The 144,179-nt window shown below is 38.3% G+C and overlaps 8 protein-coding genes across 23 annotated transcripts; 5 read left to right on the top strand and 3 right to left on the bottom strand.

Annotated features, from left to right (window-relative positions):
• Positions 1-12,323: 12,323 nt before the first annotated feature.
• LOC306853122 (stanniocalcin-2-like) lies at positions 12,324-18,989 on the top strand. Its single transcript, XM_079390318.1, has 4 exons — positions 12,324-12,586; positions 14,482-14,624; positions 14,888-15,099; positions 17,051-18,989. The coding sequence occupies exons 1-4, from the start codon at positions 12,448-12,450 to the stop codon at positions 17,406-17,408; spliced, it is 852 nt and encodes a 283-aa protein (XP_079246444.1). The 5' UTR covers positions 12,324-12,447; the 3' UTR covers positions 17,409-18,989.
• Positions 18,990-28,209: 9,220 nt separating this feature from the next.
• LOC306852849 (homeobox protein Nkx-2.5-like) lies at positions 28,210-32,191 on the top strand. The gene is made up of 2 exons (XM_079389960.1): positions 28,210-28,689; positions 29,346-32,191. The coding sequence occupies exons 1-2, from the start codon at positions 28,344-28,346 to the stop codon at positions 29,930-29,932; spliced, it is 933 nt and encodes a 310-aa protein (XP_079246086.1). The 5' UTR covers positions 28,210-28,343; the 3' UTR covers positions 29,933-32,191.
• A 1,103-nt stretch (positions 32,192-33,294) lies between these two features.
• On the bottom strand, positions 33,295-34,918 carry LOC306853046 (vesicle transport protein SEC20-like). Its single transcript, XM_079390211.1, has 6 exons — positions 34,830-34,918; positions 34,455-34,547; positions 34,286-34,377; positions 34,060-34,164; positions 33,861-33,979; positions 33,295-33,778 (listed from the first exon to the last, which is right to left on the bottom strand). The coding sequence occupies exons 1-6, from the start codon at positions 34,911-34,913 to the stop codon at positions 33,582-33,584; spliced, it is 690 nt and encodes a 229-aa protein (XP_079246337.1). The 5' UTR covers positions 34,914-34,918; the 3' UTR covers positions 33,295-33,581.
• Positions 34,919-54,243: 19,325 nt separating this feature from the next.
• On the top strand, positions 54,244-56,900 carry LOC306853340 (muscarinic acetylcholine receptor M1-like; the record flags this gene model as incomplete). Its single annotated transcript, XM_079390652.1, has 2 exons — positions 54,244-54,969; positions 56,223-56,900. The coding sequence occupies 2 exons, from the start codon at positions 54,244-54,246 to the stop codon at positions 56,898-56,900; spliced, it is 1,404 nt and encodes a 467-aa protein (XP_079246778.1).
• Positions 56,901-58,072: 1,172 nt separating this feature from the next.
• On the bottom strand, positions 58,073-68,783 carry LOC306853623 (zinc finger protein ubi-d4-like). The gene is made up of 11 exons (XM_079391168.1): positions 68,711-68,783; positions 67,635-67,795; positions 67,452-67,559; positions 64,708-64,904; positions 64,516-64,608; positions 63,960-64,044; positions 63,152-63,283; positions 62,773-62,904; positions 62,572-62,684; positions 60,271-60,352; positions 58,073-59,285 (listed from the first exon to the last, which is right to left on the bottom strand). Exons 1-11 carry the CDS (start codon positions 68,740-68,742, stop codon positions 59,203-59,205), a joined length of 1,218 nt encoding a protein of 405 aa, XP_079247294.1. The 5' UTR covers positions 68,743-68,783; the 3' UTR covers positions 58,073-59,202.
• An 815-nt stretch (positions 68,784-69,598) lies between these two features.
• LOC306853304 (heterogeneous nuclear ribonucleoprotein A0-like) lies at positions 69,599-74,943 on the top strand. Of its 9 annotated transcripts, none has more exons than XM_079390620.1 (4): positions 69,599-70,469; positions 73,460-73,575; positions 73,669-73,726; positions 74,796-74,943. In XM_079390620.1, the coding sequence occupies exons 1-2, from the start codon at positions 69,641-69,643 to the stop codon at positions 73,513-73,515; spliced, it is 885 nt and encodes a 294-aa protein (XP_079246746.1). In that variant the 5' UTR covers positions 69,599-69,640; the 3' UTR covers positions 73,516-73,575; positions 73,669-73,726; positions 74,796-74,943. The 9 variants fall into 9 exon arrangements, with proteins under 9 accessions (XP_079246746.1, XP_079246745.1, XP_079246744.1 ...); XM_079390619.1 differs by having other exon boundaries at positions 69,605-70,469; positions 73,672-73,726; XM_079390618.1 differs by having other exon boundaries at positions 69,605-72,731; positions 73,460-73,583; positions 73,674-73,726.
• A 219-nt stretch (positions 74,944-75,162) lies between these two features.
• LOC306853033 (kelch-like protein 3) lies at positions 75,163-90,055 on the top strand. Of its 2 annotated transcripts, XM_079390194.1 has the most exons (15): positions 75,163-75,447; positions 76,004-76,126; positions 76,643-76,749; positions 79,152-79,273; positions 80,617-80,779; positions 80,903-81,012; positions 82,157-82,273; positions 84,032-84,181; positions 85,230-85,347; positions 85,423-85,620; positions 85,975-86,076; positions 86,549-86,677; positions 86,774-86,914; positions 88,646-88,789; positions 89,474-90,055. In XM_079390194.1, the coding sequence occupies exons 1-15, from the start codon at positions 75,434-75,436 to the stop codon at positions 89,500-89,502; spliced, it is 1,767 nt and encodes a 588-aa protein (XP_079246320.1). In that variant the 5' UTR covers positions 75,163-75,433; the 3' UTR covers positions 89,503-90,055. The 2 variants fall into 2 exon arrangements, with proteins under 2 accessions (XP_079246320.1, XP_079246321.1); XM_079390195.1 differs by lacking the exon at positions 89,474-90,055 and having other exon boundaries at positions 86,774-86,880.
• Positions 90,056-91,979: 1,924 nt separating this feature from the next.
• LOC306853303 (protein FAM13B-like) lies at positions 91,980-143,659 on the bottom strand. 7 transcript variants are annotated; one of them, XR_013782728.1, is made up of 25 exons: positions 143,457-143,633; positions 134,520-134,678; positions 133,825-134,005; positions 131,878-132,087; positions 130,616-130,793; positions 129,617-129,767; positions 120,055-120,170; positions 109,493-109,534; positions 107,714-107,833; positions 107,468-107,591; positions 106,094-106,197; positions 104,339-104,393; positions 104,154-104,256; positions 103,421-103,486; positions 101,052-101,262; positions 100,834-100,972; positions 100,101-100,182; positions 99,630-99,779; positions 98,063-98,283; positions 97,159-97,242; positions 96,990-97,085; positions 96,446-96,696; positions 95,039-95,140; positions 92,967-93,734; positions 91,981-92,801 (listed from the first exon to the last, which is right to left on the bottom strand). XR_013782728.1 is itself a non-coding variant. In XM_079390609.1 (24 exons), the coding sequence occupies exons 3-24, from the start codon at positions 133,973-133,975 to the stop codon at positions 93,611-93,613; spliced, it is 2,880 nt and encodes a 959-aa protein (XP_079246735.1). In that variant the 5' UTR covers positions 133,976-134,005; positions 134,520-134,678; positions 143,457-143,633; the 3' UTR covers positions 91,983-93,610. The 7 variants fall into 7 exon arrangements, 4 of the variants coding, with proteins under 4 accessions (XP_079246737.1, XP_079246738.1, XP_079246735.1 ...); XR_013782726.1 differs by lacking the exon at positions 99,630-99,779 and having other exon boundaries at positions 143,457-143,644; XM_079390609.1 differs by having other exon boundaries at positions 91,983-93,734.
• Between the last annotated feature and the right edge of the window lie 520 nt (positions 143,660-144,179).

Here is a 144,179-nt window from a genome sequence, read left to right as displayed (position 1 = left end):
TCAAATGATTCGCTATGTGTGCTCTGAAGTCCCGATCTGAATCAAATGATTCGCTATGTGTGCTCTGAAGTCCCGATCTGAATCAAATTATTTGCTATGTGTGCTCTGAAGTCCCGATCTGAATCAAATGATTCGCTATGTGTGCTCTGAAGTCCCGATCTGAATCAAATTATTTGCTATGTGTGCTCTGAAGTCCCGATCTGAATCAAATGATTCGCTATGTGTGCTCTGAAGCTCTGAAGTCCCGATCTGCATCAAATGATTCGCTATGTGTGCTCTGAAGTCCCGATCTGAATCAAATGATTCGCTATGTGTGCTCTGAAGTCCCGATCTGTCAGATGATTCAGGCATGCGTCTTATCCACTGCGCCATCACCACCCCAAATGATTTGCTATGTGTGCTCTGAAGTCCCGATCTGAATCAAATGATTTGCTATGTGTGCTCTGAAGTCCCGATCTGAATCAAATGATTCGCTATGTGTGCTCTGAAGTCCCGATCTGAATCAAATGATTCGCTATGTGTGCTCTGAAGTCCCGATCTGAATCAAATGATTTGCTATGTGTGCTCTGAAGTCCCGATCTGAATCAAATGATTCGCTATGTGTGCTCTGAAGTCCCGATCTGAATCAAATGATTCGCTATGTGTGCTCTGAAGTCCCGATCTGAATCAAATGATTCGCTATGTGTGCTCTGAAGTCCCGATCTGAATCAAATGATTCGCTATGTGTGCTCTGAAGTCCCGATCTGAATCAAATGATTCGCTATGTGTGCTCTGAAGTCCCGATCTGAATCAAATGATTCGCTATGTGTGCTCTGAAGTCCCGATCTGAATCAAATTATTCGCTATGTGTGCTCTGAAGTCCCGATCTGAATCAAATTATTCGCTATGTGTGCTCTGAAGTCCCGATCTGAATCAAATTATTCGCTATGTGTGCTCTGAAGTCCCGATCTGAATCAAATTATTCGCTATGTGTGCTCTGAAGTCCCGATCTGAATCAAATTATTTGCTATGTGTGCTCTGAAGTCCCGATCTGAATCAAATGATTCGCTATGTGTGCTCTGAAGTCCCGATCTGAATCAAATTATTTGCTATGTGTGCTCTGAAGTCCCGATCTGAATCAAATGATTCGCTATGTGTGCTCTGAAGCTCTGAAGTCCCGATCTGCATCAAATGATTCGCTATGTGTGCTCTGAAGTCCCGATCTGAATCAAATGATTCGCTATGTGTGCTCTGAAGTCCCGATCTGCATCAAATGATTCGCTATGTGTGCTCTGAAGTCCCAATCTGAATCAAATGATTCGCTATGTGTGCTCTGAAGTCCCGATCTGAATCAAATGATTCGCTATGTGTGCTCTGAAGTCCCGATCTGAATCAAAGGATTCGCTATGTGTGCTCTGAAGTCCCGATCTGCATCAAATGATTTGCTATGTGTGCTCTGAAGTCCCGATCTGAATCAAATGATTCACTAACCTGCTTCGAAGTTCCGACCTAAATCAAAAGATTCATGACCCCGCTCTGAAGTTCCGATTTAAATTTATTTATTTGTGATATGCGCGCCGAAGTTACGATCTGAATTAAAAATTCACGAACCCACACCAAAGATCCGATTTAAATGGATTCACATATGCTCTCAAGAAATCCCGATCTGAATAATGATTCCCGAAAGCTCTAAATCAAATGATTCCCAATCTGAAATGATTTGCGATATGTGCTCCGAAGTCCTGATCTGAATCAAAAGATTTGTAAACCTGCTTAGTTCCGATCTGAATCAAATGATTTGTGATATGTGCTCCGAAGTCCGGATCTGAATAATGATTCATGAACCCGCTCCAAAGTTCTGATCTAAATCAAATGATTCACGATATGCTCTCCAAAGTACCTATCTACATCAAAAGATTCACAAACTCACTTAGTTCCTGTCTGAATCAAATGATTCGCAATAGTGCTACGAAGTCCCAATCTGAATCGTGCTCCAAAGCCCCGATCTAAATAAAATGATTCACAATATGCGCGCCGAAGTTCTAATCTCAATCAAATATGCAATATGCAATCCCATTGGAGCGCTTCAAAAAAGTGAATCATATTGCGATGCAATGGTTTAACTGAATGGTTTGGAGTTTAAAAAAGCTCAGTTTCACACATCATTACATGCTTTTTAAAGTCATTACAAGTAGTGTCGAAATTCGAAAATAAACATGGTTCTTTTGAACTGGTTTTTGCAAGTGAAGAGCTTGAATTGAACGATCGAAGTCATGAGTTTTAGTTTGAATCATTTGGAGCAGCAAATCCAAATGTATATATCCAAATGTCCATTCCGAATATAACTGCTTTCCACGTCGAAGATATCCAACACAAATTGACAAATATATTCAGGTGAGGTAGCTAGTGAAAACACTCCATTACTTTGACGAGCTGCACCACAAAATGCATGATATACGTTAACATTGCACATTATGATTGAGTTTGCAGCTTAATTAACTATATTTTAAATAGTTTGACCACTGTGATAGTTCATTAGTTGCAAGCATCCAGTTATCTCATACCACTGAAGTTAATGTTAAATTTATCAGTATATATTGTAATAAATATTTAAGATGTTATTGATGTATCTGATTGTATTAGTCTATATAGAGTGACAATCAATGTAAAAAGAGCAAATGGGAGAAGCAGATGAGCACAAAACAGTGAAATGTGTTGAAAAGATTCATTCAGAATGATTCAGTTCTGTAGTCTATTGTGTTCCAGTGCTCATGAATCAGTGATCTAGTGTTTGTCAGATGTACAGTTCCATCTGTTCATTCTGGTTTATGAGTGTCTGCAGGATCTGCTCAAGGATTACTATGTCAGTGGAGATCTGCTGACGTAGCCGAGTAAGTTATCCCGGAGGACATGGCTCAGGTTCTATCTGGCTGAGATGGTGATGGCCATCGATTCAGTCCACAGACTCGGTTATGTGCACAGGTATCTGTACTAACACTGATCACCTGCTGTATTTGGGCAGTTCACCTAAACATGCAAATCATGACAGAATGTTCATTTTTGGAATGATTTTTTTTTTAAGGTTTTTTTATCTTTTATCTAATTATTTGTTTTAATTATTTATCTTTAATCTCACTTTAAACTTGATAATTTGTTAAATCTATTATGTTATATTTTAAATATATGTGTGTATATATATACACTACCAGTCAAAGGGTTTTGAACTGGAAGATTTTTTATGTTTTTTTTAAAGAATTATCTTCTGCTCATCAAGCCTGCATTTATTTGATCCGAAATACAGCAAAAGCAGTAATATTGTGAAATATTTTTACTATTTAAAATTACTGCTTTCTCTTTGAATATATTTTAAAATGTAATTTATTCCTGTGATCAAAGCTAAATTTTCTTCAATGTCACATGATCCTTCAGAAATCTGATTTGCTATTCAAGAACCATTTTTATTGTATTTTTGAGTGTACCGCTATCACTTTAAACATGTGAGAGAGTTTTGAACAAATTGGCGAGTCAATGATTCACTGATCCATGCATAAAAACATTCTCGTTCTTGAACGAATCAGTCACTTTGAAAGAATCAATTGAATAAATTACTACCTACTGGTAATTTTAGTTTCATATTTAATAGTATCATTCTATTTTTCAAGTATATTTCTATATTCCAGTTTATATATTTAAAACATTAATCTCATAGCATTATGCAATTTGTAAGTGCAGTCTAAATGCATGTACAAGTGCTAGAAATATTAATATAAAATCAAATAAAAAATGTGCATAAAACCGTGCACTTTTTTTAAATAAATAAAATAAAGTCACTTAGCCAATGTAACTTTTAAACATTCAGCGTAACATGTAAATATATATTTTGCAACAGAAAAAAATTGAAAGTATTTAATTTTTGATATTTTTAAATGATTAAATATTATTGATATTATTGGAAATCTCGTCACATCGCAATGGAATTGTATCTTCCTTACAAGTACTAAAATAATTCATGGAAATGTTAAAGAACCAAAGGAATAACAGAACAGGTCTGTGGTGACCTGAACTTGAGACGCTCCACATCCTCCTTGTTTGATCAGGCCATGTCATAGTGAGAACGAATGAATGTAGTCCTGTGATTCCTCAGGAAGCGATGCTAGATGATGAACTTTCACCTCTAGGTCAGGAAGCCTCTGACATGTCAGTACCCGCTCTGATCTGATATCAAAGTTGTCCTTCATCATGACTTCTCTTTCAGAAAGATGCATCATGCAAAAAGTAGTGGGAAACAGTTGCTAGAAACTACTGCACACTGCACAGCGAAAGAGGAGTCTGTCTTGATTTATTCATAACTACCATGTATGAACCGCATAGAAGATTCCCCACTTTTGCTCCTACTGGCATATTCTGTGATCAGCGAAGACTGGACACTACTGGGAAAAAAATGAAGAAGACAGAAGTGTGTCCGAAGCACCTCAGATGCCATAATTATGAGGTAGCTTCTGGAATTCCTCTGGAGGCTCATCTCTCTGGGATCTTTGTATCTGTCACAATGTCTAAGGCAGCAAGCCTTAGGAAAAATTCAACATGTGCCAACAGACAAAGGGAGAAAAGATAAACAAAGGTCCGGGAGATCAAGATTATAGAGTCAGTTTCTTCAAGCCTTGGCAAAACACTCTGTATCACCACCACTGAAGCAAAGATGCCATAGTTTTTATAGAGCTGTTATATTATTAGGGTGTCTTGCGATGCATTTCTGAATCAGGCTGATATGACTGACCTATCATTATACAGAGCCAGTCTGGACTCTTATCAGGACATTTCATCCATCACAAATTGGCACATTTGATACATTCCTGTCCATTATGAAATTGCAAGTCTGTGTGGAAAACATTTTTGAAAACCTTCGAGTCTGAGAGCTGATGTGAAATGTAAGGATCGTGCCAGCGTATAAGTAGGGAGAAGAAATACACACAGTTCACTCGGTATTTTCTCAAGCTTTTGTATAATAATACAACTTTATTAAATCTGAATGCGTTAAATGTGTGATCAATTTCATTGGAAATGTCAGAGGCACCATGGAATTGGCTTGAAATAAGATTTATGGTTTCACAGAATTTATTGCTAATCTTCAATAAGCAATGTTTCAGTAGTTTTCTTTGGTTACAGGCCTGCTTTTACACACTTTTCAGATGATAAAGCCAGGCAAATGAAAAACAACATATTTTTAACAAGGAGGCAAACAAGGGTATATTTGTTCTGAGAGTGAGGAAAAAAATCCTGAAGTCAGGTTTTGAATTTCTGCAATTAAGAAATGTTACTTCACAGAGACAAAAATAGACCTGAACAGTACTTTATATCCCTCACCTTGATTAGAATTAAGGGTATTTTCTGGCTTTATGGACAAAGTCTGCAATTGACAGTTTACTTTCACATAAACCTCCTATTGTCCGTTGATAGTTAAATGGATAGTTCACCCAAAAATAAAAGGTCTATAATTATTTACTCACCCATATGAATGACTGTCTTATGATATTTTGAAAAATGTTGATAACCAACCTGGTTTGGATATCTCCCACCCTATGTATAAAAAGACTTCTTCTTTTATGTTCCACAGAAGACAGTCATACAGCTTTTGATGCGACATGCGGTGGAATAAATGATGGCAAAATTTCATTTTTGGGCAAACTAACTAGTGATGGGTCGTTCTTGAACAATTCGTTCATTTTGAACGAATCTTTAATGTGACTTGGGAAGAACGAGTCGTCTCGGGGAGTGCTTCATTCAGTCGTGCATGTTAAAGAAAAAAGTACTGAACTAAAATCACAAAAGAACAAATATATATTGGTTCACATATATTCCCGTGGCTATGTTTAGAAACTGTAAGAAATAAAAAGCTATAATTTGAGACCAGAAACGCATCACGCAACTGTAAGAGTAAATAATAATAATAACTATGCACCCGTTTGTAAGGAATTCAAATGAACTAATTTCTCTATCCAATGCTGTCACGTCACATGACAAAAGAACGAACGACTCAAACCTGAAGACTTGTCAGATAAGAGACCCAGGAGGACCCAGGTAAACAACGAATTATTTTGTTTTCTGTTTCTTATACCATTATAGTTTTGTATTGTTTGTAGTGTGATCAATGTTTCCATAAGTAGTAGATGAGGGAAGTAGCACGTAGCATTTTAAATCTATTTTTGCTAAAATTAACAAAATGACTCGTTCATTTTGCTGAACGAGACTCAAACGTCCAAGTGAGTAAAATTATCCGAACTTCCCATGGCTAAAACTAACCCTTTATTTGCATCAAAACTGCATAGAAAGAATGGAAAACATTGCTGGTGAACTAAGCCCTGTTCATGCAATCTGATTAACATAAACCCTCCAATAAGAGATGGCAGATCAATCATTGGTGTTTACACAAGATTTGTGAGCGGGAAGGTATGGGAGAGAGTGCTGCCACTCAACAAAAGGCCCGTAAGCTTCCTAAGGATTTAAGCGAGAAGTTAAGAAAAGAGGGTGTCTGCGTTGCCCTATGTGCCTCAGGCAGGGTCAGAGAAACCCCCTTCCTTGGGCTTCAGGCGATCGCATGCTCCCAGTTACATAGGCAATGGTGGCAGATGAGGCATCCATACATACTCAAATGAGTAAATGCATGCCCAACACCATTGCCACAAGTCTTTACTTACATTACTTACATTTCACTGCTGGTTATACTCTGTATAATTGTGTATGTGACGAATAAAAAAATCTTGAAGTCAAGGGTGCAATCATTTAATTTCAAGCAATCTCTGGAATGAGCTCTATTTGTGAAACTTCAACTCGATCATGGCAACTCTCAGAATGGCTTGAGCATGTTAGCGGCTTTGGCATTGGTGAACTAGATCTAGGTGGACTAAACACACTGCTCTGAGCATGTAAGATATGCTGCTGCTGTACGAATAAGCATTTATAAATCATGTAGACAGATGGAGCTGGGGGGGGGGGGGGGGTTAATTAGCTGCAAATCAGCTTGTGCTGTGTAAACCAGTGATTGTTGGCAGATTGCATGTAAAGAACCAATCAGTCTGTGCCATACAGAGTTTCACAACTGAACCTAGATATATGTTTCTCTGTGTTATCCACGTTATTTTTAACGTATATTTTTAACATCCATTTAATGTGTCAGGCTTCCGCTGTCATTCGCTTCCAATTATTTTAGCTTTACAAAACAGCTCATACTACTTGATATTACAAACTGGTATTTCTTATCATAATCTTTTATTGTATTGTTGGAATTGTAAATACACTGGTTTGTAGCGCAAATAGTTTTAGTAGTAGTAAATAGTAGGGTTGCAAAGGTTTGGAACATTTCTGGAAACTTTTCAAAAATCCCCGGAAGATTAAAAAAAAAAATACCTTTTTGCAACCCTAGCTTACTTGTGCGTTGAAAAATAAGGAAATTAAAATGTAGTGATTTGTAAACCATGTTTGTTAGAGAAATAAACACTTAAAATATACCATATGTTCACTTGTTAACTATTTAAATGGTGTTCATTCCTATTGCCATTCATCTCAGAGCGTGAATGTGGACAAAGCAACTCTCGACGACAAGGAGAAGCTCTCAATCTTATGCTCTTTCCTCGTTCCCCATCCAGTGGCTATACACTTCAGTGAATGTGGGTCACGAGGCACACAATCTTCTCTTGATTGACAACGAGTAAATACAGCATTGAGGAGAAGTTTTAATGATCATCTGAGATCTCAGACCCACCACAATGTGCTATTCATCTCTAATGAGGTGAAAGTGTGTCACAGCGCGTTGGCTTGTTGTCTTTGGCCCTCCACGGATATAAATTTAGCATCCTGTGTTGTGGGTTCAAAACAGCATAACCCACTGAAATCCAAGTCTCGCCTTACATAACAGAAGCCTTTCCGTAATTCATGTCACCGACCTGAATCGCTCCCTCTCGTTTTCCAGGTTCCCATTGTGTCCTGACGCATTGCTGACCCGCCTCCCACACCGAGAGTGTGTCCATCCCAGAGCTTTCCAAAAGCACACGACATCAACCCCTCTCCTGATCAACAGTGCAAGCAAGGTAAAGGGTCACATGGCAGCATCACTGAGCCTATTGTGCTGCAGTGGGAAAGCCACACGGACTGTAATGAGCTGGAGGGCTTGGCTGTAATCTGCCAACACTGCTGCAATATAAATCACAGCATAAAAAACACTCTATAATAGCACATTGTTCAAAGCCAGTAAAAGCTGGGGTCCAAAGTACTATTTTCACACGTTTGGAATGAAAGTGCATTTTTAGCGCATTGTGCTCGGCTTGTAAAAAACACTCTTTTCACAAGTCAGGTGAGTCGAGCACGCTTTCATGTCGCAAAGGCATATTGAGTCTCTCCAGCACAGTAGACAGTGCTTTATGACCTGCTGATACTCGCATATCTTTTTTCTCCTCTGTCACGGTTCCTGGAAGAAGCTATGAGATTCCTGGTCTCCTTCTCTGCTTCCAAGTCACCAAGCTTCCTGGGCCCTCTCCATTTCACAGATCACTCTGTGCCCCCTGGAATGTGGGATTAATGGCCACTCGGGACATCCGAGACGCTTCCAGCTCCTCACAGCACAGTCCTCTTATCAATAACACCCGATCATCATGATGTCAGTAGTCAGGGGCACATTAGGAAGTACGAGATCACAGAAATCGCTGATTAAAAATTCACCACCGAGCCAGAAGATGCAGCCTTTCGTTCGTAGAAGGACTCCAAGCAACACTAGTCAAAAATGATAATGATGATGGGATTAGCAAACTAAGCAAAACAGAAATTGATGCATTTCAATATGATAGCTCACATTTGAACAGATCTAGCGTCACTGCCAAGAGGGAATTAATAAGCACTCTTGTTGACAGCCTCATGCAATCTGTGAGCAAGGCTGGCATTTTCCAGCAACACAGTGACTGAACGCAAGACATAAATTACAGCATGATTAAAGACCCTCCTGAGAGATGTTTATGTATTTTATGCATGGTTTTGGTCTGCTTCATCCCCGTTTATGCGGATGTGATTGCCTTTAATTATTGAGAGGCATCTGATAATGCCAGATGACTGCACCTCTTCTTTTAAATTATGATGTAGACGTCACGTTGAAACTGCATTAAAGTAAATATAGGCTATCTTTTCGTTCGGTAATAGCACATTTCGGGCTGCCGCGGTGCTCTCTCTCTATCTCTCTCCCTCTCTTTGAGACACGCTTTTGGGCATCTCAGAAGTACACAATACACGGGTAAACCATCAGTACTCTTTTCGGCGCTCCAGTCGTCTGTGGTGACACGCGTCATTACGAGGTTGCGGTCTGTGAACGCATGCTGATTGGTGGATACCGAGGGTGTGTGTGCATCATGGACTAGCTTTCTTACAGACTCTGATTCAGTCTATACTGTGAGGTAGTCACAACCTAAATCACCGCACCAAAAAGATAAAGCAACACACAGAGTCTCGCCAGAATGCCATATAGTGGAGTATGGGCACGGTGTGCATCCCTTGAAGCCACAAAAGCATTCGTTCTTTCATTTCCTGGAAAGCAAAGCTTAGAGAACTGAAATACCAGATTTTAATTTATAGGCTTTCTGTCGTGAATAATCTTGCCAATAGCATTTGAAGTGCTTAATACCCCATAAAAAAGCTTTGACAGTCAAACCATGTTTTATTCTCCTCTCAGCACGAGAGTGTATTGACCAAATATTTGTCTGCAGCTTCAGCGCTGTTCATCTATTTTTCGCCTACGGGTGACCGCACATGAAATTCTCAATTCTCAGTATGGCAAGCCGTTGTAACATTTATTACTTAAAATTAATATATATATGTGTGTGTTTTAGTGCTTTCTTTTTCCTTAGAAAGTGCTAAGAATGTCGCCAAGTAAATTTTCATGTTTCATTAATGACTAGTTATATTCTTCACTGAAAATGAATGAATAAATAAACTTATCCAGTTTTTATCCGAAACACTGTCCAGTATTTTCCACAATGACATTTCCATGAACCATAATACAATGAAGTATAAACAGCTGTAAAAAAAACAAACATAAAATTCACATTGTGCCTTATTTTTACATTATCTTTTATTTATTTATTTTTTTAGTGTTGCTACTAGACTCTATCCTGATAGTAGTAATTACTGCAGCTTATTTAGGGACTAGTGTATTCCAGTTGTTGGTATACATTTTTTTTAATCACAATATTAAGTCATTTTAATGTAACCATTCTCACTAATAATTACATATAACAAGCAAAATGAAAGTCTAACTAGTGAGATAAGAATTGTTGGTTACACTTTATTTTAAGGTGTCCTTGTAACAGTGTAGCTATACATTTAAGAGTAATATTAATTAACTACATGTACTTACTATATGGTTAGAATTAGGATTAGGGTTTGGCTAAGTGTTACTTGCATGTAATTATGCAAAATGTCTTGTTATCACTAGTGTAACCTTAAAATAAAGTGTTACGGAAATGTTGCCTATTATGGCAAAAAATTGCTTGCCTATTATGGAGATAGTTACTAGAAAACTATAAACTAAATACTAGTCTAACTAACTAAATAGTCAACAAATAACAATTAAAACAACACATTATAACATAACATATAGGGTAAAATATACCTGTATAAAATATAGAAAAAAGTAAATTTATACAAAATAAGACCAGACATCCTAAAATGGCAGAGGCTTAACTGATGTATCTAATGAACAGTTAATTGTGAAACTGAAATACATATTAGTCACTACTGGATTACGTGCAACTAATAATAATAATACAAATTAGTAAAATAAAATTAGATTCTAGGAGTGATAACATGGCTTGCCATACTAACAGTTTCTTGGTAGTCCCACATCCATGAGAATGGCCTGCAACCAATTTGAGTCATATCTCTCATTTGTAATAGATTTGCATGGCTTGAATTGGATCCCATCAGAGTATTGTCATAAACCATAATCACCAAAGAGTAAATCAAAATAGATGTGTTCTGTGTAATTCTCAAAATTTCATAATTGGGTGATTAGTGAACCGCAGTTATGGAATTGATTTTCTACAAGGACTTCATCTAAGAATTCATTGCAAGAAATATACAATGAGGCTTAATAACAACAAAGCTCTGATTCAGTGGTGTGCCTGCCTATGCTGTGCATCTGTGTGTCAGAGTCAGATGTGCACACATGTCTATATGCCTTTTGTGTTGCTTTGTGTGTGTATGGCAGCTGTCTAGAGGGGGTGGTTTGAATGATGCAATCCCTGCCATCCATTAGCAAATTTGTCCCGTTTTCTGCACTGTGTGGAGCACATTTTGACAGCGGGACTGGTCGACTGGTGACTTTTCAAAAACTGCAATGTAAAAACTCATTATGTTCCTTTTTTCGTGTTCATCTTCCGGGCCACCAGTATAGCAGAGCAAGCTGAACAGAATGTGCCATTCCCTGTCAATGCTATATTTATTTATTCATTTATAAGGGTTTTGGAAATCCCGGATTCCACCTATAATTCTTCATACTTATTAAGATCATGGAGCATACACTGTATATTATGTAAATTGTGGACATTGTTTTAATAGCTTCCATGTATTTACCATACACAGTATTTATATCTATCCAACTGATTGATAAAGAATTGATTATTTAGTTGCACTCTATTTATTATACAGCATGTGAATACAACATGTTAGGTTTAAATTTCCAAAAATATATTTTATATATGTGTAAGCTAATTGAAACAGCTATAGCAGGGGTTCCAAAACACGTTCCTGGAGCCTCCCCAATGCTGCACGTTTCGCATGTCTCCTTTGTCTGACACACCCATTCCAGGTCTTGGAGTTGCTATAATGAGCTGATGAGTTGAATCAGGTGTGATTGATAAAGGAGACATGCACAGCAGAGATCAGTCAGTGCAATTAGTTTTTATTTCATTTATGAACAAGAACAAGAACAAGATTTATATTTCCTATTACAGATATTCAATTCTTTATGACTCGATATCTAGCATTGTAAATGCAACATTTCATAAACGCTTCCTTTTAAATTTGAGTCATATCCGCTCCTGTATAAATCCATCAGTTACAGTATTAAGAGCAACACCTATAATCACAGGCTCGCATGCGCTTGTCCTTACAGCTGTCTGATGCCTCATAAGCGTTTGTAGAGTAAATACCCACCCTCACACATTTTACAAGCTTAGTTTATGTCAAGTAGAGACAACTTTCGCCAGACACACCCCTAAAACTTGGACGTGGTGGTCTGCGTTTCTGATTGGTCGGGAAGCGCAACTGACAACACCTGCTTAACTCCTTCATCCAAATTGACACCCGGACTCTGGGAAATATAGCCAGCATCCATCCCTTCTCTACTCTCACACGCTCTCTGTCTCATCTCGACAGCCTCCACATCAGATCCCGCGCTCTTATTATTAATCGCGCAAACTGAGTGGAGAAATGTTGATCAAATGCGCACTAGCCTTGCTGCTTCTCTCCGTCTTGGGGGAATTGGTGGGAACGGATAACGTTGACGCTCACGAGAGTCACCCTGAGAAACCGGCCAGTCAGAAGGGACGTCTCTCCTTACAGAACACAGGTAAGAGAAAGCAAGAGACTTCCAGACGGAGACTTGCGCGGCCAGAACGCGATTTCAGCGCAAAACCGGCCAATGCACATCTCATTTTCCGAATACGCAGGAAGACGACATCTCGTAAATACGGAGCACACGAAGAGAAATCCAATATCTTCGTAAACTATTAATAGCGTGGCACAAGGTAGGCAAAGATATACGGTGACATTGCTGGTTCGCGCGTGCGTCTTATTTTCGTGGATTTGTGTTTACGTACGACATCCTCGGCTGGTATCTTCTGATTAACTGCCATGCAAAGTGCTCATTATAAAGAGCATCAAATATTAACGTGCGCAACTTTTGTTGCATTGTGCGGGCGAGCAAGTTAAACCTGTAGTGTGGAGTGATGCAATGGCTCTACGTGTTGCACTAGGTGGATCAAAAACTTAACCGTTCTCACGGCAGAAAGGCAATTTAATCCCGTGCATTGACAATGAAATACAGCAGCGATGTCAGGCATCAACTTTTGCACGGGACTGGCAAAAGTGCTGTGATTCCACGCACGATCCGCACACTTTACCTGTGCACCTCCATCAGCAGAGACCCACATTCACACTGATATTGGGTAGTATTCATATACAAGACCTTAAAAACCTCTCATATACTGTTTTCTGTACAGCTGAAATGCATTGAAAAAGCTTTTGGAATACCTAAATTAGAAAGTCCTTATACCTGAACATAGAATTTAAAACATTTCAAAAATTCTAATCTTGGAGTCTGTTTAAAATAACCACTCATCTTTGTCACACAAACATTCAGAGAATGATCTGTCTTTTAGCTCCTTTTTTTGAAAACCGACATGGTGCTCGTGTTTCTTAACAGTTCAAGACAATCAGTCTGTTTTTACTTAATCTCTTTACAAAAGCATGAGGATGGAAGTAGCCATTGTGAGGTCCCTATCGAAATGACACTTAAAAAAAAAAAGTGCAGGCAGTTTGTAATGTGATAGCTTTTTTTTTTTTTTACTTTTCACGAACTGATTTATGCTTTGGCTTTTTACTGACACAATGGGGTTTAAATTTCACAGTAAATTAACCGTTTGCCTTGCATTAAAGCAAATGCCATGACATATTTAGCCATTTGTCTTGTTCTTTTTAAAATAAAAGTCCCTAAATGGCCAGTCTACATAATGTTTGTATTTACCCTCTAGTTGCTGTTGTAAAACTTAAATATTTAACGCAGTTCATGCAGCCTTTCTCTTACTGCTCCTCTTTAGTAGGACACGACTAACAGACACATCTCAAACTATTTTATAAAGACTGCCAATGTGGTTATGAAAAATGCAACCGAAAATCTGTCTTTGTGAGTTGATCTAATGTATCAAACATTTATCTGTGTGCTTATTAAAAGATCGCAAAAGCACTAAGTGCTCCTTTTGTGTATCAGTATGTTTAAGCAATCAGAAATGCTTTTTCCAAGTAAAAAAGATTCCCATTCTTGTTTTCGTATGCTATTTGCTAGTTTGTTTCCCTGGTTAATTTTCTGAATATCCGTAGTCATTGCTGATCTCTTCAGCAAGATAAAAGCAATCTCGTCCTGCCCTATATACAGTTAACCTTGCTTTTCCACATCTCAGGCAGTTACTGCAAGATGCCTCCCAGTTTGATGGACTTTAATAGCATACCTTAATTACCACAGCGCGCTCTCTAAATTTGTCCCCTAAATACAGTTCTTCAATTTTCACAGGAGAAACAAAGCCGGAAAATAGGCCTCTGCATTCATGTGTAAAAAGTTGTCAAGTATATTTCTAAAGACGCTTACTTTCTTATTTAAACACAGCCCTGTTGTAGAGATCGGCCAAAATCGAGTGTCGCTAACTCTTTAGCTTTAAACGGCATGCTCTGTCTTTCTGTCCTCTGCAGCTGAGATCCAGCACTGTCTCGTGAGCGCAGGAGACGTGGGCTGCGGCGTCTTTGAGTGTTTCGAGAACAACTCCTGTGAAATCCGGGGCCTTCAGGAAATCTGCATGACCTTCCTGCACAATGCTGGCAAATTCGACTCGCAGGTAAGCACATGGTTGCCCCAGTCTCCCACGGGGTTCATGTCCCTCAGATGCATCCAGAGGATGACCCAGAGACCGGCCCGGCCAGCTGGCACCGCCTCCGGCCTGGCTCGTGTTTCACAAGGTGCAGGTGGATTTGAAGCAGAGGGTATCGAACTTGTAGCACGGTCACAGGATGTGTGTCTAGCAAAAACAGTCATAGTCCATGTTATCCTAGCAGAGAAACAAAGGCTGTTTGATTGCATATCTGTTTTAAACACTCACAGGGCAAGTCCTTCATCAAGGATGCACTGAAGTGCATGGCTCACGGCTTAAGACACAAGTTCAGCTGCATCAGCCGAAAATGCCTGGCCATAAAGGACATGGTCTTCCAGCTGCAGCGGGAGTGCTACATGAAACACAACCTCTGCTCAGCTGCTAAAGACAACGTCAATGTCATGGTGGAGATGATACATTTCCAAGACTTATTTCCCAAAGGGTAGGTATCACGCTCTGCGTATCAGCTTTCCATGCTTCTGTTTGCCCGTACTATATGGTGTCCTGTTCTTGTGCTTCGGTATTGTTTGTAGTTTTGATAACGGGCCTGTTACAATCATGAATTTTGTGCTGACGATTGTCATGCAAATAATGGATTAATGATTTTATTGTTTTGTTCGGTGCTTATGTAAGCCTATTATATATTTGGGTTTTATTTGTAATATTTTAAAGATTTATAATTGTATCAGACCATATGATATTTATGCCTTGGAAATTAATATTTATGTAATTAATAATATAATGTAATGCGTTCTAAACCCACAAGCCTTCATTTAATACGAAGAAAGACCTTTGACACTTTGTCATTTATTTAAAACAAAATGCAATATTGTGCATTTGCTGGAATTTCTTTAAGCGTTTAAAGAGACCGTCCACCAAAAAAAGGGAGAAATCCATGTTCCAAGCCTTTATGACTTTCTTTCTTCTGTGGAATACAGAAGATAATTTGAAGAATGGTGATCACAAAGTCAATGGGAACGGAAACTGTTTGAAAATCTTTAAATTTCTCTTATTCAGAGGGCAAAATTGCACAATTATCTCATATAATTGTGGTTGGATCAAATAACCATGATCATACAATTAATAACATCAAGCCTATTCTCAAGCTTGTTTGCTTAATAAATAAATGCAATTTGATTACTCTTTCAAAACGAATGAATAAAGTGCGCCGTTTCCCATTAGCTACGTGTTTCCAGGAAATTGATTTACTTTTCCATTTTAAACGCAAGTGGAGCTACGTAAAGTTAAGAAAGTTAATATATTTATTCACACTCCTGCGTCTCATGAAAGGTCCACACAGTCACTGTACAGTGACATAAACTGTCATTGCAGTGTGTTTTCCAGCACTGGCCTATACTGAGCATATGAGGACAACAGAGAGCAGAGTCGGTCATTTTGAAGTAGAGCAGCAGTGCTGGCAAGCTTTCACCTGCATGACTTTAACCACGACTGATCCAGGCCCGGCTCCAGAATCAAATCGCTGAGGGTGCTACTTAAATTAGGGTGCTCTAACCTTATATGTATGACTGAAGGACAGTATCACTAATACCATACTACTAACGTCTCTAGGCAGTAGTTTTTCCCTAAAGTTTTAACCATTGACTATAGCCATTCAACATCACAAGAGCTATCAATTTAACATTTATTAGACCACTTAAAGTGACTTCTAATTTAAGTGAACTTAAAACAATCTTCACAAACTCATTATAATAAATATGATGGTTACCCGTGCCCTTCAAATGGGAAATATACAGAAATTGAATAAAGTTACAAACACTAAATTCTAAAATCAAACACTAATAGACACAGCAGCTGATTATTAGGTTTTTTTGGCTGCTATTGCTTTAAGAGCTTCTGCAGGCTCATCTGGCGCATCTCTCGTTACCTATTCTGACCTGCTTCAGGTCTTAAAGTCACTACTAATTGAATTGAGTTGTACTGAAAAATCGAATCGCCTGTGTTTAATGCGCTAATATTGACAGCACTAATGTGTATATATTAGTGGCGTCCGCTGCTATGGTGCAAATAGTTCATCTCGATCTCGCAAAAATACGTTATAATCAGCAATTTCTACACTGTATAACGAATCTCTTATTTGCGTCGGGGGGGGGGGGGTTTGAGCTTATTTGTGCTGAACACAAACTGAGTGGATTCTTTAACTTAAACTCCTCTAATTCTAGAAATCGACATATGTCTGTGATTGGCTACATTGCTCAACGCTGCAAATAGAAATCAATTTCCAGAGCGCAAACATAATGCACTGGATAGTTTGGCAAATCTGCAATGAAATACCATTAATGCAGCTTTAAATGGGGGTACTATTGATTTTGTTTGGTGCTTAGCATCCCTGTAGAACCGGGCCTGGACTGACCGCTGTCATCCTGCTTTCTTAGGCCGTACGTCGAGCTGGTGAACATCTTGCTCAGCTGTGGAGAGGAGGTGAAGGAAGCCATTACGCGGAGTGTGCGTCTGCAGTGCGAGCAGAACTGGGGCGCTTTGTGCGACAGCCTGAGCATCTGTACATCTATCACTGCTGCTCCAGCGTCAGGCGACCTCGAGCGACGTCTGCCGCTTTCCTCCCATTCAGACGCCGAGCACCAGAAGAGCGCTCGAACAGGAGACAAGGACAGACCCGGCAAGGTCGGCTTCAGTTCCCACACGAGAAGCCGGAGCCAAGGCCTGCGCCGCGCCAGTTTAGATGCCGGCCCCGCCGAGCAGGAAGACTCCAAGATCAGCGACATTCGGAGGTGAAATGGCAGGATCACCTAAACTGACCATGACACCCCAATCCCCCACTTCACAGACTCAGCAGACCTCTTAATTCAACCCATCCACCCTCACATCTCCACAGTCATTCCAGCTCTCCCAAACTGTACATTTTTGCAGGGTAAATGTGGTGCAGCTTTTTTTGATACTCCAGACTATAGGACAGATTATTAATTTTCTTTTAGAATTGCTTTTATTTTAGTTCTAATACAGCGTCACTATTTTGCAGATAATATCCTCCTTAAGATTCAATCACCTTATTTATTTTATGCTTCATGCGGCGTTTGAACATGTATATTTATATAAACCCGTCTAAATATAGCCTCCGTATTCAGTAATGATATACTACATGTAATATAGTGCTTGCGGTTGTATTAGTTGCATTATTGCACCAGTTACGCATCCGACTGTAGATATTAATTTTTTTAGAATTGCTTTTATTTTAGTTCTAATTCTAATACAGCATCTCTATTTGCAGATAATATCCTCAAGATTCAATCACCTTATTTTATGCTTCATGCGGCGTTTGAACATGTATATTTATATAAACCCGTCTAAATATAGCCTCCGTATTCAGTCATGATGTACTACATGTAATATAGTGCTTGCGGTTGTATTAGTTGCATTATTGCACCAGTTACGCATCCGACTGTAGATATGTAAGATACATTTGTTTGTTTCAGAAATGTGTAATTTTTATTTGAAATACTTGATTAAATACAAGCTGTACAGGATTGAAGTCTAGGTCTAGCACATACGACACTCTGTGCTTCTTAGAAGGAAAGCGAAGTCAAAACGACGTCCAGTAACAAGCTTATTGTGCCTTTAGAATGTTACATAGAGGCTTTACCCCAAAATGAGCTGTGGAACCCGAGCAGATGTACGATAGTAAAAACGTCTAGCTGCCTCACATCTCCGTATGATAAAGCGCCCTGATAGTATCGCTTAAGTCTAACAGATTAGCTGAACATAGGAACAACTTAAGCGCGCAGTGTCTCATGGAAAGCCGGCCTATCTGTGCTCTGGCCCTGTCCACAGCCAGCCACTGGTGTTTCCAATTAAAAAATAGCAGTTTTCTCCCAGAGCCACTGAGAAGAGCCAGAAGCTGGAATTGCAGTCGGCTGGCCTTAGACCCAGGAACTGGGTTAAGTCTACATAAGAAGCTCAGGGTATTACTGACAATAATATTGAAATGGGTGAATCATTGTTTACTATAGCTACGAAAAGAATTGTTTTGGGTCCTTGCCACGTGATTGGTTAATAAAATGTTCGGAGCTGATTGTTGGTTTAAGAATAAGGAACGGCCTGTACAGTTCTCCTATTCATCAGCCTAAAGACAACAGTAGTTACTTTGACCAATCATCTTCTTAATACACTCAGGTATTCCAATGAACATGTGGTCAAAAATGTGATCAACTTTGGGTTTAAACCTGGAAAACATTTTTAGATCGTTCCAAGGAATGAGAAATCTGTGTACAACTATTACATTGAATGATAGATTCCATATTGGTACAGATAGCATGTGTTCCAATTGTTTTAGGAAAAATAAATACTAGATCTCATTTCTTACTGTCTTTCTGGATTTCTTTTTTTCACACACCGCATTCTAGCACCATAAAAGTCAGTCCATAATTAGAAATGTTTTTTTTTTTTTTTGTTTTTTTTTTTTTTTTTTTCCCATTAAATCCGCTAATTGTGGCTAAATATGCCCATTATAAATTCTATGAAAGTTGCTATTTAATATATTAGAATTAAATATACAGTATATTGCCTACAACTTTTACACAAACGCACACATTGTTCAATAAATAAGTTTATATTAGTATTTGGTATTGAGAAACGGCCTATTTGTTAGTAATAATGTAGTTTTTTTTTTTTTTTTTTGTTACGTTGTTCTGCCCTTAGATGGTGACAATACTGTTTTAATGAGTCAGCGGCAAAGACTTTCGAAAGACGTTATTTTAACTTTTGACATCTTGTAAAGATGCAATCAGCAAATTCATTGAGCAGCGTTTTCATCGAAAATCACCCTCAACGGATGAAAGGATAGTACGACAAAGATATAGCTTTTCTCAGCGGACATTCAAACTAATGTTTTATTGTGAATATATTGAGCTGAAGAATGAAAGCTGAATCAAATGCAGGTAATCGCACTAGCTTACTCCATCTCTCTGATAATTATCTGCTCTACATACAATTTCAATCAAGCAACAAATTCTAAAGTTACTAAACTTCTACATTTGTTTTTGAAAGTTTTCAGCTTAGAACTGTTAACTTGAGATTTGAATCCGTGGTGGAAGGATGCATTCCAGAGTTAAACTGTCTAAATAAACATGTAAACATCTTTAAAATGTCATAACTTTAATAGGAAGGGCGTAATAGATTGCAATCAACCAAAAAATATTCAACTGTTATATTTAAGTACACAATTTGATAAAACTAATTTAGGTCAACCAATTAGCAATGCTCAATTTTGTTCAGTCTGTGGTGTAAAAAGGTTGCATTAGCAACTAAAGAAAAAACACAAAGGGTTAGTTCACCCAAAAATGAAATTAGCCATGTTTTACTCACCCACAAATGATGTTTGTTCAAGTGTTCATTTTTCTAATAAGTTTGCTTTTAATTAGTTATTTGATGCTATAAAAATGGGGTGTGGTGTCATGATTGTGAGCTTGTCATTGGGTCTGCGGGAGTTTGGGCGGGACTTTGATACCGCAGCTCCACCTCACAATCACTACTGCGCAGACTCTGGCTCCAAACGAATCTCTACTGCGCAGACTCTGGCTCCAAACAAATTTCTACTGAGCAAACTCTGGCTCCAAATGAATCTCTACTGCGCAGACTCTGGCTCCAAACGAATTTCTACTGCGCAGACTCTGGCTCCAAACAAATTTCTACTGAGCAGACTCTGGCTCCAAACAAATTTCTACTGAGCAGACTCTGGCTCCAAACGAATCTCTACTGCGCAGACTCTGGCTCCAAACAAATTTCTACTGAGCAGACTCTGGCTCCAAACAAATCTCTACTGCGCAGACTCTGGCTCCAAACGAATCTCTACTGAGCAGACTCTGGCTCCAAACAAATTTCTACTGAGCAGACTCTGGCTCCAAACGAATCTCTACTGAGCAGACTCTGGCTCCAAACGAATTTCTACTGCGCAGACTCTGGCTCCAAACGAATCTCTACTGAGCAGACTCTGGCTCCAAACAAATCTCTACTGAGCAGACTCTGGCTCCAAACGAATCTCTATTGCGCAGACTCTGGAACCAAACGAATCTCTATTGCGCAGACTCTGGCTCTAAACTCCAAACGAATCACTACTGAGCAGACTCTGGCACCAAGCGAATCACTACTGAGCAGACTCTGGCACCAAACGAATCTCTATTGCGCAGACTCTGGCTCTAAACTCCAAACGAATCTCTACTGAGCAGACTCTGGCTCCAAACGAATTTCTACTGAGCAGACTCTGTCGCCAAACTAATCTCTACTGAGCAGACTCTAGCTCCAAACAAATCTCTACTGAGCAGACTCTGGCTCCAAACGAATCTCTATTGCGCAGACTCTGGCACCAAACGAATCTCTATTGCGCAGACTCTGGCTCTAAACTCCAAACGAATCACTACTGAGCAGACTCTGGCACCAAACGAATCACTACTGAGCAGACTCTGGCACCAAACAAATCTCTACTGAGCAGACTCTAGCTCCAAACGAATCTCTACTGAGCAGACTCTAGCTCCAAACGAATCTCTATTGCGCAGACTCTAGCTCCAAATTAATCTCTATTGTGCAGACTCTGGCTCCAACCGAATCTCTACTGAGCAGACTCTGGCTCCAAACGAATCTCTATTGCGCAGACTCTGGCACCAAACAAATCTCTACTGCGCAGACTCTGGCTCTAAACTCCAAACGAATCACTACTGAGCAGACTCTGGCACCAAACGAATCTCTACTGTGCAGACTCTGGCTCTAAACTCCAAACGAATCACTATTGTGCAGACTCTGGCTCCAAATGAATCACTACTGGACAGAATCTGGCTCCAAACGAATCACTACTGCACAGACTCTGGCTCCAAACGAATCTCTACTGCGCAGACTCTGGCTTCAAACACCAAACGAATCACTACTGCGCAGACTCTGGCTCCAAACTAATCACTACTGAGCAGACTCTGGCTCCAAACGAATCACTACTGGACAGACTCTGGCTCCAAACGAATCACTACTGGACAGAATCTGGTTCCAAACGAATCACTACTGGACAGACTCTGGCTCCAAACGAATCACTACTGGACAGAATCTGGCTCCAAACTAATCACTACTGCACAGACTCTGGCTCCAAACGAATCACTACTGGACAGACTCTGGCTCCAAACAAATCTCTACTGCGCAGACTCTGGCTTCAAACACCAAACGAATCACTACTGCACAGATTCTGGCTCCAGACTAATCTCTACTGTGCAGACTCTGGTTCCAAACGAATCCTTCAAACTCCAAACAAACCTCTACTGTGCAGACTCTGGCTCCAAACTAATCATTACTGCACAGACTCTGGCTCCAAAGGAACCTCTACTGCGCAGACTCTGGATTCTGTAAGAGAAAAAATTTAGTCAGGTCCATGTCGTCTGGAGCCAGCGGCAATGATGTAAAGAGCGTTCGTTCCTCTTGACTGGTGCATAAAGCTGTCAGGGCGTGTGGCACGAGGTTGGCGCCAGGCTGAGCTGCAGCGGGCACCTCCACCAGCCTCCTGCAGAAACACTCAGCTCATCGCAGCAGTGGGAAAAACGCTCTTTCTCTCTCGCCAGAGTGGAATGAGACGACCACACCGTAAACAAGCTCCCCTGCGCTCTAGCTCTGGCTCGGCCTCTCTTGTCATGGGGCTGAAGATCTATAAACAGGCTTTATGAGGCTCTGGTGGCTGTGGTCGAGCAGCAGGCGAACTGGTTCTCAGGCTGGGGCGCTGCACCTAATATATGACAGGCCAACGCCACAACAAAGTGGCCATTCTGAATGCTGATGAATTTACTGAGCTGGAGGTGTGGGTGATCTGGTCGTGCAGTCAAAAATGCATCGTTAGGCTCCCGAAGAGCCCCGTTTCCTGAGATAGCTGGAACGGTGCCGTTTAAATCTCATGCATCAGTACTGAGACATCATGCATAACTAGTTCCTTTAAAAATCAATTAATCAATAATAAAAATTATCCACCAGGCTTTAGTTGTGAATTAAGATGTGCCAGTCAGTTTCAGGTGGTATTGTATTAAGGGGTATTTTTGTATATTTCCTCAAGAAAAATTAATAAATTGAATTTCATATGTATGAAAGCCCATTTCCGCCACTGAATAGAAACTAAAACGAGGTAATTGTGACTTTTTTTCTTACAATTCGAACTTCTTTTCTCTCAATTGTGAGTCAACATCTCATAATTCTGCCTTTTTTCTCAGAATTGTGAGATATAAACTCTTTTTATTATAAGAAAATAGTAATTTTCCTCTGAATTTCACAATTGACTATTTTCTTGCAATTTTGAATTTTTTCTTACAATTCTGACTTAATGTGATTATTTGTCAGAATTGCGAGTTTGTCATGCAATTCTGACTTGCAATTTCAAATTTCTGTCACTCGATCCTGAGAGGAAAAAGTCAGAATTGCCAGATAAGTCACAATCTCCTTGTATTTTTTTATTTATTTACTTAATGTGTTTTATAATTTCGTCAGACCTTGGAGTACACTGGCACAGAGATGACTTAAAGCTACATGGCATACATGATTAAAAATGGCAAGGATGCAGAAACTGATTAATAGACTTTAGCCAGGTTAGATGCCATATGTATTTAGCACAGATGAAAATGAAGATGTTATGGATAGATTTCCCATCTTTACAGTGTGTAAAGGTCATAAATGCCTTAATTTTCACAACTCAACTTTCAGAACTGTTTTGAGTCTTTATCTACTGATTTATATTATTTATTTATTTATTTCAGAAAAAAGTTTTGTCAACTGAACTATTGGTATGTTGTTAGTGCAATCCATTGAACACACTGTACTTCTGTCTAATTAGATATGGTGCTGGGTCTATAGACTATCAGACAAACCTGCTCATCCATAGCAACAATTACAGGGACTGAGCAAGGCTAGCAAACAATGTTTTTAGGATTTGATTTTACATCTTTGTTGCATGTGCTTGGATCAATGTGACAGGCTCAGCTACTCTCGATGTAAAGCACTGCGTTACTGCCCTCTAGCGGTCATTTATACACATTGCCTGTGGATATCAACAGCTTTGGTCAAGATCTGGAGAAGGTTATATTGAATACAGTTGACTTTGAGTAATGCAATGTGAGGAAAGCAGGATACTTTAGAGGGTTGTCAATTGTTTTGTTCTATTTTTGGATTGATGTTTGTTACTGAGTAAGCCCTACTTTTAAAACATTTCTATTTGCATTTAAGAAATTGCTTAAATGCGTTTGTATTTTTGTAATGCATCAAACAACATATGGAAAAGACAGAACACATAGAAAGTAGGAATGAATAAATAATAGGAATAAATAAATAATAAAATACAAATAAATATAAAATGAAAAAATGCATAATTTAAAATATATCCTTATGCATCAGTGGTATTACAAAAAAAAAAATCTAAGAATCTCACTTTTCTTATTTTTAATCATGAGCTACCACACATTCAGATAGCATTCAAAATAACCTTAAAAGTAGCATTTAAAAAGTTCCTGTAAAAAGACTATTTTATTCCATCCTAAAATATCAAATTTGAGTTATGAAACAGCTTAACAGCAATATTCTTTGCTTCTTTTTTGTTATTCTGACAAAATATATGTAGCCATTCACTTTTACCGAACCTTGAAAAACTCTATTTAGTCTATAATAGAAGTGAGTTGCAATGAAATCTGTTTGTTTACCTACATTCTTCAAAATAGCTTTATTTGTGACCTGCAGAATAAAGAAAGTCATACAGGTCACACCAGGGCGAGTAAATGATGACAGCATTTTCATTTTTTATGTGAACTATAAATATTCAGCTTCTCTCTGTTTAAAGCTAAATATTTTATATTTGTGTTATTATTATGGCGAAGCGGTTTACCTTGTTGACTGCAGATCATGAATGAATGAAACATGTCAGAAATATTAATGTTCAAATCCACCACCAGGAGGCAGGTTCAGCAAAACTTTAGGACAGGAGTCTAGATCAGCAAATGTGCTACTAGTTTAATTTCACAGGCAAAATAATAAGTGTTATACATTAGCTATATTATAAAATAAAAGATTATAAAAAAAGGAAGTGCTATGGGAAAAGTGTAGCCTATGGGGCTTGTATCTTCTGAACAGGGAATGTTTTTTAGGAAAGCAGTCACTTGGCCAAGAGACTATAAACTTCACATCCAGTGGCATTCATGAACTCTGTGAAATCATTCGGGAGCAACCAGCTGCAAAAACCCTCTTTAATTATGATTAATATAGTGACAACGCCTTTTTGAAATATGAGCATATGAACATGTTTCAATGTGAGCAAGTAGTCAAAACTATTCTGGGGCATTCAAAGGAGAGCAGGTCATCTGACTCCCACCGGGAGCAATCATGTTCCTGTCTGCCTGACTAATCCACTGCCAAAGCTGTGAACATGAGTTTATAAGGAAAATTGTTATTCCTCCAGACATGCAAGACAAATGATGTGATGACAAAACGCACAGCTCTAAATCACCGTAATGATTTTCTTCTCTGTTCTTCATGCAATTTTACAGATTATCTACATGTGTTTTGTTTTGCAACTTCAACTTTGTAGTTTTTGTTTTCATTTCTTTCAATACTGGCATGAATTAATAATGTGCACTTAACTTTTAGGGATGAACTACACAAATGTGACCCTGCACCACGAAACCAGTCTTAAGGTATATTTGTAAAATACATTGTATGAGTCACAATTATTGATTTTTCTTTTATGCAAAAAATCATTAGGATATTATGTTCCATGAAGATATTTAAATTTCCTACCGTAAATATATCAAAACTTAATTTTTGATTAGTAATATGCATTGCTAAGAACTTCATTTGAACAACTTTAAAGGTGATTTTCTCAATATTTAGATTTTTTTGCACCCTCAGATTCCAGATATTTAAATAGTTGCATCTCTGCCAAATATTGTCCTATCATAACAAACCATACATCAATGGAAATATTATTCATGCAGCTTTCAGATGATGTATAAATCTAAATAAATAAATAAAAATGACATATGACTGGTTTTGTGATCCAGGGTCACAAATGCATTACAGGCAAATTTATGGTTTTTAAAAAGACTTTTTATAGTTTAATTTAGACTAGTTAAAATGTTCAATATTTATGATGATAAATAATGACTAGCCTAATACAAAAACTACATATGAAATGACATTTTAGCTTTTCTTTCTAATTTTAAAGCAGTGTTTGACCGACGCATGATCAATTATGTGGTCAAAACGAATAAACACATTACAAACAATTTTAAAAGACCTTGGTTTTTATAAAAGCACTTAATATCTAGATGTTATCGGACATTAAAGCAAAGCAAGTAGGCTAGCCTATTTAGAAAAAGCGGATTCTTGATACAAAATAAAGATAAAAACAATTTCTTAATTGGTTATAAATGTATACAGCCTATCGAATTGCACACATAATCAAATGTTTAATGTTACACGATGAAATTAAATTTGACAATGAAAAAATTGTTTAAAAATAAACGCCACAAGAAAACAAAAAAAATCATTTGTGAATATTTAAGATGACAGATTTAGCACAGGTCATATTTAGTTGAAGCAAGTCTAAACACAGCTGCCTGTGTGTTACATTAAAACGTGTTAGATGAAATACAAGTCCATTAAAAATCCCCAAGCAGCCAGGTCTGGTGCACGAGCTTCCTTCAGGAGGTGTGATTGACAGGGATGAAGAGGTCTGTGGGTTCATCACTGCAGCAGACTCATTTAGATAACACCCATCTCACCCCATCATTTCCTAAACAGGTCGGCCTACAGGAAGTGTTCAAGAACGTTATCCAACTCTTTATCTGCTCCAAATGCACTGTTGAAAGACAAACCTGCAGATGCAGTTGCTTTGTGGGAGTTTGTGGCTCTTCTTCTCTCCACCATGTAGTCTGTCATAATATTTATTTCAGAAATGCATCAAACAAGACGAATTATTCTCAGAAAACCGTGGTAAAAGATTCCCATCCGTCATGAAGACTGTCACTAACTGCAGTGGAGGACATGCTTCATAAATCACTGTGATATAAAGCAGTTTCCATAAGCTGCGCAGCCAGTTTACTTTATTTCACCAATTATTGGGAGTGTTGATGCTCTCATAGAGAAAAGTGCTCTCGTTCATTTATCAGAAACGCCTTTCTCCAAAACTATAAACATGAAGCTCTAGAGCACATTTACTCTGCAGCATTAACTGTTAGAGATCAAATAAAGGATAATACTGTCTGTCTCCTCTGCACAAGCACAAGCCATGCCTGAACTGCACCAGCACCACTGTCCAATACTGCTGCTGCTGCCAAAACAAGGATTTACTCTTAAAGATAGTGTCCATATTGCTGCTTACACTTTTAACAGATATTACTAGGAACTAGCTAATATGTAATTGTTTTAAGGAGCTTGTAATTAGTTTATTATTATTATTGATGAATCGCTAAAAATGAATTACAGAAATGAATAGAACAACGTCGGCTATTATCGAATGATCACAGATGTCCAAAACGAGCCTATTTGACTAAAATAAATACAGATTAATAAACATGTGAAATAAACACTTTTAATTAGGCTACAACTAATTAACATAAATGAGAAAATAAAGAAACTAGTAGCCTTTCTGTAGGCTATTGTCTAAAATTGGCTGCTGTAGCTATTGTCTGTTGTCTAATGCATTGTCTATATAAAAAATATTTGATATATATACATATACATATATATAGTCGACATTTGAAGTGAATCAGTTGTCCTAAAACCTAAAACCAAAATGCGTTAGGACAACTTTAATTAACTAGTTTTGATCCACTTCAAATTATACACATATGGCTTATATATATATAAAATGTATTCAGGAGATGTCTGTAACTGGCATAGTGTATTCACGGATGTCTAAGTGTTCTTGTAGTCCAATATCTATCATTTCCGCCACACAGGTCTATATTTTATATGAATAGCCATGTGTTGCTCTTCTGCTGCGGCTGTTCGGCGTGGGTGGGTTTCTGGTTTGTTGTCATCTGTTATCACGTCTTGATAACAAACCCAGTGGCACCAGAATCTTTCAGTGGTAGACAGTTGGGTTTGTCATTGCAGGTTTCAGGTTCCAGCTGACACTGTCTGATCCCTTGGAGAAAACCCTTCTCTGGCCTGTAGTTTCCTCTGGATTAAGCAATTAAGAGGAAAACAAACAAACCGAGTGCGCACTTTTGCGCGCAGTGCCAGTTCCAGCCAAAAGGGACATTTGCAGCCTCGTAGGTGTTTTAAAAGGGATTTAAATCCATCTCTCTCAGAGCTGACAGCCTTCACTTGATAAAAAGCGTTTATTTGAATTGCAGCATTGCATCTAATAAAAACAGGCAACACCAAGCGAACGTTAAAAAATAACAATAAGTGTTAGTAAAGTTGCTATAATTGGTGGCTATTATATCTTATGCATGGACTTGTATGGAACTCACACAAGTCATTTTAATATTATGCCTCGTTTGGCCAATGGCAAGTTCTGAAATGTTGAGCCCCGCCCCCTGCCTCATTACAGCACTCCTTACACCCCAAAAGTGTGTTATGAGGGCTCTATTAGAAACATAAACGTGGGTTTATAGGCTACCTCTAAACACAAAAGTCTATCCCTATTCATTAAACCAGGCACCCCTGATAAATGCCAACCGGGTCGCCAAAGGGGACCATCATTCCATGGCAATGTTCTCCAGCCAGATGACTTCCACTCCTTTCTCAGTGCGGGACATACTGAACCTGGAGCAGAATCAGGAGGACTTGGTCTCTCTGGACATGTCTCAGCGGCTGGACAGTGCCCTAATTCCGACCTCATCCTGCATGCTGGCCACTTTCAAACAAGAGCAGTTCATGGAAATGCCATCCGGAGTCTCTCTCTTCAGCGAAGACCTTCAGGACGACAAAGGCAACAAAAACAGCTCTCTGAACTTCGGAGCCGCTGCCTTTTATGGGAAGAGTTTCCTAGAAATGGACTATGTTAAAGACTCAAAGACGGATGACACGTTTGAAGACAAAGAGAAAAAAGGTGAGCGTTCAAAAGAGTCGGACATTTATTGGAACTAAAGATGCATTTCATGATTATTTAAAAAGTGAAAATGCACAACTCATAATATTGAGATTAATGTTTTTTTTTTATATTTTAAATATGCGCACGTGTCTAGCTTGATTATAACAATAATTAGACTACCAATTTTATTTTTTTTCGTATTTGTTTTTAGTTATTTTTAGTAGGCTGATAAAAGGCTAATAGAAGAAGTTCATGATTACAAATCACTACTTGCACTCTTAAAAATAGGCTAGTTTTTTTTTATTTTTTTTATTGACATCTTTGGTTAAATTGACACACTTTATAGCCTATCCGCCGATCCTTCTTCAGAATAAAATGTGCCTCGCACTTAGGGGGGAAAATGGTTCTTTTAAGAACTGTTTCTTAATTTAAAATAATTATTTTACGTCATCGCTGCGAAAACTCCATTTGGAATATTTATTTTTCAAACTTTCAAGAGGTTACAACCTGCAGCGAAAAGATCACTTATTAGTCCATATCAATAAAAAAGTAAATGTAGAAATAAAATTAATTTAGAAAACAGAAATTAAATTGCTTAATTTCTAAATGGATGCATATATTGGCGATTTGTGTCCCATGAAATTCCATCAATGATATAAATCATCCATTTTCAGACATCGGCTGTTCTCAGGAAGATCCAAGTGAAGATCTGAAGCTGGATGATGCGGATCGACCCAAACAGAGGAAAAGGAGGAAGCCTCGTGTTCTGTTTTCTCAAGCGCAGGTGTACGAGCTGGAGCGACGCTTCAAACAGCAGAAATACCTCTCCGCACCTGAGAGAGATCATCTAGCTAGCGTGCTCAAACTCACCTCCACACAGGTCAAGATCTGGTTCCAGAACAGACGCTATAAGTGCAAGAGGCAGCGTCAGGACCAGACCCTGGAGATGGTGGGCATCGCTCCTCCGAGACGCATCTCGGTGCCGGTTTTGGTTCGGGATGGAAAACCGTGCCTGGGCGACACCTCTTACAATGTGGGGATCAATCATTTCACCTACAACAGCTACCCTGCGTTTAGTAACTTCCCGAGTCCGGGCAACACGAACTACTCATGCAACTATCCGTCGAGCATGTCCTCCATCCAGCCCTCACAGTCCAACAGCAACTACATCAACTTTGGAGTTGGAGATCTAAATAACGCGCAGGCTCCGTTTCAGTCCAGCAGCGGGGTTCCTTCACTACACGGCATCCGAGCTTGGTGAAAAAAAGGACTTTAATTGCATGTATGGACAGTTTTATTCAAATAATATTTTCATAATTGATGATTACTATTCGAAAAGACAGAATGTGGGCCGGGATGGTTTTGCTCTGTCAGATGCAAGATACGTGCTTTAATATCTTTACGTTCATTCTTATGCTTTAATAACTTTAAAGCTATAATATAGCGTACGCATCGTTTTCTTTAAAAATCTGTCTGAATAATTTGCTTGCACTTGAGTTAAATTATGAGAAATAAAGCGCACGTGAAATAGGTAGATTATTTATCATTTTCACCAGATGCCTTTATAAAACTCAAAAGAGTTTCCCATGCATGTTTCCTTTTTCTTTCTTTCTTTCTTTGAGGCCAGTCTCATTTTTATAAAAATTAACAGACCATTAATATAAACTGTAACCAATAAAGCGCAACAATGATTGTTTTTTCGCACGAATACGGCTCGAATTAAGGTGTTGTTATTCATTTGCTTGTGTAAGTCTATGTAAACCTTTTAAAAGAAATTAATAAAGGCTTTTCAAGAATGTAGCCTATGCAGTTATTATTTGTTTTGTGAATAACAATGAAAATATTAGCATAAAAAAAAATAATTGATATTTGACGTAGGCTAATTAAAACTAGGATATATTCGTATTAACGAAATACAAATTGATAAACACTATTATTATTATTATTATCATTAGGGTATTGTTATTAGGCTATATTTACTCCAGCTTTTTCTTAACAATTCTAATTCGTATTCCTTATTTTTACTCTTAATATAGGCCTGTAGAAAAAAGGACGGCTTCATCTATATTTTCTAGTAAAGTGTGTTTTTTTTATTTATGTATAACTCTTATTTTTAACCTTTACCTTTGGTAAACACGATTTTGCAAGTTTAAACATTTTCGGGGTTACTGTTTTTACCAAAGGTGAACCTGAGATATAGCCTATATATTACTATGACCATATAAATTCGTGTAAATCAAATAAAAATATTAAAAAATAAATATAGCCTAATATTTCATAAAAACATTTCCAGGTTCATTCTTGCGCTGTAAACCTTTAGAAACAATCGCAAATTGCAAATAGGCCTACTTCAGAGGGCATTTATCATTTTTTTGTATCATGTGATTTGATTTGACAGGCCTTCAGAGTAAAACGCAACTGAGATTAATGTTAAAACTAAACTCTGTAATAGCGCTTGCATCCAGCAGCAAAATGTTTTTTGTAGATAGCAACAGATGCTCAAACCTATAGACCATTTAAAAAATTGTGTATGCTATTCTTGCAAAGGCTGATGTCAGGCTTGATTGACAACACAAAAGTGCTCTGCTTAGTGTGCAGAATGGCACAATTTGCTTGACATAGAGAGGTAAGGGTGCATGCAAAGACTTGGATGGAGGAGGGAAGGAGATCCACATTTGCTGCCACTTAAAATGAGTAATAGATTGTCCTCGGACATCTCTCTGGCCTCTCCACACATATCAGTAAACACAATTCCCCCTCTCCACCGCTGAACCAGCATCCACCTTCAGCTGAAATATATATTACAATAGCAAGCTTACTGTGGAAATGATTGTAATTTCAAGTCAAATACGGGGCCACTGAGAGGTAAAGAGAAAGGTCACACAGTTACAATAGTGGCCCACTCTTCAGAGGCGTTGAAAAGAACAAGTCAGATAACATGGACGCACATCTCTAAAAATAACAGACCTTGTCCTCCGGCCACAATAGATGGAGAATGAGAGCGAGAGACAGCGAGAAAGAGACCAGGGATGGAATAATCAGCTTTTCCGGGTCTTATCGGAGGAAAGACAGGGTCGCATGCCTCTTTATCAGCGGAGCTCTGATTATGGCCATTGCTTTTCTGAGCTTTTCCCCTGTGATACTCCGGTTCTGTCCTGCCCTGCATAACAGCTGCTGCTTCACTGCTGCCCGGGATGTGAGTTTAACTCACCTAAACTGCCTGTCATACTGTAGGTGTCCATGTGACAGCCTCCAGCATCTAGCATGGGTTCAGCTGAAAAACTGAAGGCTGGTGGCAACACCGTGAAGGCTTATCCTAAAACGTACATCATATGTAGTTTTCATAAAAACAAGCCTTAAATTAGATTAATTGCATGCAATACAAATGAGAAATTAAATTGATACAATGCAGAGCAAAACACACTGTTCAAAGTTTTTGAGTTAGCCTTTTATTCAGCAAGGTCATATTAATATTGATCAAATAGACAGTAAAGACATGTGCTCTCACTTTCTATTCATCAAAAAAATAAATAAATACAAGTAATAAAAACTCAGCATATCAGAATGATTTCTGAAGGATCATTTGACACTTAAGACTGGAGTATTGACGCTGAAAATTCAGCTTTGCCACCACATTATATAATAAATTACATTTTAACATGTATTCGACATAAAACAGTTATTTATAGTATTTCACACTGTTTTTACTGAATTTTTGATCAAATAAATGCAGTCTTGGTGAGCAGAAGAGACTTACTTTTTCTTCTATAGAGAATAAAACTTTTGAACAGCAGTGCACATAAAATAGTTTTGAACAAAATAGATGGAAATTCATATTCATAAACTATTTTAACTGTGTATGAATATTTTACTTTCAGACTTTCCAATCTATAACAACTTTGATATACAAGACTCAATTAGATACTTTTTTTAGCTGCATCACTCATTAAAAACAATGATGCAAAATGAGTAATTCCAGGTTTCTCATAAGAAATAATCAAAGGCTTACACTCTAAAACATTTTAAAATGAAGAGATTTTATTCATAATTCTCTTCTTTTGGAAGATTTTTGCCGTAACAGGTCTAGCTTTACAAAATTTCTCTTTATTGTACTCTTAATAACACCGTTATCATATAATATATATATGTGACCCTGCAGCACAAAAGCAGTCTTAAATCGCTGGAGTATATTTATAGCAATAGCCAAAAATACATTGTATGGGTCAAAATTATTGATTTTTCTTTTATGCCAAAAATCATTAGGATATTAAGTAAAGATCATGTTCCATGAAGATATTTTATAAATTTCCTACCGTAAATATATTAACACTTAATTTTTGATTAGTAATATGCATTGCTAAGGACTTCATTTGAACAACTTTAAAGGTGATTTTCTCAATATTTAGATTTTTTTGCACCGTCAGATTCCAGATTTACAAATAGTTGTATCTCAGCCAAATATTGTCCGATCATAACAAACCATACATCAATGGAAAGATTATTTATTCAGCTTTCAGATGAAATATAAATCTCAATTTTGAAAAATTGGCACTTAAGACTGGTTTTGTGGTCCTGGGTCACACACACACATATATATATATATATATATATATATATATATATATATTAAGCATTATAGTTAAGTGCAAAAAAAGTGTTATGATATAAAAATAACTTATGACACCTACAAAAGGATAACACAAGTTTTCATAGTTTGGTCAGTCAACAGTAACACATCACATACTGTATATATTTTGACTTGTCATATAGGCCTATATACTTTCATGACATGATCAAGGAAACATGATCAAGTTTCACAAGGAAAGCAAAATGTTTTTACGGCTTGTTGGTGCATTTCTCTTCTTTTATCATTTATGCATCTTATTCATTGCTCATACTTTGGTCTGTATTTAAAAGAAAGGAAAAAGTCTTTTCTTCAGGATGTACAAGACTGTAGCCAGGAAGAGCGCGAGAGCGAGGAAAATAAGCAGCTTGTCTGTCAGTTCCCGTCGATTGTATTTAATGATCAGCTTTCTGCCCAGCTGTATAGTTCCTGTCATGGCTTTAAACTCTTCATTAGTTTCCTGCACTGTCCTGGAAGACGTCGCTAAAGGAGTGGAGCGAATGATACAACATTAGTTTCCCAGCATGCAGACATGGATAACATGGAAAAGTTGCGGGATGCCCACCTAATGTGCTCATGGTCTCCTCGCTCTGCTGAACCTGCTGTGCCATCATCCGGCTGATGCTCATCAGACTCTCTGTTATGCCACTGGAGGTCTGAGCGAGGCTTTCTTTGGTCATATTTCTGATCAAACGGACAGAGAATTAACTCAGAAGTAGCATTAAAAACATCGTTCAGTGAGGAAATGCTGCTTTCAAACTCACCTCTGTCTTATCGACATGTCCTCTGAATTTAATAAATCCTCCTTCTCCAGCTTATCAATGGAGAGTTTACAGGCGAGATTGGCCTTCCTCCAAGCCGTCTGATTACTGCAAGAAAAACACTCTTCATTTGAGACCGAATACACTCCTCCTTCAACCTGAATAATGCAAACTGAGCATTATAAAATGCATTAAATCTGAGAAGACAACCGGAAGCATTCATCATTACCTAAGCATCTGTTTCCGATGTCCTTCTGCTTTATTGAGTAGGGTCAGCTTGTCAGACTCTTTGTCCTGTTCTTTTCCCATTTGCTCCAGATCCTGTTTAAAAATGTTATTATATTTTTCTAAAGTTTCGAATTTGCTTAATAATCAGCAAATTTGCACACGTTTCTCACCTGAATCCGTTGTCTAATATTGCTGAATTTTTCTTTTACGTGTAAATTTAAACCTGTCAGTTTGCTTTGTGGTCCTGTGCATTCACTGACATCCTGCAATGTTTCAAAACATTATATGGATCAATATGTACAGTTAGTTACAGGAGAAGAATATTTAGCAAAACACATAAAAATGATCATTTAACATGGACAATAACAACAATAAAATTCTAACATTAAAATGCCATTCGTCACTTATTAGCCTTTTATTGTCCTTGTAATTCATTCAATTCATCAACATTTCTCTTTATATATATACTGTCCCTAAAACAACACTAATATGACAACTATAGTAATGCTTAAGTTTTATAAATATAAACAATAAAATATCCATACCTGAACAAGAGCTTTTATTTCTAAATCATACTTGATGATTTCTTGTTCACATATTCGGACGTGTGCATCTGCAGAGGATGCCATCGCTGCAGCCTGAACACTGATGACTTCCGGAAACACACTCTACCAATTTCAAAATAAAAGTCGGGACACTCCTTATTCGCTCAGTGCCTATTTAGTGATCGTCTGAGGACTAAATGTGTGTTAACCATAGACATTCATTCATTCATTCTATTTTGTTTTATTTATTACATTTTTTGTGTGTGATCTATGTATGGTGGACTGATCAGTGACTGATATGGTCGACTTTGATCTACAGTATCTCACAGTATCTGACATTTTTGGAAATATGTTATTATATCTTTTCATGTGACAACACTGAAGAAACTACACTTTGTCCCACAGATGCTAAATAGGGTTTAGGTCTGGAGACATGCTTGACCAGTCCATCACCTTTACCCTCAGCTTCTTTAGCAAGGCAGTGGTTGTCTTGGAGGGGTCGTTATCATGCTGGAATACTGTCCTGCGGCCCAGTCTCTGCTTCAGTATGTCACAGTACATGTTGGCATTCATGGTTCCCTCAATGAACTGTAGCCGGCAGCACTCATGCAGCCCCAGACCATGACACTCCCACCACCATGCTTGACTGTAGGCAAGACACATTTGTCTTTGTACTCCTCACCTGGTTGCCGCCACACACGCTTGACATCATCTGAACCAAATAAGTTTATCTTGGTCTCATCAGACCACAGGACATGGTTCCAGTAATCCATGTCCTTAGTCTGCTTGTCTTCAGCAAACTGTTTGCGGGCTTTCTTGTACATCATCTTTAGAAGAGGCTTCCTTCTGGGACGACAGCCATGCAGACTAATTTGATGCAGTGTGCGGCGTATGGTCTGAGCCCTAACAGGCTGACCCCCCACCCCTTCAACCTCTGCAGCAATGCTGGCAGCACTCATACGTCTATTTCCCAAACACAACGATATATTGTGATATGACGCTGAGCACGTGCACTTAACTTCTTTGGTCGACCATGGCGAGGCCTGTTCTGAGTGGAACCTGTCCTGTTAAACCGCTGTATGGTCTTGGCCACCGTGCTGCAGCTCAGTTTCAGGGTCTTGGCAATCTTCTTATAGCCTATGCCGTCTTTATGTAGAGATACAATTCTTTTTTCAGATCCTCAGAGAGTTCTTTGCACGAGGTGCCATGTTGAACTGCCAGTGACCAGTATGAGAGAGTGAGAGCGATAACAGCAAATTTAACACACCTGCTCCCCATTCACACCTGAGACCTTGTAACACTAACGAGTCACATGACACCGGGGAGAGAAAATGGCTAATTGGGCCCAATGAGTTATTTTGAGGGGACAGCAAATTTACACTGTTATACAAGCTGTAAACTCGCTACTTTACATTGTAGCAAAGTGTCATTTCTTCAGTGTTGTCACATGAAAACATATAATAACATATTTACAAAAATGTGAGGCGTGTACTCACTTCTGTGAGATACTGTATATGCTGATTGCATCGTATATTATTATCTTTTTTTTACTTAGATTTTTTTATTTTCTTTACACATCCCATGCCATTTTTTTGACACGCTTCTTTCATTGCTAACTTTCCCTATAATGTAAATTATAAATGTAGTAATTATTTAATTTTTTTATTTTCTTTGTTAAATTTATTTATTTATTTATTAATTTATTTATTTTTATTTTATTTATTTTTTAAGGGTAAAAAATAAAATACCCTTACCCCTTACCAAAAATGAATAAAGTATGATAAAAAAATTTAAAAAAAAGTTTTTGAGAAAAAAAATGTTTTAAGATACTTTTAAATTTTTGGGAATAAAGTGAGATTAACAGTGTGCGGATCTTTTTTCTATTTTTAAAAAATGTTTTTAAGGCCATTTTTAGGTTGACAAAACAGCTGTGCTGTCATTTCAGAAACGATAACAAGTTGCCTGTTGGTAAAGACTAGACAAGATTCAGTGAACAGATATAAACTAGGCTGCCAAGAACGACGAGGCAACTTTTCTTGTTGTTTAGCGCCCTCTGCTGCAGGTAATTGAGCAAAGATGAACAGTAGAAATCATGAAATCTGCCCACTGGACAGAATGTGGCTCCATCAATTTTACGTTTATATAGCCAAATATAACGTTTCATATAGCCAAAATTCACAATAAAATGAAAAAATAAATGCAAATGAATAAACAAGGTTTGCATGCCTTTGATGTTAGAAATGAGAGGATAGGTGGGATCTGGAGTTAGTTTGGGAGTGAGGAGTGTCAGCTTCAGAGTTTGAGTTGGTTTGATTGTGAGCTCTCTGAATATTTGAGTTACAGGTGAGCTGGAGACAACACATCTGAGAGGATCTCTACGGCAGGTCAGCTGTTTTAAATGGATTTTATACATTACAAAAAAACTGTTAGCTGTATAAAACCCCTGAAATTTTGATGAAATGGAAACTGTTAAGTGAAAACTGCAGCTTTACAAGTTGTTAATGAAAAAAAAAATGGTTATTCTAGGCAAGATGTGATTTATTACTCAAAGTAACATGAATTTGACATTAACATCTGACTTGACTGTGTAACGTAAGCTCCATTTATTTAGGCTTTAATTGTTTCATGATTAATTAATACAAATAAATAAATAAAACTTTTGTTTTGGCTATTGTATTGTTAAATAAATAAAACTATTGTGTTATTAATAAAATTGTATAACCTTATAACATTCAACTATGAGGACTTGCCCGAGCTTGATGACTTTGATAAATACTCTAGAGAGCACATCTCAACCAACTATGTCTGATATAATTATCCTGGAATTTTATTTCAGAGAAAAAAAAAATACTAAAGTAATTTAAAATGTTCTTAGTTTAAAACATGCAAAATAACCACAAAACATACTTTGGAGATTTGACTCAAAACCACTGCTGGGTAACTATTTACATTTAGTCTTGTAGTTTGGTTATATTACTTGTAGTTTGGTTATAATACTAGTAGTTTGGTTATATTACTTGCAGTTTGGTTATATTACTTGCAGTTTGGTTATATTACTTGTAGTTTGGTTATAATACTAGTAGTTTGGTTATATTACTTGCAGTTTGGTTATATTACTTGTAGTTTGGTTATAATACTAGTAGTTTGGTTATATTACTTGCAGTTTGGTTATATTACTTGTAGTTTGGTTATATTACTTGTGGTTCGGTTATATTACTTGTAGTTTGGTTATATTACTTGTAGTTTGGTTATATTACTTGCAGTTTGGTTATAATACCTGTAGTTTGGTTATATTACTTGTAGTTCGGTTATATTACTTGCAGTTTGGTTATATTACTTGTAGTTTAGTTATATTACTTGCAGTTTGGTTATATTACTTGTAGTTTGGTTATATTACGTTTTAATTGGATTACAGTTATTTTGATGGATTACATGATTACAAATTAGTCACACATTGGCAGTAAATTACTTATATGTAGTTTATTGATTGTAGTTTATCTTAAAAATTATACTGTGTGTTATTTAATTTAGCTTTATATGAATTTTTTTTCATGTCATTCACAATATAAAGCGGCTACGTAAATGTCATGTAAATTAATTTGTGATCCATGCCTCTGAATTTAAGGACAAAAGCACCTCTCGGCCAACTATACCATGTTAATATTTTAATAATTTAACAAATTCACATGTTCTCTGATCTCGATTAATGGTCACATTGACATGCAGGTAAACAAATAAAAATAAGTAAGATTAATAAGAAGTATTTTAGGGTCTCTTAACTAGTTAGCATGCATATTACTAGAATATTAGCCATAGTAATTAAACACATATTAATGCCTTATTCTACAGCCCTAATCCTACTCAATACCTAAACTTAACAACTACCTATTAATAAGCAGCATTGTATTAATTTATTGAGGGAAAACTGCTGAGATGTACAGCTTTGGTCTTCCTCATCTCAAGATGTGTTATAATGTTGATTTCTCCTTCTGATCCCAACCTTTCTGTCCTTGACCCTTTCTTGACACGGTGTGTTCCTTTGTTGAAATCATTAGAGGTGCTTAGAGGGACTTATTCATGTTTGTTTACCCATGAACTGGACTGAAGTGTATATGGGACCAAAATAAGACCACAATGAGCTTTTCAAATTCAGCAATTAATGTACATTTTATTATTGCAATAAGACTAATTGTATGCTTGCTATGGCTAAAATAGTTTGAGGCTTCAGATTGTCTTTCTAATCTTTAATTACATTATTAAAGATTTTCAAATAGAGTAAATGTGGACACTGTCATTCTAGTACAAATAATTAACAGCCTAATGGTATTTGGTGACGTTAGTGGTCTGCACTGACCCGTTTTCAACACTTGCTTCATTGATCTCCATGTTCCTCGTTTAGTGAGTGATGGTTTTTCATACAGAGGAACCTGTCTAACGGGATAAACGACGCCATTCGGAAGAAGGATCTGCATCCGTGGACTAGAAAGTGATGTTTGTCAAGTACTTAAAGTCTTTTATATATAGCAAGCGACATTAGTAACTATATTAATAGTGTCCTGTAGTAACCCTACTCCTAATGCCACTGTCTTTTACATTTATTCACTTTATTGCTAGCTTTGACTCCTGTGAGGTTACATTGTATGGTGCTGTAAAAACATCTACGATTATATAACAACAAATGTACTGTGTGTATTAAAGCATCTGTTAAATGCCAGTGACCGTACAGTGTTTGTGATACGTAGCGACATACAGTGTTATGCCTTGAGTTGCTACAGCACAAGTAAATTAAATATACATGAAGGGTTGATTTCAGGGTGACGATGTTGACTTTGCAGCGCTGGCTAGCGTGTGTTTCAGGCTGGCCATCAATAACCAGGCTAACATGAACAAATACTCCCTGACTTGTGTACTAATCAGAGTTCACTGCTCTTATTAAGGCTCATGGCAGATGTATTTTACTGTTGCAGTCATCATGACCAATCAAATTTGGATGGGAACTTCTGAACATGTTATACTGTATAGTTATAGTTTCCCTACAGTCATCATCACCGAGGTTAAAAAGTCACAGTATTTTAGTTTGTAATCATAAAGTAAACAAACATCGATAAAATAAAGGCTTCAAATAAGTAAAACATTAATAAATCATGCTCAGTTTTTGGTTTATCTATTAATTCCAAAATACATTATAACAAAATTAATATTAATTTTTATATTTTTAGGGGCATGAGATAAGAAAAATGTCAGGTTGAAATATTTGATATCAGAATGTAGAAAAAAGAATACAAAAAAGACATTCTTTAAAAAATTGCTTATTATTATTTTTTTTTAAATGTTGTCAACCAAGTCTAACCAACATAGAGAAACATTCAGAAAAGTAGCTAAAACAGGAAATGATGTCACAGAGAGGACCCCTAATGACCCTCATGACTCAGTGTCAACATTAATTTTTTTTTTTAAATATCTGTCAAATCCACCCCCAGCCCCTTTTTTTATTATTTAGAATTATTAATATTTTTTATAATTATTTTAATTTTTCTGGACTGTGTTTTAATGGTTAAATTCAGTTTTAGTAACCAAAAAGCATGCACTGAAAAAAGTGAAACATCAGTGCAATTCGTTCAAAATATATATTTACATTGGTCCAATGGAAAATTGTGATTTTCAGTTTATACCTTCTGTTTTCACTTTGCCTCAAAGTAAGTGTTACGCCCTCTAGACAAACTTTAAAACATTACTTTTACTTGAATGGTAGTTTAAGGTTAATCCAAAGTTTTGGGGTGTCATGTGATCATGTGACGTCATTACGTCTCGGTACATCTCAGTCGTTGAACATTTCTGCTGTCCGCCATTACCTCGCTTCGCAAGCAAAGGACCATTTCCATGTGCGAGTCTCCGAGAAAACTCAATTAAACAAGGTAAGAGCTCGAATGTGTTTTGCTTGGTGACAAAATATCTGTTTTTGAGGAAATTAACAAAGTCAAAGAACCGGGGTTCTGTGATGGAGTTTAAGAAATATGAACTGGTTAAAATTGTCATCTCGAATTTTTGCTAATCGCATTATGTGGTCGCGTAGTTCAGAAATTACCAAACTTATAATAATCGTGTCTAGATCGCGCTTAATTCAACTGAAGAGCCCCGCCAATGTCTGGACATGTTTAATCGGTAGCTGGGTCACTGCTAGCTGCTAGCCCCTCAGCCATAGAGCTGCAGCCGAGCCAAAGTTTAGGCGGGATGAGAGTAAGTTAGGGTGCTCCAGGGACAGACTTTACGCGTGCTTTTCATCATTAGCCTAACGTTAAACTGTATTGATTCCGTACTCGTGAGCTTGTTGAGACGGGTGAAGGAGCACGCGCTTTTGAACCCGATCGGTGAACGCCACGGGTCGGACATGCAGACAGTTTTAAAGCTCTAAAACAGCTAAAAATAGTGTCAACCGCTTGATCTACATCTGTACTGTTTTGTGCTGTAAAGATTTCCGTTTGTGCTGGTTTGGTTTTTAAACTATTACAAACTTTAGAGCCTTGATGCGTCTACACTCGGCCTCCTCTGAGGCGCGCGCACGTGTCTGTGGCACACACTGCATGCAAAAAAGAATATATCAAAAACGAAAACAGCACAAATGAAAAATTTTACAGCAACAAACGTAGCTCAAACGATTGACATAATATACATTTACGTTTGAGGAGGGAGGGAGGGAAGCTTCACACAGCTGCGTGCAGTTTATGGTCGGGATGGGACAGAACGTTGAACGAGCTCGGGTAAGGTCGTGTTGGATTTTTTTTGGGCCAATTGACCCTTCGTAGGGAGCTTGATTGACAGGTGATCTGACCAATCATACTTCGCCATCGTCCATTTTGTCCGACAAAGCAGTCAGGAGAGTTAGTAACGTTAGATTAACATGGGAGGATTTGAACTTGAAAATCGGAGTGTACTGACGCCTTTCCGTGGTTAAAACAACATTCCTTCTTATGTTTGTTCATGGGAGGGTAACGGGGGAGTCCGAGAAATCCTCCACAACTAAATGTTAACTTACTATTTACTACTTGTATGTATTTGTCTATTACATATTTTATTTGTAGCAATGGGGAGAGCAATGACTGATTAAAGAGAAACACTAAGTTACATAAGTTATAGTTTAAAGTGACAAATGGAAATACTAATCACTGTCCCCTATAAATTCATGCAATTTCCTTTGTATTTACAGGTGCCCTTTTTCTGGAATCATTAACCGCTGCAGAATTTGGTAGGTGATCCACACATGCACACCAGGCAGTGAACATTATTTGTATGAATATGATAATAATTGTGCCTTACACTTGTATTTCGCTTTACAAACCAGTGTCAGAAGCTTCTCAAAGCGCTACAGTGTAGTCATTATTCTTTCAGTTCATACTCTGTGATGGTAAGCTACTGTTGTAGCCACAATTTCTCAGGGGCAGACCGACCGAAGCGAGGCTGCCATTCTGCGCAATCGGTCCCTTCGGCCATCACCAACCACTCACACACTTCATACAGGCAGTGGGTGGGGTGTCTTGCCCAAGGACACCACAAATATAAATGACTAAACTGATAGAGAAGTCCATCACACAAGTAACATGTTTACGCACACTATAACCATAAAATGAAATTAATATCTAGACAGTTTAATAAATGTCGTCTTCTCGCTGAAGTAGTAACCACCAATAGGCATAAATATTTAAACTAATATGCAAAAGCATGATCTCTTGCATTATGAAAATAGCATTAAATGAACAGGCCACCGTTTTTCCATACTGAGATATGTTCTTACCTGAGCTTAGACAAGTTGATGCGTACCAGTCTGGTCTTTGTGGGGGCGATCAGTCACACAAAATTAAACATGTCGATTTTCTAAGCGGATAAAAAGGGGTACTATATTGTAAGGCGTAATAACACCTTAGGAGCACTTCGTCCGCGCAGTAATATCTTCACTCCTAAAGAATTCTGAAGATATTACTGCACGGATGTCGAAGTGGTCCTAAGGTGTTATTACGCCTTACAATATAGTAATGTGTAACTATACTTGGATCGTGTAACTTCTCACGTAATCGTATTTAAATAGGGAAAATGTGGAAGAGCTTGGTCACTTCTAACTTCACCCCCGTTTGGGTCCATAGGAATATGCTGGGAAAGGCTAAATGCTAAAAACATCTTTGGTCTTTGTGCATGACTGAGCGCAGACTGACTGGTACGCATCAATTCGTCTAAGCTCAGGTAAGAACATATCTCAGTATGGAAAAACGGTGGCCTGTTCCTTTAAGCAGCAAATGCCTAACATGGTTCTTTTTGTATGTTTTTTTCTTAGTTTTCTGGTGAATGTGGAAATGCAAAGACTGTGAAGAAATATTCAGGTTCAAAGCTTACCCATCAGATGCTGACTTCAGTGAAGTTGCAGAAGCTCTAATCAAGAAGCATCCATGCCTTTCCGAACCGGGTTCGTACAATGGCTGCTATGGTTGGAAGCAGCGGTTTAAGACAAAAATGGGTAACTACCGAACTCAGCTAAAGGGCACTGGGTGTTCTGAGTTACTTGTAAATTCATTGAAGTCCAAAGCCACAGAGGATGCCTTGCCAGCAAAAAAAGTAAAGAGACCAAAGAGAGGAGAAGCTAACCACATACCCGACATTCCAACTGGAGAGACTCGAGAAAAACTGGAAAATGAGAGACACTCACTTTTAACAGAAGTAAAGAAACGAGACAATCGTGCCGTGGTAAAGGACAAAATGGCCAAAACCTTTTCACTACGAAGACAAGAAATTGTGGAAAAGGAATTGGGAGTTGAAGAGTTGATAGAAAGATGGCCTGCATTGTTCACAGAGGATGAGGCATGTAATATTTTGAACTAAAGTAAAGTAGAGGATACTAATTGCCTATTATAAGAAATCTGCTATGATATATTAAAATTTTGTTCAAAATGACATGCATTTTTTAAAGAAATTGTAATTTTGTATTTCAGAATGTATCTCACATGTAGCTGTCATGTAATCATTCTTCTGTTTTGTTTTATTTCATATTTTTAAGATCAATGCTGAATTTCTCAGGATTACAACTGTTCCACTTCAGACAAGATTCCTGGCTTCTTTGGACAAGCACCACAGCAAGCTGATCGAGCTCTTCAGAAGGAAGAGAGGAGTTATCAGAGAGAAGACCCAGAAGATACTTAAAGTTCTTGATCTGGTATGTACTCGGGTATGTTGTGTGTATATATAGATAGATCTAGATACATTTGTATGCCTATCCTTTGATCCTTTGTTTGCCTTGTAACTTGTATCCTGAATTAGAAAGTTACAATTGTGGGTTGAAATTAGTTTTAAAAATTAAAATTAAGTGCCATTTTACTCTATGGTAAATGCACTCCAATCGAGTGACTCTCTCATGGTTTTATTTCCCTCGTAAAAGTTATCATATGTTGGTTATGTGTCCAATTTTGTCACTTAAAGGAGTTATATCACGCAAACTTTTTTTTAACTTGATTCATGCGTGTTTGAGTAATCTTCGTGGATCCTGCTTGCTGAGCAGCAGCCCCTCCAAATATCTTTAAGAAAACTCTAGATAGGACATGGTAACAGTTAACGTGGCAAATGTGGTGGACATTTTGTGAGTGGCTGATTAGCTGGATTCTTATTTTAAGTAATTTAAGAAGAGGGACAGAAATGTCAATGAATGAAGGTCAAAGAAGAGGTCCAGTGGTAATGCTGGAGTCTTAACACAGTCACGTTTTTTGTCCCTCTTTTGTTGCTTTTCCGGTATGTTTTTATCACTTTTTTTGTCGCGTTTTACTCGCTTTTTTTGTCACATTTTTGTTGCGTTTTCATCCTCTTTTGTCGCCATTTTGATGCTTTTTTTTTTAAGCTTTTAGATTTGGGTGATGCCAAACTGGAGAAAATGTGCTCTGTTTAGGTGGGGCTTAAGAGGTTAAATTTACGATTTGACGCTGGGTCAAAATGCAAGGCTATTAATAAAATGTTTAATGTCAAGTTTGCTTGATACAAACTTCCTGAAATGGGCAGCACTTCCATGAAGCCATAGCGCCAGAAATTAATATTTCAGTGCAAATGTGAACTATGTTGTGCCAAAGGTAACATTTTATCATTTGTATATGTACCTATAGTTGACTGTGAAAGACTTAAAAAAAGCAGGATAATGCTCCTTTTATATTGTTCCTGCAAAAGATCACAGTTATGTCTTCATTCTACCTTTATACTTTAAGACCTCAGGTAAAGACCTAAATGTGATCACAATTACTGTAACTCTGTCCCCATCTTAGTCTTGTGTTGTTTCCATTTTTTTTAAATGTTAAAAAATGTTTATAATATTGTAAATATCTGCAACAAGTAACAGGATACATAGCATTTTATTTTTTTTGCACATTTCAATCCCATCTAGAGAATCAGAATCAGTCCAAAATAAGTAAATGTATGCGGTCACAGTCCACCAGCTGCAGCACGCTGACACTGGCCATAAAGGGCACGTGCATGAGTAAGCTTAAGCTGGCCAAGGAGGGCACATGTGGCTGTAGTACCTGGCACATTTTGCACAGGCATGGTGTGCTGCTAAGGGGATGCAGGATGCATTGGACACATTGCCACCTTGCCCATGTGGAAGCAAAAGAAAATGTTGCTGGGAAAGTGCTAATTTGGTCATATTTTGATGAGAAAATGCTTCTTTTTTTGCATCAGTTACATTTAGAATTCGTTAGAGACCAAAACCAAGTCGTAAGCAGGGCGTTTTACTTACAATTTATAATCATCCTACTCAAACTTGCTTGTCTCTGGCAATCAGACGACTGTGAATCCTGAGTCTTGTGTATATAATATAATATAAACCAGCTTAATCTCATCATCAACATTTTTTTTATTTGATTTTGGGAACTGTCTGTGTCCTATGTCGGTACATTGGAAACTGGTTTCATCAGAATAACTTATAGCTCGTCTTTTATCAGGTTGTCCAGAGGGATGAAGCTGAAACAGAGCTTGCAAGTTCCACAATGGCTGTGTTCGTCATCAGGGAAGAGGGTGATTCTCTCCAACCACCACATGACATTGGTATAGTCATTGAAGGTGTGAAAGTCCTGAGCAGGTTGCCATCAGTCACACTTGCATGTGCCATGTTATTTGGCCTAATTTATGTGCTGAACTTGAGCTATCCAGGTGAGCTGGAACACACCTTTGATGCACTACAAAAGTTATTTATGGAGATTGAACCAAAGAAAATGACACGCAAAGTTCTCAGCCTCAGTTAAGCTGTGAAAGTAAAGCTGCCAAGAGAAATACATTTGGATACATTTATATGTATATGATTCATTCACAAACAACCTGTAACCTGGAAGGTTTGTAAAACATTTACAACTGATGAGTAGTTTACACTTTAGATTAGGGGATGCAGAAAGCTTTGTAAATGATTTATAATGTTTATTGAGATAATAGTACAATGTTGACATTTCAATGATCTATAAGTGATTAATAATATATTAACTAGTAACTATTAACCATTAAGGATGTGTTTGATTATTTCATGATGCTATTTATAAAGATAATTTATGACAGATTTATAAATCGTTAGCATATTACTTAATCATTTGTGAATGTATAGTTATGTTTTGTAAATGATTAGTTCATCATTAACTAATCACTTATAAATTACTTATAACTGGACGTTATTATAAAGTGTTACCCATTTCTCAAGTTTTACATAATGCTTCATTGATTGGTAATGTGCTCAATATTGATGTGGGCCTCTTAAGCACTTTTTTATTTACATTTTTTGTTGTTAATCTAGCCAAGTTTGTACAGTGTAGAAACTGTGAGAAACTGTATTGCACTTAATTGCTGTTACAAAAAATTCAAACCATATTTGCTGTCAAAGCTGTGGATGTTACATGGTCTGCGATCATGTTTTAAAAGATATGCTTGCAGAATTAAATTTTAGTCTTTTTGAAGTAAATTTTTGTGTCTTTATTTAAGGAAAGTGAGCTACAGACCGAAACAAGGTATTTTCAGTTTTATCTGAAGTACAACAAAACTTGAATATGGGAGCAACTTTGGCTTTTTTATTGACGCATTATAATATTGACCTAAATATATTGACTTTGTTATAATTAAAATTGATAGTTTGTTGTGAGTAAAAAAATCAACTTGAAAAAACCTAATCTAATAACTTGTAACAAAATTACATCAATTTTATTAGTTTTTTCCAAAGTAAAAATTCAATTTAATTAATTGAAACTGAAAATATTAGTTTTTCCAAAATGAAAAAATAATTGGAACCAAAGCAATATTTTGATTAACATCAAGTAAAAAATTATAGTTTTAGCCAAATCAAAAAAATTATTTGAGAGAAACTAATTACATCTATTTAATTAGTTTATTTCAAAGTAAAAACTTCAATTAGATGTACTTGTAAATGTTAAGTTTTTCTAAAATAAAAACACTAAGTTGTATCAAAGCAAAAAATTACACACGTTCTTTGTAACAAATGATATTATTACTTTGGGCTGAGGTAAAACGTTGTGTTGGAAAAAATTAAAATTTTGGTTTGACATTAAATCAAAATTTACGGTTTTAACTAAATCATAAATACAATTTGAGAAAAACTAAAAAAATTAGATGTAACAAATTACATCAATTTTTTTAAGTTAATCCAAAGTATCATTTTTTTCAGTGTGTGTAATTAATTTAAATCATGAAACTTTTACAATGTTACAGAAATGTATTAAAAGTTTAAGAAAAATTGAATTTTAGAGCCTTATGAAATCCGTTTAATTTTTTTCTCAAATTCTGTTTAATTATAACAAATTCTGTTTCATCTTAATAGCTACATTTTAATCATCAAACCTATGTCTAATTAATTGAATTCATAAAAACAACTTAATTGATTAATTTGCTTGCAATAATGTGGCCCTGTGAAATGTTGTGTATTTTAATTTTTATGGTAATCAAACATACAGTAAAAATTCAAACATGGAAGAAAAATTGTGATTATTGTTATTAATATTACTACTACATTAAGATGTACATTCTGTCACAATTTCTTCAAGCTAAACCGAACTTATATTTTGACGGTGTAATGAACTTGTCAGACACAGCAGGTTAGTGAAAGAACAAAGGTGTTTAATAGTGAATCTGGAATCGGAAGAACTGAGGGGTTGGTATTCTTGAGATGAGTAGAAGTCAATGGAGTTACAGGAGACCCGTGAGCCGGGATAAACTCAGTCACTGTGTCTTTGACAGGGATGATGACAGCGGGAACCTCCAGCGTGCAGGGGAGTGCTCTGTGTGCCGTGATACGTGTCCAGTGAGTGGTAACCACAACAGTGTCCGTCGTCGAGCGTCTGGATCTGCGGATGGGGAAGATGAAGAGGAGCAGAACAAGAGGTAAGTTTCAACAGGTAAGTATCGTCAGGTAGTATACTCAGCTATGAGTCTTGAGAGCGTCGGTCCTTGTATGTTACAACAAGATCGGACACTGTTGTGATTGAGGAGAGTGCTTTTAAGTGTGTGGTGATTGTTCGCTGATGAGGTGCAGGTGCGGGTGATTAGAACTCTGGTGACGTGGATCGTGGCAATTGGTTGAGAGGAAAGCCTGGTCGTTCTCTGACAGTACCCCCCTCTCCACGGCCCGCTCCTGAGGGCCGACCCCGGCGTCGTGGTGGTCTACCTCGTCCTCGAGGAGCAGGGCGATCAGGATGGTTGGAATGAAATTCACTTAATAGATCCGGGTCAAGTATATCATCCCTGGGAACCCAAGCGCGTTCCTCTGGGCCGTACCCCTCCCAGTCGACTAGATATTCGAGTTGACCACCCCGACGCCGGGAATCCAAAATCTCCTGGACTTTATAGATAGCACCGTCGTCAATGATGAGAGGGAGAGGGGGTTCCTCGACCGGACCAGGCTCTGGGGAGACAGAAGGAAAATACGGCTTGAGGAGTGAGACGTGGAATGTGGGGTGGATCTTGTAGTGTGCAGGTAGTTGTAGTTTGAAGGTTACCGGATTGACCTGTTCCAGAATGGTAAAGGGGCCAACAAATCTGGGACTAAGCTTGCGGCAAGGCAGGCGCAGCCTGACGTCCCGTGTGGAGAGCCAAACCTTTTGTCCTGGATGATAATCAGGTGGGGTCGAGCGACGAGCATCGGCGGAGATCTTTTGCCTGCGCACTGCCTGCTGAAGATGGTGATGAGCCGAGTCCCAGACTCCCTCGCTCTCCCGGAACCAGTGATCTACCGAGGGTACGTCAGATGGTTCTCCTGACCATGGGAATAGGGGAGGCTGGTAACCGAGTACGCACTGGAAGGGAGTGAGACCAGTGGCGCCTTGCCGAAGGGAGTTTTGAGCGTACTCGGCCCAGCCTAGGAACTGGCTCCAGGAGTTCTGGCGGCCGTGACAGAAGGTTCTCAGGAATCTCCCTATTTCCTGGATTTTGCGTTCAGTCTGCCCGTTGGATTGAGGATGGTATCCAGAGGTCAAACTGACGGTCACACCTAGGAGAGAGAAGAATGCTTTCCATACCCGTGATATGAACTGTGGTCCTCTGTCGGAGACGATGTCCTCCGGGATTCCAAAGTAGCGGAAGACGTGGTTGAAGAGTAACTCGGCAGTTTGTATAGCGGTGGGTAGTCCAGGGAGAGGAAGGAGTCTACAGAATTTGGAGAAGCGATCAATGATGACGAAAATGCAGGTATTCTTATCTGAGAGTGGTAAATCAGTAATGAAGTCTACTCCTAGGTGTGACCATGGACGATTGGGAATGGGTAGTGGTACCAGTTTGCCAGCAGGGAGATGACGTGAGCTCTTGGATATCGCGCAGTCGGGACAGCCCTGAACGAACCTCCTCACATCCCTTGCCATGTTTGGCCACCAGAAGCGATCGCTTAGCAGCGAGAGAGTAGCGTTGGCCCCTGGGTGGCCTGTACCAATGGATGTATGCGAGGAGTGGATGAGAGGCGTGCGTTGAGTCTGGGGTACATACTGGCGATTCGGGGGACAGCCCGGCGGATTGGCCGGAGGAGGATCGGAGACAACTGGAGGAGAGGTCCATACAATGGGGCTGGCAATAATGTTGGTAGGGAGGATCCCCTCGGGCTCATCGGAGACCTCTTCTTGAGAGTGAACCCGGGACAGGGCATCAGCCTTGATGTTACGAGGACCTGGACGGTATGAAATTTTGAAATCAAATCTAGTGAAGAACAGCGCCCACCGCGCTTGACGAGGATTGAGCCTCTTGGCGTCTCGTAAGTACTCTAGATTTTTGTGATCTGTTAAGACTAGGAAGGGGTGGTTGGCTCCCTCCAACCAGTGTCTCCATTCTTCTAACGCTAGCTTGATAGCTAGCAACTCACGGTTTCCGATGTCGTAGTTCCTCTCCGCCGGGCTGAGTTTTTTAGAAAAGAAGGCACATGGATGGAGTTTCGGAGGGGTCCCCTGCTGCTGTGAGAGAACCGCACCCACTCCGGTAGTAGAGGCATCCACCTCTACGGTGAAGGGTAAATTGGGTTCGGGATGGACTAGGAGTGGTGCGGTCGTAAAGGCTTCCTTAAGGCGGTTGAAGGCGTCGGTCGCATCTTGGCCCCAATGGAGAGATTTCTTTCCTCCCTTCAGGAGGTCAGTGAGGGGACTGGTTATGGTGCTGTAGTTACTAATAAAGCGACGATAAAAGTTAGAAAATCCTAAAAATCTCTGTAGTTCCTTGATGGTAGTGGGTTGGGGCCAAGAGGTGATGGCTTCCACCTTCCCCTTGTCCATGCGAATGCCACCATGACTGATGATGTACCCCAGGAAATGAACGGTTGTTTGATGGAATTGACATTTTTCGGCTTTCAGATATAACTGGAACTTTCGTAATTGCTGGAGGACCTCCGCAACGTGTTGGCGATGTTCGGCCAGGCTCCGGGAGTAGATTAAGATGTCATCAATGTAGACCAACACAAACCGGGGAAGGAACTCCCGGAGCACCTCATGCATGAACCCCTGGAAAACGGAAGGGGCGTTGACGAGGCCATAGGGCATGACCCGATATTCGTAGTGGCCAGTAGGGGTCACAAAAGCGGTTTTCCATTCATCCCCTTCCCTGATGCGAATGAGGTTATACGCGCTGCGGAGGTCCAGTTTGGTGAAGATGGTGGCACCGCGGAGTTGTTCCAAGGCTGCTGGGACAAGAGGAAGGGGATAGCGAAATTTGACAGTTATCTGGTTGAGCTTACGGTAATCGATACACGGACGTAGACCTCCATCCTTCTTTGCCACAAAGAAAAAGCTGGAAGCAGCAGGGGACGTGGACGGTACAATATAGCCTTGATGGAGGGCTTCCTCGATGTACTCCTCCATGGCCTTCTGTTCAGGTAGTGAGAGGGGATAGATCTTTCCTCGTGGTACAGGCTCACCCGGAACCAGGTCAATTGCACAGTCCCATGGCCGATGCGGTGGAAGTCTGGCAGCTCGCTGGGGGCAGAAAACGTCACTGTAAGAAGAATACTCAGAAGGGATATCCACGGATCTTTGATCCACAGGACTCTCGATAGTGGTGGCATGTAGGGGAAGTGAAACGGTTGCCCAATGAGTAGGTCGAGGTAAGTACGGGAAACATTGAGGGAAACAGGACGAACCCCACTTTAGCACCTCGCCAGACTTCCAGGATAATATTGGATTGTGTTTCACCAGCCAGGGCAGACCCAAGATGACATCAACAGTTGCCTCTTCCAGTACCAACAGGTGAATGAATTCTTGATGGAGTTGCCCTACGCGAAGCTGCAACGGTCCAACACAATTCTCAACAAGATTGGGAGTGAGTGGCATACCGGTTATGGACTGGATCTGGTAAGTGGTCTTTGTCGCGGCGATCGGGAGGTCGAGCCTTCGACAGAGATCGCCGGAGATGAAGTTCCCGGCCGAGCCGGAGTCGAGGAGGATGGTAACTGGGAGTGGAGTAGAGTCTATTATCAGATGTGCATTGGAAGTTAAAGGGTTCATCTTGGGAAAGGTAGGTTGGATGCCACTCACCGCAAGTCGAGTAGGACGTTGTGGGCATGATGAGATTCGGTGGTTTGGGTCACCACAGTACAGACACAGGTTGTTAGCGATTCTTCTTTGTCGTTCTGAGGGGGACAAGCGAAACATGTCTGTCTGCATGGGTTCCGGTGAGGGTCTGGCCTCTGGCTGGGAAGTTGGAGGAGTAGCAATGGCAGATGGTGAGGGAGTATCAGAAAGACATGCCTTCATACGGTTCGAGCAGCGGATGGCGAGCTGTATAAACTTCTCGAGCCCATAAGTATCATCATAAGCAGCGAGATGTAACTTCAACCGGGGGTTTAAGCCTTGTCGGAAGGCAGTAAGTAGTGCAGGCTCATTCCAACCGCTCGTGGCTGCCAGGGTGCGGAACTTCAGAGCGTGTTGATGGATAGTCGATGAGCCTTGACGTAACGTAAATAATTGTTCGCCTACCGATGAGTCCCCCGGTGAGCTGCTAAATACTTCTTTGAAGTGGGCGAGAAATTGGACATAGGAATGTGTTGCGGGACCGGCTTGGCTCAGGATCGACTCGGCCCAACTGAGGGCTGGTCCCCGGAGCGAGGTGACCACAAAGGCAATTTTTGCTTGATCGGAGGTGAACATCTGAGGATGCAGATCAATAGTTAGTGAGCATTGTAACAAAAAGCCATTGCACTCCTCGGGATCACCTGAGAACGGCGCTGGTCGGGCCATGGGACTGGCGAACATGATCGGCGAAGAAGAGCTGAATGCGGAAGTGGCTGGAGAAGGTACTGGAGCTGGTGCGGGAGGAGAGGTGGAATGAGTGAGGATCCTCTTGAGTGTGTCGACAAGTTCCTGGAAGGGATCAGCTGTACTCATGATGTTGCTGTCCAGGTCCGATCTTCTGTAATGAACTTGTCAGACACAGCAGGTTAGTGAAAGAACAAAGGTGTTTAATAGTGAATCTGGAATCGGAAGAACTGAGGGGTTGGTATTCTTGAGATGAGTAGAAGTCAATGGAGTTACAGGAGACCCGTGAGCCGGGATAAACTCAGTCACTGTGTCTTTGACAGGGATGATGACAGCGGGAACCTCCAGCGTGCAGGGGAGTGCTCTGTGTGCCGTGATACGTGTCCAGTGAGTGGTAACCACAACAGTGTCCGTCGTCGAGCGTCTGGATCTGCGGATGGGGAAGATGAAGAGGAGCAGAACAAGAGGTAAGTTTCAACAGGTAAGTATCGTCAGGTAGTATACTCAGCTATGAGTCTTGAGAGCGTCGGTCCTTGTATGTTACAACAAGATCGGACACTGTTGTGATTGAGGAGAGTGCTTTTAAGTGTGTGGTGATTGTTCGCTGATGAGGTGCAGGTGCGGGTGATTAGAACTCTGGTGACGTGGATCGTGGCAATTGGTTGAGAGGAAAGCCTGGTCGTTCTCTGACAGACGGGTTGCCTTCATTTTGTGTGTATGTGAAATGAGGATAGTTTTTCTCAAAAGAAACAGTAAAATGCTCATGAAATGACTCTCAGAGCAGCTCTGGAGATACAATTCATGTGTTTATGTCCTCATATAGTGATATGGCAGACGCGGAAAACACAAGTACCGTGCGTCTGTGCCTTTCATTCACACAGAGACACAGAACATGCAGGATTCATATTTAAATTAATCTTTTTATGGTTTAATATTCACAGAAATATCACTGTTTCATTTAAAGTGTACTGACCTACTTTTGATTTATTCATTCAAGATTTTAAAATTCTGTGAATTATATTATAAAGTAATGTTTATTATAAGTAATGTTTAAAACAACAACAATCACTATGATTATTTCTATGTTTTCCACTTTGTGTTTAAACTTTCAAAATTGAGAGTTTGTATGAATTAAGCATGAATTAAACAAACATCTGGTATATTCATACAACCTACAGTATGATTGTGACTCTGACCAGTCTTAAGTTGCACAGGTGTATTATAATTATCCATTTTTCTTTTATGCCAAAAATCATTAGGATATTAAGTAAAGATCATGTTCCATGAAGATATTTTGTTAATTTCCTACCATAAATATATCAAAACTTCATTTTTGATTAGTAATATGCATTGATAAGAACTTCATTTGGGCAACTTTAAAGGCAATTTTCTCAATATTTTGATTTTTTTGCACCCTCAGATTCCAGATTTTCAAATAGTTGCATCTCAGACAAATATTGTCCGATCATAACAAACCATATTCAGCTTTCAGATGATGTGTAAATCTCAGTTTCAAAAAATGTACCCTTATGACTGGTTTTGTGGTCCAGGGTCACATATGTCTTTTTGTCTACGCAGCATGATCAAACATCAGGAATCCCCTAAAAGATGCGATACGAAGCATACACTGGAGTTTTAAAGCACAAAGATAATCTCATCTATCCTGCCATCTTCAGTCCATGATGAACGGCACCTCATTCACACTGAATCTCTCTAGTTTAAGCAACGGGACAGATGTGGCGGTCTCTGGTCCCGTCACCTGGAGGATGGCCATGATCACTCTCATAACCATCCCACTCTCCATCATCACCATCATAGGCAACGTCCTGGTCATGATCTCTTTTCGAGTCAACCCTCTTCTGAGGACAGTGAGCAACTACTTCCTCCTGAGCTTGGCTGTGGCTGACTTCATTTTAGGCGCCATCTCAATGAACCTCTACTCTACCTACATCCTGATTGGCCAGTGGACTTTAGGAAACCTAGCCTGTGATGTGTGGTTGACTGTGGATTATGTGGCAAGCAATGCCTCTGTTATGAACCTGCTGGCCATCAGCGTGGACCGCTATCTCTCTGTCATGCGACCTCTGACCTATCGGGCCACTAGAACGCCCAGAAGAGCGGCGGTGCTGATTACTCTAGCGTGGTCCGTCTCGTTTGTGCTTTGGGCTCCAGCTATTTTGTTCTGGCAGTATATAGTGGGTGAGCGGACTGTTCCAGAAGGAGAGTGTTCAGTGCAGTTCCTGTCTCAGCCTGTGATCACATTCGGGACCGCCATCGCTGCGTTTTACCTGCCGGTGAGCGTGATGGTGGCGTTGTACTGGCGGGTGTACCGCGAGACAGAGAAACGCTCTCAGCAGCTCGCTGGACTCATCGCTTCACAGGGAGGACGCACCGGAAACGCATCTCAGGTGGGTTTCCATTGTTTTACATTTTGGGGCTTAAAAATGGTTCCATGAAGAATCCTTAACGCCATGGAACCTTTCCATTCAATAAAGCCTTCTTTATAATGAAAAAAAGGTTTCTAGACTTACAGTGTTCTTTACACTAGGAAAGAAATGGGTTCTGTTCACTGAAAGGTTCTTTGGGGAACCAAAAATTGTTCTTCTGAGAAAACCCCCTTATTATGTCACAGTGGGTCCAAAGCCCCACACAGGATACACACACACACACACACACACACACACAAACATGTATGTATGTGTGTGTGTGTGTGTGTGTGTGTGAGATACTTTTTTTAGTTTAACTTTACATTTTTTAAACAATTAGTGCAGCATCCATTTTTTTCATTCTTCAACTTATAGTTTATATTTATATGTATATACAATTTATAGTTTGTGAAGATTGTGAAGAACCTATAAATTAAAAGATGTAAAAGTCCATTAAATATGAAAAATAATGGCTTTAAATTGAGAGGAAAATCAAGATATCCGTAGCTGTACTGGTATCAATGATACTGGCATTCATTAATAACCATTAAACACATTTAACACACACCATCTTTATGTCGTTTTCATGTTAATTTGAAGGTTCAATGTGAAATTATGATAATATAAATATATTAATATGTGAATAATTGTGATTACTTACAGAAAAATGTGTGATTAGCGTAGTTTAAAAACAATGTAAAAAGGATTCCGAAGAAAAATTATGGTTTTTAAAAGAAATAAGGTGCAAGTGCAACCTGAAAGACAGTTCAACCATAATATGCTACATGCTATTGCTAGTGAGAGCCAGTGTTATTTTACTATACTAAAACATTTTTTTATATGTAATTTTGTTGTGGCTTTGTAATTCTGTGTTTTGATTTTAGTACATCTACTTAAACTTAAAAAGGCAAAAAAAAAACATTTACTGAAAACATTTTTTTAAATGAATTTATTTTTCTAGAGACCTTTTATTGGACAAAAATATGTGTAAACTCATCATTTTGGTCCTTTTTGCTTATGGAGAAAGACTGCAAATTTCATATTTGCATAAAAGCATAATTTATGTTGTTGATGAATATTAGCATATACATGGTGAAACTAACAGACAGAAGCAAACTACTCCTTTGGATTTCTTTAAATCAGCTTTAAATCATTCCAGCTGAAGTAAACTAATAAATGAAATTTATATTGATGAAAGTTGTTTTCATTACATTTTTGTCATATATGTCTCCCAGAGATCATGTCACAGCAGTTCTCTCAGCGATGAAGATGTCAGACCACAAACGGAGCAGAACCAGCACAAGACACACAGGACCATCTGTCCAATCATCACAGCAGCGTGGTGGAAGAAACGAAGGGAAAGAGACGAGATGTCCAGCTCGTATACCACACACAGCCATCCACAGATGGACGACAATAACAAACACATTCCACTCGTTCGGGTGGATAAGACTGCGGTCAGTGATCTCCACAGTGACCGTAACGCCACCAAGAGGAGCTGTGAGTCAGGAAGTCAGAATTCGCTCAACTCCCCTATGAATCCCTCAACCACGAGTTCTGCTGAAGCTCCGGCTCGATCGCTGACCGCAGCCCAGCAGGGCCGCAAAGCCCGGACCTCGTGTCTGATCAGGGAGAAGAAAGCGGCCCGGACCCTCAGTGCCATTCTCCTGGCTTTCATTGTAACATGGACCCCCTACAACATCATGGTCCTGGTGTCCACTTTCTGTGACGACTGCGTTCCTGAGGGCCTGTGGCAGCTGGGATACTGGCTCTGCTACGTCAACAGCACGGTCAACCCCGTCTGCTACGCGCTCTGTAACAAGCACTTCCGGGTCACGTTCAGGGCGCTGCTGCTCTGCAGGTGGAAGGAGCATAGGAAGGGGATCAGATGGACCCCGACTGGGAACGGCTGATTTCATTTCTTGGGTTTTCTCTTCATGATATCAGTGATTCAGCACTGCTTGACAAATGCTGATCTTTATGATGATGCCAAGGCTTGAAAAGATCCTAGAAATCAAAGTTGTGCTTCAAACGTAGTTCAGTTTGTGAAATCGTATCTTTTCAGGGAATGTAGCAGTTTTTACATTTGAATTGCCTTACTTGACACATTCAAAATATAAAATGTAGCATCTGGGTGTGTGTTTATCAAGCATAAACCCTTTAACCCTCTGGTGACGTTCGGTCAAACATTTTACATCTTTTTTGTTTGTTTGTTTTTAGTTCATCAGAATGGTATAAAACTTGGTAAAGGTTACATGGATACCAAAAAGAAATAAATAAAAAATAAATACAAATCATGGACATAATTCAAAAAGGTTAACTGGTTCTGGAAAAATCACTTATATTGTTTCAATGAGAAGTCTAGTGGAAACGTTTGGTACTGCACCCAAACTAAATCTTACTGAAAGCTAATATTTTTGCATATCAACCGCAAATTTACACTTATTTAGATTTATGGCTTTGATTTTCATGTAGGTTTAGAGTAAAACATGTTTTGGAAAATATATATTTCATATAAAATTTAAAAATAGCATTTTGTATATAAAAAAAAAAAAAAAAGTTTCACTTTTTAAACTTTTTTTGTTTTCACTTCAGCTATAATTTGCCAAGTGTCTTATTTAAAAAGAAACCAAACTTAAGTCTGTGCTCCAAAGCATTCAAGCAATTCATTTTCAGGTCTAGGCTCAGTGGTTAATAAATGGATCACAACTATTCCATAAATATAATTTAGTACTATAAAAGCACAAAATAAACTATCAAGACTATAATCTAAGCAGATCCCAGTCTGATGTTATTGCTTTTTATTCACTTCTAGCCAAGAGGTTAATTTTATATAAATGGAAAGACTCTTCGCCTCCAACATACAGACACTGGATTAAATACAATTGGAAAAACTCTTGATGATTTATTAATGAGTCAAATAACAGATTCTTTACTACTTGGCAACCTTTTCTAACCTTTGTGGAGAACACTTCTGCTGAAGAATTATACTGAATGCACATTGTCCTTTTTTTTTTTTTTTTGCTTGTTTTTTAAAGTTCTATTGGTCTGTTGTAAAAAATAAAGAAAGTTTGGGGGGAAAAATTATTCATTTAATTGAAATCAAATTTGACCATCAGGTGAGCAACACCAGAGGGTTAACATACAAACTTTGTACTTGAGCTGCAGACATGAAATTAGTAACAGTAGTGAGAATTATGCAAAAAAAAAATGCATTATATAAGTTCTTAAAATATACTTATATACATTTTAATCTAAAAGCCTGATGTTAAAAACTGATATTTAAAAAGCAAATCTCTTACCTCATGTCTATTATTTCATAAGTATACATTTTACCGGGTCTCAGAGTTATAGTACTATGGTAAATTTCATAGCAGTGTTTATTTACTTTGCTGTTAGCATTAATAAAAAAAATACACATTATTAAGATTAATATATCTGTTACACGCATGTTTATTATGGAAAGGCCAATATGAAAAATGTAAATAAAAAAGACAGAAAAATACAGCATTTACATTTAATACCAAATACAAACTGACATGATATACCAAAAACAAATACAAAACGATACAGTACTCACGATAATTCAATATGGTTAGTCAACAATAATAGATATCGGTTATATCACATACAAAATTCTGCTACGAAAGATAACCCGCCTCATGAGTGTTTTTGTAGAATTAAAATGAGTGAATCCAGAAAATGAAGAAACAAAAAAACTATTAAAACCAAAAAAAAAAGCACCATCTTCTGGTTTTTGGATCTGGACCTTGGCACAATTACGTCCTGAAAGAACAACTTACGAGAAATAATCATTTACGACAAAGATAAACAGAGATACACTCCTTGTACAAATGAATATTTAAATCCATAACACCCTTGAAGGATTAAGCCATATGTTTGCTCTATGTAAACAAATGTATCTTGAGTCAATAATAAAGACGAAAAAAAAAATATTTGGCAATGCATAAACAGGTGCTTAATCATCTGAACCACTGGCCCTAACATCAAGGAATGTGGAAATAATGCATGAAGCGTATTTGATCCATTTCAAACCTTTCCTTTATGCACTCTTGTGATGTGTGTAACAGTCATAGTGAAACAGTGGCTACATTAGGGCCAATGATTTCTCTTTCTACTGTTTCACGACCATCTGGATGCGTTTCTAATGGATTGTGAGGGCTGTGCATTCTTTAAGCTAGACCGTATTCATTATCACTCCATCGCAGGGTTTTGGCTCTGATAAATGGAGGCCTTGTCCTTCAGAAGAGCCAGACACAGGTGGCAACTCCAGCTTCCTAGAAACAAGATTAAAGCCAAATAGCAATCAGTGGCAAACACATAACTAACTAAAACGGCAACTTAAACTTGTGCAATCGTTTGGGTGTCAAAGATGTGGCTTCACAAGATAAGTTTGAAGATCTAGATGAGATCTGAGTGCTTTTTAAAGCTTTCGCACTTTATTTGTTTGGTCTGTTATTAAAGTAAATTTCAGTGCAGTTTGCAGTCATAAAATATGTGATTTTTGTGTGTATGTGCATATACAAACACATGGACCACTTTTATGTGTTCTAAATGGTGTTTTTTTCAGCATGGCTTGGAAAGTGATTCCAGAAATAACGGATTCCTTAATTCCAAGGTTTTGGGAATCGAGATTTGATTCCCTCAAAGGCAAGTCCTCTTGAGCTAATCATTAATTCACCTCTTGGCCTCTAATATTGATGGGAAGTCCGATTCATCTCCACAAACCTGTTCTTTCGGACTGTTTTATTCAGTGATCCTGCATGTCCAATAGCTTACGACTGTGCTTAGCCTATGCTTTGGACAAGTTTCCTACAATCAAGTTTTTGTACCTAAAACATACAATATGGACACTGACATGGATTTGTTCTGAGATCTAAAGTATATAAAACGATTAGCTTAAAGTCCATCAATTAGCTTAAAGGGCGAAACTGGCTTGTTCTGTTGTCCAAAATGGTTTTGAGCACCACTCTGTACTACATGAAGAGATAACAGGTGCTGATAATAATCAATGAATACAAAGGAAGTAAGCTTTCATATCATGTAGTCACAGTAAGCAAGTTCTACCAATCAATAAAGGAAAAAAAGAAAACGGTGGATAAATCAATTCCAGAACCAGGAATCAGAAACTATTAATGGAACAGAAAGCTGCAAACGTTCTTGAAAATGTCTCTCTTTTTGCATTTAATGGAAAATAAAAAGTGGTATGAGTCTGGAAGGACACGAGACTGAGTAAACGATGATAGAAGCGATTGATCGTACCTTCTGGAGGGTCTGACATGGGAGGGCTGAGGCAGTACATGTGGTATCCTCGATCACAGTCATCACAGAACAGAAGCTGGTCCTGCGGAAGAAGATTTAAACACATTGACAGATGGTTTTCTGACGTGTTGGACAAGTAACAGGAGTTACGCAATCAGATCACTTTTCTCAGGTAACTAGTAATTACTTTTCAATTTACAAGAAAATAGTTACTTTTTCAAATATGTTTTCCCATTTATTGACTGGCAGCTCTCCAGTCTCCATGTTGAGAGAAATCAGAAGTAAGCGCAGAGGCGCTGTGCGAACATATGTTAGTGTAATAAAATGCTTTTACTCATCTCACTTACACAAAAACAGATTCAGCACCCCTCAAAATGAATAAAATCAGTGAAATGCAACGAAAAATATGACACAAACCTGCAATAATTAAATATGTTAAATAACAAATATGCTGTTTAATCTGGTGCAGTCAAACGACTAATCGCGATTAATCATCCAAAATAAAAGTTTGTTTACATAATGTGTGTGTACTTATGTATATACAAAGACACACACATACAACATATATTTTGAAAATATTTACATGTTTATGTTCATATAAATTATATATAAACATATTTAATATATACATGCATGTGTGTGTATTTATATATGCATAATAAATATGCACAGTACACAGACATATATTATGTAAACAAAAACTTTTATTTTGGATGCGATTAATCGTTTGACAGCACTAGTTTCATCCCATTTTATTAACCAATGCCCTTACTTATGACCTTCGATGATCAAAAATGACTAGATAAACATCAAATTTGTGTCTTTTTTTACTGAAGAGTGTTGGACTTTATTCTCTTGTGTCCTATTCTTCATGCATTTCAGAACGGCAGCACAGCTGAAAGGTTTGTTTTAGCTGCGCCTCTACTGTACAGATGGGAATCCACATTTCCTTCAGACTTATTCATTTCACTTTTGGTGTGAAAGGGCTTTTAAATTTGCCAAAAATAAAAAGAATTATTTTAAAAACAAACAAGTAAGTCCAGCCCTGATTTTAAAAGTACCGTAACGTATCGCATTTCTATTATCCACAAAAACTAAGTAACCTAATTAGTTCCTTTTTTAGGGAGCAACGCAATACTGTAATGCATTACTTTAACCCCCGGTTTCACAAACAAGGCTTAAGCCTAGTCCCAGACTAAAATGTAAGTCTGAGCTGTTTAAACTGAAAGAAACTTGCTTTAACTGATCTTAAAGGGGTCATATGATGTAGTTTTCCTTTTCTTTAGTGTGTTATGTAGCAGTTTGTGCATGTATATGATCTGCAGAGTTACAAAGCTCAAAGTCTCCCACAAAGGATTTATTCTATCTAAAAGAAAAGCCTGATCCAGACCGGGCATGTCTACGGCACAATGTGGAAATATTTGCGTAATGCCGCCCAAATGTGCACACAAATAAAGGCAGCGTGGTTTCAGTAACCGCAGTAGTGTTGATGCAGCCATGTCAGGGAGACGCTGTGTGTTTCTATGCAAAAAGCAACACATTTTATGGACGACAGTTTCGTGAACCTAGGAGAGTACAAGGCTGGCTGTGCAAAAAGGCTATTTGCAAAAAAAAAAAACAGGTCAATTCCGACTTTGCTCTGACAATCTGGCACTTCTGAATCAGCGACTGCAAGTATGTTGTTATTAGTTGAAGTATTTGCTATTGACTGTTTTGAGTTTTGCGTGTCCTGTGTGTGTGTTGTGTTCCCCTTTCAGGCTTGAACTGATGCTAAAACTAAGGACATTATTAATTGTCTTGATAGTTACTTTGAAAGCTGAAGCTCGCGATTATGGAAAGGGGCGTTACATTTCTGACGTGCACTTGTGGTGTTCGGCCAATCAGAATGCACTCTGTCAGCTGGCCAATCAGAGCAGACTGCAATTGTCGGAAGGAGGGGCTTTGTAGAAAATGACACGTTTGAGAGAGGCGGGGCATAGAGGAACAACAATAATGTACAGTATTTGAAAAATTATGTGTTTTTTGAACATTAAAGCATGTCAACATATTCTGTTACACCAAATACACAAAATAATGATCTTTAAAATAGCATCATATGACCCCTTTAAAATACGTCAGTGTCATTGTTTTGTCTCAAGATGCACACCAGTATTGTTTTTTCTAAGGCAACTACTTAAATGTCCTAATTGAACTATTGCCTAATCCTGGTTTAATCTAAGCCCTCTCTGTGAAACTAGGCCTAAAAGTGGCTTTCCCCAACACTGGTTTGGCGTGTTTGACTGATCATGTGAGGAGACTCACGTCATTCTCAGATGTGCCACAAACATTGCAGCACTTGCACTCAATGCACTGCCAGCGGTAAGTCTTCACAGCTGCCATCATCACGGCAGTGAACTGCAGGCACGAAGGATGTCCTAAAGAGGGATGAGAGAAAAAGGCCACGTGTGAATTACGTGCATCTCAACGTGGAGGTTTAGAGCTTGTTGTGTGTCTCTGTCGTACCTGAACGTCCACAGTCAGAGCAGGACACCAGTTCCTCAGACTGGCCTGTTTTCTGGTTCATGTTGGAGTCGCCCAGGCAGAAGTCACAATAGTCATTGGGTAACGCCAGGCCATTTGGTCCTTTCTTAGGGGCTGTAATTAAAACTTTCATTAATGTTTTGATTGGCAGGAATACCCAAATCGAAGCTGCAATCAATGTGGTCTTAACAAAAGTTACAAATATTTGTGTCCTTAAGAAACAAGGATCTAACAATATCTCTTAAATGTTGTATAAAGGGTGTGGTTCAAACGTGAAGAACAGTACATCTCGTACTCGTTAAATCCTATAAACTGATCATGCACAACCATATAAGTGATGCGTCATCCTGAACGAACTCACTCTTGGGTTCCTCTCGTGGTGCAGGTGTGTGCATCTCAGGTTCTTCTTTGTCTTCTCCCTCCTCATCAGCCAGGTGAGAGTGAGTGTAGTGGTAACTCAAACCTGGTCTGTTTTTATAGCGTTTCCCACAGACTAATAAAAAGAAAAGGTTTCAAATTAAAACAGCAGTGTGAACAGGATTTTCAGTGCTGTTTCAACAAAGGTTTTCAATGTATTAAAGCTCCCTCTCCTGACATCAAAACCACGAGCACAATAAGATGCCATTTACTGCAAAACGTTTCTTCTACTCATCAAGGCTACATTTATTTCAACAAACACAGTAAAAACAGTAATATTGTGAAATATTATTATGATTTAAAATAACTATTCTATGTGAATATATTGTAAAATGTGATTTATTTCTGTGATGCAGCGCAGAATTTTCAGCTTCAGTACTGCAGTCTTCAGTGTCACATGATCTTCAGAAATCATAATAATATACTGATGTGCTGCTTATAAACATTTCTTCTTGCTGCTTAATGTTTTTGTTAAACCGTGACACAATTTTCAGGATTCTTTAATGATGAAAAAGTTCAAAAGAACAGCAGTTAAAATAGAAACTAGAACGCTTACTGTTACTTGAAAAAAACTAAACAAAAATGACTGACGCCAAACTTTTGAACAGTAGTGAACCATAGTTTACCACGATAAAAACACCCAATTTAACTGAATGTTTCTTAAAGCTGAATTCTAATTGTTCTAAAGTAATTTCTGCAAAAAATAACCATGATGCTACAAAATAATAACTTTTTAAAACAACACAACTCACTGTCACAAGCATACGGTTTGTCTCGATCTTCCTGGGCAGCTGCAGCAGCTTCCAGTTTCTTTTTTCCATTTCCAACCCCTCGACCCTGGCAGATTAAAATGACATTTTCATGAAACTATTCCTCCAGGCCATCGCATGACCAAAAACATCAGGAGATAATTAACGCTTAAAGGGTTAGTTCACCCAAAAATTCTGTCATTAATTACTCTCATGTCGTCCCAAACCCGTGAGACCCCAAACCCCAAACGAGAAGCTTGTAGCTTTATAACATTACGGTTGAACCCCTGATGTCACATGGATTATTTTACCGATCTCCTTGCTATGTTTCTGAGCCTCGATCGTGTAAGGATCCTTGCTCTCTATGGAGGGTCAGAGAGCTCTCGGAATTCATCAGAAATATCTTAATTTGTGTTTCGAAGATGAATGAAGGTCTTACAGGTTTGGAACGACATGAGGGTGAGTAATTAATGACAGACTTTTCATTTTTGGGTGAACTATCACTTTAATTCTGTATCAATATTCAATTGATTAAGCAACAGCAGACTAGGCATGTTACCTTAGACTTTCCTTTTCCGCGTCTTTTTGGAGTCTCCTCCTCAAAATCTTCATCATCCAGATCATCCAAGTAGTCTTCCGGCTCAAGGATTCTCTGAGAACGACAGGAAACGATCAGGCTATGTATTCGTACAGGAAGATCCATCAATTATGTGCTCAGAGTATACAGTACATAAAAAGCCGTGCTTTATACCTTCCTAAAGCGTGTGGAGCTGCTGTGGCTGCTGGCCGCACTGGTTCCAGTGATCTCAGTCAGACTGGCTTCTTCCTCAGGCGGTCTGAGCTCCGTGGGCACTTTTTTATCCATCGGCTCACCCTTCAGCAAGGCTTCCAGACTGCTCCCATCCAACGGGCCCAACACATCTTTTTTCAGGTTCAGTTCCAGCTCAGCTTTGAAAAGATGCAGTTTTGACTTATATCTCTCAATCTATATTGTATAATATATTTTTTTAACCCTATAAAGTCTGACGTTTGAAATAATAGTCTGAATTTCTTTTTTTTTTTAAATGCAACAGTTTTGATTAAAAAAAAAGTTAGCATATGTGACCCTGGACCGCAAAACCAGTCATAAGGGTAATTTTTTGTTAAATTGAGATTTATACGCCATCTGAAAGCTGATAAATAAGCTTTCAATTGATGTGTGGTTTGTTAGGATCGGACAGTATTTGGCTGAGATGCAACTATTTGAAAATCGGAAAAATTTATAATTTTGACCCATACAATGCATTGTGAGCTATCGCTACAGATATATCCGTGCTACTCATGACTGCTTTTGTGGTCCAGGGTCTAACGTGTTTTATGTTGAGTATCACATTTGATACACCAGCCTTTTACGGCTCATAAAGTAAAATGTAGAAGAATATGGAGATTAGATAAAAAATAAGATGAGATTTTGAGCTTGTAATGTAAATCAATGAGATATTTATAACAGCACTACTTACATAAAATGTATATAAATATCAGTTTTCAATTCATACCTCCCAAAAATGTTTTAGTAGGATGATATTTAAATGCTCAGTTTATGATCAAAGCTCTGTAGTTCTCATTATCAAAAATATAATGCAATGCAATAAAGTCATGATTGATAGATGAACAAATAAAGCCTGATGTATCTTATAGTTTAACATGATTTTTCAAATTATGCACGAATAATAAATTAAACCCAACTTGCTTCAATCCAGTAAGTGTTCATCTAAAAATATTACTAGTAATATATAAGTTATTAATACATTTACTATATAAAATGAAGCTATGTAGTAGATTGTGTACAACAGGTTTTCAGAGGCTTAAGAAATCTGTCTCAAAAGCTGTGTTACAGAGTTAAATACAAGAACAGGTTAAAGGGGTCATATGATGAGATTTCAAGCTTTCCTTTCTCTTCGGAGTGTTACAAGCTGTTTGTGCATACATAAGATCTGTAAAGTTGCAAAGACTGAAGTCTCAAACCCAAAGAGATATTCTTTATAAAAGTTAAGACTCGTCCACGCCTTCCTAAAACGGCTCATTTAAACACCCCCCACATCGCTACGTCACGGTGTGGGAAGATTTGCAAAACACCGCCCGAATGTATACACAATGAAAGAAGGCGTAACTATTATTCTGGCTGTAGTATTGTTGCTGCCGCCGGCGCCATGTCCTGGAGACACAGTCCTGGTTTCGTTGTGAAAGCGAAACTACTTCGTTTGGGCTTCCTAAAGAGAACACAACTAGAAATCAGTGGTTAAGTTGTATTTACAACACTGTTCCAGAACAGTTCAACCCAAATATTAGAGTGTGTGCAGCGCATTTTACGGAGGACTGTTTCCTGAACCTGGAAGAGTAGCCTACAGTGAAACTTTATAGAAATTGACTTTATAGAAACAGCCTACAAAGACTGTTTCTATAAAGTGGGGCAATTCCAACTTTGCAAGGACAGTCTGGCGCTTCTGACTCACAGCCTGTAAGTATGTTTTCATATTTAAAGAATTTACCACTGATGATTCAAAGGCGAGTTTTGAGCTGTGTAGAGTAGTGCTTGTTTGTTGTTTCTCCGATCACAAACGCAGACATGGTAATATTTACGCGGCGCAATGCATAAAAAGACAGTATAAGTCATTGTGGGAAGTCGTGGCCTAATGGTTAGAGAGTCGGACTCGTAATCCAAAGGTTGTGGGTTCGAGTCTCTGGCCGGCAGGTGGGGGGAGTGAATGTCCAGCGCTCTCTCCACCCTCAATACCACGACTGAGGTGCCCTTGAGCAAGGCACCGAACCCCCAACTGCACCCCGGGCGCCGCAGCATAAATGGCTGCCCACTGCTCCGGGTGTGTGTTCACGGTGTGTGTGTGTTCACTGCTGTGTGTGTGTGTGTGTGTGTGTTCACTGCTGTGTGTGTGTGTGTTCACTGCTGTGTGTGTGTGTTCACTGCTGTGTGTGTGTGTTCACTGCTGTGTGTGTGCACTTTGAATGGGTTAAATGCAGAGCACGAATTCTGAGTATGGGTCACCATACTTGGCAGTATGTCACTTCACTTCACTCTTGTAATCAGTAATTATTTCCCCACTGGATGCAACAAATTCCTCGTTTATAAGGGGGTTTATTGTTTTTGTGTCGTTGTGCCGGGACATGGCATCACAATACGGTAAGGGGTGTAACATTTCCGTCTCACGCTTGAGGTATTCGGCCAATCACAACGCACCGGATAGCTGGCCAATCAGGGCACACCTCGCTTCTCAGAATGATGAGTTTTGTAAAAATATGCATTTAAGAAAGGCGGACCATAGAGGAGCAACAATAATGTACAGTATGTGGAAAGTAATGTGTTTTTTGAACCTTAACACATTGCATTACACCAAATACACCAAATAATGTTCTTTTTAGCAACGTCATATAACCCCTTTAAGACAATCACTAGAAGAAATAATGTTAAACATTACAAACAGGCTATATTATAATAGAGACCAGTTTTGAGTGGAGGGAAAACCAGAGCAGGGTCTTCTGGTGGGTGAGCTCTTCTCTTCTTCCTCCAGCGCCGAGCAGGATATGTGTACAGCTGTCCCGGTGCGGTACCTTAAATAGAAATCATATGCTAGCACCAGTAGGACAGAAGGAGAATGGAGTAAGTGTATTGGGCTGATGCTGAACCTGCACTCCTGTGTCTCTTCTCCATCCAAATGTAGCAGTTGCTTTGAGCGACTCCAGTCTGGGAGTCCAGGAAGGGCATGAGGATGCTCCTCTCGGCACACAGCCGGGCGTTATAACTGTGACACTGCTCCAAAGCATCTTTATAGTACTGCTCTCCAAGCCTTCAGTCCACACACACACGACAATAACATCAAATACAAGTTAATTCAAAGCATGTGATTTAGATTAGCCGTTAGTAAACATTCACATCTGAGTAGTTAAATCAGTTTTCAGAAAATAGCAGGGGATTTTTTACTATTTGGTGCATCACAACGTGCTGATATCTGACCCTGGAGCACAAAACCAGTCTGAAGTCGCTGGGGTATATTTGTAGCAATATCCAAAAATACATTGTTTGGGTCAAAATTATTGATTTTTATTTTATACCAAAAATCATTAGGATATTAAGTAAACATTATGTTCCATGAATTTATTTCGTACATTTCCTACCATAAATATATCAAAACTTCCTGTTTGATTAGTAATATGCATTGCTAAGAACTTCATTTGGACAACTTTAAAGATGATTTACTCAATAAATTTTATTTTTGCACCCTCAGCTTCCAGATTTTCAAATAGTTGTATCTCAGCCAAATATTGACCCATCAAAACAAACCATACATCAATGGAAATCTTATTTATTCAGCTTTTAGATGTGCAAATCTCAATTCCGACAAATTTACATTTATTACTGGTTTTGTGGTCCAGGGTCACATATGCAAACAATGGACCCCAAGAGGTGTGCTATTTTTTGCCAGTATAAAAGAAGCAACGGCAAAACTATAGACTTTTTTTTTTTTTTTTTTTTAAGTTGTACAAGAAAACACAAGAGCAAGGCAAAAGAGCAGTGCCTGGTTAGTGCAGCTGATTTGAAAAGAGCACACATGGTTGTATGTAGCGCTTTAATGAATGAACGACCAAACACCACCCCGATGCTTCAGCCTTACTGTCGACCATAAAACCCTCCCGAGTCAGCCACAAACTGAGAATATCAGACGAATATTCATTCTTAGAGTTTAAAAACTACATGTACTCACACTTTAACGATATTCTCCACGGCAGCCGCCATTGTTTTGCTGTAGTGGGCTGTTGTTGTCTTCACTGCGCATGCGCACTAGCTCTCCTTTATTGATCCGTCATAGCAGATGAAAGCTAACAGAGTAAAGTTTCTGGAAAACAAAATATACAAAATATATGTGACCCTGGATCACAAAACCAGTCATAAGGGCCAGTTTTTTTGAAGTTCAGTTCAATACATATTACTAATCATGTTCTGATTAGTAGGAAATGTACAAAATATCTTCACAGAACATGATCTTTATCTAATAACCTAAAGATTGTTGGCATAAAAGAAAAATATATAATTGTGACAATGCAATGTATTGTTTTGTGGTCCAGGGTCACATATTACCGAAATACAATCGATGTAATAAAGTAATCAAAATAACTCAAACCCAGGGTTGCCAGGTTTGCACAACAAAAAACACTAAACCAGGCCAAAACTAGCCCATTTTTTATTTTTTTGGTGAGGTTCCCCTGGTAAAATGAATATAGCAGATTTATCACATTATTTGACGTTATTAGGGTATTAGGACATGAAAAACAGCATGTTTTATTTTGTGTACTGTAACTATAGTGAACTGATAAACTGTAATAAATACTGTAGTATACTACAATCAACTAGTATAATATACCCTATAGTTGTAGAAAACTTAGTACAGTATTTAACTAGTACTATAGTTGTTATATTACCACAGCAACTATAAAATTACCACAACAAATTAAAGTATGGTTCAAAAACACTATAGTATTTTTTCATGTAAAGTAGCCCGATTACGCGGGAAAACAGAGGATTTGGCAACACTGAGCACTACGGTGGGCGTGGTTACGTTCACATGACATCATCCGTCCGCCATTTATATTTCACCGCCATTTTACATCAAACCAACAGAGATTAGGTTGCGAAGATGACGGCCCAAATGGAGAATCAATTGTGCAAGCTGTTTGTCGGTGGCCTTAACGTCCAGACCACCGACGACGGGCTGCGAAATCATTTCGAGCAATACGGAACCCTCACGGACTGCGTGGTTGTGCAGAACCAGCAGCTAAAGCGCTCCCGCTGTTTCGGCTTCGTGACCTACTCGAGCCCCGAGGAGGCGGACTCGGCCATGGCGGCCCGACCGCACATTCTGGACGGAAACAACGTCGAGCTGAAGCGGGCCGTGGCCCGGGAAGACGCGGGCAAACCCGAGGCCCTCGCGAAGGTGAAGAAGATATTCATCGGCGGGCTTAAAGACGATATCGAGGAGGATCACCTCCGTGACTGCTTCTCTCAGTTCGGCGCGGTGGAGAAGGCGGAGGTGATCACGGACAAAGAGACCGGCAAGAAGCGGGGCTTCGGCTTTGTGTATTTTGAAGACAACGACTCGGCCGATAAAGCCGTGGTGCTCAAGTACCACGTTATTAACGGGCATAAAGTGGAGGTGAAGAAAGCCCTGACCAAGCAGGAGATGCAGGCCGCCGGTAGTCGCGGTGGCCGTGGTGGCCGCGGCGGAGGAAGGGGGATGGGAAGACCGCAGAACGGCTACGGCGGGCGCGGCGGCGGATACGGGAACTACGGCGGCGGCGGCGGCTATGGAGGCAATGACGGCTACAGCGGAGGCTACGGAGGCGGATACGGTGGCGGGTATGGGGGAGGCTACGGGGACCAAATGGAGGGCTACGGCGGTGGTAACGGCTACAATGACTTTGGCAGCGGCTATGGCCAGCAGTCCTCTGGCTATGGCCCAATGAAAGGTAATTACTCGGGCAGAAGCAGCGCTCCTTACTCCCGAGGAGGTGGTGGTGGTGGTTACGGCAGGGGGGGTTACGGAGGCTCGTATTAGGAGCGTATATTAGGTCACAAATTAAGAGCAGCTCCTTCCCCAGCCCACATCACAGTTTTGACCACACATTATCTTCAGCTAAGTAGCCAGATTGAGCCACCTTAATGTGGCATTGACTGAAACACTCGAGTTCACCACTTTATCCAGCCTAGCAGATCATAGGTAGGGCTCACCTTTCTGACTTTACTCAACATCTCACAGCTGTTACTGCTACTACTACACATCCTTTTGTTCTCTTCCCTGAAGTACTAGGGAGTTTTTTTTCAGCAAGACATAGGACTACTACTCTGGATCTCTTCTTATTATAAGACTGGCCGGTGGTGTCCGGGGCAGGCTACCTGTTCGCGAAACTGTTACTCGCGTGTTTTTGTGCTTTGGGATTAAGTTAAGGGTAGTATTTTTGCTTGTTAATTAGTGTAGGCATGTGTTTTTCCTCCTTTTAGTATATGTATTGTATTTTTATTGTGTCTGTTTTCTTTTCATTACATTATAGGGCTGCAAAACGATTAATCACGATTAATCGCATGCAACAAGTTTGTTTACATTGTGTGTACTGTGTATATATAAATACACGCATGTATATATTAAGGAAAATGTTACTTATACTTATAAAATATAAAGCGTGTGTAATATTACACATACAAATGGTTTTCAAAATATATACATATGAGTGTGTATTTATATATCCATAATAAATATACAAAGTACACACGCAGCATGTAAACAAACTTTTATTTTGAATGCGATTAATCGTTTTGCAGCCCTACATTTAAATCTGGTTTTGATTGAGAGCCAATAGCAGTGAACCCCTGTAGAGATTCAAAATTCCATTGGCTGGCAGCAGGCCTGATTTGCATATGACGGGATCTGTTTTGTGCAACAGTACCTGAAATAAAAATCCCATTCATTTTCTTCATAAGGCAAGACCTACTGTGAGCTATGAGCTTAGTTAATGTTATATGCGTTTATTGAAGCCGTCATTTTCAACTCATTTTGCAAATATGTTGGAATTAACCATGATTCTTCAAAACATCTTAAAACATGTTAGCGCCCACCCACTCCCATGAAGCATGCCGCATATATTTTCTATACATTTGCTTATTTTGCAATAAAAAAAACTCTTTATACACACTCCATACCTTTAAATCAATAGTTTAATCTGTCATTCGCAATGCTTCTTGGGATTGACCATGTACATTTTTTTTTTTTCTCGCTTTAAATCAAATGCATAGCTGATTGAGTGAATTATAACCGCTTTTTAAAAACAAATGGGAAAAATACTCTAGGAAATCAAGGCAGCTGAAACGGTGGACGGGCACTGTTGAACTCAATATGCTGCAGAGTCTGCCGCCAACCAATGAAAGCTTGAACTTTTCTTCAATTAGGTTCGATGGCAACTAGAAGCTGTTCGTCCTAACATAAGAAACGGGTTGGAATAAACAGAAATGTCTTTGGCGTCTGAAAAACGTAGCGTTTAAAGAACTACCTTCAGCCTCAAATGTTCAGTCTCACTAAAACAGCCCTCAGCATCCATTAATATAGTGACTAACGTGTGTCTCCTCCCAATTAGTGTCATTTGTTAAATAGTTCAAGCACATTATGAAAATATTGTCATTGGTGTTAACGAACATTTTCGTCGGGACTCTGATTTGAGTTGTTTTTCTACCGTTTAATCACTTAGTAAAGGACTTAAATGCTCTTGTCATTGTATTACTGCTTCAACGGAATAACCTATTGAATATTGTTTATTTCAGATACAACTGAACTGTATGTATTTCTGTTAATAAAAGTTATTATTCCGTAGCATTATGGTTTATGGCCAGCTGAGATTTATTGGGTCGCATATGAGGCCCGTGTAGCGATTCTGTCTTTTCAATCTAGGTAAGACTCAAATTGGAGGCCACCCTTTGCCATTTATCAGGCATTGGCTCTAGTGCTCTATATTAATGCCATTTCTTTGCATCAGACGTGGGGATGTCAAGATTTTCCCAACCATATGTTGTCTTTATTCTTAAAATATGTTTAGAGCTTTGTTCCAATACTTTTAGTGATCAAATAAGACGGATCTATACCTTAGCTGTGTCCACTACTACGTCATTGGATTCTCCAGGGCTACTCCAGAGATGTAGAAACCCAGCTGAAAATCCATAGGATAAACGCACCAGGTTTCCAGGTTTGTAGAAATGCTTTATACACCAGACATTACATCAGGTGTGTCTTTAATATACTTTGGATCCACCTGGAACGAAATCAGGTATTTGAGTCGTTAATGTAAATAAAGCGTGCATGCAACTTTTTCAGCATTGCCTAAATTCTAGCTGTGAATAGCGTTAACTGGCGGTGACCATGTAACAGAGGAAAAGTGGAAATTAGAACATGCTCTAGTTTAATGTGTGTGCCGCTGTGGTGATTGTGGTCTATGTAGTTATGTCTTAATCCAATATTTTAGCCGATTTTCAGTTTAAGGTCAAACCGGAGAACGGAGCTTATAGTTCCTGTATACTTGATGCATTAGTTCCAGATATTAATGACATCAAATGCAAAGGAGATCTGCATATATTAAGCAAGGTTTGTGCTTTCAGTTATTTACTTTACATCTTATCAATCCCCCTCCCCTCCTCATCTCGGTGTTTTGCTCGTGTTTTGTTCTACATTTCTGGCAGTCTAAGAGGGCAGTGGATTTTGTTGATAATTGAGTGAGACTAGTGAAGATGCAACTGTACAACCTCTTGGCATTGGCCTTTTCAAAAGTGCTGTCATTTTCAAAGCACACCTCCTACATAGACCCTTCTTAAAGGCACAGTGTGTAAATCTGAAGGGGTTGTGTAGCTAGACATGTTTCAGGACACCGCTTGTTGACTTGACGCTTACATGCATCTGCATCTGTCTTCTTTTCCACAGAAAGAGCGCAATGGAAGGATTTAAATAAAATCTCACTTCTAAGCGCGGCAGCTTGATGAACCTCTGCTGCGGCTGTGAATCCAGTTGCTCAAAGATGAAGAACTCCAGTGAGTTTGGTAAGCAGGTTTTGTTTTTCTAAATCAATGTTATACAGTAAGTCACACCAATTATATTTACAGAATTTCCTTTTCTCCATCTTTGCGTTCTAGCAGAGTTTGCATATGAACGCCAGATTCCCGTGGACCTCGGAGAGGCAAGATGCCCATGGTAAGATTTTGTATGTTAAAGGGTTAGTTCACCCCAAAATGAAAATTGTCATAACCTGCAAGACCTTCGTTCATCTTCGGAACACAAATTAAGATGTTTTTGATCCAATCGGAGAGCTGTCTGACACTCCATGGACACAACTGAAGTGTTCCTAAGTCCAGAAATTTGAATGGTAGAGTAAATTGTTTTCTTTGCGCAAAAAAAAAATATTCTCGTAGCATCGCAAAACTGAAGATGAGCCACTGATGTCACATGGACTGTTTTACCGATGCATTTACTACGTTTCTAGACATGGGAACATTTCAGTTGTGTTGCTGTCTACGGAGGGTCAGATAGCTCTCCGATTTGATCAAAAACATCTTAATTTGTGTTCTGAAGATGAACGAAGGTCTCACGGGCTTGGAATGACACGAGGGTGAGTAATTAATTACAGAATTTTCATTTTGGTGTGAACTAACCCTTTAAGCCCTGAAAATGAATGTCTTGTGTTTCAGTGATTTGAAATCAAAATATTTAGATTACATGTAGGACTTAAGCGACAATTAATCATTCAAAGTCCACTTACGGTATTCTAGGCGCTTAAGATGTGTGTTTTTCTCTCAACAGGTTATCTTAAGGGTTTTTCCCTTTAGTTTAACATCATAATACCATGATTATTTTTACTTTTCGTTTAAAGAATAAACTGATCCAATGTATAGTTGACGTTTGAGGCTTAATACTATAGAAAAGCAAGTTTTTCAGTTAGTGTTTAATTTTAATCGTGTGCAGTTGCGTCAAACAATGGTATAACGCCATTCAAAACATTTAATGTAAATTGTGATAATCGTATTTAATCTAATGAATCTAATCGCAATTACTGTTTCAAGGGAATAATTGACCATTATGATTTGTCACAATCGTGCAACCCTGATTATATACTCCTTTTAAGTTTACCATGCTCTTTTTGTGGGCCTTATCACAGAGATTTTGATTTGTCAACTCAAGAGGGCGAACACTGCAACAAAAATGTTTGTACTTGGCATCTATTATGCTCACGTCGCTGGAAAATGTCTCATGTTTGTTTTTACAGACTTGGTGCCAAGATGATGCCATGATAATGGGTGCCTGCGTTCGGTTGCTTTGACTGGAGTTGAATCAAATGCATAATGACCGTGCACATGAACGAGAATAAACATGGCATTGAATGTCTGATGCATTAAATAAAAGAAATTAACTGGAAAACTTTTGAGTCTGTTATTATTAATGTTTGAATGCATCAAGTGTGTTACACAGGATGGAAAAAGGATAAACAATGAGTAACATTTACACTAACACAATAAGTGATTAACTTTGATATAGCTGATAAGGGCCACAGAAGCATGTGAGTGCAGTGCAGTGGCTGAGCTCTGAAGAGTGACCTTGGAGATCTTAAAGCGATTGTGTCGCTGTTGCCAGGCGACGCGCTGCTGATGGAGGACCGTTACGACGTTCTTGGGTGTAAAAGTCAGCGATAGCTGCGAGCTGCTAACCAGTCAGGTAAACAACCCCGGCCATCTCATGAGAGACAGCGCTGAGCACGAAACAGCCTGATGAAAACGTTCAGCACTCGACTGGAGGCTTTAAACGAACTCAAACGTCAATAAACGGAATGCCTGAAACTTACAAAACCTGCCGAAAATGATGTAGCAAGCTAGCTTTAGCCGTCTGCTAGCGCGATCTGCTCAAACCATGGACTGTGACGGGTAAGTGTGTGCTGTGAGGGGGAAAAATGCAGTTAACTAACTTTTTTTTTTTGGTAACGTTAAAGAGGAAACCGACGTGACTAGTAATGGATAAAGCTGTCATTTGAGCCGTGAAACGAACTAGAGGACTCATTCTGACTTGCTATTAGTACTATTTGTAGCGGCTAAATTGCTAGCGGTCTGTTGTGCTTTCACTTAAAAGTCTATATTTTAACCACATGTTAACATCATACTTCACGTTTAAGTGTTACATATATATAAATGATCGTAAATGTGTGAAATAATGCTGTATTAGCAGGTCAGCAGTTCATGAGACATTCAAAATAATCTAGTGCTAATCATCTCCTGCAGTAATTAACTGATTCCCGATCGATGTGCTTTATAAACTGACTTCTTCATCCTGAATCACAATTATAGGTGCAGAACTGTCATGCAAAACTAGTAGAAGTTAGTTTGTGTTTAGAGCATTATGGTTAAAATATTTAACATGTTTTAATTAAACAGTCTTTCTATTAAACATTTCAGTTTGCAAAGATCTCTTTGATTCATTCATTAGATTTGGAGTCCCTTGTCCTCTGCCTAGTCTGGACTCACAGGAAGATGCCAAAGACCCAGGGCTGCACACCTTCAGTCACACACACATGAGGCAAGCCTTTCGACTCATGAATGACTTGAGAAGGTTGGTACTGATGCAACTTGTATTCAGCAGCTTGTTATTCAGGTAGACTCTATAAACACTGATGGAGACACATCTCCCAAAAAACGAATATACAAGTATATCCAACTTTATCTGCATACATACAGTGTACTTACATAGGGTGAAATGTACTATGTAGCATTTCTCAGCTGCTTGATTTAATGTGATTTGCTTAATGCAACTATAAGTCATGAAGATATTATAAACGACAACAACAAAAAATCATGATTTTATGCAACGCTGCTTTGGAACAATGTGTATTGTGAAAAGCACCGTACAATTAAATCTGACTTGACCTGAAGTTAATTATCAACCGTGTTAGTGTGTCTGCTTGTCCACGATATATTTCTTGCCTGCGTTCTCCAAAAGCATAGGAAGACTAACTAGATCATAGAGATTTGTTGGCACCAATGGTTTCTATGATCTCTGTGGGCTTACAGTTCTTTTGGGAATTGTACACTACTCGTCTAGATCTTTATTTTTAATTTCTAATCACAGTCGGAGGATGCTTTGTGACGTTCTGCTGGTGGCGGGTGAAGTGGAGGTACCAGCACACAGAGTAGTTTTAGCATCCTGCAGTCCTTACTTCTGCGCCATGTTCACAGGTACTTCATCACATCCTAATGCTTTTCTTACACTGATGGGAGCCACATGTTCCTCATGGCACTCAAGACTTAATTTAGACCTATAATTATGACTTCTAATTAAAAAAATTAATATTCTGTCATCATGTCGTTCCAAATTGAAAGCACAAAAGATATTTTGAAGAATGTTGGTGACCAAACAGTTTTGTTGCCCATTGACCCCCCCCCCCCCAAAAAAAAATATATATATTAGTGCTGTCAAATGATTAATTGCGATTAATCGCATCCAAAATAAAACTTTTTGTTTATTTGAGTGTGGTGTATATTTATTACGTTTATATAAATACAAACACATGCATATACACTCCCCTCCAAAAGTATTGGGACAGTGAGGCCAATTCATTTGTTTTTGCTGTTGACTGAAAACATTTGTGTTTGACATCAAAAGATGAATATCAGACAAGAGATTTACATGCCGGCTTTTATTTCCGGGTGTTTACATCTGGATCTGACACACAACTTAGAAGATATCACCTTTAGTTTGAACCCAGCCATTTTTCATGTGAGCAAAAGTATTGGAACAGATAGAATTAACACAGATTAAAGTGAAAAAGACTTAATATTTAGTTGCAAATCCTTTGCTTTCAATAACTGCATCAAGCCTGTGACCCATTGACATCACCAAACTTTTGCATTCTTCTTCTGTGATGCTTTTCCAGGCTTTCAGCGCAGCTTCTTTCAGTTGTTGTTTGTTTTGGGGGGTTACCCCCTTCAGTCTCCTCTTTAGCAGGTAAAAGGCATGCTCTAGTCTATAGGGTTTAAGTCTGGAGATTGACTTGGCCAGTCTAAAACCTTCCACTTCTTGAACTCCTTTGTTGTTTTGGCAGTGTGTTTTGAGTCATTATCTTGCTGCATGATGAAGGGTCTCCCAATAAGTTTGGTTGCATCTTTCTTTAAATTGGCAGACAACATGTTTCTTCTGACTTCTTAGTTCATTTTGCTGCTGCCATCATGTTACATCATCAATGAAGATTAATGAGCCCGTCCCAGAAGAAGCCATGCAAGCCCAAGCCATGACGTTACCTCCACTGTGTTTCACAGATGAGCTAGTATGTTTGGGATCATGAGCAGATCCTTTCTTTCTCCAAACTTTAGCCTTTCCGTCACTTTGGTAAAGGTTAATCTATGTCTCATCAGTCTATAAAACGTTTTGAGGCTCATATCTGTACTTCTTGGCCAATTCCAGCCTGGCCTTCCTATTCTTCTTGCTAATGAGTGGTTTGCATCTTCTGGTGTAGCCTCTGTACTTGTGATCATGAAGTCTTCTGTGATCCCTTCACTCCTGCCCTCTGGAGGTTGTTGCTGATTTCACTTACGGTTGTTTTAGGGTCTTTCCTGACAGCTCTCACAATGTTTCTGTCATCAACTGCAGTTGTTTTCCTTGGTCTACCTGTTCGATGTCTGTTACTAGTACACCAGTGGCTTCTTTCTTCTTCAGGACATTCCAAATGGTTGAAATGGCTTTGGCCAATATGTGTGCAATGGCTCTGATTGATTTTCCTTCTCCTCTCAGCTTCACAATTGCTTGTTTTTCACCCATAGACAGCTCTCTGGTTTTCATGTTGGTTACACCTCTTAACTATAAATGCAGTTGAACAGGCAAAACCCAAATCTGAAACTGACCGTGTTTGAATAATCATTGTGATAGGACACACCAGGGCAACAAAATACACCTGTCAGTCACATGTTCCAATACTTTTGCTCACATGAAAAATGGCTGGGTTCAAACTAAAGGTGATATCTACTAAGTTGTGTGTCAGATCCAGATGTAAACACCTGTAAATAAAAGCCGGCATGTAAATCTCTTGTCTGATATTCATTTTTTGATGTCAAACACAAATGTTTTCAGTCTACAGCAAAAACAAAGGAATTGCTCTCACTGTTCCAATACTTTTGGAGGGGAGTGTATATATTTAAGAACATTTTTTATATATTAAATATATTTATATATAATATAAAATATAAGAATATAAATATATAAATGTATATGCATGTAAATAATTCCAAAATATATGCTGTATGTGAGTGGATGTATACATAGTAAATATACACCGTACACACGCATATATAATGTGAACAAAAACTTTTTATTTTAGATGCGATTAATCGTGATTAATCGTTTGACAGCACTAATATATATATATATTCCTGTGATTTTCAAAATATCTTCTATGCTCCACAGAAAGTAAGATAGGTTTGGAACAACTTGAGGGCGAGCAAATGACAGAATTTTCATTTTGGGTGATCTTTAGTGAGGATAGACCATCTAATTACATGATGTTCATTCTTCCTTTTTTAAGCCTCATTTGAACAGTTTTTAAGAGTTTGTGTGTCTGATTCTGTGTTGTGCTTGATGTGTCCAGGTGACATGAGTGAAAGCAAGGCTCACCATGTGGAGATCAGGGATGTTGATGGACAGACGCTCTTGAAGCTGGTGGATTATATTTACACTGCTGAGATCGAAGTGTCTGAGGATAATGTTCAGGTAATGCACCTTTGTAGACTGACTGTACTGTTTCAAACGTAACTAATGACTAGCTCTTTGTGTAAAAGCTGTTTGCGCTCCCTGGCTCTGGAGATCTGGTGCTCTGTTATGAGTGCTGAGAAGCAGGGTATTTCCTCTCATTATTAGCAGAGGAAACACGCAGAACGGGAGAGGAAGTTTTCTGTGTGCACTTTGCCCTTTGTGTTGGAGCTCTATTGTTTGTATGTGGGGCTTTTGTTTGGATGTACAGAATACAGCGGTAGAAAATAGATGATCTGAGAAGCTTCATGTTATTGATGCAGGAGCAGCATGAAGTGGCCTAGTTTTCATCTGGAGAGGATGGACAGATGCTCTGGTGGGGGTAGCGGCTGTTTATGGCTTAGTTGGTCCTTGGGGATTTTAACAATGCCATTCAGTGCAGTGATTCACCCTATGTTAAATTTCCCTATAGGCCATTTTCATTCCTTTTCTAGGAAAAAAGTGGCCATTGAGCTAAAATGTGCAGATACGCTTTTCTATATTAGTCTTGTTTTTCCCTGAGACCATTATTTGTATGCCAAGTAGCTAATGCTGGGTTAAATTCATTTGTTCCTAATTCATAATTTTACTTAATAATATTAATTTAGTATAACAGTTGAAGTGGTTTCAATAGATTTCACAATGATCTATTAATAATTCAGTCTCTATTAAAATAGTTTTATTTAAAATGATGAACGATAATATGTAAAGTGAAATGTAATTAATTTTAGATTCCTTACTGAATCATCACTGGTAAAAGAGATGAAAAATTATAGGCAGAACTGTCTCTAATTAGTAAGGATTTGGTCAGTAAGATAGTTGATAACATTGATAATAATGAATGATATTTCTTGAGCGGCAATTCAGCATATTAGTATGATTTCTGAAGGATCATGTGACACTGAAAACTGAGGTAATGATGCGGAAAATTCAGCTTTGATCACAGGAATAAATTACATATATACTGAAAATAATGCAAAAAATAATGTAAATAATATATTAAAACAGAAAACAGTTATTTTAAATTGTCATAGGTCCTATTGCACAATATTACTGTTTTTACTGTATTTTGTATCAAATAAATGCATCCTTGGTGAGCGTAAGAGACTTCTTTCAGAAACATTAAAAGATCTTTTTGATTGGTAGTGTATGTATATGTATTATATTGTTTGAGATAATGCACAATTCTTTTGCTATATTAAAAAATAAACCTAGTCATCATTAAATAACCTATACTGGTTAGTCATCATGAATCTGGTCTGCAGGCTGCCTGCCTGGTTACTTGATGAGTTTTCATCTCTTCGTGTTGTTCCTGCTGTGTCCAGGTGTTGCTCCCAGCTGCCAGCCTGCTGCAGTTGATGGATGTTCGACAGGTTTGCTGCGACTTCCTGCAGACCCAGCTTCATCCCACCAACTGCCTGGGCATCCGAGCGTTCGCTGACCTTCACGCCTGCACAGGACTGCTCAGCCAGGCCCACGCTTACACCGGTGAGCTCTCTTCTTTCTTGAGTCATTGCGGGATAGGAAAAAGCTAGTCGATTAAGCAACCCACCAATATGTATTTTTATGCCGAGATACAGCTTTTTGAGCAAGTTTGCTTTTTTCAAGCAGAGCAGCACTTCACAGACGTCATGGTGGGTGAGGAGTTCATGGCCCTCTCCTTGCAGCAGGTGTGCAGTCTGATCTCCAGTGACAAACTGACCGTGTCCACTGAAGAGAAGGTAACACTACCAAGTTTATCGTCCCAGTTGTATCTTTTCCATTGTGCTTCTAGGTTTCTTCCTCATCCATCACATCACAGAGTAGGGCTGTCAAAAAAAATTCTAATTTCGAATATTCGTCGACTTTAAAATAAAAACCCACGTTCAAATGCAAAAACATTGCATTTGAATTTTAGGTGTGCGTCAGGCAGCCTTATCAGTGGCACACAATATGTGATGACGATGTAGGTGTCATTGCATTTTAATGCTTTTTTTTTAAGCTTATCCAGTTGAACCCACTAGATGTGGCGCTACGACGTTGTTAATTCAAAATATTGTGGAAAAAGAGAACATCAATGCGGAGAAAATCTTGAACCAAGCCGTTCACACAGAATGCATATTGATCGCATTTTCTATAGGGACATCTATCACAGTTGCATTCATGTCTCACACATGTAAAATTAATGCAAGTTCAACTTTTTAAAAACATGTCTCGAATTTATGGCGCCCCCCCCCCCCCCCCCCATCCCACTGCATCTCATGTTTTTAAACAGAAAAAGTACTCTGGGATTGGTTTTCGGTTTTGTTTCTAATTGTTTAAGCAACTTCATTTGGTTTATAAGCATTATTTTAAACATTATGCACTTTTTTCAAAAAATTGTATTGCTTTGAAGAAATAATTAGTAATATTTCCTAATAAATAAATACTGCATTAGTAATATTTTGCTCAATGCACCCTCTTGTGGCCTCAGGAGAGAAGCCAAAAGCTTTTTTATATTTTTATAATGATAATATTTAAGTATAAATTTCGAGTTTAGTTTTTCAGCCATTTTAACAGCCCTATCATCACAGAGCCTGTTTTTAGCTCAGCCTTGCGTGATTTGTAGACAGCAGACGGTTGATGGTTGGTTTGCACATGTACATGCTGGTGTGATGCTGAAGGAGACGACAAGCCATCTGTCAGTCACACTGCATTAGCTGCTGTCTGCTTACGAGTAACTTGTGTCTCCAGTCTGCGCTCACACACCCGCTTGATGGCAGCTGTCAGATGCTTCAGTGTCATCTGAGCAGCGACACACAGGCAGTGGAGGATGGCGGCCTGGTCTGCTGTGGCTGTGAGCTGCATTCATATAATAGACTTTGTTCTTGTCTGTTGCACCCCCAGGTGTTTGAAGCCATGATCACCTGGATAAAGCACGATAAAGAGGCCCGTCTCGAGCACATGCCTAAACTCATGGAACACGTTCGACTGCCGCTGCTATCCAGAGATTACCTGGTTCAGGTATGACTGTGTACAATTTCATAGCGAGTCCTAGGGATGTAATGATGCACCCCAAAGCTGGTGTGCATCATTACAAATTTGTGACTATTCAAGTCGGTTGAGATTTTAAACGAATCGTGATACGGTTGGGTTTATATGAATGTATCTCTGAGGGGAACTGACTGTTTTCAGAAAAGTTTAGGCCTTGTCCACACTAACATGTTTTCGTTTGAAAACGCATCTTTTTCTCTCCGTTTTGGCCTTCCGTCCACATTGAGACTGCGTTTTTGTCCAGGAAAAAAGCTTTTTGAAAACACTCTCTAACGTGAATAAACTTGAAAATGCCGTTTTCGCATTGTAGTGTGGACTGTGAAAACGGAGGTTTTTAAAAACGATGACGCATGTTTAGTCATGTGACATAGTACCAATAGATATATATGTTTATACCAGTATTGTGCCTGTTATGTGCTATTCACTTTCATACTATTGTTACAGATGTGGTACAGTCTTATCACAGTCCTGCAAAGATGACAGAAAATTTACTCACGATTACTGTTTGCGGCAGAACATGAGGGCAGTTGCGTTTTAGGTCAGGCATAAAATCACGAGTGAGTGGTCAGATATTTTTCTAAATAAAATGATCCCGACAGAAGAATTGCATGAAAAAGTATCATGTATATTCTGTCTGTATCGTGTCAATTAGTATGCACAATAAAGCGAATTTAACATTTTCTGATGTTTCAATGTGGATGAGAAACTTTTGGAAAACGTTTGAAAATGCTAGTGTGGACGTAGAGTGTTTTAAAACGGAAACACCGTTTTCAAATTGATCCAGATTAATGTAGACATAGCCTTATGCTGCATCCCAATTTGCATACTATCTTCTAAAGTAGAATTAGTATGTCCCAAATCATAGTTTGTCAAAATGAGTACTCCAAAGGTTTACTACTTCAGGTAGAAATTGGAAGTGCAGATCCATGCATCTTAACTTACTGGAAAAATATTTATTTAAGGTTATCCACGTTATATTTATATATGCGTTTGGTCATTAACTTTTAAATGCATCATGCAAACATATTAAGAGAGTTCTCAGCATGATTGACCCGAGACTGGCAGATCAACATGCCTCTTCATTTCTCTCCAATACGGTAGGAAATTAAACGAAATATGGATAATGTTAACTTTGAAAAGATGACTGATGATAGTGCAGTTTAAATGGTGACAGGATGAACGTAAATAAGCAACAGAGCATCCATTAAAGACAGTTATGTCCCAAAGCTTGCCTACTATTCTGCTACAGACAAAAAGAGGACATACTTTTAGGGGATAGTGTAAGTAGGCGAATTGGGATGCAGCATTAGATGCTATTTGATGCTACTTTACAGTGGTAACCATGTTGGGTTTGGAACGACATAAGGGTGAGTAATTAACGACAGGATTTTCATTTTTGGGTGAACTATCTCTTTAAAATGCAGTGGTTGCCTCTAAATTTAAGTGGAAAGAGCACCGACAAGTCTTAGTTTGTTTATATGAAGAGATTTGTTTTATTTGTGTTATTTATTGATTTGATTTGGGATTTGTTTTAAAATTTCAGTTTAGTTTTATTTGACATATTTCAGTTTCACAAAGAAATGTGCCGCATTTTGTCTGAGAATCGTATTGTGAAATCAGTATCACATCGAGTTGAGGGAATCGTTACATCACTAGCGATTTCTCTGTGTTTGCTTTTGTGATTTTATTCAAGCATTATTTTTCAGATTTAAATGTGTATTTGTACAGATTGTAGAGGAGGAGCCCTTAATAAAAAACAACAACACTTGTAAGGACTTTCTCATTGAGGCGATGAAGTACCACCTTTTACCTGCAGACCAGCGGCACCTTATAAAGACTGACAGAACCAGACCACGCACACCAGTCAGTCTGCCGAAGGTATTCATGTATTCTCTTCAAACTTACAGTGCTAGTCAAGTTTGGTGTACTTACTAGTTCTTTATTATCACTAGTTTTCTGAATGATTCACTAAGTCTGATTCAAACTGTAACTCACAAGTGAGCTTGAGGTTGCTCTGTTAAACACTGTATATGTCAAGACTGCTTACCTGTATTACTACAAATGGGAAAAAAGAGCAACTCGCTTGCTTGCATGTTCAAAATAGCTGCAAATACAGATTGAAGGGTTAAATGACTTCCCTGGATATAAGCAGCCTTTTAATTAACAGACTACTAGAGTAATCATGTAGCAAATGTAAAAGAAAACCAAACTGGACGCAAGGCTACTTTTTGCCCAACTTGTACATGAAAAGAAGGACAATTCAATTAAATGGAAATGATCGTGAAATGTTTACGTTCTGAGTCAGTTTGCCAGCAACAGCCATTTTAGGACGGTTTGTGATTTAGTTTTAGTGACTTGGGAGTCCTCTTAACTACCTCTTACTTTTCACAGATTTAGGAGCTGGTTTTAGTGCTAAAATGCTTTGTGAATTACTCCTAAGATTATGATTGACACAAATATTATTTTTAAGATTTTCTCCTAAATCGGCAAGTTAGGAGCTACTTTTTTCCTTAAGATGTATTGTGAATATGGTCCCTGATTATCAAAACCACTGCTTTGATTTAATATGTTTATTATTATATCTGATTATCTCATATAATGGCTTTCAGCTTTACAACAATCATTGTTTGCAGATTCCATAAAAATAAAATGAAAAAGAATAAAACCAAAATTCTCTTATAAACACTTGTAATTTCAAAATGTCACTCTGAAATGAAAGTTTAATGATTAAAACAATTTTAAGATTAACGGTCAGGCTTTATTAAAATGATCAGATGTTTCCTCATAGAAGACAGTGTATTGAAGCCTGACATGCAAAACTGAGTCAATAAACTGACTACCATAAAAATTGACTGCATCTTAGTCACAGTCTGAAGACCTGGATGAATTTATTGACTCAGATTGATTTTTGTTGTGAATCTGACAGGTGATGATGGTCGTAGGGGGTCAGGCACCTAAAGCCATCCGCAGCGTGGAGTGCTATGACTTTCAAGAGGACCGCTGGTACCAGGTGGCCGACTTACCCTCCAGACGCTGTCGAGCAGGTTGTTCTCTGTTCCATCCCTCATCTCTAAATGGGTTTTTCTCTTGGTCTTACCCTCTCCGTGCGTGTCATGTAGGTGTGGTGTATATGGCCGGTAAGGTGTATGCGGTGGGGGGATTTAACGGCTCCCTGCGCGTGCGGACGGTGGATGTGTATGATGGGCTGAAGGACCAGTGGAGCTCTGTTCCCAGCATGCAAGAGCGTCGCAGCACTTTAGGAGCAGCTGTACTGGGGGACCTGCTGTACGCTGTCGGGGGCTTTGACGGGAGTACAGGTATACCTTTGAAAAATGAATTTCAGGGTGGATTTGTTCAAAAGTTTGGGATTAGTAAGATTTATTGTGTATAGAGTGACACTGAAGACTGAAGAAAATTCAGATTTGATCACAGCAATAAATTACATTTTGACAGTTATCTGAAATTAAAATATTTCACTGTATGTTTACTGTATATTTTAAATAAGTAAGCATTGGTGAACAAGAGACTAAATAAATAAAATAAATCGCACCAACCCCACATTTTTGAACAGTAGTGTAGTGTATATTTTCAGTGAACTGTATGTTTACAGATGACTCATTAGCCCTGTTTGACTGACGTTTGGCATTTGGCTGATGCATGTCTCTCGGTAGGTCTGTCGTCAGTGGAGGCGTACAACCCCAAGGCTAATGAGTGGATGTCTGTGGCTCCCATGAACACCAGGCGCAGCAGTGTTGGGGTGGGAGTGGTCAACGGTGAGCATTTTGAGTTCATGTGTGTTGATCAATCTGCTCATCGTATTGAGATCAAGTGCAAACATGTTCATGAAATTAGGCATGCAACAATAAAAGGTTTTAGGTGGCATGATTTTACAATATTTCACCTTTTGGCTGTTGTTACGTATTTAAACTGTCAGGGCTCTACGCTTACTTTTTCTTTTAGGAGCGCTTGTGCTCCTAATTTAAAAAATGTAGGAGCACGGTCAAAAATGTATATGTCTGATACATTACTCAACGCTGCAAAAACACGCAAGTATGTTAGAAACCTTTAAAGCTCCCTCAGCGCAAACATAAATATGCTGATCGGGTCAGTCGCACTGGTGCTCCGAAATATTTTTTCAGTCGCACGCAGTAGTTTTCAGTCGCAAATGCAACTTAAATGATCGAACTGTGCAGCTGTGTTAGCTCATGTAGATTGTTTGTGTAGTGATTTCTCATGCTTGTACAGGAAAGCTTTATGCTGTTGGAGGTTATGACGGAGCGTCCCGGCAGTGTTTGAGTACTGTAGAGGAGTATAACCCGGTCAGTAATAAGTGGTGCTATGTGGCGGACATGAGCACTAGACGCAGTGGAGCTGGTTAGTTCCTTCTTGGACATGATTTGAATATGCATTGGGCTCACTTCTGCTGATGCATGCATTCACTGGCTGTGCTGTGATTGTGTGTTTGTACAGGTGTCGGAGTGCTCAGTGGACAGCTGTATGCTGCAGGTGGACATGACGGACCTCTGGTGAGGAAGAGTGTGGAGGTCTATGATCCTGCCACTAATTCCTGGAGACAGGTGTGTGACATGAACATGTGCCGAAGGAACGCAGGTGAGACTAATTAACATTTTAGGAGGACAAATAATTGAAAACAAGATTTTCCACTGTAGTCCAACTTCATAATGCATAAAACAGCAGACTAGTCTGGGTCAGTTTTGACCCAGTGAAACATTAGGTTAAAACAGCCACGGGGTTAACACAAACCATATTATATCTGATTAATAACTTTATTATTAAAGCGTTTTGCATGCTGCAGTGTTATTACTATGCATGCTACCTTTTAATAATTAAGGAATTCTTTTAAATTTAAAAGTGTAAATAAACCAGTGTGATGCAAGAAAAAACAATTTTATAAATATTTATGAGATTTTTAAATGTAATATATTATTATATGAACTTATCATATAATTAGCAGTATAAAATTAATCAACTAATAAGCTAAATTCCTTACATATAACTCATGACTGCTTTAAAACAGTCCAAATTTATGAAGCCTACATATTAATTTTCCTACACAATAACATCAATACAACATAAATATTACTCTAGAATGTTTTCAAACAAAATATATTCATTTTACTTGCATTAATGGGAACATTTGTAATGAAAAACTTGATCAAATGTTCATGCTTCAGTGGTTGATCAGTAGGTGGCAGCAGATTGGACCTTTCCTTCTTCAAACCTTTTATTTGTCAACTTTAGACTGTTTGGTCATTAGTGCTTTGCTTTACACTGCTTTGGACAGTAGTTCATTTATTTTCTGTTTACATGTATATTCATGTATATTAAAAAAAGTGTTTGTGAGATATAGGAAAGTATTTTTGAGGCAAATCTAACTCGGAGATCTCTGAGAAATACCATGTGTAAAGTTGCCATTGACATCTAGGTCAAAATTGAAAGCATGATTTTTATATAAATATTTTACATGATTATATCTGTTTAAAAATCTAGACAATTTTTTTTAGGAATCTCTTCCAAGTTCAAAATGACCTGAATGCATTATGAGGGCTAAATAAATCAAATGTGTGTGTGTGAACATATATATACACACACACAGTTGTGCTCATACATTTACATGCCCCTTGCAGAATATGCAAAATGTTACTAATTTGAACAAAATAAGAGGGATCATGAAAATTGCATTGTTTAATACTGTCCTGAATAAGCTGTTTCACCTAACAGATGTTTATGTATTCCAATAATAACTGAATTTATAAAAATGACCCCGCTCAAAAGTATACATACCCTTGAATCTTAATACTGTATGTCGTTTCCTGGATGATCCACGACTGTCTTTCTGTTGTGATGGTTGTTCATGAGTCCCTCGTTGGTCCTGAGCAGTGCAACTGCCTGCTGTTCTTCAGAAAAATCCTCCAGCTCCTGCACATTCTTTGGTTTTCCAACATTTTCTGCCTATTTGAACCCTTTCTGATTTTTCTGAAGAACAGCAGGAACTGCTCAGGACCAACAAGGGACTCATGAACAACTAGGCTATCACAAAATATAAAAACAGTCACGGATCATCCAGGAAACAACACGGATTATTAAGATTGAAGGGTTTTTGAACGAGGTCATTTTTTTTCATTCTGTTATTTTGTCTTGTGGAGTATATATAAACATCTGTTATGTGAAATAAATTCAGGACAGTACTAAATGAAAATAACATGCAAACAATATGTCCACAGGGGTTCCTGTTATGAATATCAAACACTGGATCTGTTTCAAGACCTTTAAAATCATTGTTTATAGAGGGAGTACTGAGCTAAGTGTGTTTGTCTCTAGGAGTGTGTGCCATAAACGGTTTACTGTATGTGATCGGAGGAGACGACGGCTCGTGCAACCTGTCCTCTGTGGAGTACTACGACTCTGCTGCCGATAAATGGAGTCTCATTCCCACCAACATGAGCAACGGACGCAGCTACGCAGGTCTGCTCCACCCTCACGACTACGGCAAAAAAATAATATCTCTATTTTCTGGGATTTTATCAATAACGATAATTAGGCTATATTTTGCTGAGTGTGTTGTTGTGCTGATATCTTAAGGACTACCGTGTTTGGTGGTCAGTTCACACGGATAGAAATGAATCTTTTCCAACAAGTTTAAACTGATTTTTACATTTTCTGGGCGTTTTTACCTTTATAAAGCTATTTTTCAAAACTGTCAAATTCTTACAGTGAATTAGAATAATTTGGGCTGTTACCAAGCAAATGAAATCAGTATCAACTAAATTGATTTTTGCAATGCAGAGGAAACACAGAAGCTGCATCTGAAGTGGCGTTTACACACTGTTTAATGCAGGACATGAATGCATTTAACCTGCAGTTACAAATGCAGAAATAATGTTAAGATATATTAATCAGTTATTATTGAAATTATTAGTGAAAGAACACATTCATTATGTGAAGTCTACTGCGAATGCGCATTTAGAGTGAGTGCACTCTGTAGGGGCGTTTTGAATGGTTTCGCAAATTACTCAATAATGTAAAATCGCACATTGTTAAAACAACAATTACGATATTATCGCAGACGATATATATCGCACACCCCTACTCACAAACTCCATATTCAACTCATCAACTTATACTAAACCACTCTCTTGTCTGTTTCAGGGGTGTCAGTTATTGACAAGCCATTATGACAAAAAGTTCTGGGCAGCAGGTCTCTTCGCACCTGTCGAGGGCTGAGCTATGACAGACAGACGGTGATTTAAGACAGGTGCTCGAAGCTCTCCATCTCAAAGCCTGGCTGCCTCACAAACACACACACACACACACACACACCAAGCCCTGACCTCTCCCAGTCTCCAGAAAGTGCCATTTAGCCCTGTTATTAACAGAGAGGCTGGGAGGTCGCCCAGTAGAGTGTGTATTAAATGCCAGGACAGAGTACATAAGCCTACATGAGCTGGTGCCGGTGAAGATTGTGCCAACAGAGGCCTCTCTGCCTGCTTTACTACTGACTGACAACGCTCTGAACAAACTCTCGCATCGCAGGAACAATGTTTCTCCGGGCTAACACTAATGCATATCACTGACTTCTGTTGGTTTGGTTACAGGGTTACTTTATGTTTATATGAAAAGTATTATGGGAACAAGCCCATAAGTTGTTTTAACCAGCTGCTTTCGTGCCATATAGTATTGAGGATGTTAAAGGAACACTCCACTTTGTTTTGGAAATAGGCTCATTTTACAACTCCCCTAGAGTTACCGTTTTCGAATCCATTCAGCCGATCTCCAGGTCTGGCGGTAGCACTTTTAGCTTAGCTTAGCATAGATCATTGAATCGGATTAGACCGTTAGCATCTCGCTCAAAAATGACCAAAGCGTTCTTCTCTCTTCTATAGTTACATTGTGTACTAAGACTTAACTCTTGTACTTAACTTTAGGGGAGTTGTAAAATGAGCCTATTTCCCAAAAAAAGTGGAGTGTTCCTTTAAACTGCTAAACTGATCATATAAATCTCACAGGGTAAAGGTATGGTCACATTAGTGAAATTTCAGCTTGAATCCATTGCGAAGAGCACATTGATTCCTATTGAAATGACTGGACTTCGCTTGTGGAAATTCGACGAACAACAGTGAATGTGACCATACCAGTTAATGTGCCAAATGTAACTCATAATTCATATGGATGATACTGTATGTTAGTTACTTGTACATAAGCACTTTTCATGATGCAGTTTGGTGTGCAATCGTCCATGTTGGACACACAGAGTCTTTCTTTGATCATGATCAGTCTCTCTATAGATGCGCTCACTGAAATAGCACTACTGAATAACATAAACACAGGTTCATGTCAAGGGCACCATTTATCCTGTTGTATCCTGACTGGGTCATTTGCAACAGAACTGGACTTTGGAAGACACTTTTATTTTAATTTAAAAATATTAAGCCTTCTTAAGGTTGTTTTTCTCATTATTGGGTTATAGGATCTGTAAAGCTTCACTGTAGACCGTTCCTGTTTACAATACTGATCATTGTGAAAAGAAATGAATTTAGTAACAAATATGAATTATTAACAAAACACTGCCAACATTCCCAGCTCACATATTCATATTCTCATTCTCACAATGACCTAGTTTTTAATTTGGATATATACTGATCTGAAAGTCATACTATGCAGTAAAACATTGCTTTTAAGGTTTTTGTTGTTCCCAGTTTATTTTGTGCTATGCCTGGTGTAACTGCTGCCATTATATTGGATGTCTTTACACATCATGATCCACAAACAACTCTAAAACTATGACATTCCAGTGCGGTGCGTCATCTATGGATTATGCACGAATGTGGTTTGTGAACAAGGTATTTATGTATTTCTAAACCAAATGTATTAATAAATTCAGCTTTGTTAAGAGAATTTGATTGCTGTGTTGTGACTGCTAGTCTATGAGCTGTCACTGGAGGGCAGCAGTCAGTCATGCATGGCCAAGATGAAAGTGAAAATGATCTCAAACACGTGATCACAGATTTGCATTAACTTCAAATTTTGTCCAAGCAGATTTCAAGCCTATACAGTATATTTAGATGATTTATTCTGTGAATGTGTTTCATTAGCCACTACTAGAAGAATAAGAAACAGTGTGCCAAATTACACACTATACACTATTATGCACTTATGCTATGCACTATGTACTCAGTCTAGTACAGAATGGACTTTATAAGTTTATGCAGTTTGGCTTGCACTTCTGTAACAGGAATCCAGCCATCAGGAATTTTGTGAGGACAAAAGATGCTCCACACAGACTCGCTGCATTGATCTTGCTCTGAAAGTCACTTCTGTGTGAGCTGTGCGTCATACATCTGCACTATTGACAATGGACAATGGTTAAGGCTAGAAGGGATACAGCTACAGCTGCAGGCATGCGTACATCAATATAGCATAGTTTTTGTCTCACTGTGCAACAATTACTATTTTTGCATTATTGTAAGGGGTTGGTTTAGGTTTTTTAAAACAAAATGTAACAGGCAAAACAAATTAATTTATTGTTAATTTCCAGCCATAGCTGTATCCCTTCTAGCCACATCCATGGACAATGGACCCTTTTTATAGACTGGTGTCTTTGTTATATATTTTTAGTTGGTTTTGGAGCACTCCCACAGGCACGACCACAACAGGTAATAATACTCACAAGCTGTTTATTGTAAATGCACATACTGGATACAGGAGGGCTCTCGTTCCACTGATACAGGCCCGATGCTAATTTATTGCTTCATTTTCATGGCACAAAAATAGAAATACAAATTTCTGCCATGCAAACCTACTACTGACAAGCTTTTACAAAACAGGACAAAGCAGGTGCTTCACTAATAGAGAGGAAATCACGCCATTAAGGTGAACTGCGGAAGTGAGACAATAAAAAACCAGAGTACAAAATAATGGTCATAAAAAAGGACGACACCACACAGTGATAGATGTGTCAGAACACGTCCGATAACAACCCGCATTCGCAGCCTTCGCATGCAAATAGTGCTTGAATAAACGAGAAACAACTGGAACAAACAAAACATACTGCATTCCCAGAATGCTGTGCAAATAATCTCCATCACCTCCTTCATCGGTCACGAACACATCCCTTCTGTGCATTCGCCAAAATCAAACACTTGACCAGAAGTTCCTCTCCAACCTCATCTCTTCGATAAGACTTTATTATCAGTTGAGCTCAATGCCAGCAGCACGTTAAAGCCGATACTGTTACGATATGAGCTGGCAGCTGCAAAGTGACCATGGCAGATCAGATGATATGCTGCAAAGTGCAGGAAACCTCATCCTGTGCCCTGAAGTCACATGACACATGATTATGACGGCATGTACATCACACATCAGGAGTCGGGGTCATCTAATTATCATGTTCTTTGAACTAATAGCATTATTGGTCGTGAGCGGATGCTTTCAGACTGAAGTTGAATGTTGAATGTGTGCACACTGGCAAACCAAGAGTCTAGAGGTGAGAAAAACCAATAAGGACACATTAACGTATAAAAAACAAACTCTATTCATATAGTGTCAGAAATGATCTATGTACCACTGCGATCTAACATGTCAGTTTGGCATATATATATATATTCACTTTCGTTACATCGTCTGTTAGTCGGATGCATATTACCGATGTGAACGTGTCATTTCCATCCGAATCAGGAAGCGTTTGTGACAGTCCAGCTGGAGTAGCTTATATCAGTCCGATCAGATGATCCAAGTCTCATTACAAAAAAACAAAAAGAGCACCAGCTTGATACAAGAGTCCTCTGATTTGAAAAATCGCAACTCGATAATTCACTGATACGTCTCAATCAAGAAAAACATTGAAATATTGAAGCCTACATACAGAATAGTATAGATCTGTACAAGTATACATACACAAACCCAAATCGCACACCCTCTGAGAGCATGAAGACCCCTATGAATTAGGGAGAGGAGGAGTATGATGTGGGCGTTGAAATATGACGACCATCTGTGTGGTCTGAGGAAGAGTCGAAGTGCTTGATGTCCATATATATATATATACACGTAGAACTGATGCGATACTCAACGCAGCATGATTCTCAGTATGAGAAAGCTTGTCAATGTGGAAAAGAAAGACAAAAGTCTGAATATCAAACTCTTCCTGTAGGTCATTTTTTGGATGATGGAGTACAGGCGTTTCTTCTTCTTCTTCTTCTCCAGTGGTTGAGGGCAGAGGACGTTGATAGACTACTGTCAGGATGGGCTTTTGAGATGGTGCAGGTCGTGTCTGATGCAAACGGGACAATTTTAGATGGACTTGGATGAATCCTGCTTGCTAATGAGGACCTCCAGAAGCCGCAGTTTGGCTTTAATGCGCTTGTACTCTTTGTATTCGTCCATCATAGGCATGCGGTCTTCCTTCTGAACATTCCTGTGGGGGAAATAAAAACATTTTGTTTGAGAACAATGCTGATAGGATGAAGATAAAACGATGTGTTTACGTTGAACTCTGGTTAGTTTTTAACCACTGGGTGCATTACATAGCATCGAGTTAACGGTTACTCAACAGCTGATCAATGGCAGCTGTATAACAATGAACTGAACAGAGTCTGGCGGAGGGTCAAGTGTAGTGTGCTTACAGTAGCGACTAACATTAGTTACAGGAGGCTCTTATCACGCAGTGTCCGACTACCCTGACTTGTGCAACATATCAACAAGAAAACTGCGACAACCTGTTAAAAACATGCAACGACAAGCCGGTGTGTTAAAACAACTCCTGCTTTCTGTGATTTGTTTCAAATCAAAACTATACAAGCAAAATGTCTTCAATCAGAATATTTGGTCAAAAGTGATAGCAATACAGTAAAAACAGTAATAGTCAATTATCCTTCAGATCCTCCAGAAATCATTCTAATATGTTGATTTGCTGCTCAAGAAACACTTATTATTTTCAATGCTAAAAACAAATGCCGTTTCATATTGTTGTGGAAATTGATACATTTTTTCCAGGTTTTTTAATGAATGGAAAGTTCAAAAGAACAGCATTTATTCAAAATAGAAATCTTTTCTAACAATACAAGTCTTTACTATCACTTTTCACCAATTTAACACATCCTTGCTGAATAAAAGTAATAATTTCTTTCCAAAAAAAGAAAAGTACCTTAAACTGTTGAACGTTCTGTATATTGTTACAAAAGATTTCTATTGTGAATAAATGCTGTTCTTTTTAATTGTTTATTTAACAAAGAATTCTGAAAAAGTAACACAGGTTCCAAAAAATATTAAGCAGCAAAAACTGTTTCCAACACTGATAATAAATCATCATATTAGAATGATTTCTGAAGGATCATGTGGCACTGAAGACTGGAGTAATGATGCTGAAAATACAGCACTGCATCACAGAAATATATTGTATTTTAAGTATTTCAAAACAGAAAACTGTTATTATAAGTTTGAATGGCAGTCTGTCTATCTATCTATAATTGGGCTTCATTTCTATATTAATTCACTCAGTCTGATGACATCTAACAAAAGCACACGTAGAAAAGCATGATACAGACAACAATAAGGCGGCGAAGCTTAGCAGGCTGGACAATTCTGTACCTCATGTTCCCTGCTTGAAAACACATTTCTACTTGCATATCAAAATTGGTATATGGCCCACCGCTGACTCCCATCTCAAAAACATGTCCTGTATGTTCGCCCCCTCTGATGAAATGAGCGTGGGAGGCCTACCTGCCATTCTGTTGGTAGAACTCATCTTCAAACTCTTTGATGGTCCTCCTCAGTTTCTTCTTCTCCGCTCTGGCCTTCCATAGCTGTTCCAGGAGCTCGGGCCTGTGGGACACAGGTGGTGTTAAATTGCAGGTGTCCATATATGGAGCTGTACCTCTCCGGATGCTATAGCAACAGGAAACGGTGTACTCAAAACACTCCTAAGCGGGATACAACCTTAGGTTAACTCGGGTCAGTAAAAGGTGACATGGATCTCGGCGGCACCCAATACAGTACACTAGACTTAGATCTGGCTGCTTGTGCAGTTGTTTTCCTTCATACAGGATTACGGCTTGATCCAGCTCAAGGCCACTGACTCCTGCAGATTTCCAGGTCTCTGCCAAGCTCTATTAATAGACCTCATATGATGAGAGCATGAGCCAATTGCTGCTCATACCTGATAAACCACAGGACTACATGCCGAGGCACGCATGTACATATATCAAGGTGTAGAAATCAAGGTCTCTGCCAATGTAGGTTACACTGTAAACCCAAGACCTGCTGGGTAACTCCAGACTGAGGCCTTCAACATTGCTTCAGATTTAAAGGAATAGTCCACCCAAGAATGCAAATTTGCTGAAAATATTTGTATTCACCCTCAGGCCATCCAAGATGTAAATGGGTTTGTTTCTTCATCAGATTTGGAGAAATGTATAACATTACCATCACTTGTTCACCAATGGATGCTCTGCAGTGAATGGGTGCCGTCAGAATGAGAGTCCAAACAGCTGATAAAAACATCACAATAATCCATTCCCTTTTGTCCTCTCACATCAAAATCCACCCACATATTTGTTTTGAATTGTTTTTACTTGTAAACGGTGCTTGACGGTACATATTTCTCTCCAGATTCAGACCAGACGACTTTTTCACTGGAGAAATTTCACAGTATTATGGGTAGAGGACTCGTATTTTTGCCAGAAACTGTTAAAACATCACTTGTCAGTTTTTCACTTCTCCAGATGTTAACTGATGGACTGGAGTGGTGTGGATTATTGTGATGTTTTTATCAGCTGTTTGGACTCTCATTCTGACGGCACCCATTCATTGGAGAGCATCCATTGGTGAGTAAGTGATGGAATGCTACATTTCTCCCAAATCAGTTACAATGAACTTATCTTGAGGTAGAGCTGCACGATTCTGGATAAATTGAGAATCACAATTTCTTGTCCCAAATAGAGATCACGATTCTCCCACAATTCTGAACTAAACAAAATAATGTGTGAAAAAATATTAATTGCTGCAGTCTATTTAAAAGTGTTTAATTAATTTGAATGAATTATTCAACATTTTAATAGATAATATATGTCATATATAATAGATAATATATGCTTCAATATCAATTTAGATTTTCTGGTCCACACTCACATTGAGGAGGCGTTGGAGCTGGACAGACGCAGATCGAGATTGAGCTTCCCAGAGCTGAGGATGTTCTCCTGAGTGGGCTGGGCTACTGGGTCCATGATGATTTCTGAGCCCTCGCTCTGCATCTCTATATTTTCCTGCTGGCCTCTGCCCTCCTCCTCCTCCTCTTCTTCGATCTCACCACAGAAGTGTGCAGTTTCGCCCTCGATGATGGGTTGTAACATCTGATTGCGTCGTTTGCTGGAGGGAGAAGCCTGTGCGAGAGAGGAGAGCCGGTTATTCTGCTTCCTCTGTGCTAAATGTCTAGCCAGCATACTATACAATCCTAAAACAACCTAGATCCTATTTCAGCTCTATAAAGCAGTGTCGGCTTTCATTTCACAATCCTATCATATTACAGCCACTTTCAATATCATTCTTAGAATATGCATTAATTATAAACTCTAGACTTGGTTTCAGATTGCAAACATTACTTGTGTATTATTCATAACACCAAATATCCAAAAGGCTAATGTGGGTGTGGACAAAAAGTAACAGGGTGTCTTACTATGATAGGGGTGATGCTGACACGGGTGAGCATCTGCTTGACCAGCCGATATCTGTCATACAAGGGTTTCACAACCAAGCGCTCCTCTCGGGTCACCTGCAGGAGGACACTTTTGTCAGAGCACTGCATTAATGGGGAAAGTTTGTGTGTGTGTGTGAGAGACACCTACGGGGCGCCCATGAAGTCCCTCATAGTACAGAAGATTCTTCTGCAGTACTGTTTTCTCACTGGCAAGCTGCTCCTTGGTCATTTTCTGTATAGAGCAACAAATTAAATTCTCAAATTAGATGTTATGGCTGGATAAACTACATGACTTTTAAATATCTGAACAGATACAGCCATCAAAAAAAGCTTGCCTTAAATGGTAATAGAGAAAAACTGGGCATCATACATTGAATGACTGATGATAACAATAACAGACTTTTAGGTTGTTTTGAACACAACAAACCCATGCAGAAATACAGATTTTTTTTTTTTAAGTCTCTTATGCTCATCAAGGCTGCATTTATTTCAAATACAGAAAAAAAAGTTATATTTTGAAATATAATATAATTACAATGTAAAAAACAACTGTAAAAAAAATTTTATTCAAAGAATTCTGAAAAAATATCGCAGGTTCCAAAAAAATATTGAGCAGCACAACTGTTTCCAACATTGATAATAATAATAATAATTAATCAGCATATTAGAATGATTTCTGAAGGATCATGTGACACTGAAGACTGGAGTAATGGCTGATGAAAATGCAACTTTGCATCACAGAAATAAATGACATTTTAAAGCATTTTAAAATAGAAAACCATTATTTTAAATTGCAATAATATTTCACAATATTACTGTTTTTTTTCTATATTTCTGATCAAATAAATGCAGCCTTGATGAGCATAAGAGACTTCTTTATAAAGCATTAAAAATCTTACTGACTGCAAACGTTTGAACAGCAGTTCAACGGGCAAAAATCTGTGCAAAAGTCATGTAACGTAGATCTTACAAATCTAACTTACGGGGAACTTTTGAGATGAATTCGAAATACATCAAAGCTGCGGATTAAAGTTTAAGAAGCTGGAACTCACTCTGACGTCCTCTGGCCAGCCGTCCTCGGCTCTTTTGGTTTGGATGCAGTGCTGAATGAGCTCCAGCGTCTCTTCTTGTAAGGGCCGGTGATCCCGTGCCTCACTCTCCATGGGGTCCTCGTGAGCCGACTGATCCAGCGTGGATCCAAAGCTCTTGGGCAGAGTGTTACTGCGTGGACGCGTCTGCGGAGTCAGCTCACTCTCAGCCTTGTGTTTGGCATCTGGGTGAGAGAGACAAAAAAAGACCGAATTAGGAGCCAGAAGGCTTGCTGGTAGCATTTAGGATGGAGTTGACCACACTAACTAGGGCTGCACAATTAATCGAATGCGCTTGTCACGTGCATCTTGTCAGTAAAGCCAGTTCTGTAATCAGTAGTAAATCTACATCACTTGCTTTCAGATGGAGCAGCATTTACTACACAGAGCCATAGTTCACTGGCAAGAAAAACCATAATATAATCACGTGATAATGAAATCGTTCACGATGATGAAAGCTGTTTGCGTAGATTCTCAGTGAACTACGGCTGGATTCTGTAAAAAGAACTTTCAGCCTGTCACCATGATGCTAACATGAAATATCAGACATACAGTAGGCTTGTTTTTTAATTTGCGTGCGCTGCTTTTCCATTGTTTTTTCTATGTAAACACGGACGTGTTTGATTGTTGCGTTCAGGTCTCTTGCAGCGTCTTACTCCCATCTTCTTGCATTTTTTCCTATTTTTTCGCATCTTTGTAAAACACAAAAGCGCATTCTGTGTGAACGGCACCTAGCGATATGAGCGCGTCACTCATGGGCGGTTAATCACGTGCGCCGAAATGCAGTTGGGATCGTTCTTTTCTCTTTACTGTTATCATTGGCATATTGCCAAAGTGTCTAATATTAACGTTTGGTAATATTTCTATTCAAAATCGCGATTCCTCGATTTCTAAAAAATTTTATCGCAGCAAAACATTAAATTCGAATTAATCGATAAAATCAGAAAAATCGCCCAGCCCTATTAGTCACGCTGAATCACTGAAAGCATTTAAATCTTCTGTTTATTTAACTACCTCTATAGGGATTTCCTGGATTTCTTCTGTGGGACGCATCTGGAGTTTCTCTGGCCTTCGACTGATCACAGAACCATGCTTCACTGACAATATGCGGATGACAATCGCAGCTTTTGCCTAATCGTGATTGCGATTTCAATGCAATTTATCGTGCAGCCCTAACACTAACTGAAAGAAATACAAGATCAGTGATCGACCTCACTCAGCACATCACCACAAACTACGAAAAAGTCCATGAGTAGCGCACTGACAACCTCACAAAGTACACTCTAAGAGGGCCATAGAAGCATTTTGGAAACACAGGCTCGGCGACTGAGAACAGCCTGTGAGCCCTTGCACCTGATATGAAATTCCTCAAAAACATACACTTTAGATGATTAAAGAAGCTGAGACACGTGGCTGAGAGCGTCCCGTAGCGGGAAAGCGTCTGCGAGACCGAAGTCAGAGAAATTTATAGAGAGAGGAGAGCAGAAAGTGTCAAACTCAAGTCTACTTACTGCTGCTTAAGAGTACTTACAGAAGTGGGGTGCCTGTCTAGAGGCATTGAGGGGGCGTGACAGTGTAAAATGGGGTGTGTTCGGGACGGAGGAAGAGGACGAGTGGCGTCTGTATGACTGAAGCACGGCCTGGTGCCTCAGGGAACCTTTGGGTAAGAGGTGCTGTCGTCCTGCCGATGCGCGCCATCCGAGTGGATTTAGTTAAAAAGAAAGAGAGACTTTATACGACAGTGCACCTCTGATGGGGGGCATCAAATGGAAATGGATGATGGGAAGTGTGGGGGGCCAAACACAGTGAGCGGAGGGCTCTCCAGTAGAGTATGAGGGTGGTCCCATGAGAGAGAGCCCCAGAGCCTCTACAGACATGCAGTGTAAGGTGCACTTCTCCCACAGAGAACAGGCCTGGACCAAGACCGCCCAATAACATATGACACTGACTATCAGAAACTCCACACCCATATCACCCCCCCAGCCCACACAGCCACTCTTACCTTTGAGCTGCTTGCGGATTTTGGTCAGATCAGTCATCCACTTCAGCACCTTTGGATCAGCTGCCTTATCAGCGTGAGACGGCTGCAAACGAAATACAAATATCAACTTAACTGATAATTTCTGAAAATATTAATGCATGTGCTGCAGCTCAGATCATTTAGAACAGTACAATTTTTTTTTTTTTTTTTTTTTTTTTTTTTTTAAGTAGTCTCTTCTGCTTACCAAGGCTGCATTTATTTGATCCAAAATACAGTAATATTGTTAAAGATTTTTACAATTTAAAAGAACTGTTTTTTATCTGAATATATGTAAAATGCAATTAATTCCTTTGATGCAAAGCTGAATTTTCAGCATCATTTCTCCAGTCTTCAGTGTCACATGATACTTCAGAAATCACTCTAATATGCTGATTTGCTGCTCAAGAAACATCCATGATGATTATCAATCTTGAAAACAGTTGTGTACACATTTTTCAGCATTTTTTGATGAATAGAAAGTTCAAAAGAACAGCATTTATCTAATAGAAAGCTTTTGTAACATTATACACGATTTTGTTCAAAAGTTTGGGGTCAGCAAAAACTTTATTTTTTTCAAATAGAAGAGAGTTATTTTAAATTGCAATACTATTTCACAATATTGCTGTATTTTAGATCTAATAAATGCAGCCTTGGTGAGCAGAAGAGATTACTTCAAAAACATTTAATTTTGACCACTAGTGTATATCATTCTAACCTTGTAGTTTCTCTCTTTTTCAAACTGTTCCTCAAACTGTTTGATCTTCTTCTTGAGGTTCTGGAGTTTCTTAGTGAGCTGGTGGGAGACGTTGTCTCCCTTCGGACTGTCTTTAGAAGAGAGGGAAGCACGGCGAGGCCTGTGGGACGTGACACAAGCGTGAGTTTGGCTGTCAGTGTATCGGAGTATTCATAAGTGTCTGTGGTCTCTCTGCTCACCTCCCACAGGAAAAAGCTTTGGTGGAGGATGTAGCATCGTGGTCCTGCTGCAAGAACCGCTGACTGTGGCCAAATTCCAGGAAGCGCCGGGCTAGCAGCGGCTGAGTATCGTCTTCTAGAGGCAGCGGCACCACGCGGCCCGCCAGCGGGGACAGCTGGGCCTCCCCTGACTCGGTCTCCTCTTGCCATGACATGAACACTGGCACAGGGTCTGACAAAAGACACACAGACACATGCACTGCCATTAAATATCATCAATATCATCAGCATAACTCGATCACATACACTTCCACACAGAGTTAAGAGTTCACAACAGGCCTGGGTTGCTTTGTGGTAGTAACCCAAAGTCTAAACGGGTGCACAGAAATCAGAGCTGCTCTGAAACATGTGGAGCCAGACAGCACATAAAAACCAAGATTTCCTCAGAACGCTTTGTGGAAATAGACGAGCACTGTGTTATTTGGCAGGTGACGCTTCTGGGTAAGAGTGCACAGTTGAATGTCATCCACTCAGGCAAACATTCACACACATACATTCTGGAGCCAAAGTACTTAAAGAGCTGTTACATCAGCAATGACAGAAGCCATTGTCTATCGTGCCCGATTCAGGGAATCATGCTCAGAGCAGAAGTCACGTTGACCAGACTCGAGAGGGCAGAGAATGTACTGGACTGGGGCCTGCTATGGAAACTTAGCCGATCAAATTTACGCTGCTTAGATGACTAACATGGTGGTTGATTAGGAGAAAGCTGATGCATTTGCTGATTGCAGATGGTAAATAGTGGGAGTCAGCAGGACCAGCTGGGTGCATGTGAGAACCCGAAGGGTTAGTCAGAGTCTCAGGAGAAATTAAACTGAAGGCGTTTTCACACTAGAGATTTTAGAGCTAGAAAATGGGCATCTGGGGTATAGTGAATTCATTATAACTGTAAAAGGGCTGCAAAACGATTAATCGCATTCAAAATAAAAGTTTGTTTACATACTATATGTGTGTGTACTGTGTATATTTATTATTTATATATAAATGCACACACATCACACATGTATATATTTTAAAAAATATGTGCATGTATATATATAGTTGTATAGAATTTATATTATATATAAATATTTTAATATATATATTAACATTTTTCCTTACGATATGTAGTGGTGTGAAAAAGTGTTGGCCCCCTTCCTGATTTTTTGCATGTTTGTCACACTTTAATGGTTCAGATCAAACAAATTTGAATATTAATCAAAGGCAACACTTTCACACCACTGTATATAAATATTTTAATATATAAATCTAAAATAATTTCTTACTATGTACATGTATTTGTGTATTTTTTATATATATATATATATATATATATATATATATATATATATATATATATATATATATATATATATATATATATAATGAATATACACAGTACATAAATATAAACTTTTATTTTGAATTTGATTAATCGTTTTGCAGCACTAAACTATAATAATAACAACTATGTTAGCATCCACATCAATGGATAATAACGTTCTGTTTAGTATAAGCACACCACTGCAATTTTGTTGTCTCCTGCTGGTTTGAATGCTTAAGCTCTTTAAAGTCTGGTGTGTTCTGATTGGTGTTTCTCTGGAAAAATAATAATACAATTCTGAAAGTGATTCCAACAATATTCTTCCTCTGTTGTTATCATTAAAGCTGTGTAAACTACGATTACTAAAACTTTACAGTTATAGTTATTGTTGAAGCTGGTCATTTGTATGAAAGCAATTCGTCCTAATTTTACAGAAGTAAACTGCTTTTGTTCAGGTACACTTAGTATAATTTGTCTACTATAGTATAATTTATTTCTACATGGAATCCGAGCCCACAGAAAGTTCTGCAGATTTTCAGAGCATTGGGAACATTGAATCACAACATTCCTCATAGTCATTTATGTATATTAAACTTAACACTCTTATTTCCGTTCAACATGCATTTCCATATTTAAATCCCTTCTGCAAAATTCCACAGATTTTCCCTTAAAATCGAGGTGGAAAAATGCAGAAAAGGATTCCATTTAGACCTCCTTAATGCTACTTGTCCTGGAAGAAATCCCTCTGGCAAGCAACAAGTGCATCCACAAGTGTTGTTCTGGGTGCAGTTTTGATAGAAGAAAATAACGTAGATTTTTAGTGCCTATTCACAATGTAACTCTGTGGTAGATGTTAAAAGTTTACTGTGGTTTGCAGTCAAAATAAGGCAGTGTGAGAAGGTGGCCGTGGGGGAAGGGGAAAAGGGAAGGGGCGGAGCCAAACTCGGGTTCGAAACGAGTGAAAACAGCTTGATAGCAGCAGCGGCGATGGACGAGCCGGGAGGAGGGCTGTAGAGATGCTACTTACCTCTCCCTTCTCTCTGCAGGTGCATACATGTGAAGTCAATGGGTGGGAAATTGATGGGGCATGATGCTGACCAGGCATGGGCGGAGAGAGAGAGATAGCACAGAAGAGTGCAGTGAGCTATGATCCTCACACACACACACACACACACGCACACGCAAACAGACACATAATGCTGCGGATGTATGGCTGAACTACAAATGAGTCATAACTAGCATTCACTCAAGCCACATGAACCATATTTATGATTCACAAACATCTACACATACATGAGAAACAGAAATCCGTATGTTGATGGTTTATGAATAATAACAGTTTACCTTCCATATTTATAGCACTGCGATTTATTAAATTTACAAACTCTCGAGTTTCAAATTCAAGGGCACTGTTAACATTCAGCCAATGTATAAATACACAAAACATCCCATCAGTCCTACATGAGCTTAAAGGTGTGTTTCTTCACCACAATTTGTACCAAGTTGGACTGCAAAAATAATGACTGATTTAAAAAATAAAATCCCCACTTCCACTGGTCAGTTACACAGATGCTGCCCTAAGCTTATGCCACTGGTTAATGTTTACATTTGTTTAATAAAGCTAACAATATTAATGTTTTTCATATTATTCATATTACCTGTTCATTTATACTATTTCGCATAGGAACCATTTTTTTGTTCCCATTAGCAGTTACTACAATGCAACTTATCTTTTACTGAGAAATAACAGAAATAGTTACCTTCTTGTTCACTGTCTGAGAAAATGCTTCTGGTCAGAGACTGAGGGCCGCTGTCTGGCTCTGTGGACTCATTATTAGCATTCAGGTCACAGTCTCCGGGCTCCTACGAATCATTGAAGAGCTTTGATTAGACGCTTCAGCATAGAAAAACAGACAGAATCCTGGTGCTATTCAAAAATACTCACACGGGTGATAACATCAGCCTGGTCCATCTGCTCGTAGTCTGGGTAGTTCTTCAGTCTGTGTGAAGATGGAAACAAATGACTATGAACTCCACAGTGAGGTGATGACAACTGTGTGATCTGTTCCCTTCACGCATGTCAATTATAGAGCTCTTTAAGTGTCTTGCATGGAAAAAAAACCTAGTCATATTTAGTCTATTAATAATGGCATAAAACAAGCAAAGATAATTCAGGCATGATGGCAAAGGTTTAAGCGTATTGAAACTTTACAAGTCACACCCACACATACTATACAAGCTAACAGACTGTGACTCTGGAATCTAGGACGCTCGCTTATCCGATGCAAGGTGTAACAGGCTTACAAAAGTTTTTACAAGAACACAATTTGAAGTTTACAAGCTATTTCTATTATTATTTTGCATTAAAGGAACAGAACATTTTTGTATGTTCCTTGTAAAACGTTATTTTTGGAAGTTATCAAATTCAGCCTTTTCATTAGATGACAGTTTTCTTTCACTAATGGGCTACAAAGCAGCTGAATTCCAGAAATATACTCCACGTGAGCACACAAACACAGACATGAATGCCTGGCCAGTGCATTCATGTGTGAGGTTTCACTATACATACTCGATGTGCGTTCTTGCGTGCCAGTGTTCAAGGGGGTAAAATGTCTGTGCTGTTCAAATGCCCATGCCACTAAAAATATTATTCAGGCATGTCAGATTGTGTAGTGTGTGCTATTGTATTCACTAAACCATGACAGTAGTTAACCTGTAAAATGACTATAAAAGATTTGTGGTAATACTTTAATATAGGGACCAATTCTCACTATTAACTAGTTGCTTATTATCATACCGATCATTAACATAGTGGCTGTATATTAGTACGTATAAAGCACATATTCTGCATGACTATTGTCTACAGCCCTAATCCTACCCAATACCTAAACTTAACAACTACCTTACTAACAATTAATAAGCCGCAAATTAGGAGTTTATTGAGGCAAAAGTCATAGTATATGAGAATTGGACTTTAAAATAAAGTGTGACCGTAATTGTTTATGACCCTACAATGCATATTTTTTAAATGCAACAGCATGATATCGAAAGTAGATTTTTTTATTTTGCATTCATGTAGGTCTAAAGATGATTTTTCAGAGTAGTATAAGTTGTATATTTTAATTTAATGCCACGTCAGCATCTTAGGCTATTTTCATGGCAAAAACCATTTAAAGATTTTTTACATTAACATATGATAAAAATTCTAAAACCTTTTCTGGCAAAATTCTACTAAATAACTCTTTAAGCGATTTCACTTCATAAGACATTAAAAGCTGGACAGTCCAAAAAAATATGTCTGACAGAAAGGGGAATCTTGCAAAACATGCATCGAATAGGGTCTTCACCTTGAATGGCCTATCATCTGGTAAATACCACTTGATCAAATCTAGTTTAAAAAGAGATTAAAGATTTGTTTGAAATTTCCAGATATATTTCATGTAATTTATTATTTGCACATGTATCCCACTCTTCTTGCCACTTATTTAATATATAACAAATAATCATAGGTCTGATCTCAGAGGAAGGAATTTGACATTTGTTTCCTTCCTGATTAAAAGCCTTGATTTTTCAGAGAAATCAGCATGAGGAAATTATGAGTGGCACAATTCCAGATGCATGGATTTCTACTGAAGTGAGTGGATTTTGCTTCCAAAAAAATGTGCAAACTCTTAATTGTGATCGCATCTTCCAATCTAACCTTTCTGTGCTGAGATTCTCAGCTTCTATGAGAGTCTCTGTGTCAAGGTCCATCCCAGAGCTTTCTCCTGTGACAGGGCTGCTGAGCTGAGAACCTTGAGATTCCTGCGGGGAAAAGGAGAGTAATTACCACTGACTGTACTGACAGGTTTACAAGTGAAAAAGATAATACGTTTTGGCATTGCACAATGGCAAATGTTCTGAACACTCAAACTCATCAAGGCCTTGTGTGTGTGTTTACTGATGACAGCGTCTCAAGGTCAGGAGCTGATAACATTGAGGAATGGGGTGGCTCTCTGAGGGAGGGAGTGTTTGCACTGACCAGGTGGCGCTGTCATTCCTCAGGGACGGCTATTAAAAGAAGGTGACCCAGTTCATATGTTCCTAACCTGTGGCCAAGCCACAAGAACTCTATGCACGTGCATGTGGAGGGAAGAGAAGCCTCCCAAAGAGACTGTTAATCCCAGAGACCTCACCAGTCAAGAGACGCAAACCTTTATCATCAGCTATGGTGACGGTTCTTCAGAACCAGCTTCATCTCGTTACTTAATTAGCTACTTGAGGAAAGTGCTTTATCTGAAATGTTTCGTTCGCTACTGCACGGTGTTAAAAGGGGGAAGATCGCTTGTGCCTGCTGAGAACAGATGATGGTCTGTTTATCTGACAGGAAGGCCCTTGTTTCTCACTCTGCCGAGGAGGAGGTATTACAGACCTTGCTGATAACATTGAGACTAAATATGCTCAAGGACTACAGAAATTATCTAATGCAGTGGCTCTTTACCTTTCTGACTCCACTGTCCACAACAATATTCAAAGCCTCCTTAGCCCAAAACTTATTTAAATCTATGTGCATTCTAAAATAATTTGAATTAAAATAATACAATTTCAGGATTCCAGAAATGTTCTTCAGGGAGCAATACTCTTTTAAACCAATTAATCTACATGACTATTCCAGTCGTTTGTGTTTTACAGAATAAGGACTAAGGATACAGATTTATTTATTTTTTCTTACTTGCAATTTCTGTCCAATAAAATATTTCAGAGCTTAGCATAACTAGTAAGTATGTGTATTCATTAAAAATGCACATGGCTTTTTTTTTCTTTTTTTTAAAGTTTTTATTAATTTGCATGACTTTTTCACATCTATAACACTTTTAAAATTCGGCTACATCATATATTCAGGTTTTTCTAGGCTGTGAGAGTTCTGGTACTCCAAAGCAAACAAAAAGTTGCCAAGGGGGTGAATTTTAATAGATTTTTTTTTAGCTTCAGCTAGGTTGTGAATTACTGGTCTAATCACTGTTCCTCTGGCTTTCTTAGTTCTGCGGTATCAAATAAATAAAATCCAGACAAGCTTAACCCTCTAATTGCTTACCTCGCTATTCTCTGATGGCAGGCCCTCCTCTGTAACCTCCGGGAGAGTCTCAGTCTCTGCCTCAGATTCAGACTGCACATCTTCATGGTTCTCAGGCCCTGCTGTCTTCTGAGTAGTGCTGTTTCTGTAGAGAAAATACATACAGATTCACATTTACACCAAATGTTAAGGTTACAATTTCAGCTACAAGCAAATAAACACCAGGTTCAGCGTCGGCATGTGCTGTGTGTGTATTGTCAAACTCACCCCTGAAAGGGCTGGGAGTCCAACACCTGACTCTCATAGCTGCCGAGCTCCTTGTCAATAGAGGTCTGCAAGTCCAACAAGTGCTGTTCCACTGCAGCACGGATGGTCCTCTGGATTATACTAAAAATAAACACATTCAAGGCGTCTGACACAACTGTATATATATATATATATATATATAAATCTTCCCATTGAGGCCAGATACACAGTACCCATATTTATCACAGTTCGACCTTTTTAACAAGGTCAGCCAAGGAGTTTTCAGCACAAGCTCAAAGCTCTAACAAATAACCCTCAATTCTGAGCATCACAGATTCTTGTGTCTGAGAATAGAAGTGTTTTGAGCGCACTAGACCTTCAGTATCACAACGCCCAAGTCTCTGATGTGTCCTGCACTGAGGCTCTGGCTATGTTGAAGTCATAAGAACAATGGACCCCCAGCATGCCTTCCTAACCAACCTCAACGTGGCCATCTGGGCCAAAAAGCTCGTTGAGTCATGCTGCCTCTGTGTGCGCCAAAATTCCAGCAATAAATCAATAGAGGATGGCGCTGTTTGTGCTGTGCACCTAAGTGCTGCAGAATTTCATGGCCAGATGCACTAGTTTTGCCTGAAGCTGCAGTTTGGTTACAGATACTTTAATGCATTTTCTGCTCCGAGGCCATTTCAAAATTGGATAATATTCTTCCTGATGCCACAATACGCTGCTGATAGTCAAGGCTTCAGCTGAAAAGCCATTCGCTAGTAGGAAACTAAAAGCTGAATGTAGTTTTTTCATCGTTCCAGAAATGTTTAGAGCTGAATGCTCTTCAGCGAGCCATACTCTTTCTACGTGCCTCTTCCAGTTGTTTGTGTTCTACAGGATAAGGACTAATGATACAGATTTCATTATTTCTTACTTGCAATTTCTATGCAATAAAATATTTAAAAGTTTAAAATAACTAGTAAAATGGGTTTTTGTTATAAAATGCCCATGGCCTTTTAAGGTTTTATTTATTGCATGACTTTTTCACGTCTAGAAATCACACTTTTAAAATTAGCCTACATGATATATAGTTTTCCAAGGCTTTGTGAATTTTGGTTCCTCAAAGCAAACAAAAAGTTGTTGAAGGGGTGAATAAAAAAAAAAAAAAAAATCTTAATTTTCAGTTGTTTACTGGTCTAATACTGTTCCTCTAGTTTTCTTAGTGCTGTCATATCAAATAAATAAAATCCAGACAAGCTTAACCCTCTAATTGCTGGTGGGTTTCTTTCATTATGAACACAATTAGCGTAATGTCAGCAACATATAGCTTTTTTGGCAGAATTCCACTTTCAATTCTAAGCCACAAAGTCCAGACGGTCTTTCTGTCGGCAAGACTGCATGCCCTAGTTATCTGCTTTTAAGACCATAATCACATTTGTTCAGCTACATTTTGCCTTCTGTCCACCTAAAAGCTCTGTTTATTGCATACTGTGGCCGTCTGAGTCAACAAATCTGATTTAGACCAGAGGATAATTGCATATGGTCCAAATTAACGTCAGAGAAATTAACTTCAAATGGACCTATTGGTTAAAGAAAGGCCTTGTATGATGTCCATGTTAAAAGCAAACCATATGATTCTAGATGAGACTTCTAAAAATAAAACTGTAAACTGTTTATATATATATATATATATATATATATATATATATATATATATATATATATATATATATATATATATATATATATATATATATATATATATATATATATATATAAAAAAAAAAAAAAAAAAAAGTAGTAGTAGACACTTACGCGGCAGATCCTGGAAGAATGCTTATGGAAGAAATGTGTGAACTGGAAAGAAAGGAAACGGAAGGAAACATTAGGATGATTATTTAAACTGCATGATTTTTCCTACCCAGCATCCTTATACAATAATCCCTGTATGTGCCATCGGGGAAAAGACGTCTCATTTAGTGTACATTTCACAAGTCACGTAGACTGTAGAAAAACATGGTTTATAATTTCCTGTAAAGGTCCCAGGAAACGTCAGGAGTGTCAGGAAGTGGGCATCGGAGATGAATTGGGGGCAGGGTGACAAATTCAGACATGCCAGGAACGCTTGCTTACATAACACTAGCTGCCTGCTACTTGTTAGCACCCGTGTCAGGTTCTGGGAAAGGAACAAATAAGACCTTGACTGATACAGCAGGTGCTCACCGGCCGGCCACATTAGCACACAAACACACACGCAAATGAGCGTATACAGAAACAAGACAAGTGTCATTCCGTGTCATTTGGCGGCAGCTGTGCAATCTATGGTACAATGTCTTGACCCCTTGAGCTCTCAAGACTGCTAGGAAGACTTGTGTCCAACCCATTGTCAACCCCATGAAAAAGGAACATCCTGACACCTGAAGCTTTCTAGAAACTACAGTCCAGTGCTAGTCTACAAGGTCAGAACGTCAAACGATTTCCTGATTTCTAGGATGTGAGCATTTATAAAAAGAAACGACCACCGATTCAGACCAGTTCACTTTTTTTGTTAAATCTCTTTTTCCACTACAATTCCCCCTAAAAGAATAAATAATACTTTAAACAAATTACAGTGTTCACTCACAACAAATAAGATATAATCACATGGCCAGCTAATACTTCATTATAAATCATGAAGAACCTTTAATATCCAAGAAATCTTTGCATTCCACAAAAGGTTCTTTAAGCTGGAAAAGGGTTCTTCAAAATGTTCTTTACACAATTAATACTAATTTCTTAGTGCTCATTTAAGCTTCTATGTTTCAATTACATGAGGTCACAAAGCCACAATAGAATCGACTAAAATGTAAGAAAAAGTAACAAAATAAATAATAATAATAAAAATAAATATATATATACACACACACACACAGTGGTGTGAAAAAGTGTTGGCCCCCTTCCTGATTTTTTTTTTTTTTTTTTTGCATGTGTCGTCAGACTATAATGTTTCAGATCATCAAACAAATATAAATATTAATCAAAGATAACACAAGTAAACACAACATGCAGTTTTTAAATGAAGGGAAAACTAAATCCAAACCCACATGGCCCTGTGTGAAAAAGTGAAAAAGAAAGAAAGTAATTGAGATCTATCAGTCTGGAAAAGGTTATAAAGCCATTTCTAAAGCTTTGGGACTCCAGCGAACCACAGTGAGAGCCATTATCCACAAATGACGAAAACATGGAACAGTGGTGAACCTTCCCAGGAGTGGCCGGCTGAACCAAAATTACCCCAAGAGCGCAGCGACGACTCATCCAAGAGGTCACAAAAGACCCCACAACAACATCTAAAGAACTGTAGGCCTCACTTGCCTCAGTTAAGGTCAGTGTTCATGACTCCACCATAAGAAAGAGACCGGGCAAAAATGGCCTGCATGGCAGAGTTCCAAGATGAAAACCGCTGCTGAGCAAAAAGAACAAAGGCTCGTCTCAGTTTTGCCAGAAAACATCTTGATGATCCCCAAGATTTTTGGGAAAATACTCTCTGGACTGACGAGACAAAACTTGAACTTTTTGGAAGGTGTGTGTCCCATTACATCTGGCGTAAAAGTAACACAGCATTTCAGTAAAAGAACATCATACCAACAGTAAAATATGGTGGTGGTAGTGTGATGGTCTGGGACTGTTTTGCTGCTTCAGGACCTGGAAGACTTGCTGTGATAAATGGAACCATGAATTCAGCTGTCTACCAAAAAATCCTGAAGGACAATGTCCGGCCATCTGTTCGTGACCTCAAGCTGAAGCGAACTTGGGTTCTGCAGCAGGACAATGATCCAAAACACACCAGCAAATCCACCTCTGAACGGCTGAAGAAAAACAAAATGAAGACTTTGGAGTGGCCTAGTCAAAGTCCTGACCTGAATCCTTTTGAGATGTTGTGGCATGATCTTAAAAAGGCGGTTCATGCTCGAAAACCCTCCAATGTGGCTGAATTACAACAATTCTGCCAAGATGAGTGGGCCAAAACTCCTCCACAGCGCTGTAACAGACTCATTGCAAGTTATCGCAAACGCTTGATTGCAGTTGTTGCTGCTAAGGGTGGCCCAACCAGTTATTAGGTTTAGGGGGCAAGCACTTTTTCACACAGGGCCATGTGGGTTTGGATTTTGTTTTCCCTTCATAATAAAAAAACTTCATGTTTTGTTTACTTGTGTTATCTTTGATTAATATTTAAATTTGTTTGATGATCTGAAACATTAAAGTGTGACAAACATGCGAAAAAAAAAAAAAATCAGGAAGGGGGCCAACACTTTCACACCACTGTATATATATTGTTGAATGAATCAGACTGCATTTATCATCTCAGTTAACTTAATGTAGATCTAGGCACATTGAAATGGCATTGCCTATTTAAAAATAGCATTGCTATTAAAAGAGGAAGCGTCATGGAGAAAGCAAACGGCTGCTGGGACAACTGGACTAGAGAAGCACTTTTTGAAAAATGTCTTTGGGTGTTTTTTGTGGTAGTCAGCACACAGACAAAAAAAATAAAAAAATGAATCGCTCGATAAGAGAGAACAAAACAAGCCTTGTTTAAGACATACTCAGTATCTTGCCCACACAGAGCTCTTGAGGCTGTAGCAGAGATCAGTTACAGTAATGCATTCACACGGACCGTGCATTACTCAGCATGAAGCACTTCTGTAACATCCTTCCATTCATTTCTTCTGCAAGACCTCACCTGAACTCTGAAGCCAGTGATTTAGCCTGAGAAACGTTAAAAATACAGATGCATGATATAGAGTCAGTTTGGCAGATACTGACAGAAAATATTTATGGTTGATAACTTATATGATTGAATTTAATTAAATAAAAAGCAGTTTGGTTCATGATCTTTCAACAATTCCCTTTGATTACTGAACCCTTTTCTCTTTAGGAAGAGAAATCAGACATACAAGCGAGTAAAATGTAATCTAGCTAAATAATTTAAGGACCAAACTGAAGGGAACCCAATGCGTCAGCAGGTTCTCCAAATGTAAATGTCCTAGTAGTAGAAAAGGTGTTCGAAAACAGTTCGACAATACAACTTCCCATAGATCTCCATAACTTTTCTTCTGATAACACTTAAACTTCCAAAAAGTTTTCCATGTACAGAACTATTATTATTCAACTATGCCAAGGTAATACAGTTTTCCATTCTATGGCACCTTTAATATCTGCCAATGGGCACATCAAATCTATTTAATTCAAGGTGAAAACATGTTTTCATAGCTCATTGACAGATATTTGTTATTTGTTTGAAACATAAAATCAATGTTGTTAAATTTTACTAGAAAACAAGACAAAAACACTTTTTTTGAAGTGCATGCAGAAAGTAATGCCTAATAATGATATTATGAATTTAAGACTTTCTGTTCATATTTAAGACCTTTTTAGAAACCCTGATATTGCTAGGAGCAGAACCCACAACACACTGCTTTAATGAAAATGCATGCTAATGCTAGCTGTTAATGGAGCTAATATGTAATAACTCTCTGTGCCTTTAAACAGATATTTTTTGTTGCTGACATAACCATACAAAATTGTATTAACCAATAGTTTCACAGCCTAACATGCTTCATGTTGTCCTTAAAAATATTTTCACAGGGCTAAAGTGTGACTAATCAAGCAGCCAGAAATAAAGAGTGGATGGAGCTAAGAGTAATACGTTGTTTCACTATGAGATCAGCTGAGGCTTTAAGAGGATTACACACAGACGGCTTCCTCTGACTCGGCACTTTATCTTATCAGCCTGAGTGGCCAAAACACACACACGGCACTCATTGGTTGTGAATTAAATGCTGTATAATGCAGTGATTCATCAGTTTCACAATTCTGTCCAAATCTCCATTTCTCATTTTCACCAAATAATCTTATTTCAACTCATCAGCAGTGTTACGTGAGTTAGCAGGGCTTTCCGTCATGCGATCTGAGAGGCAGTGAGCCGTCTCATCTAAATGTCACATGCAGCCTTGGCCAAAAACCAATAAATAAGACCGTCTGACGGGAACAAATCAATCCAGTTTTACCCAGAACGACAGCCTGTCTTGCAACATCCGCAGCTTATTTTCCACTGAATGTCTAGAGATTTTCTCCTCTGAAACATTACCTGTGGAGAAGGACTTGACAAGCCATGTTGTTCGGTTTGGTTCTCGTCGACGAGCCGTTCTGGTTGTTCACGGTGGGCGTATGGTTATCCTGACTGGGCACTTTGTGGTGCTAAAGTCTGTATGAGCAGGTCAAAGAGCAAACACAGGCTGCCGGTGCTCATTCTGCAGAGTCCTGTATGTGCTGTTTGCCTGTGTGTGGGACTCAGCACTCTGCTAAAAAAGTGCTGCAGTGGAAACGCTGGACCCTCGCTTAAATACACGGCCGTCTGACGCAGCCTCGTCGCTAGTGCTCTGGGCCAATCGTCTCTACACACACACACACACACACACACACACACACACACACAGAGAGACAGAGAACTCCCTCCCTTCAACTCAAACACCTGTTAGACATTTATATAACCCTGTTACTGTCCAAACAACAGACAGTCTTCACCCCTTACTGCACTGCCGTTTATAGTTAAGGGATTCACTGACTGATGACACATAAATACATGAATACAGCCACAGATGCCATCTCAAATGGATAGTTCGGCCAAAAATTTGAATTGTAATGAAAAAGTTGACATAAAACAGCCTTGTGTGTAATTTAAATGTTTATATGCAACTAAGTTTTTATTTGAGTGTTGATTATTAAGTAAATTGGTTTAGTTTTTTTTATTAAATAAGCATTTGTTTAATTTTTGAGGCTAAATTTGGTTTTGCCAATTCAATAGAGAGATTATTTCTTTGCATTGATACCACTGAAGGGTAATGGTGACAGAATGATCATTTTTGGGTGAACTATCCCTTTAAGCAGCACACGGTCAACTAACACTCTCGGACCGGTCAGACACTGGTCTCAGCCAGATGGAGTACATGTCACACTTCCTGGAGTTCTAAGGATGAGCAAGAGTATCAGTTAACTGGAAACAAAATAAGACGTTTCCTCTTCAGTAACCAGTGAAATGACCCAGTTGTCATGCCCAATGTCATTTTGATGAGATAATATGAGAACGAAGTACCCCATTAAACAAGAGAGATACAGAGGATGGCAGAGTCATACAGACGTCCTCATGGCATGTACTCTGATAGCTTGGTCACAACGAGTATCAAATTTCCCAGCGTGTTATTCCTGCTGCTTGACATGCTCAGGTGGTAGGATGTCGAAAGAAGGGTGAAACCCTATAAATTTAGCTGGATGCCTGCGGTAACGCTTAAAAAGAGGAGTGGAAATGAGTTATTACACTTTCCATGTATGCTGACCATATAGGCCAAGAGTTCACGTTGAGTCAACACAGCACTTGTTTTGATGGCTCAGTACAAGAGTGCATGGGAAAATTAGGAGACTTGATCCAGAGGGAAGACTCTCAAATGTGTTGACACAGATCTGTTCAGGAGGTCCCAACGTCTCCAATGCCCCAATATACCACAATCTTTAAACTGTACCATAGTGATTGAAGATCTAAGATTGAAACCAAAAGGTTGTAGGTTTGAATCCCACAAAGGCCAATCAATGAGCAATCTCCATTGCGCTCCAGAGGGATAGTTGTAGAAATTTGTGTTACTTCTGCTCAACTGGTAGATTACAGCAACTTTACTAGCGAATTACTAGCAACACAAGGACCAAGGTCATAGGTTTGATTCCCAGGGAATGAACATACTACAAGTACAACAAGTCACTTTGGACAACAGTGTCTGTTAAATTAAGTTATTTTTTTTTCATATGCATGCCAAATTTCGGTACAAAGACGTGTACATTGCACCCCTAGTGTTCCAGGCTTCATAAACATGGACTAAAGCCACAAAACTCAAATGTTCAGTGGAAAATGTCATCTACTTTAAAAACGTTATCAAGTTATCAATATTATTTCAAACTATAGACTGAAGTACGGTCATATATAAGGAACATTCAGTCAGGGAGAATGCTTCTCTATCTATTATGTGCCATAGTGATTAAATATCTAAGCCTGAAACCAAAAGGCTGTAGGTTTGAATCCCACAAACACCAGTCAATGAGCAATCTCCTTTGCAGGATAGTCACTGAAATGGTGTCCCTTTAGCTCAACTGGTAGATTATAGCACTAGCAAGACAAGGACCAAAGTCACAGGTTCGATTCCCAGGGATTGACCATGCTACACATACAGCCTGAAAGTCACTTTGTAAGTTATCAAGTCAGCCATATCAGTGTGAACAACCTTTATTTCAGACTACAGTGATCTGTAAGGAACTCTCCATGGGGGTGAAAGTATCTATGATGGCCTCTCCATCTATAATGTAAAGCTGTATAGGCAGTGTGAAAGTAGTAACTGACCCTTCCACCTACAGACCAATGCTGTCAAAAACGGTTCACGCGTTCCAAAGCTTGAAAAACATGTCTCAAGGATCTACTGCTGCTTATTTTAGGGCTGTGTGAAAGTATTTTCCATAGCTGGCGAAGGATACATTGCTGCACTTATATTTAGCTTTATGTGCGACACCCTTTCAGATTCCACTGGGGCACAATGGGGTCAAGTATAATCACTGCAGGACCCCGACGTAAACAAGTCTTGCTGCTCTTTCTCAAGATGCCACCAAATACAGACGCTTTGACCTTCTTCCTCATTTTATCATCTGTAAACACACTTGACTGTTGGATAACCTGTTCTTCACTGATTATTTGAGAAGCATGCCAATTATACGACAATAAAGCAATTTTACAAACATACTGACAATATAATTTGAAACTGAAAATACAGGCCGGAAAGTATTTATAGCACGTTGTTTGGAAATTGCATTTCTCTGAAGTGAATCATTAATTATTTTCTATCCTGACACAGCAAAAACGCCTCGTAACATATCATAAAAGCTATAAAATGCTATCTGTTACTGTTGTGAATGACAGGCCATTAGAGATAGCATCACAGCCTCAAAAAATAACAATGCTCCTGTACGCCTCTGACACGGCCCATGTCCTTAAGCAGGTTTACGACGTGAAAGCCTTCTTGGCCTTAAAAGGGTCATGACATACTTTTAAAAGTTTTTTGCACCCAAACAGACCATTGTCAATGAAATAAGTGGTTTTGCTGCGGCCTTTCCTTTAAAGCTTTAACCTAAACAGCCATTATAATCCTTGGCTATCATCAGGAAATAAATCACCAAATCATCAAATAATGCAAGACGGTCCTTATTGAGCCCTTTATGCAAGTTGATTTGGAAGAAAAAACAAACAATGCCCAAGTGTTTTCATAAATGTGATAAAACTAGTGGAAAGAAATGTTGGAAAAATGTCCAAATGCTTTTGTGCTGAAAAGAGCTGTGGGCGAATCTTTTAAAAGCCTGGCACTGATGAACAGCTTATTAGACCCAGCTCGTTTGGATATGCTTGTATTCAATAGCAGCTTTGCTCTGCCCATTTCCCTGCTGATCATGGTGTTTTCTTGTGTCTGACTTGGACTGCAGCAGCTGCCATCCAAAGCTGTTCGTGCAGAGACTAAACACTTCAAAGTGGGTAGGATTAGTGTACGCAAGATCCTGATATGAATAAACAGACAGGGCGTCTGGAGCTTCGCCTCGCACAGAAGATGGTCTGAACTGGTTTAGGTGGGGAACATTGTTTATGTAACCAAAACACACACACTACATTTCTGTTCTGAAACCTACAAAGATGGCATTTTACAGCATCACATGTGTGCTCCCGACACAAAGACTTTTAAAAGATAGGCAGCAATAATTTGCTGCCTTTTAAGACCTATTTTTGTTTAAATTCTAAGTCAGCATGCATCCTTCAAAAAAGCAAAGTCAGAATGCATTGCAACAAGCTGACTACAAATATACACTACTGTTCAAAACATTGGGGTCAGTAAGATTTTTTTTCTAAAATCATTTTATTTAGCAAGGACACTGATCAAAAGTGACGGTAAATACATTTATGATACAAACATTTCTCTATAACAACAATATTATAACATTTTATTTTCTACTAATTACTGTTCTTTTGACATTTCTATTCACCAAAGAATCTTGAAAAATATATTTTGGGTTTCCACAAAAATATTAAGCAGCACAACTATTTTTGTTGATAAGAAATGAATAAGAATAATAAAAGAAGAAGAAGAAACAACACTGCTAATAATAAGAAGTGTTTCTTGAGAAGCAAATCAGCATATTAGACTGATTTCTGAAGGATCATGTGACACTGAAGACTGGAGTAATGATGCTGAAAATTAAGCTTTGATCACAGGAATAAATTACATTGTAAAATATTTTAAATTAGAGAGCAGTTATTTAAAATTATAATATTATTTCAGAATTTTACTGCATTTATGATTAAATTAATGCAGTCTTGGTGAGCACAAGAGACTTTAAAAAGTAAATAAATATTTTGGTGTGGTCTGTGTTTTGTAACAGTGTCAAATTGTTATAAAAGCAACGTCAGAATCAAAAATCAATTGTGAATAAAGTCTCTTGTATGCTATTTCCATGATGCAATGCCTATGAATGTTATAAATAATTCACTTCTGAGAACCCTTAGAAGGGCGCGGTTAATGGAACAAAACCAATGACAGCAGCAGAGCCAAACAAATACGTTTTTTTTGGAAAGAATGCAAGAATATAAATCTGTCTTGCTTCAGCAAGTATTTCTCAATGCTGTTTTGACACATGCCGACTCTCATGGCCATCTCTTTATTAGGATTAAAGGTTGAGGCATTTAATCACCTTAAACACGGAGCGACACCGCTACCTTATTATCACTGATTTGAGTCACAAACATTTCACATTCAGTCTCAATCCAAAACACCTATCCAATTTAGCTTGTGTCAGACAGAAACATGCTACCAATCCATTTTGCGTTACTTTACCAGACACCTCTCGGCAGACCGCCCGATGTCTCATGAGAAGAGCTACAGGTTAACGACAGCCATTAATCATACTCTCCACACCCTTAAAATCTAGAGCATGTCTATAAAAACAGCTACACATAAAAAAAGATGCCAGGCTCATTGACTTGGTATGGCTCTGAAGTGCCAGCTTTATAACATGGCATCAAGGCAAGGCCATCTGACATTTAGGACGCTGGAGTTTGAAGTCACCCTCTGAAAGCATGTCCTGATCGACTTCAGAGGAACACAGGTCAAGAGAGATCACGGCTCAGACGGCTGATAGGGCAGTTATGGGTCTGAACGCAGCGGGAAGATGAGGATCAGAGACACCAGTGTTGAGAAAACTAAAGCTACTCATACTCAAACTATAATCAAGCTACTCTTTAGGGAAAGTAATTAGCTAAACTGCAATATGCAAACAAAAAAATAGCTACATAAGGGGAAAATATGCATTTTTTAAACTACTTACTATTTGATCATGCAATTTATTATTTAACCTGAGGCATATTTTTCTGGCACAAAAAACATTGTTAATTTAATTCATTTATTGTTAACTCATTTAGGTCAACTCCCAGTAAGGGTACAGCATTAAACTTGGACAGATAAATCCACAGCAAATAACCAGAAATACTGCCTAACTTATAATATTATAAATTATATAAATATTTTGTTTACATGAACTGTCAGAACTGTCTGTTTCACTAAAATTGACTGGACTTTCCCACGCTGCAAAATATAAAAACATGCCTATGCCTGTATAAACCAAATGTACTAATCATTTGAAACATCATAACTTTTAGTAAACGAACACTCAAATTTTCAGTAAGATTTTGAAATGTTTTTGAATGCAGTCTCTATTTGATCAACAATACAGTAAAAACAGTAATAGTGTGAATTATTATTACTATTTAATAAATTTTCTATTTGAATTTATTTTAAAATGTAATTTATTATCTTCAATGTTGAAAACAGTTGTACTGCTTAATATTAGCAAGGAAAACTTGGTACATTTTTTTTTCAGAATTCCTTGATGTATAGAAAGTTCAAAAGAATGGAAGGCATTTAAAATGGAAATCCTTTGCAACACTGAAATTGTATTTGATGTCACTTCTGATCAATTTAATGCATCCTTTCTGAATAAAAGTATTACTTTGTTTAAAAAAAAATATCTTATTGAACCCACATTTTTGTTGCGTTAAAACAAATTATTCATATCAAGAGCTGGAGGAAAAACATGTGAGCATGTGGTAAGTGGCACAGATGTGAGGTTATGTAAAGGTAACTTGTGTTACTGTACTTTTAAATATATACACACACACGCTCATATTAAATTGCACAGGGAGATTCCTAAGAGGGATCTCAGACTAGACTGATCCCAGATGAAGAGGTTTCTAAAACTGCTTTTACCTGGAGGAGGGGGCGACATTGGCATGTTTAGGGGAAAGCGAGGAGGGACCGTCCTCCCCGTCCCGCGGGAGCTCCTCACAAGCCTCCAACTTCTCTTCCTCCAGGAGCTCGGTGATCTGCAGGGGTGAGAGAGAGGGAAATGTGAATACCATAGGCCTGCTGACACCACTTCAGCAGCATTTATGTCTAATTCAACATTAGTATTACATTACATGTGACCATCTTACACCCCTGTGAGATCCAGGCATTATGCAACGCCCCACACCTATGCTGATTATCAGCAGGGAGCCTAATTTACACGCCTGCAAACACGATCACAGGCATGTTGACTCGTGACATCACACGTACGTTAGTGATAACTACAGGATGTTATATAATGCTGCCATGGATCCTGATTTATTAATTATATACAATCATTAAAATTATTATTTTATCTATTTTAAGCATGTAATTCATATAAATTTTAACGAATGTAATAATATTAGACAATTCAATTATGGCGCATTAAATAATTTTAAGTCATATCTTATCTTTATACAGTGGTGGCCAAAATGACCAAAACACTAGTATTTTCAGCAGCTAAAAAATGGTTTAAGTCAGTTATTTCTATCTTTTACTGTAGTGTGTCAGTAGGAAATATCAGTTTATATTTCCAAACATTCATTTTGCCATTAATTGTAATAATCCAGTGAGATTTTTGCCTGACAACAGCCAGTGCTCCACACAGAGATCTGATCTGATCATCATCAGTCTGTCTGGAGTGACATTAAGATACAGAACAAACTGAGACTAAATCCAGAAGAACTGTGGCAACGTCTCCAAGACGCTTCAGTAAACCTTCCTGCAAAGCTACAGTACTGTTCAAAGTTTTAGGCACTTGTGTAAAAATGCTGTAAAATGAGGATGCTGTCAAAAATAGATTTTCTTTATCAATTGACCTCTATTAACTAAATTAAATCAACATTTGGTGTGAGCATCCTTTGCGTTTAAAGCAGCTTTTGTCCTCGGTGCACTTCATCTGCATAGTTTCTCAGGAAGATTTGGAGGAAGGTTTCTTGAAGCGTCTTGGAGACGTTGACACAGTTCTTCTGGATTTAGTCTCAGTTTGTTCTGTATCTTAATGTCACTCCAGACAGACTGATGATGATCAGATCAGATCTCTGTGTGGAGCACTGGCTGTTGTCAGGCAAAAATCTCACTGGATTATTACAATTAATGGCAAAATTAATGTTTGAAAATGTAAATTGATATTTCCTACTGACACACTACAGTAAAAGACACACTACAGCTTAAAACTATTTTTAGCTGCTGAAAATACTAGTGTTTTTTGGCCATCACTGTATATCTGAGTGCATGCGTTTATCACTAGTGTGGTTTTCCTGAAGACTTAAATGAGTTACATAACACAAGATTCTTGAAGAAAATAGGTTTTGATGAAATATGTGTCAGTCAGAGGAATTCAAATCATGGCACACATAATTTTATTAAAATCACACATCCATGTGTAAATCTATCGGACAGTATTTAATATCAGACAAACTTTGGCACTAGCACACCATCAAATGCACCCTGCATCTGCTGCGGTATTGCTGCCATGTTGCCATAGCAACCATTTCCCTCCACATCTGATTGGTCAAGCGGGGCTGCTGTTGAGCGACCGTGCAGATATGAGTCACATGCAGCGTGCAGAACAGCTTGGAGGATGACTGCATTTTCACACATCTCTATATGCTTCCAGCAACGGTTCACTCTCATTTATCTTTTGGACACTGAAGCCCCAGATTCTGCAGATTTAAGCCATTTTATTTTAGGATCTTTCATCCTACCTGCATTTCACACTATATTTCTCCAGACTAGTGTGTTATATTGCACATCTCAGAGGTGGGAATCCTTAGGGACCTCGCCATTTGACTTGATCTGCTTTTTTCAGGAAGACAATGCAATTAAACTAAGACTATGCATTATAATTATTCAGCAACAGCACAGCTTAAAATGTGCATATATGTAAAGATCTTGCATAGAAGTATAACTTTAATGCATTCCAAGTCACTTTGGGTAAAACTGCTTTTGGATAAAGGTGCCAAAAGCATAAAAGTAAATGTACATAATGATGCAAAATGCTAGTTGGTTGTTTCCTCTGAAAAGAGGTGCTTTTAAATCTAGCCGAAAACTTACATAATGTCTGTAATGATTAGACCTCCTATGGGTTTTTTTTCTCTCCAATTATCAGAATAAATAATAGTAATAATAACATCAGTGGCCAAATGCATAATAATAACAAAAACAATAATAATATAAAATTGCTAAATGATTATAAATTTTATTATAACTAATACTAATGCCAACAACAATCATTCTTAATATTATTATTAGTAGTAGTATGTATTATTATTATTATTCTATTTCTTATTACTTAATATATAATAATAATAATAATACACAATTACAAAATACCAATACAATTATTATTAATTGTGTTTATTATAACTAATAATAATGGCAACAACAATAAATATTATTATTAGTATATATTATTCAATTTATTATAACTTAATAATAATGATAATTACAAAACACTAATACAATTATTATTATTATTATTATTATTAGTAGTAGTAGTAGTAGTATTTATTATCATTATTCTATTTCTTATAACTTAATATTATAAAATCACAAAATACTAATATATTTGTTATTAATTAACGCTTATATCAATAATAATTAGTAACAGTATGTATAATTATTCAATGTCTTATAATGTAATAATAATAATATTATAAAATTACAAAATACTAATAAAATGATTGTACTAATAATAACACCAATGACAATAATCATGATTATTATTAGTATGTATTATCATTATTCTATATCTTATAACTTAATAATAAAATATAATTATTAATTGTGTTTATTATAACTACTACTAATAAATAAATATTAGGAGTAGAAGTGTTAGTATGTATCATTGTTATTCTATTTGTTATAAGTTATTAATAATAATAATAATTATTATTATTAATTTGTGGACTGATGTAGAATTGTTTTTAGATGTCTCAATGGACACAAAAACGGAGGTGTTATAATAAAATCAACAAAGTAAAACTTGCAGATGTGAAGGAAATGACCCCTGCCTCTCACTGTTTTCATTATTAGTAACTACTGCTTTCAAAACACGACCACATAGTCTTAAGCACAGACACTGCAGCCAGGGTGGGGAAAACACCCTCACGGCTTCATCCATGATGCTTTAATACCTCCAAGAAGCTGAAGCACGCAGAAACTCAGCCTTTGTTTGGCCTCAGAGGCTTTGTTAATGTGCAGCCTCCAGATTATACAACAACATCTGGATACAAAAACCAACAGCAGAGAGCTGACGGAGACTCTAATTAAAGGCGCTCTTCATTAATTAGTAAAAACGCTGTCAACCACACACACAAACCAAAGAGGAAAAACAACCCACACGAATAGAGAACTCATCTCACAGCCTCTGAGGAACAGAAAAACAGGCTCAGCAACTGTGTGCAAAGATCTGCAGCGTTGCACGGTCACCTGCTTTATTTCTGTGTCTGGCCACAACAGGTCTGAACATTTCAGGGCAGAAACAGGAATTTGAAGAACAAAAGGACACAACCTTTTTACAGTCACCAGAGTTTGAATGATAAACACACAACAGCAAGAGTTGCTAGGGAGATTTGGGTACGATCACCAGTCAGGGCTGCTCATAATAAGCCGTGCATCCTTATATGGACAGAACATCGTCCACCTCTGTCTCAAGTCCAACCTCTTAGTAATATGATATTATCAAAATGATTTAATCTTAGGCACTTATGTAACAAACCCTGCCAAGCCAGAATGCTTTATTCAATGCAAAATCACACCAGCCACAATTACACAAGTCAGCTCCATCTCATCTCAATGAGCCCTGGGTGAGCCATATGATCAGTGTCTGAGAGTCTCTGGAGCGGGACACACTTAGAAATAAATCTGTGATTTATGCCCATATTCATTTCAGCATATGCCAGCTCCTTGAGCACTGGCCTGAATCCAGATAGGTCACCCAGGACCTTCCCCACGCTGCTTACATTTGTTTCTGTCCCTTCTGTTTCTTATGCAGTCTCTTACAGTATGGAGGACCTTCAGCAGACGGGATGCTGTAATGTCTAGTATTTCTAAGCATGTCTGAAGTGGAACCCACTGAAGCTAATAATATCCGTTTCAACCAGATCTATCCTTCAAGGGAGGCTGTGGATCTGCTATAAGCAGACTAGAGTAGGGCAGAAAATGCAGACGGAATGGCGGAATCCAATCATAAAAATGTTCTGTATAATGTGGAGCATCACAGAACTTGTCAAATTTTGGATTAATGAACCAAAAGTAGGCCAGTACAATTAAATCTATTGCGACTACTACTATTAAAATTATTAAAACTTTATTTTAAGGAATAATCACAATATTTCTTCCATGTTTTAATTTGAATTGTAAATCCCCTTTGTTTGTCAAAAAATTAAAGAGTTTATTTCATTTGATAACCAGAAAAATTGAAATACACACAGAATTTCTGAAAAAAAAATATCATTATCACTGTAAAAATAATTTTTTACTAAATTAAGTTGTTTTTATGCATTCAAATAATTAGACATGCTTAAAAACAGAATTTGGTAACAATAACACTTTTAATAAATTCATGTTAAATTGTATAAGCGTCATTATTTTATTGAATTAGACATGCTTTTTGATTAATAAAAATTTTATCCAACCCTTAATAAGCTTTAAAAAAAATGGAATCGAGAAAAAAAAATTGCAATTTGGAAAAATAAATAAATAAATAGATAGATAGATAAAATGGAATTTGGGGAAAAAATAAAAATGATTTTACTGGGCCCAACTAGAGCTCTGGTCCAAAACCTAATGAGCTTCATACGTAGGGTGCATTTTAAGGCATCATCGATGTGAAGGCCTGGTCCGGAATATTTAATTTGGTAGAAAAATTGTACGGTCATATTTACTGTTTTTAGCTATTTTGCAGTAATATCAATAGGGATCTGTGCAATCTGGAATTTCATGTGAGGCTGGAAGACTTCCGCACCAGCTTCTAGTCGGCCACATAAATTCCCAGCACCGTCCAGTAACTGCCTGGTTTGAAAGTGACGTCTGTGTGAACTGTGGCTTATATCTCTCTATTCTATTGACAACAGACAATGGACCTATTTTTGCCCACAAAACTACTGAAATTCTGCTGTGACCGCACCTGTACTATTTTACATAATGTATGTGAATACCATTAAATGCTGCAGCGATGACGTATTTTGTAGGCCAACCTGGAATTTACAGTACATAAGTAATTTCCCTTGACCAAAACCCAATAGGATTTTCTCACTGGCTTCTGGATTATTGCAGAAAATAAGCTCTGTGAAAAACAAACGTTAATGATTCTTACATGTTTTGCTCATCGTTAAAATCTTCACAAATGAACACTACTTTTATGAATTTTAAAGCCTAAATACAACTGCCAGAAACAAACATTTCCAACGGCTCTTTCAGTCTTTATTTAAAAAAAAGTGTGATATTTATGGTTTCTGACAACCTCTGTAGTGCCATTTAGTGAGTTGTAAGCAACTGCCTTTTTCAAGACAAGCAAAAGCTTGAACAAGGTACTACTGAAGTATTTTACGTCATAGAATAAAATGTAAAAATATCTTGAGCTTGTGTTAACCACAGACCCTACGTCAGGCATTTAGCCAAAAACACATTCAAAACCCCCCAAAACGATGAAATGCCAACTCATTTCTGTCTTTTGGCCTACAAAAACACGTCATCCCTGCAGCAGTCTATTGGAATCAGTTGTGAGCTACGTCTATGTAAAGCTTTTCAAATCAGTCATTTGAGCGGTTTAATGATGGCTAAGGTGTTGACTGAAAAGAGATTAGACAGCAAGGCAGCTCTCCAGGTTATGTCCAGGGCTCGCAAAATCGCTAGCCCGACGTCCCGGGGCTATTGTGTTTTCCAGTCGGGCTACCAAAATGTATCACTGCCCTGCCCGACGGGCTACCTTAAATACAGGGCTCCCACGCAGGGTTCCCTCTAAGCTGAGCGTGCGCGCGACCGCGCTCTTCTTCCACCGCGGCCGCGCAGAAGAAATAATGTGCCTCGCGCACACAAAAATGAGTTGGGAAGCCTTGATTGAATGCCTCAGTAAAAGGGAAATAATAGCAATGCTCAGGCAAACCGCTCTAGAGCTGATGTCACGACAGAGTTAGAACCGGTTTCATAGAAAGAGAACGATGTGCACCAAATGAGTCGCTGTAGAAACTGAGTACTTCAATGGTTGCGGTGCGCTCAACACGAGAGCCAACTCAAACGCAATGACAGTCCTCATGTATTAAAGAAGAGTGGCTTGATTAAGTGCTGGAAATAGCAGAGGATGGGCAAAGAACGGTAACAAAGACATGTACAGTCACACACAAGTGTATTGTACAAACTGCACTTCATAACGATGTTTAGACAGCTATAGAAGAATTCATATGGTCACGTTTTTTATATATCTTTAACTTACAGATCTCAGCTTAAGTTTTGCTTCAGTTTGTATTCTATTCTATTCTATTCTATCAGTTTAAATAGTTTGTTTTGATAATATATTCTGATAAGGCTACATTATAAACCTGATAAATAATTGACCTTGTTTTTGAGTCTTTGACTGAGTCTCTTGCTCATCAAGGCTGTATTCATTTCAAAAATACAGAAAAAACATTGATATAGTGAAATATTATTGCAATTTCTAATATTGGTTTCCTATTTTAATACCTATATTTTAAAACAGCATTTATTCCTGTGATCAAAGCTGAATTTTCATCATTACTCCAGTCTTCAGTGTCCCATGATCCTTCAGAAATCATAATAATATGCTGATTTATTATCAGTGTTGAAACTGTTGTGCTGCTTAATATTTATTTGGAACCGGTGTTACTTTTTTCTTTGATTCTTTGATTAATACAAAGTTTAAAAGAACAGCATTTATTCAAAATAGAAATATTTTCTAACAATAGAAGTCTTTATCATCAATTGTATCCATTTAACACATCCTTGCTGAATAAAGTTTATTGAACTTTCTTTAAACCTTTTTTAAAGTATCTTTAAAAAAGAAAGAAAAAAACATTCTGACCCCAAACTTTTGAATAGTTTATATGGTAACACAAAATCTCTATTTTGACTAAACACTGTTCTTTTTAACCTTTTTTTTTTTTTTTATAAATCACGGGTCCCAAAAAATACAGTATAAAAAATAAAATAAAATAAAAAAGCAGTACAACGGTTTCCAACATTGATTAAAAATCAGCGTATTAGAATTACTTCTAAAGAATCATGTGACTCTGAAAATACTGCTTTGCTTCAAAGGAATTCATTACATTTTAAAATATATTAAAATAGAAAATATTTATTTTAAATTGCAATATTTCACAATATTATTTTGTGAAATAATATTCAGTATTTTTTAATCAAATAGATACAGCCTTGATGAGCAGAAGAAACTTCTTTAAAGAAATTTATTGATCCAAACTTTAGAACTGCAGTGTATTGTACTGTAAAAATGTTTTCTTTTAACCTAAAATGTACATCATTTAGTTACATCAAGGATCAAATCAAATATAAATAGCACATTAAAGTTTAAAGTTACACACTTTCTTGTGTGCATGCTGTGCAGGTCTGGTATAAAGAATGCTTTTGCTCAGGTGCCTGAAATGTCCGCCCAATAGAGAAAAGTTTTGCTCAGCAAGAAAAAAAAATTAGAGGGAACATTGCTCCCACGGGTCCTTAAATTTGATACAACTAAACTGAAGAGTTTTTAAGGCCTAATAAGAAATAATTTTTCAAATTGCCTTAAATTAAGAATTCTGCAGATACCTTGTAAATAGTCAAATAAAACTCTTTCCTTGATATTTGTGTATTGAAAATGTTTTTGCTTGACATTTATGGTCTTTATTTTATTTGGGCTAGTTAAATTAATTTTCAGGCTACCAAAATCTGAAGAGTACCTGCCCGAAGTGCTACCAGGGATTTAGAAATTTTGCGAGTCCTGATGTCTATTAGATTAACCTTTCCCAGGTCTGTCAAATTCTGCCTGTTATGAAAACGAGATGTCCCTGGAGACCAAACCAAACTTACATCACTCGCTTATGTAACTGTGGTTAGTATTGTCTTTGTACAAAAGGGTTGTTTCCTCTTTTTTGCCAGTCTGACTTAGGGGAGAAGGAAAAGGAGAAATCTCTTGGGAGAGAATTTACAGCCCATTATTAAGCATTTCATGTGCATGAGGCAAGAAATTCTGAGCTCCTTAAAAGGATGTGAGTTTCATACAAATGAGATTTAAAACAATCTGCACTTTCAAAGAAAACAAATGACTGTGAGATAACCAGCAGTCTGCAAACGCTCACAGACACACCGAATGCAGGAGACACGCCTTTGGATGGATTTCAGTCTATTACATAACACTGCAGACATCATAACCTTCTAACACTGCTTTTCCTTTTTCTGTGTTTCACATCTGCTTGTGTAAAGCGCTGCCTCCACCTGAAACTGGGGTAAACGGCACACATTTTAAAAGCTTTAAACAAACACAGAGCGCAAGTATATAATCGCCTTTTAAAACTCAAATCGCAATATCGCATTTGCAAGGTTTGGGCAAGTATTTAATGAGGAACAAAGCTAATACCGACTTACACTAAGCCTACTGATCTAGAAAACAAATGTACAACTTCCCCTAAAGCATTTGTAAGCACAGCACTAACAATTAGCCGTGCACTGATCAGGAAATATGATGAATATATGTGAATTTTAAAACTGTTACAAGTTGAAACTAATCCAATCACCGATATTTTTCTAACAGCTTTTTTTTTTTCTAATCAGTTTACAATGTCATTTTGTGAAACGTCAACATTTATGGTAATATTCTGTTCTCACTCTTTGTGATATTAGCAATGATCACACTTTATCCAATACTAACTCTAAATAATTATTAGCACATGCGATTTGTTTACTCTTTAGGGGCTTGGTTTAAGTCAATTTTAATAATGCTTTAATACTGATGTTACCCCAGAATAGACATACTGCATATGCAACATATTTCTAGTAAGTATATTCAGATTTACCATCACTAATGTATTTGTTGTTTAATTCATTCTGCATCTGTTTGCATTTTTGTTTTTATCTCTAATTGGACAGCGCTTCAGCCGAATTACTATAATTACATTTGAAAATGGACATGCTACAATTTATATGCATGTCATTTATTTTCAAAATAAACAGGCTGTAAACATCTGAATCCAACAATTTACTTCCGTGGCTGCTGTCATATGCAGAGAACTGAGACAAAGCTCACTCATTATTAGTGTGCGTGTATTGTGTGATGCATGCAGCGATTTACAATATCATCTGGTGGAGATCAGTGGTTTTCTGGGCTTTGAATAAATAGCATCAGTTTTTTCACAATATCTTGTGTGCATACAGATGAGCAGCACTAATGTCAATAATAGCACTGCTGAAGCACATAGGAAAGAAAGTTCACCTGGTCATTAATGGAGCTGTAGTCATTGGTGTTGGAAATGTCGTCGTCGTCGTCGTCCGAGTCAAAGAACTCCTCCTGGTTCTCCAGCAGTTCTGCCAGAATACGGCTGACTGACTCCTGCTCTCTCAGATCCTCCACATCTGTGTCTAAACTGCAGAACGTAGACAGGAATCAGGTTTAACGCGTGTCATTTTCTGATGGTAAAATACTTTCTTCTATATTAGCTTAATATGTATGTGGGCTGATTTCGTCAACTGTGTAAATGCTGACTTTTTGGTGCAAAATGCTCAAAATATTGCTCTATTTGTTTGAGAAGCCAACCATCTGGACTCGAAAACATTAGCTAAACCATTCGTGTGAGTTTGGGGCAACACTGTCTGTCTGATTTAACAATGGCAAACAGGAAACAAGTGTTTGGGAATCAGTTTTAAAAACAGTTTTTCCGCAACAGTTATTGCTATTCTGTTCGGTGAGACTAAAGGTCTTTGTACACCAAGTCTGAAATTCTCGTCCGAAATTTTCGCGTGTTAAAAAATAAATACGACCTCACGTTGTGTCAATCACATTTACCCACTGCCTCCGAAACTTTAGTCAGTCCTAAAAAATTTGGACCAGGTTCGATTTTCTGCGTTTTCGCATGCGTAGCAAGCATTTTGATAGGAAAGGATGACGAATTAAAAAAAAATAAAAAATGCATACGAAAATTTCGGAATCAAGTATGCAAGGATCTTAAGGGTCCGTTCACACAGAACATGTTTTTCCATTCCAATGCACTACTTTCCTATTGTTTTTCTATGTAAACGCTAGATGGACGAGTATAAATATTGTGCTCGTGTCTTTTGCAGCATCTCACATGTGAGCGCCGCATTTTTAAGACACCACATCAAGTTAAAGGTGCTGTATGTAGGATTTTGACTCTGTTCTCTCTTCCAACAAGATTTTCTCTTCTGCAAGCAAAATAGCTCATATGAATGATCAGAAACTATAAAAGCATCTTACTGGAAAATGTCTGGCCCGAAGACGGCAGCGAGAGCTCCTATGCTCCAGCTCTCCTCCTGAAGAGACGCCACACCGGACAGAAATCGGCAGAGGAAGCGGAGCAAGCTGTAATTGACCTGAGGCAGCTGTTGAAGGAAGTACTTCATGTTTCTGCCCAACTCTTCCTCACTGCTGTGGTCTAAAGGAGAGCAAACAAACCAGAGGTCAGAACGAGGATATTATGATAGGAGGTGAGCTGGCTGATGTAAAGGTGTGAAAGGCTATGGCCGTGCTTTAATGATAGTAATCATGTAATCATATTACAAGTCTGTCAAGTTACCAGAACATTCGAGAAGGTAAAACAAGCATTTTAATGCAGAGAGATTCAACTTAAAGGGATAGTTCACCCAAAAATTATATTTAACTGATGATTTACTCGAGCCATCCTAGGTGTATATAACTTTCTTCTTTCAGACAAATACAATCGGGAGTTATATTAAAAAAATGTTCTGGCTATTCCCAGCTTTATAATGGCAGTGAATGGGTGCTGAGATTTTGAAGCACAAAAAAGTGTGTCCATCCATCATAAAAAGCCCTCCACACGGCTCCAGAGTTAATAAAGGCCTTCTGAGATGAATCAATTTGTAAGAATAATATCCATATTTAAAACTTTATAAACCGTAATCTCTAGCTTCCGCTAATTGTTTTACGAGAGTTCATGAGAGAGTAGCGTTCCAGCGGATGGCGTAGGATGTAGACGTAGCGTAAGCGAAAGAATATGCCAGTCTCGCCAGAACCAAGTTTTGTTTTCAGCAAAGGAAAACCAGTCTGCTCTTGGCTTATATCAAAATCCTCCGACATTTTTCTTTCTTTAATTCTTGACCGTTTTGCTCTCTTCTCTGCGCTTCCACGTTCGTCGCTTCTCACCAGAGCCTACGACAGTTAGCAGAAGCTAGAGATTACGGTTTATAAAGTTTTAAATATGGATATTTTTTCTTAGACAAGGCCTTTACTAACCCCATGGTCCTGTGTGGAGCACATTTTATGATGGATGCATGCACTTTTTGGGCTTTAAAAATCTCGACCCTCATTCACTGCCATTACAAAGCTTGGAAGAGCCAGGACATTTTTTATATAATTCCAACTGTATTCGTCTGAAAGAAGAAAGTCGTATACACCTAGGATGGCTTGAGGGTGAGTAAATCATGGGGTCATTTTCATTTTGGGTGAATTATCCCAGCTAGTAGAACAACAGTAGAGGGCAGCGTGAAAGCTTCACCCACCTTGATAGAGCTGCATTATTTGTGCCTGTAAGCCTGCAGGGATGACTGGCTCGGGGAGCTCCTGCAGGAAGAGGCGTAGCAGGCTGACGGCGGATGCCAGGTCGGCCTCCTTCTCCAGGTTGACTTCAACGCCACTGTCGTAGCGCTGCCTGAGCCATTCCACGCGTTCTGCGTTCCCATTCACTAGAAATAGACCCAGGTGCAGCCCTCCTACAAAACACAAACACACAGCTCACTTAGACAAACTTACGAGCAGAATAACGTATAAACATCTCACCGAAGAGACTCTAATCACTGAATCATTGCACAGAGCAGCTGACAAAGCGGAGCAGTTGCTTGTTAAACTCGTAATCCCTTTAGTCAGATCTGTTAGTGTGATAACATCAGCTACGTTCTCTCCGTCTCACATCTATGAGATAATGAGACTTGCTGATTTAAAAAAAATGATTGTGGCATATTTTAATTTCATGATGGAACAAGTTTACATTCTTCAACCCAAATGTTGAGAATAAAACCAATAATGGATATTTTTACAGCTGGGTTCTTGACTCAAGCGCTTTTAAATTAAACTCTAGATTTCTGCCAGATCAGATCAGAAACTTCCTAAAAGCTCAGTTGGCAAATCAGCATTAGCCGGTCTGTCTCGGTTCCCATTCCTGGTGTTCTGTGTGTGTGTATATAATACTCTGCACCGCATGAGGGGAAGCCACAGCATCACTCGCTGTTATGTCTAAATTAGCTTCAGTACAAAAACATCCTTCTGTATGAAACGGTGGAGAAGAAATACCAGTGTGCTGAACTCAAAGAAGAAGGACTTAAGCCCTGCCAACTTAGTTTCAACATCCTGCCTGTGCTACTTTGATAAATACAAAAATATTTAAACTATTTATGTAGCAGCTATATACTCATGTGTTACACAACCTTGCTGCATATTTGAGAGTAAAGACTGTGGGGGGTTTTGAAGGCATATAAAACAATTATTATGACATCACTTCACGAGTTCAAACTTACACATATTTAGCACGAGTAAGGTAATGCGTATTTGGTGAGTATAGTAATGCGTTGTTAATAAAACATCATATAATACTAATAACACAACCTTCCAAAGTTTGGGATCGGTAAGAATTTTTTTCTAATGTTGAAAATTGATCTCTTTTGCTCAATAAAGTTGCATTAATTTGATAAAGTAAAAACTGTAATATTGTGAAATACGATTACAATTTAAAAGAGTTTTCTATTTACATATATTTTCAGCATCATTACTCCAGTCTTCAGTGTCAACAAGATCCTTTAGAATTAATTTTAATATGCTGATTTGGTTTTATGCTGAACTTTATGCTGAAATTAATGATCAAACTGTGGTAACGCTTAATATTTTTGTTTCTTTGAAATATTTAATGTAACATTTTAAATGTCTTTACTGACACTTGTGATCAATTTAATGCATCCATGCTGAATAATTTAAAAAAGTCTTATTGACCCCAAACGTTTGGATGGGAATGTATATTTGACACACAAACTCATGAAGTTAAAACCAATTAAATTAAAGTGATTGTTAAAAAATAAATAAACAATAAATCACAACAGCATGGTATTTCAAAACCACAACAAACTCCAACTATCTGAATATTGTAATACTGTATGCATAAAAAATGTAAAGTAAGCAAGCTTACATTCTGATGACAATGAAATATTCAATTCTTGAATATATTTTGATATATGTATGCATGTGTATACGTAGCATTTTAATTTGCCTGAATGGATTGGAAACCTCATAAAACCATGATTCAAATGTTAAATATGCACTTTCTGGTCTATTTCTGATCTTCATTTCTATCCCTGGAGTCATTTCAGTAACTGTGATGCTGCCATCACTGGCAACAGTTAAAAACGAATAAAGGCTAGAAAGAAAGTACCATGAATCACCAGGTTTCCTCCTCGACTCACCATGCTCTTCAATGTACTCGACGATGCTCCTGACCAGTAGGGGGACCTCATGTCCTGGCTGCCCGCTGTGCTGCACCTCCTCCAGGGGGATCCCGAACACTCTGGCCGTGCTAAGGGAGTCGCTGAGGGAAGTATTGAGGCTCTTCCTCATCGCCTCCACAGCCTAGCTGCTTCAGTCCGTCTGCACACAGAGATGCCCAGAACAAGGTTACATCGGCCGGCCGTCCGGCTCGTCACCTCCTTGAACAAACACGCTATCATGGGTGGGGCGCGAGCTCAAACGACAAACTCCGGACAAGAACAAAACAAGCTGAAAATTGGAGCGGGACCTCTGAAACGGCGGTTCTTATCGTGTGTGAGCGTGGAGATGAGGAGAGCTGAAATAAGTGGAGCGACTGTCATGGACAAAGATCGTACAGCCGTCAGATGCGGCACGCCGATTTGGTTGATGGTAGCAGGTGGCTGCGATTCTTCTTCAACGTACAAATTCCATCACAAACACAGCAAACAAGCTGTTCATGTTAAGGAAAAACTCTGCGACTGCATCTGATTAGCGTTCGGCATGATCAGAAATGTACACACAATCTCAACTTGATCAGTCGAGACACCTGATGTCTTCATGACAACACCAGCTGGTCTCTCGCATCTAGTATGATTGCAATATGAATATATTTTTTCGTCACAGCAGAGCTTACCTTGTTGTACAAATGCCCAGAAGTTCACTTTATCTCCTGCTCCACTCACTAGTAGCAAACAAATTGTTCATCTATGGTTGCTTCAGGTTATGGCAAAAGATGAGCCTGTAGTTCCTCATTGACAGACCGCAAATCCTGTTCAGGACTTTAGTGGTTAAACTGGAGGAAATAAAACACACACAAAGAATAGCAGCATTAGCAAATGCATCAAAACTGATAATAATCTTTATGATTAAATATTAGCTAGGGCAAGTTTGCAAACCACTTATTCACTTATGAACATCTGGGGTCTGAAAAACATATCTGGTGAATTTTAAATCTCAATTAGGAAGAAAAACGGAAGGCAATCTGCTCACCCTGCTGCATATGGCATCACATGAACCACATTTAATACCAAGTGGAATTTTAATGCAACTGAAAGCCTCGATGCTTCATTTGTTTGGAAAAGGAATGTTAATAAAAGTGTTCCAACACTCTAAACAAGGAAATTAGAATTCCAAAAACATGACAAACCTACCGTCTAAAAGTTTGGGGTTGTAAGATTTGTTCATGCTTTTTAAGGAAGTCTCTTATGCTCACCAAAGCTGCATTTATTTGATCAGAAAATACAGTAAAAAGAGCAATATTGTGAAATATTATTACAATTTAGAATAACTGTCTTCTATTTGAATATTTTGTAAAATGTAATTTATTTCTGTGATGCAAAGCTGAATTTTGAGCATCATTACTCCAGTCTTTAGTGTTATATGATCTTTCAGAAATAATTCAAATATCCTCATTTGCTACTCAAGAAACATTTCTTATTATTATCAATGTTGAAAACAATGTTAAGTTGCTTAATATTTTTGTGAAAACTGATGCATTTTTTTCCCAGGATTCTTTGATGAATAGTAAGTTCAAAAGAACTCTTTTTTTTCTGAATGGCACTTTTGAATGGCAGTGTACCTCAATCACCTCTATTTTAGGTTGAAAAAAAAAAAAATCAGACTTCCAGGACAGACCTTTTCTCTGAAATGTATACACAGTGTTTCAGTTCATTAGATCTACTCCATTACCTGTACTATCATTTACACAAATGCCTTTTTAAGATGTTAAGAGCACTGTGCCAAATTACAGACCTCTTTAAGGAACGAGTCCATGTGGAACAGGAACAAAATGTCCCGAAAACAAATAGGAACGAAGTGCGAACTGACCCCTAACAGCAGATGTTATAATCTGCAGACAATTGAGAGTAGATATGCTTCTAAGCCCACATATCATGCACGATGACCTTTCACTCACAATGTTCGCCATTGTTTGAGACGCTAAAAGCAGCTCAGCGCTGAGACAGTTAGCAGAGAGCACAGTATGACCATGGCTCATTCCTCAAAGCTTTGGAGAACACATAAAGGGATGATGCTGGAATTTTCTGCAGCCAAATCTCTCCGCATCTCCTTGGTGACATGATGTTTGCAAAGCTAAGCTGTCTTGCTATGGTTACTGGCTACTTGGTGAGTTTGTAGATGCAGTCACAGAAAAGCATGCGATAGATACACAAAGAGCGGCTGCAAACATTCCAGAACATTCCCTGGAACAACAGAGTCCTGAAGACAACCTAACAAGGAGATTATCAGCCCACTAGCACACAAACCCAATCTCCAATGACTGCCAATGATTAATTAATAAGTGTAGCTATCTTTAGGGACGTCTCTAAAAAGATATGAAATTAGGAGGAGCTCAAGGTTAAAACTAGATCTGAGCATTTTCCCTGTAATTTAGGCAAAGCAACGCACTTTATTGGTATCTGGTAATCAGGTAACAGGCAATCAGGGGCTGAACTGAGCTGAATGCAACACTTCAAATTCTATTATAACACTTTATGGCACTAGTAGTAAAAACCCTTTATATTCAACAGTCAATCATTACAGTCTCACGAGGCAGCACTGCACTGAAATGTCACTACTTTGTATTTTTCTCCCTCATAATTGTATGTAATTAATTCACCTCAAACCTTTACACTACGAGTAAATCACTCACGTGACTAAATTTTGCACCAGGTGACTAAACAATGTCTGTCGTTAAATTGTAAGATTTTACCAGTAATTGAGTTTTTCGTTCAAATCCAGAATGTCTGTGTTTTTCTCTCACTACCTGCGTAAAAGTTCCTGGCCAAATTATCTGCTGTTTTTTTGACAAGCACCAAGGTCAATTGGTAATTTAACTGCTATCTGAATCCACATCTCTTAGTTTACATGAGGGGATAAATCCATAAGCTTTGAGTTAATGTGCACACACTTTAAATACGGACCCTTTTATTATTGAAATGTGGGAAATTGTTTACTAGTATATAGTAGAATTACTAGAATAATATTACTTTACAAAAGAGAACAAAAATCATGTAAACTTTTGAAATGGGCCATTATTATGGTTTTCAATCATTTTTTATCTATTGTGTTTATATAAATTAGGGAATGCACAAATAATCATTTACTAGTCGTACAAGTAGTTTAGTCAAATATTTACTTCATGTAAATAGGAGTTTGCATTAGGGTAAACGCACCTATTAAGCTCACGTACCCATTAAGCACAATTTTTGAGATCAGATTATAAAAAGAAAAAAATATTTATTATCCTACTTGATGTCTTAACCAATTGATACACTATATTGGCAAAAGTATTGGCACCCCCTTCTAATGAACAGGTTTGACTACTTTAGTAATTTCCATGAGTACAAATCTTAATGTTTAAGCATATAATGATATTCTAGAGTATTGTGTGCTTCTAATTTTATAGCAACAGTTTGGACAGGACCCTTTTCTATTCTAACATGACAGTGCCTCTGTGTATAAGACACGGTTCAAAAAGACATGATTGATTGAGTCAGTGTGGAAGAACTTGACTGGTCTGCAGAAAGCCAAGTCCTAATACCCAGCTGAACACCTCTGGTGTGACTTTATATGCAAACCTAGAGCCAAAAACTCATCACCAAACACTTAAAATAAAATGAAATTTTTGTGTGAGAGATTAATATTTTAAATTTAACAACTTTTTGTACTGAAACCAATATCTTGTGCAATAAAAATGTCTCATTGTAGATTTTGGTGAGCTTAATAGGTACGTTTACCCTACTTTATTTCTACTAATTTCCACTTTTTTACATGACATCCATCATTTTGAGATAAAATGCAAGACAGAAAACCATTTAACCATAGCATGCCAATTTTCCAGTTAAAATATTAATATCAAGTATAAACATGATATTATTTTCCTATTTTTTATTTAAATATGAGTCACATGACTGACCACATGAGCAGCGGGTTCGTAAGATTACAGAACTCGCTCTTCCAACGTAAATAATATCACCTTCGGAAAGCATGAGTTTTATTATATTATATATTATAAAGCATTATTATAGTGTTATAACACTATAATAATATCGATTCAGTTTGTTTTGAACCAGCAGTGATGATCTATTGAAATATTTGCATACTGAATTGCAACAGGTCCCTTTTCTTGCATTTAGTTGAATCCGCTGACTATTTAAGCATCTATAGACCCCTTTAGACTGCAAAGACGGTGTTGTACTATGTATTGATTTGAGACAGAAAACAAAATGCGTGTTGAGTGCCATGACAATGGCAAACTGCCTCTGAAGCAGCATTTATGCAAAACATAAGCTCACTCAAAATATCAACAGTAGGCTATTCGTCTTAACATATGAAAATGTATATGGTGTTGAACAGGTCTCAGTGGAACGGACGAGCCAGATTAGTTTGCTAGCCTGTGTCTTGTGTAATTATCAGAATGGGTTTTCAGTATGTGGGAAAAAGTAACTTAAGAAGCATAACAGAATAAACACAAAAATGAAAACCCTGAGGGCTCCTATGTCACAAAGAGTATGGGTCATATATCATGGGTTGCATATGAGAAATAGAAAGTTTCCCATGTTGTGCAGAAGCTGGATGGAGAGTTGTCATGTGACTTTAAAAAAGCCATTTAAGAACAAAACCTATCAAGCCTGACCATCAAAGATAAGATCCGATCCACAAATAAATCAATTAATTAATAAAGCAGGACAAGTATGAATTATTTATAAATAACCAGCAGGCCACGCAAGTGATGAGTCTTATCACTTAAAAGAACAACTTGAGCTTGTCTTTGACATTATTGATTAAGAGTCTCCTATTCAGCTCTGCAGGGAATGGAAATTTCCAAATGGTTATACTAAAGCACTGGATGCTCAAGTGTGAAGTAAAATGCCAGTCTAGCAGTGCGGTGGTCCCTGGCAACACTGAACGCAGCTCTCATCATTAGGATGGAAACAAGAAAAACCACACATTTAGCTAATCAGCTGCTGACAACGTTCTGAAGGGACCTGGAGAAAGAGCAGCGGGGGTCAGAGCGCAGATTAACTGCTTAAGACAACAACTTCATTAAGTCTACGTCTGTCTTTGCTCGTGACCTAAAACACTACTTAAAGCGACATACAGATACAGTATAAATTCAGCAGTATTTACAGGACACACATCAGACTTGGTAAATTAGTCAAAACTGACTTTTCTGAACATCATGTTTTATGCTGTTTAAATGTCTATCTGGTGTTTTAATACGTTTAAAGATAAACCATGTGCAGATTCATCAGTCAACACCACTGCTAAGAATATACTCCTCAAAACTACTATGTATATTTAAGACTGAAACTGAGAACTAACACTGAAAATTAGTCAGAGCCAATAGCCTTGTGGGCCCCCTCTCTGTTCCACTTCACTTTATGTCAGCTCTAAACTGTCCTATCATAATAAAAGCAAAAATGGCAAAAATACATATCCGAAATATTATTTTCCTATTATTAATTTAAATATGAATCACATGACTGACCACATGAGCAGCAACATAAATAAAACTGCCATGGGAAATCATGACTTGTATCACTGTGGTTCCATGCAAAATTATTTTTACAGACAACCACATGAGAAACAATAACTGAATAAAGCTTTAGTATTATTTTATCACCATTACTGTTGTTGTTTTTTTTAATAGAAACAAGAAATGTCTCAAACACCACCACAAATCCATAATTCTCTAGATTGGAATGTGTCCATATATATAAACTATAACAAACAGACTTTATTCAAACTTTGTTTTGAACCAGCACTGATGATCCACTGAAACATGCGCATATTGAATTGCAACGAGTCCTCTTTTATGCATTTATTTTAATCTACTGACTATATTTAGCCATCTATAGACCCCTTTAGACTGTGAAGACGGTGTTGCATTATGTACCACAAGGCTGTCCTCTCATAATAAAGACAAAAATGATCTTACACAAAAAAGACAGTTTGAAAATTGAGCCCGTTCCCTACTGTTACAAACATGTAACCAATCAACTCGATGGGGCTTTTCATATCATTAACAAAGCATTTCTACTTAAAGATGCTGATTTTTGGAAGGAAGGTGTCTGAGATGCTGAACGGGAACAGGGTTTGTATAACACTGGAAACACATTATTAGCTGTTCGATATCTTATTCAAGCCAAAGGTTAATGATATTAATTACAGTTACAAGTAGAGGAGAGCAATTACCATTCTGACACATACAGACTTGCAGATGACCCTGTATAATTTGCTTTCCCTCTTTAGAATCAGTTTGTATTTCAAACACATATAGCTGAATTAATCCAATATTGGTACGTGTTGTTGTGTAGCGTTCACTACTTCAGTTAACCGAGTAAAAGTGGAGCAGGTAGTCCAAGCTGGTGTAATTGAGTGGGGGCAGGACTACTTTGCATATTTATGGTTTTGTATATACTAAATGAGGTAAGGATGTAGAGTAAAGGCCAAAGTATACTTCGGGTTTTACGCATACGCGGGGGACCTCAAATGGAGTATGCTCTGAAAGGCTACATGTAAAGAAATTATTTTCACTGGAAAATGTGTTTAAATATGTCATTTTGATGAATTAATTTTAAAGGATAAAATTAGCAACTACAGCTTTTTTAATAGTCGTATCATCTGTTCACACATACAGCGGCTTTCGTCTTTAACAGACTACATGCACACATCAGCACTAAAATAGTCAACTGTGTGACATCAATACTGTGAAATGACCTAAACGCTGTGCCGCTTTCCCCATTTGCCCGGATGTCAAATTTGACTAAATATTTTGAATTCTGAGTGACAGATATCATCAGTCACACAAAATGCATTTTTGCTGTTACACTTTTTATCCCTGACAATTCAACAGCACTGATTTCTAAAAACGGTCCTGTTCATACATGATCTCTAAATGGAATTTACCGGTTATTTTCCAGAAAAAAAGCTGTATGTGTGAAAGCCCCTACTAGAGATGCGTTACCAAAACAAAATAAAATCACCTGAATAAACTAAATGTTGCTTGCCATTGCTCACACAATGCCCTGTGTTGTTGATGCTAGAGTTTTACTATGTGGTTTGCCCAAGTAAACTCAGAAGAGCCCATCTCTAAGTATGATAGTCTAATCTCTGGATATGACTCGACTTCTTTTTTCAATACATGTGTGTGGTATTTTTTTGTCCAGTTTCATGAGCATGCGCTGACAAACACACAGAGAAAAGGTTTTGTGTAGATTTGCTTAACGCAAATGTGTGTCGCTGGGATTTCCATTTGAATAAGCTTTCTGTTGTCTAAATTTTCACTGAGCAGGAAGACAAATGAGGTGGGCACACCACTGCGGATGACTATTATGCAACATCCACTAAAAGCTGGGGTCCATCTGAAAAAAATAGGATGCAAGTATCAAGCTAATTTACAAAATGCAAATGCTTCTTCAGGATGACTAACAGCTGATGTCAATGGTATATTCACTCACAGAACTGCAATGAGATTTCAGTCTGAGCTAATTCTTTGGCCACGAATCCCACTCGAAATAAAGTCACATCCAACAGGAAGCAAACTCAAAGCTTTCACTTTCACAATCTGAAAAAAAATTCAAAGCAGCTCATCACATGACTGTGCTCACCACAGCAATAATCGCTCCGTTCAATGCTCAAGATCTGATTTCAAGCATGATGATTCTGCTATTTTGTACAGTGCACTATAAGAGCACATTTATTACAACAGAGAACCGGCGTTACAAATGAAATCAGTTATCCGTAATCAAGCTCTCTCAACCCATATGGTGCTCCAACTGTTTTCATGACAGGCGGTTGGATGAATCTAAAGAGTCTGTCACAGAAAAGAGCCAAGTAGCAGCGCTGAAATCTCCTCAAGGACAGCTGGGTTTAGCTGTAATCTGAACAAGACGCGTTCAGCAGGTTTTAAAGGCCGTATCCGTGCATATAGCAGCTAAAACTACAAGTTATCCTAGCACCCACTTTTCTGTTTCGAGCAGCCCGGTTGGGTTTGTCTAGTTGGTTAGACATCCTGTCTGTGGCTCATTGGGACATCTGATGCATTTGGTTTTGCTTGGCCCTGCTGTATTACAAAACAAGCGGCTATCACAACAATCTACAGCAACAGGAGTGGACAACAGTCAATGACTTTGCTCCGATCGCTCTCGTACGCATGGAAAAATGTATTTGGCTTACAACGTCACCATATAACATTGTCTTTAAGCACAGGATTACCTGAATTTCTATGACTTTGCTTTTATATTATCATCACGCCTTTTCCGGTTTTTTGTTATGAACAACCCAAAATTGTACAAATCCAAGATAGTGTTCAAACTCACCACAAGAGCCATTTCTAGCTGGCTAAATATATTGGACATACTATAAAAGCTAGAAATTTCCATGGCTTTTTCAGGATTTGATGAATTTCCTTGAACTTTCTGATGTTGTAAAAGACACCAAAATTGAAAATTGCTTCGTGCTGAAGGGCAGGCATAGGCAAATAACAGGTGTTTATTTATTACAATGTATGGACATAGTCCATTTCAGGGGTTTTTGAACTGGGGTCCGGCCACAAAGAAGTGCAAGGCGGCCTGTATGAATATTCAGAGAAAAATAGTGCATGTTTTTTTTATAAATGACTAAATAATTCTAAATAAAATTTAAATAAAAAAAATAATGAAAATTTGCTGAACATGAACAGATAAATAATAAACAAAATACATTAACAAAGAAATGTGCAGAAAAAATATTAAAAATCAAAACAAATGACTAGTAAACGAGTAAAAAATTGAATACTTGATAAAAAAACGAAATATTTAATAAATAATTAAATGAATAATGAAGCACTGAAAAACATTTGTTTACACAATTAAAATAAAACAAGGTCAAAAAATTTAAATATCTATTATTAAACAGCACAATCCCCCTCAGCTGCTGTTCCAGAAACAGCTCTATACAAGATTCAAGTTTCACATCCCAATCAAACGAAACTGAAGCTATTTTAGGAGCCAAAGCTATCTATTTTACTTCAGAAGACATGTTTAACATCTCAAAACAAATAAGGCAAGAATATATTTAGTGATTTAGTCAGTTACAGACTGAACCGTCAGCTGTCACTTAACTTACAGAAGCATCTAACCCTTCCGAGTAAAAAATAAATAAATAAAAACACAATTGCAAATGAAGGAAATCTACCAAAAAGCTGCTGCACCTTTGTTTGTGCATCAAGGCTGACCAAAGTACATCAAACACTCAAAAACAAACCAAAATTATATATCTCACTATTAAATAACGAACACCTATCTAACGTTAAGCTATCCTGTTAGCCTCATAGCTTAGCACTGTCAACATCACAAAAACAGCGGGAAATCCACTATACACGCATTGTATCCTCATTACACGAAGGCAGAAATTCATTAAACATGTAAAGTGTAAAATACAACCATTATACACCAATAAAATAGAGTGGAAATCAATAGCTCGATGCAAATACAGGATGAGTCGCTGTGAGGCGATCCCTCAGCTGGCTAACGCGACAGCTAGCATCCGCTAAAGTCACTTCTTCATCGATACCATCCGCACTTACCAGGTCAAACCAGACGATAAACGACCAGCAAACTGAATTATTCCAGTAGTCCTTGGTTCAAAGGAGGCGATGCGAATAATAATGATGACTAGCTACAGTGTTGGGCTGGCATGGCCAGTATTAATGTGAGTAGCTGATTCTGTGGAATGGAGACAGTGTTAGTTACACACCCACAGCGATGCTAAAACACTCTGACCCCGCCCCTCTCTCTCTGCATTCTTCTCAACACACTCTGTTTTCCAGAATATTCCATTAAAATAATTTATATTTCACATGGCGCCACTTCTATCTTACAGAAGCAAAGACAGAAATGTTATAGTAGATGCTCGTTGTACATTCAAGTTTTCAAACGCATGAAACTTACATTAGAAATGCATTACAGTAAAACTGTCATGGCATCGATTTCATAGTTTTAACGTAAGGCAACACATTTCTGTTTGAGTAGTAGTTATAATAGTGTTTCATCACTGAACTGCAAGGTAATATATGAATAGACTGCATTACAAAACGATACACAAAATATCTGTTGTTTTAAAAATAAAGAAAAAGTAAACTCGAGTAATGCAATTCAAAACAGCCTAAAGCTGTTCTGTCAAGAGAATATTATATTACATGGACCTGCAGCGCCACCCAGTGTTTGATTCCATGCATGCATCGCATACTTTAGACGAGACTGGGGCAAGTTGTCACACATTATACTCCAGTGAGTATTTTTCATAGTGA

The sequence above is a fragment of the Barbus barbus genome (assembly GCF_936440315.1).
Source record: "Barbus barbus genome assembly, chromosome: 33".
Classification (NCBI taxonomy): Eukaryota; Metazoa; Chordata; class Actinopteri; order Cypriniformes; family Cyprinidae; genus Barbus; species Barbus barbus.
The sequence above is the reverse complement of the archived record's forward strand: the minus strand, read 5'-3'. Positions and strand labels throughout refer to the sequence as shown.

What these genes read in the sequence shown, in the direction of transcription:
- LOC306853122 (XM_079390318.1), top strand. Translation starts at nt 12,448, where the DNA reads ATGTTGATCAAATGCGCACTAGCCTTGCTGCTTCTCTCCGTCTTGGGG. An exon ending in TCTCTCCTTACAGAACACAG is followed by an intron (nt 12,587 to 14,481) that starts GTAAGAGAAAGC and finishes TGTCCTCTGCAG; the next exon opens with CTGAGATCCAGCACTGTCTC. An exon ending in CTGGCAAATTCGACTCGCAG is followed by an intron (nt 14,625 to 14,887) that starts GTAAGCACATGG and finishes AAACACTCACAG; the next exon opens with GGCAAGTCCTTCATCAAGGA.
- LOC306852849 (XM_079389960.1), top strand. Translation starts at nt 28,344, where the DNA reads ATGGCAATGTTCTCCAGCCAGATGACTTCCACTCCTTTCTCAGTGCGG. An exon ending in TGAAGACAAAGAGAAAAAAG is followed by an intron (nt 28,690 to 29,345) that starts GTGAGCGTTCAA and finishes ATCCATTTTCAG; the next exon opens with ACATCGGCTGTTCTCAGGAA.
- LOC306853046 (XM_079390211.1), bottom strand. Translation starts at nt 34,913, where the DNA reads ATGGCATCCTCTGCAGATGCACACGTCCGAATATGTGAACAAGAAATC. An exon ending in GACATGTCGATAAGACAGAG is followed by an intron (nt 33,980 to 34,059) that starts GTGAGTTTGAAA and finishes CCGTTTGATCAG; the next exon opens with AAATATGACCAAAGAAAGCC. An exon ending in GGAGACCATGAGCACATTAG is followed by an intron (nt 33,779 to 33,860) that starts GTGGGCATCCCG and finishes CCACTCCTTTAG; the next exon opens with CGACGTCTTCCAGGACAGTG.
- LOC306853623 (XM_079391168.1), bottom strand. Translation starts at nt 68,742, where the DNA reads ATGGCGGCTGCCGTGGAGAATATCGTTAAAGT. An exon ending in GCTCCACACGCTTTAGGAAG is followed by an intron (nt 64,609 to 64,707) that starts GTATAAAGCACG and finishes TGTCGTTCTCAG; the next exon opens with AGAATCCTTGAGCCGGAAGA. An exon ending in ACCACGAGAGGAACCCAAGA is followed by an intron (nt 62,905 to 63,151) that starts GTGAGTTCGTTC and finishes TTTTAATTACAG; the next exon opens with CCCCTAAGAAAGGACCAAAT.
- LOC306853304 (XM_079390618.1), top strand. Translation starts at nt 69,641, where the DNA reads ATGACGGCCCAAATGGAGAATCAATTGTGCAAGCTGTTTGTCGGTGGC.
- LOC306853033 (XM_079390194.1), top strand. An exon ending in CTCCAGACGCTGTCGAGCAG is followed by an intron (nt 85,348 to 85,422) that starts GTTGTTCTCTGT and finishes CGTGTCATGTAG; the next exon opens with GTGTGGTGTATATGGCCGGT. An exon ending in GGGCTTTGACGGGAGTACAG is followed by an intron (nt 85,621 to 85,974) that starts GTATACCTTTGA and finishes GTCTCTCGGTAG; the next exon opens with GTCTGTCGTCAGTGGAGGCG.
- LOC306853303 (XM_079390609.1), bottom strand. Translation starts at nt 133,975, where the DNA reads ATGAGGAAGAGCCTCAATACTTCCCTCAGCGACTCCCTTAGCACGGCC. An exon ending in ATTCTTCCAGGATCTGCCGC is followed by an intron (nt 107,834 to 109,492) that starts GTAAGTGTCTAC and finishes GTTTATTTTTAG; the next exon opens with TATAATCCAGAGGACCATCC. An exon ending in AAAGCTTTTTCCTGTGGGAG is followed by an intron (nt 100,973 to 101,051) that starts GTGAGCAGAGAG and finishes CACGTCCCACAG; the next exon opens with GCCTCGCCGTGCTTCCCTCT.